Genomic DNA, 140,690 nt, shown 5'->3' on the forward strand with positions numbered 1-140,690 from the left:
CAAAAAAAAAAGTGGTCCTAACCATGCCCCCCACTTGTGTTGAGGTGTACCCAAGTCCCACACACCATGCTTCTTTGTCCCTGGACTTTTTTTCCTGTGCTGTTCTGTTTGCTCTACTTGGAATGGTTGCACCTCCTTCGTGGTCCTAACTCCTCCTCATCCTTTAAGTTTTGGTCTAGACACATGGCACTTGGCACTTTGCCAATGCTCTAAGTCTTAGTTCAGTGTCCCTCCTCTGTGCTCCCATAATTCCTTCCTGGATTAGCATATATTACATGGGATTTGTAATCACCTATTTCCTAGCCTTGGTCCTTCATTAGATTAAAAGCCTTCAGGTCAGTGACTGGGTCTCGTTCATGCCCATGCCCCTGTGCCTAACACATAGTGGTTGCTCACTAGATAGTTATGGGATGAATGTGTTAGGGACACTGCTTCTTCTATTTCCTCCTCAGTAGCTGACCTAGAGTTCAACCATCTGCTGAGTGAGACATAAGATTTACCTCTTGTAGAGAGAGGTATATTTTATAAAAGCCTTCAAGCCCAAAGAAATAATATCTGAAGATGAAAGCCAGCTGGGTACAGTAGCTCACACCTTATTTAATCAGACACGGTGTTGTGATTGTATGTATATATGTATGTATGTATGCATGTAAGTCTATCTGTGTTAACAGTGTGCTTGAGGCTGAGGACGGCATATAGGCAGTCTGGAGGTTGCACGTGTGTGTGTTTCACACCTACACGCACACTTGTGTCCCCTCACGTCTTCAGGTCTGTCATGGAAGTGAGGAGGGGAGAAAGGGAGAGAATAAACTCTTAACAGAGTACCTGTTCTAAATCAGACACTTGATGATTGTTAGCTTGTTTAATCTTCACAACAACCCTGTAATGTAATTTTGCCATCCCAGTTTTACAGATGAACAAACTGAGATTCCGGGATGTTATGTAATTTGCCAAAGGACATTGTGTTCACTTGTGGTCCTGACAGTAGTGTTTCATTTATGTCTGCTCTGTCATTTCCTGATTGACCCCTAACTCAATGCTGAGGGTTTGGCATCCAGGACAGGGCACAGAAGAAAATCACTGATTAAGCCCAGTTCAAAGAAATGGTTAAACATTCGGGCTCGGGTCAGACTGATCAAATCCTACTTCTGCCCCTTTGTCATGTGGCCTTGGCATTAGGAAGGTGCCCTTTGTGTGTCAGTGCCTTTAAAAAAAATACCACAAATTTACCTTCCAGTAAATTGTTAGGTCCAAACAACTTAATAAGTATTTATGTCCTAACAACTTGGCTATTTAAAAAGATAATGCACATAATTAGAAAAAAAAATTGTTTCTTGCTTAAATTACCAGTTACTTACTAATGGGATAGCTATGCCTATTGGGCACTGTACTACTTCCCCAGTTTTGGAATCAGATTGACCACTATCACACTGATACCCTATTCCATGCCGATTTTCAGGCTGAAAAATCCAGTTTGCAAAGATATTATGTCATTAGAAGGAATGTAGCGCCATCTACTGTAGAAATGGTGAACTACCATAAACTAGCACAATAGTTCCCTTGGTGCCCGGTCTCGGCTCACTGCAACCTCCGCCTCCCAGGTTCAAGCGATTCTCCTGCTTCACCTCCCGAGTAGCTGGGATTACAGTCACCCGCCACCATAGCTGGCTAATTTCTTTTCTGTATTTTTAGTAGAGACGGGGTTTCACCATGTTGGCCAGGCTGGTCTCGAACTCCTGACCTCAAGTGATCCACCCGCCTTGGCCTCCCAAAGTGCTAGGATTACAGGCGTGAGCCCCCACACCTGGACTTTCCCTGATATTTTTCAGATATCATGTGGAATCTCTGTGAATCCATTGTGGAGACTTGGAACGCCTTAGTGAACAGTTTGGGAATTGTGGTATTGGGGCTAAGGTCAGTTGGGCAATTTACCTATCCTATCAGCACGTGGCTGGTATACCTAGCTGATAGGATTTGCAAGGAGGTTTAAATGAGAAGGTTTTTATAAAGCCCCCACACATGGCACTTGGTGCTGTACATTAGAAACATCTGGAGGAGCTAATAAACCCACAGATATCTGGAACTCCACCCACGGATTCAATGTAATTAGTTGAGGAGGGGCCCAGATAGGAGAGTTAGTTAAGAACCCCAGGAGATTTTAGTGTGCATCAAGGTTGAGAATCACTGACCTACCACATAGTAAATAGGATATTGCGAAAATAAAAGTAATATTTTTATTATGGTTAGGCAGAAAGAATGCAAACCCCATATTCAAAGGCCTGGGTTCTAGAACTTCTTTCCCATTTACTGGCTGTGCACTCTTGGGCAAGCCACTTATTGTCTCTTAACCTTTATTCTTCCATGTACAAGGAGGATAATCATTTGTGTCTCGTCTTAAGTCACAGGATTATGATGACATGTGAAATTATTGTAAAACTGTTTCCCCACCCCCCGAGACGGATTCTTGCTCTGTCCACCCAGGCTGGAGTGCAGTGGCCCAATCTCAGCTCACTGCAACCTCCACCTCCCGAGTTCAAGCAATTCCTCTGCCTCAGCCTCCTGAGTAGCTGGGATTACAGACGCCCGCCACCAAGTCAGGTTAATTTTTATATTTTTAGTAGAAACGGGGTTTCACCATGTTAGCCAGGCTGGTCTCGAACTCCTGACCTCATGATCTGCCCGTTTTGACCTCCCAAAGTGCTGAGATTACAGGCGTGAGCCACCAAGCCCAGCTGAAACTGTTCTTTAAACTGGGTAGCACTATACCAATGTAAGGCAATGTTGAGGAGTAGATGCGGTCTCTTTCCTCAAACAGAGATCCAGAAAGGCTTCTGAAAACCCAAGACACTTGAAGACCATTGTCCTCTAGCAGTCTGAGCACCATGGAGAGTCCCATAGCCCTGAAGACAGAAAGGGGTGGCCCGGTTCTGCCAGTGCCCCATTCCAGTGAATGAAGGCAAAGAGCCTGCCTGAGCAAGGAGTCACTGCAGTACTGGAGAGTCGAGTCCCAGAAGGGGGCAGTCTTGTCTCAGCACCCCCGACATGGATTCAAGTGCAGCCATCCAAGCCAATTTGCTTTGAAAAAGTTTACGTGACCGTTTACAGATTTAACTTATTTTTATTAGCCACTATACCATGGTACACAAAGTAATTACAAACTTAAGACTAAAATTAGGGCCGTGTTGTAAAAACTAAAAAATTAAAGCTTTTTTTTTTTTTTTGAGATGGAGTCTTGCTCTGTCACCTAGGTTGGAGTGCAATGGCACGATCTCGGCACACTGCAACCTCCGCCTCCTGGGTTCAAGCGATTCTCCTGCCTCAGCCTCCTGAGTAGCTGGGATTACAGCCGCGCCTGTCACCACACCCGGCTAATGTTTTTTTGTTTTTGTTTTTGTTTTTGTTTTTAGAGGGAGTCTTGCTCTGTCGCCCAGGCTGGAGTGCAGTGGCGTGATCTCGGCTCACTGCAAGCTCCGCCTCCCGGGTTCACGCCATTCTCCTGCCTCAGCCTCCTGAGTAGCTGGGACTACAGGCACCCGCCACCATGCCCGGCTAATTGTATTTTTTAGTAGAGACAGGGTTTCTTTTTTTTTTTTTTTGAGGCGGAGTCTCGCTCTGTCGCCCAGGCTGGAGTGCAGTGGCCGGATCTCAGCTCACTGCAAGCTCCGCCTCCCGGGTTTACGCCATTCTCCTGTCTCAGCCTCCCGAGTAGCTGGGACTACAGGCGCCCGCCACCACGCCCGGCTAGTTTTTGTATTTTTAGTAGAGACGGGGTTTCACCGTGTTAGCCAGGATGGTCTCGATCTCCTGACCTCGTGATCTGCCCGTCTCGGCCTCCCAAAGTGCTGGGATTACAGGCTTGAGCCACCGCGCCCGGCCAAGACAGGGTTTCACCGTGTTAGCCAGGATGGTCTGGATCTCCTGACCTCGTGATCCGCCTGCCTCGGCCTCCCAAAGTGCTGGGATTACAGGCGTGAGCCACCGCGCCCAGCCTAATTTTTGTATTTTTTTTAGTAGAGTCAGGGTTTCATCATATTGGTCAGGCTGGTCTCGAACTCCTGACCTCAGTTGATCCACCCGCCTCGGCCTCCCAAAGTGCTGGGATTATAGGCGTGAGCCACTGCGCCTAGCCTAAAGCTAATTTTTAATTTGCTTAAGGTTCTTTGGTAAGAGAGTTTAGCAAAAAAATTTCTCTAGATTTCTTCTTTTTAATCACCATTTTGACTTTGATTATGACATCTGTATTCATACTAGGCTTATATTGCATCCATGCAAGTTAGGTGTGGACATGTAATGAAAACAATAACAATGAAATCGTTCCAATAGGAGATAAAACATTAGTTTTAATGAATTAACAATAATACTTCATCCTTTCACTCTGAACACAGCCCGAGGTCAAGTGAAAGCAAGTCGCAGGCTGCCAGAGCTCATCTTTGCAGAATGTGTATGAAAATGCTCCGGGTGGCTGTTTGGCTTCAACTATCATGGTAATAATAGCTTTATGAAGCAACTGCTATGTGCCAGGTGTTTACTTAATATTAATAAACTGCTGTTCCTCATAGCATGTTAACAGAAGTCACTATCATCCTCATTTTCCAGAGGAAGAAACAACCCAGAATGCCTGTCCATGGTCACATAGCTAATATGGAAGGAACTAAGGCTTTCAGCCAGGCTTCTGTCTGCCAAGCTCATGGACATTCACCACATCACTCAGCTAGTCCCAATGACTTTGGCCAAGGGACTCTCTGGGGTCTACTCCAAAGCCTCAGGCGGGGCTATGGAGGAATATCTTTTCCCACAGCTCCCTGCTCCATCCCACATGATCTGCCCTACAGCATGATGAACCTGAGGTCCGGGGGTACCTGCCACCTACTCCCAGAGGTGGAATTAGAGCATGGCTGGAATTAGAATATGAACCCAAGGAATGGAGTAAGGGGCATAAGAGTTGGATTTCCAGCCTGTTTGTTGCTGGACTTAATGGGAACTATGTTTATAAACCATGTGGGCTCTTCCTGAATCTAGAAGAAAGGACAGCTGATGGGCCTATGTAGTTGCTGGGCCTCTGCACTCAACCAAAGCTTTCTATGGCACCTGTGAAGAGGTTGTTGAAGATCCTGGATGGGATTTGTAATAATGCAACTCTTTATGGTCGGGCGCGGTGGCTCAGGCCTGTAATCCCAGCACTTTGGGAGGCTGAGGCGGGTGGATCACAAGGTCAGGAGTTCCAAGACTAGCATGGCCAATATGGTGAAACCACATCTCTACTAAAAAGACAAAAATTAGCTGGGCGTGGTGGCAGGTGCCTGTAGTCCCACCGACTTGGGAGGCTGAGGCAGAAGAATCACTTGAACCTGGGAGGCGGAGGTTGCAGTGAGCCGAGATCGTGTCACTGCACTCCAGCCTGGGTGACAGAGCAAGACTCTGTCTCAAAATAATAATAATAATAATAATAACAATGCAACCCTTGATAAGCACCCTTTTCAGTTAGTGTTGCCCTGCATCTTCTAAATCATCAACAGCAATTAGTAATACACATGGTACAAATTAAAGCTGTTCATCAAATTTTTCCTCCTCTCTGCCTTCTGGCCATTTGATAGGATTGTATTCCTTGGTCCATGTGATTGTATTCCCTGGTCACTTGTGATTGGGTGTGGCCATGGACTACAGTAGTTGTGGCCAATGGGATTAAGTGGAAGTGATGGTATTACTGCTGGCTGGGAGCATTTTATTGACTTTGTGAGACCTTCAGAGCTCTCTTCCCCTCTGCCACAGCTAATGGCACGGTTCCAGATAGTGATTGCTCCATCAGCCTGGGTTTTAGAGTAGCCCCATCTGACCCACAATGGACATGCAGAGTAAATGAGAAATAAATTTTTGTTATGTTATGCCAGTGAGAGTTAGGTTTTTGCTGTTCTTACTGCAACATAACCTAGGCTATCCAACTGGTAGAGTGGATTTACTAGCTACCCGGCACTGTGCTTTGAGTTAAGGTGGAGTAAATGAATCATTTAAGGAGCAGTGGGTGTAGTAGAAAGAGAATGGATTGGCCGGGCTCAGTGGCTCATGCCTGTAATCCCAGCACTTTGGGAGGCCAAGGCGGGTAGATCACCTGAGGTCAGGAGTTCCAGACCAGACTGGCCAACATGGTGAAACCCCATCTCTACTAAAAATACGAAAATTAGCTGGGTGTGGTGGTAGGTGCCTGTAATCCCAGCTACTCAGGAGGCTGAGGCAGGAGAATCACTTGAACCTGGGAGGCAGAGGTCACAGTGAGCCGAGATGGCGCCATCGCACTCCAGTCTAGGCAACAAGAGTGAAACTTCGTCTCAAAAAAAGAAAGAAAGAAAGAGAATGGAGTTTGGAGACAAGTAAATTAAAATTAAAAATTAAATAGCAGCTCTACCACTGGCTATATATGTATGATTTTAAGCGAATTTTATAACCACATATATCAGAATGGTGAAAAAACAAATAAAAAAAACAAAAAACAAAAAGACTGACCATATCAAATGCTGAGAAGGGCACAGAGAACTGGAACTGGGGATGCAAAATAGTATGGGTAATTTGCAAAAACAGTTTAGCACTTTCTTATGAAATTAAAGATACAACATAGCATATGCCCTATCAATCCTACTCTGATTTAACCAAGAGAAATGAAAACTTCATTGACATGAAAACCTGTATGTGAATGTCTATGGTGTTTTATTTATAATTGCCCAAAACTGAAAGCACCCCAAGTGTCCTTGAACTGGTGTGTGGATAAACAGCCTGTGGTATGTCCATGTAATGAACCACCACTCAGCAATCAAAAGGAAGGCACTGTGGATGGAGAAAACAGTATGGGTGAACTGCAAGTGCATTACGCTAAGTGAAAGCAGTCAGGCACAAAGAGCTCCATATTATATGATTCCATTTATAGGACAATCCGGAAAAGAACAAATTATAGGAGCTCAGGGGTTGCCAAGGATTAGGGGTACTGGGTTGGGGGAAGGATGGCGGAACAGTTGATGACAAAGGAGGAGTGTAAAGTAATGGGAACTGTTCCATGTCTTGCTTGTGTCGGTGGTTACACAACTTTATATCGTCAAAATTCAGAACCACCAAAAAGTGAATTTTACTGTTTGTAAATAAAAAATTTTAAGGGAATTAAAAGCCAAACATAAAAGGCCACATATTGTTGGCCTTTTCATTTATATGAAAAGTCCAGAATAGACAAATCCATAGAGACAGAAAGTAGATTACTGGTTGCCAGGGGATGGGGGAAGGGAAGTATAGGGAGTGACTGTTAATTAGGTATGGGGTTTCTTTTTTTGGTGATGAGAATGTTCTGGAATTAGTGGTGATAGTGAATAAACTAAAATCCACTGAATTGTACACTTTAAATGGTGAATTTTATGGCATGTGAATTATAGCTGTTTTTGTAAGTGTATTTTATTATTATTATTATTTTTGAGATGGAGCCTCCCCATGTTACCCAGGCTGGTCTTGACCTCCTGGGCTCAAGTGATCCTCCCACCTTCAGCCTCCCAAAGTGCTGGGATTATAGGGGTGAGCCACCACGCCCAGCTGTATGTGAATTTTTAAAAACCGGCTGGGCATAGTGGCTGTAATCTCAGCACTTTGGGAGGCCAAGGTAGGTGGATCATTTGAGGTTAGGAGTTTGAGACTGGCCTGGCCAACATGGCGAAACCCCATCTCTACTAAAAATACAAAAATTAGCTGGGCATGGTGGTGTGTACCTGTAGTCCTAGCTACTTGGGAGGCTGAGGCATGAGAATCACTTGAACCTGCGAGATGGAGGTTGCAATGAGCCGAGATCACACCACTCTACTCCAGCCTGGGTGACACAGAGAGACTTTTGTCTCAAACAAACAAAAAACAGACCAGGCACAGTGGCTTATGCCTGTAATCCTAGCATTTTGGGAGGCTGAGGCAGGTGGATCACTTGAGGTCAGGAGCTCAAGACCAGCCTGACCAACATGGGTGAAACTCCATCTCTACAAAAAATACAAAAAATTAGCCAGGCATGGTGGCGTACACCTGTAATCCCAGCTACTCGGGAGGCAAAGTCAGGAGAATCACTTGAACCTGGGAGGCAGAGGTTGCAGTGAGCTGGTATTATGCCGCTGTATTGCATATGCATATGCCACTGCATTATAGGGGTGAGCCACCACGCCCAGCTGTATGTGACACAGCCTGGGTGACAGAGCCAGACTCCATCTAAAAAAAAAAAAATTAAATAAATACAAAAATAAAAAATCTTTCTTGGCCAGTTTCCTCAGCTGTAAAATTAATATTCCTATTCCATAGGATCGTAGTTTGGGGTGGATGTAATGTGGTAAATTGTATACCACAGTGTTTATTGTGGATACATAGTGAATGGCTAGCTGTGTCCCAGGATTCCAGTGCTGGCTTAGTTGCTCTGTGTGGCCTTGGAAAACCACTTCACTTCACTGAGCCTCACGTTTCTGACTTGCAAAATGAAAGGGTTGGAATAGGTGAACTCTCACATCCCTCCCAATCTGGCAAGGACCTCTGTAGTACTCCTTGATGATGAAAACACTAAAAATTATGACTTGGCCGGTTGCAGTACCTGAAATCCCAGCACTTTGGGAGGCCGACGCAGGTGGATCATGAGGTCAGGAGTTCGAGACCAGCCTGGCCAACATGGTGAAATCCTGTCTCCCCTAAAAATACAAAAATTAGTTGGGCCTGGTGGTGGGCGCCTGTAATCCCAGCTACTCAGGAGGCTGAGGCAGGAGAATCGTATGAACCCGGGAGGCAGAGTTGCAGTGAGCCGAGATCGTGCCATTGCACTCCAGCCTGAGTGACAGAGCAAGACTCCATCTCAAAAAAAAAAAAAAAAAAAAAGAATGACTTGTGTTTGTGCAGTTGTTGGCATGTTTCAAAGCACTTTTAAGTAACTTACTTCACTGATTACCTTACCTAGCATTTAATATATTCTACTGCAATGACAATCTTCGGAAATAGAGGTGTAAATCACTAGGAAACTGAGGCCGAGATGTGACAGGGTCAGGGCCAGGGCAGGGGAAGCTGACACACTCGTGCAGAGGGGCCCTGCAGAGAGAGCTGCTGCAGAATCCTCCATCTGCTCATGAGGCCTCCTTCCTTCCACTCGCCAATGCCAGGATAGGTGCCAGGCCTGGCTCCCATGCCAGCGCTTAGGGACACAGTGGCATAGTAGCTATGTATGCAGTGGGCTTGTCACACATAGCCCACCCCAGACCCTCCCCTGCTGGCTCAGGATGCTAGGGGCCACACGCGCCTGCTCTGTTGCAGGTCAGTGGCGACAGAAGCTTTCTAAACCTCTTACTAAATCTGCTCTTAGTCTGAGGAGAATTCTTTTTGATATTGTTGGCTAGAAATTAAACAGAACAGTATCTCACAGCATGTTAAGACAACAGGCCAGGTGCAGTGGCTCATGCCTGTAATCCCAGCACTTTGGGAGGCCAAGGTAGGCAGATTGCTTGACTCCAGGAGTTCAAGACCAGCTTGGGCAACATAGTGAGACTGTGTCTCTACAAAAAAAAAAAAAAAGTTTTTTAAATTGCTGGGAATGGTGGTGTGTCCCTGTAGCCCCAGCTACTTGTGAGACTGAGGTAGGAGGATCACTTGAGCCCAGGAGGTTGAGGCTGCAGTGAGCTGTGTTCGTGCCATTGCATGCCAGCCTGGGCAATAGAGGGAGGTTCTGTCTCAAAACAAAACAAAAACAAAAGCAAAAAAGACTGTAGATATGAAGTCCTTTTCTCTTTTTTCAGTGTATGCAGGGAGAGGAAGCCCTAGGGCATCCATTCTCCCTCTCTGTCTGTCTCACCCACACACCCCACACCACACACACACACACACACACACACACACACACACTTTTAGCCCTGCTTGGAAGGTAGGGTAGGATTATGTCAAGGGTTCCACAGCCCTGATGTGGGATACAGTGAAAAACCACATGGGACTTGTAATGGAAGGGTGACAAGGAGCAGTGAAGAGTGCTTCTTGTGCTCCCGACGAGATCTCACATGGCCTGGGGTCATCAGGCCCACCTCTGTACCTTCAAGCGGGTAGAGGTGTTGCCTGCCCTCCCCGCTTCACAGGTGGCTCTGGGCTGAGCTGCAGAGGCACCTGAGTGGGGCGGGGGATGGGGGAAGGCAGTGCTGTGGATACAGCTCCTGGCTGCAGGTAATTAATTAGATAGGGCTGGAGGCCTAGGGCGGGAGGGCCTGGGGATCAGCCAAGAGACCCAGGTGTCCAGGCAGGAAGCCCTGGGCACCCACTCACACTCACAGCCACCCTGAGGACTGAGGGGTGGAAACAGGAGCACAGGGAATTCCTCTCCAGGCATCGGCTCCTGGGAGTGAGTAGGTCAGGCAGGAGGGAGATAGAACAGCTGTGGGAACCAATAAGGTCTCAAGGCCTGGAAGTAGGGTGGGGAGGTGTCACTTCCAGATGTGCCCTTGGACGGATCAGGCAAGTGGGAGGCTATTCCTGGGGATGGAGGGAGGCTTGGGGGAGCGAGGTAGGCCTGTGACTACCTGCCATGTGGCTGAGACCCTACCCTTCTCCTCCCTCCCTCCCACATTGAGAAGGAAGCCCCAGTCTACCTCCCTGCCCCCTGCCCTCTGTTCTAAAACACAGCAGCCTGCTTGCACCCTATGACCTGCCAAGAGGCAGGGACTTAGGCTACAGGGAGGGAGGGTGGGGCTCATTTTGAACTTGGGGCCCAATTGCCCTCCTGAACATGGACCAGAACAACTTCTGACCCATTTGTACCCTTCGGACTGAAAATCACCCACAGCAGCACCTCCAGGCCAGGCAATGCAAGGACCAGGATTGGGGCCTGCCCTGGTGCCACACATGAGCACCAGCACCCTGCATCCCTCTGCTTTCAAGCCCTGGGCTGGAGGCAGGAGTGGGTTGGGGTGAAGGCCAGGGTTTGTTGTGGTTCTGATAATGTCAGGGCTTTTGAGGCAAGAGAAATGTGCAGTCTGCACATTGCTTACATTTTTCTTATGAGGCCAGGCTAGGAAATGGTTGAAAATGAAAGCAAGGGAGGGTGAGCACACTATCCTTAAAGACACACTCTTGGTGCCCCCTGTTTCCCTGGGGGTGAGGGAAAGGGCGTCTTGGTGGGGATCTAGTGCATTCTTGGTGGGGACCCAGTGCAGTCTTGGTGGGGATCCAGTGCAGAAGCAGCTGTGGGCATGGGTGGGAGGAATTGCCATGGTCTCGGCCTAGATGTTTCCTGGACCAGACGCCTCCACCACTGCATCGGCTCTTTATGACCTCAACTTCATCCTCACTGGAGATTGAAAAGCATGCATAGCTGGATGAAACACAGCCAGGCTTTCGGATTACAGTGGTCCCCCTTATCCTCAGAGCATACATTGCAAGACCTCCAGTGGATGCCTGAAACCTCAGATAGTATTGAACCCTACATATACTGTGTTATTTCCATCTGATATCCGGGACAGCTTCTAAGTGACTAAAACAGATAGCAATAGCGTGGATACGCTGAGCAAAGGGATGATTACACCTCCCTGGCAGGTGCAGTGGGATGGCATGAGATTTCATCCCACTACTCAGAATGGCATACAATTTAATTTTTAAAAATTAAATTAAATGTTCTTTTTAGAGATAATGTCTCACTATGTTGCCCAGGCTGGTGTCGAACTCCTGGACTCGAGTGGTCCTCCTTCCTCAGCCTCCCAAAGTGCTGGGATTACCAGAGTGAACCACCATGCCCAGTAATGGCTTGCAACATAAAGCTTACGACTTTTCTTTTTTTTCTGAACTTTTCCATTTAATATTTTTTAATCTTAGTTGACCGTGGGTAACTGAACCTCAGAAAGTGAAACTGAGGATAAGTGGGAACTTCTGTATTTCAGCCCTAGAGGCAGGGGCTGCTGGGATGAGGAGGGGTGAGGGAGAAGAGTCATAGCACTGGTGCGTGGGTCCCTGTTTGCTCCCATGAACCCCCATCCCCTTGACATGGGTGGCTGGCAGGGCTGGGAAGACAGACCCAGGTTTGGGGCTCTGCCTCCTGCATGGCTCTTCCCAGCTGCACCTTCTCCACTGACTTCACCCAGCTCCTCAATGTCCGTCCGGCCAGGAGTCGGGGCAGCCCCTGGCAATCCACTTCTTTCTTTCCCCAAATCCCATCCTCTTCTGGCCTAAAACACCTCCAGTCACTTGTTTTTTTCTTCTGCCCTTCATTCTCTTTTCCACTCTTTTCTTTACCCCGGGGTCCGTAAGTGTTACCTTGGGGTCCCTAAATGTAGAATGGAGAGGAGGGACCCCTGGAAGTCAAAACAGACTCTCAGGAACTGAGGTTGTATAAGAGTTCCCTAGGGAACTTGACTGCTCCCTCCTTTTCAGATGTGCATGGACCTTTGCTCTTCTGTCTCCTCTGAATGTCTGAATGGGAAGTTCCCAGTTACCCCTTCACTCCACCCAGTGAGGTTTCTCCCCATTGCTCCTGCTCTGGCAGTGCTGAACACCCATCTGCTTCCTCTCCTCCTTCCCCCCACTCTCCCACGCTTGCTGGCGTCTCCATTCACAGTGACTGTGCCTCACCAGCCAGAAGCTGTTCTGTGGCTTCTGCACCAGCAGATTCTCTTCTTAACTGGTATTCTATACTGTGTCTGTGCTCTTCAGAACATGATTCCATTTTCTACCTGCTCTCTATTTTTTGCTTGAGTGAGTGTGTGTGTGTGTGTGTGTGTGTGTGTGTGCTGGAGTTTCTATAGGGTGTCCTTTCAAATAAACAGACACTGAGGTTCCAGAGTAGGACTGCTGGATTTGGGGTAGAAGAAAGCCTTTGTTTGGGCAATGCCCCTGAAGGTTTCATTTGGCTCCTGGTAGCTGGTATCAGCACAGGGTGGGCTCAAAGCTCGGGTGAAGTAGATTACAGTGGCGAAAGGTCTGGGCCTGGGCAACAGGTGGACTGGCCTCTAGCTCTAGCTCAGAGACAATCACAGGATCCTCTCTCAAGCTTTCTGTGACTTGGTTTCCTCATCTGTCATGTGGAGATAATGTCACCTGCTGACCCACCCCCTAGGCTGTGGAGTGGAGAGAATGCTCCATCCAGAACGGCCTGCTCACTGCTCCCAGAAACCTCCCAGCTCACTCCCCTCCAGCACGCTGCCCATATTCCCTCCTCGGACTGTTCTCTCTAGGCCCTCTCCCTTCCTAAATCCTAGCTCTTCTTCAAACACAGTCCAATCCTTTCTCCTCTATAAAACCTTCCCTGACTACTCCAGTTGATAGTGTTGGGTTTCTTCTTTCAACTTCTATAACACTCAGAGTTGGCACTACTCAATGAGCATGTAATTCTTATGTGAGGATTTCTCAACCTCAGCACTATTGGCATTTTGAGCTAGATCATTCTTTGTTGTAGGGTGTCACCCAGTGCATTGTAGGATGGTCAGCAGCACCATTAGATGCCAGTAGCACCCCTCCAGTTGTGACAACCAAAAATGTCTTCAGACACGGCCAAATAAATCCTGGGGTAAAAATGACCCCAGCTGAGAATCATTACTTTATATTGTTACTTAGCTATTTAGCTTTTTGTTTGTTTTTGAGATGGTGTCTCGCTCTGTCACCCAGGCTGGACTGCAATGGTGCAATCTTGGCTCACTGCAACCTCCACCTCCCGGGTTCAAGTGATTCTCCTGCCTCAGCCTCCTGAGTAGTGGGACTACAGGCGCCTGCCACAGTGCCCAGCTAATTTTTTTTTTTTTTTTTTAATTTATAGTAGAGGCAGGGTTTCACTATGTTGGCCAGGCTGGTCTCGAACTGCTAACCTCAAGTGATCTTCCCTCTTTGGCTTCCTAAAGTGTTGGAATTACAGGTGTGAGCCACCACACCCGGCCTGTTATTTAGCTTTTAATGTTTCATTTGCCTGGCCAGATTTCTTTGTATGCCCTCATGTGTCTAGCACACTATACATGTCATATGCCCCAAGATTATCTGTTAAACAAATCAGTATACTCTTTTCTTTTTTTTTTTTTTTTTCAAGTATACTCTTTTCAAGCATTAAAAGTGCAAGTAGAAAATTAGCTGGGCATGGTGGTGCATGCCTGTAGTCCTAGCAACTCAGGAGGCTGAGGCAGAGGCGACTGGCTGACCCCAGGAGTTTGAGGCTGCAGTGAGCTATGATCGTGCCTCTGAACTCCATCCAGCCTCAGTGACAGAGCGAGGTCATATCTGAAAAGAAAAAAAAAAAAAAGGCCAGGCATGGTGTCTCACACTTGTAATCCCAGCACTTTGGGAGGTCAAGCCAGGTGGATCACCTGAGGTAGGAAGTTTGAGACCAGCCTGACCAACATAGAGAAACCCTGTCTCTACTAAAAATAAAAAAGTAGCCAAGTGTGGTGGCATATGCCTGTAATCCCAGCTACTCAGGAGGCTGAAGCAGGAGAATCACTTGAACCCGGGAAGCGGAGGTTGCGGTAAGCCAAGATCGTGCCATTACACTCTAGCCTGGGCAACAAGAGCAAAACTCTATTTAAAAAAAAAAGCAAGTAGAAGTTATCACAGCTACCTTAGGCCTAAGTTACACTATATGAGATGGAGACATTCATGTTTGTTTCTAAAACATTAGTTCAGTGTCTTCCCACAATCAGATTGTGGGGAACAATTGTTAGCAAGGAATGTTGCTATGTCTACTGCAGAAATTCTGTTACAATAAGTGTAACATACAACAAAAACATTTCCAAGCTAAAACCCACTTATTTCAAGTGATATTTACTCAGATTGAACTCTGAATCACAAAATAATTAGAACTATCCTTGGAAGGCCACTGCAATGGGCTGTGATTTGTTTTAAATTCTCTGCTGATGTGTTAGGTTCAGTACACTGGAAGAGGAGAGTTAGTAAGAAGGTATTTAAAAGAGTGATTAGTGTGTCTACCTGCCCAGGAAATCTCTCTTGTGTTCTCTCTGGGTTGGGCTATCTCCCTCCTTTTGACCATAAGAGACCTTTGTGCCCTCTTTTGGCACTGCCTAGGCAGTAGAAGTTGTTAGAAAAGACTCAAGAGTTGGAGTAAACAGGCCGGGGGTCTTACCCGGCCTCCACCAATCATCGTTGTCTGACTGTGGAAAAGCTCCTTAAGCTTCCTGAGCTTCAGTTTCCTTGCCTGAGAAATAGACATAAATAATGAAATGCAGTGAGGATTAATGAGGAAAGTATGCCAAGTGCCTCTCCTCGTGTCTGGCACATACATACTCAATTGACATTGGTCTTCTTTCTACCATTAGTGTTGGTCTCATAGCTATCCTTGCTTTTTCCATCCCCCTCATTCTTTGCACTCCTCTAACACCTAGCACAGTGCCTTGCCCATAGTGGGAGCTCCATACAGGAGCATTTTTGATAAAAGGACTCAGCTCTTGACTCCAGGAAGTCTGGAAGGTGAGGGAATGTAGACAGACTAGCACTTGGACTGACCTGACGATCACCCTCTCAATCTTGTAGCCCATGTTAATTTTTTTTTTTTGACAGACAGGATCTCACTCTGTTGCCCAGGCTGGAGTGCAGTGGTGCAGTCTCAGCTCACTGCAGCCTCAACCTCCTGGGCTCAAGTGATCCTGCCGCCTCAGGCTCCTGAGTAGCTAGAACCACAGGGTGTGCCACCATGCCCAGCAAATTTTTGTATTTTTTTGTAGAGATGGGGTTTTGCTATGTTGCCCAGGCTGGTCTTGAACTCCTGAGCTCAAGTGATCCTCCCACCTTGGCCTCCCACAGTGCTGGGATTACAGGCTTGAGCCACCATGCCCGGCTAGGATTCTAATCCTATAAGTATATTTGACTCATATATTTTTTTTCCAGCTGGAAAGAACTTTCTACATTATTTAATCCAATAATCTCATTTCTCAGATTAGGAAACTGAGACCCAGTGAGGATACATAGCTCCTTCATGTACAAAAGATTAAAACAGTCTATTGTCCTCATGCCTTTAGAAGATTAAATAGTTTGCTTTAGTTCCAATTTTTTGTTATTGTTTTTGTTTTGTTTCAGAGTCTCGCTCTGTCACCCAGGCTGCAGTGCAGTGGTGCCATCTTGGCTCACTGCTGCCTCCGCTTCCCATGTTCAAGCAATCCTCCACCTTAGCCTCCTGAGTAGCTATGATTACAGGTGTGCGCCACCATGCCTGGCTAAGTTTTGTATTTTTAGTAGAGATGGGGTTTAACCATGTTGGCCAGGCTGGTTTCGAATTCCTGACCTCATGTGATTCGCTTGCCTTGGCCTCCCAAAGAACTGGGATTACAGGCGTGAGCCACTGCACTGGTCTAGTTCTAGTTTTGTCTAGTAGTTCCTCTAGACCAGAACCTCTCAGTCTCAGCACTATTGATGTTTGGGGTCAAATAATTATTTATTGTGAAGAGTCATTGTAGGATATTTAGCAGCATCCCTGGTCTCTACCCACTAGATGCCATGAATACACCCTTTCTCCCCTTAGTCATAACAATAAACAATGCCTGTAAACATTGCCAAATGTCCCACAGAGAACTACTGGCTTAGACATTACTGTAGGTAAAATCCCTTCATATGAAATGCTGAGGCCCTCAGGTTATTCCATCACAACATGATTGCTTTAATGAATAGTTTGCTAGCAAATCTCATTTGTAGCCAACGAGCTCTGGAGATAAGGCAGAGCTGTTCTGTATTGCATGCCGGGTCTCAGCTACTACTTGAGTACTCTCATTATGTATGTGTGTTCATTTATGTGTTATATTCTGCCTACCTCCAGGAGCTTTTAAAGTGGTCCCAAAGCATTTCTTTCTCAGAACGTCTGGCCCTGTCTGTGTGTTGCCTGGGTGTCTGGGCTGTATGGAGGGGTGTCCTTCGCTGCCAGAGCCCTTCCCACATTGTCTTCTAGTTGCCTACCTGTCTCCCAGCCCCCTGGACTTTAAGGCCCATGACAGTAAAAACAATGACCATCTTGCTCAGCATTATACTCCCAGCATCTAGATGGCACATGAGAGGTACCCAATAAACATTTGTTGAATGGCTATATAATAGAAATTATATATTGTATTTAGCCGGAGGTCAAAAGTATACAAGTTAGCTACAGCTTACTTAGTTTACAATAATCGTTGCTTGTGTTTATTAAGAGCCTACTATGTACCAAGAACTTTACATGTGTTATCTTGTTAATCACGAAACAACCTTATAGACAGTATTAGCCCCATTTGAAAGATGGGAAACTGTGGCTCAGAGAGAGTTTATGACTTGGGTAATTACATAGTAACCCAGATTTGGACCAAGGCCCACCTAACTGCAGAATCCAGCCCTAGTCTGCTTTGATATATGAGGGGTCTTCAAAAAGTTCATGGAAAATGCATATTATGAAAAAATCTATGCCTGGACTTCAATTTTTTTTGCACCAAAATACACTCATACTAACTTTTTATAATGTGTCTGAACAGGATCTAGTTTGAGGCACTAAAAAGGGTAAGACATCAGTTTGAAAAGCACTCCTATCAAAGCAAAGGAATTCTGCTAAAATTGAAGCAAGAACGAACAATAAATATATGATGAAGTTTAGGTGGAAGAATGATGAAATTACTGATGCTTTATACAAAGTTTATGGGGACAATGTCCCAGCGAAATCAGCAGTTTACAAATGGATAAATTGTTTTAAGAAGGGTTAAGATGTTGAAGATGAAACCCAAAGCAGCAGACCATCTACATCAATTTGCAAAGAAAAAATTAATCTTGTTTGTGCCACAACTGAAGAGGCTGATGATTAATAGCAAAAACAGTAGCCAACATCATAGACATCTCAATTGATTCAGTTTACACAATTCTGACTGAAAAAAAATTAAAATTGAGCAAACTTTCCACTCAATGGGTTCCAAAACTGTTCCCCAATGGCAGGTAAGGAATGTGGAAAATCTATTTTTCTCCCATCTAAGTTGAAGTCTATTGACTAGGCAAAGGGAGATGGATAGTATCTTCCACCTGTCTTGCCCTAGCTTGGGAGGTCTGTGCCCAAAGCAGTCACAGAGAAGAGCAGAGCTTTTAATGGAAATTTTAAAACTATGGGATCAAGATGCTGAAGTATTTCTTTGAAGACTTGTAACAACAGATGAAACATAGCTTTCCCATTACAATCCTGAAGACAAAGCACAATCACAGCAATGGCTACTAAGAGGTGGAAGTGGGTCCAGTCACAGCAAACGTGGACTGGTCAAGAGCAAAGGTCGTGGCAACAGTTAATTGAGATGCACAAGGCATTTTTCTTGCTGACTTTCTGAAGGGCCAAAGAATGATAACATCTGTTTATTGTGAGAGTGTTTTGAGAAAGTCAGCCAAACCTTTAGCAGAAAAATGCCTGGGAGAAAGCTTCAACAGAGAGGGCCCTTCTCCATCACAGTGCTCTTGCTCACTCCTCTCGTCAAATAAGGGAAATTTTTCGAGTGTTAATGGGAAATCATTAGGCATCCACCTTACAGTCCTAATTTGGCTCCTTCTGACTTGGTTTTGTTTCCTAATCTCAACAAAAATCTTGGCTGGGCGCAGTAGCTCACGCCTTTAATCCTAGCACTTTGGGAGGCTGAGGCGGGTGGATTGCCTGAGGTCAGGAGTTCTCGACTAGCCTGGCCAACATGGCAAAACCCTGTCTCTACTAAAAGTACAAAACTAGCTGGGCATTGTGGCCCACACCCGTAATTCCAGCTACTCGGAAGGCTGAGGCACGAAAATCTCTTGAACCCGGGAGGTGGGGGTTGCAGTGAGCCAAAATCACACCATTGCTCTCCAGCCTGCCTGGGTGACAAAGTGAGACTTTGTCTCAAAAAAAAAAAAAAAAAAAAGAAAAGAAAAGAAAAGAAAAGAAAAAACAATCTTTAAAGGGCTCCCATTTTTTTCAATTAATAATGTAAAAAAGACTGCACTGACATGCTTAAATTCCAAAGACTTTAAGTTCTTTAGAGGATGGACTAAATGGCTGGTATCATGGCTTACAAATGTGTCTTGAATTTGATGGAGCTTATGCTGAAAAATAGTTTATTTTTCCTTCTTATCTTTTAATTCCATTTTTCCATGAATTTTTGTTTGTTTGAGACAGTCTTGCTCTGTCGCCCTCTTTTTCAGTACATTGCCTTCGTGTGACAATTGTTCATTGTGTTATAATGCATTTAATTATGTTACAGTTATCGTTCATGTCATTCTTACCGTCCTGGTAACTTTATTTGGATTTGGGTTTTCTCCGCAGTTTAACATGTTTACCGACAATCCTTTAAAGTTTAGGCTATAGCTAGTTCTAAGTTTCATCTGTTGAGTAATTGATCGGTTTTGACTAGTTTCTCCTTCAGAGTCTTTTTAAACACATATGGCTACCTTATCTATGTATTTCCAAACAGAAACCTTTGACTTTATGGTAGTCTTTTTTAAATGGTGAGTCCAAAATCAATTTCTTGGGCCCTTCACCAAAAAAGGAGACAGAATACAAAGTACCAGAGGACACTGAATAGAATCAATTAATTAATTTTAGTTTTTTGGTGTTGTTGAGACAGTCTCACTCTGTCATCCAGGCTGGAGTGCAGTGACCCGATCTCACTTCACTGCAAACCTCGGCCTCCTGGGTTCAAGCTGTTCTCATGCCTCAGCCTCCTGAGTAGCTGGGACTACAGGCGTGCACCAACATGCTTGGCTTTTTTTTTTTTTTTTTTGAGACGGAGTCTCATTCTGTCACCAGGCTGGAGTGCAGTGTGCAATCTCGGCTCACTGCAACCTCCGCCTCCCGGGTTCAAGTGATTCTCCTGCCTCAGCCTCCCGAGTAGCTGGGACTACAGGCACGCACTACCACACCCAGCTAATTTTTGTGTTTTTAGTAGAAACAAGGTTTCACCATGTTAGCCAGGATGGTCTCTGTTAAGTGATGGTCAGGAGGTCTCTTGACCTCGTGATCCATCCACCTCAGCCTCCCAAAGTGCTGAGATTACAGGTCTGAGCCACCGCGCCCAGCCTAATTTTGTGTTTTTTAATAAAGATGGAGTTTCGCCATGTTGGCCAGGCTGATCTGGAACTCCTGACCTCAGGTGATCTGACCGCCTCAGCCTCCCAAAGTGTTGGGATTACAGGCGTGAGCCACTGCGCCCAACCTAAATTTTAAAAAACTATAAAAAAAAAAAAATCCTGATTCTGGGGAGTGGGTATGTGCATAGGAAGAGGCACGATGAAGGATAAAGTCCAAGATCTTACAGTTGCATAAATTCAGCTTCCTTTGTGAAATACTTGCTGAAAGTCTGACCCCAATACATCTTAGCACGCCTCAATCACGCAGTGTTTACCATTTGTTCCCTCAGACTTGTCAGACTTTTTTAAAAGTCCAGATGCTTCCCGACTTAAAGATGGGGCTGCTTCTGGATAAATCCATCTGTAATGTTGAAAAATCATAAGTCGACCATTGTAAGTCAAGGACCATCTGTATATGGCATGAGAATTATCAGCTGTATATTTTCATCTACTTTGTCTCCTGAAGTAAATTGCCTGAGGGCAAGGACTCTTACATTTCTTTGTCATTTTTGCTAGGTGCTCATCACTGTTCACAATGATAACAGTAGGAAAAAGTACGCCATCTAGTAAGTGGACAAACAAGTTTGAGTACACTGCTCTGCCCCACTCCCTTGTTATAGGGTAACATAACAAGGCAAAGTACCTCCACAACGAGGTAAGACTAGGTCCTGTTCCTGAAGGAGCCCGCAGCCTTGTCTGTTCTGTTCGTTCCCTGGCAGATTACAGGCTGCGGAAATCCCTCTCCCCGCTCTCTAATGTGGAGTCGGCTGAGCACGACTCTGTCGTCCCAGCGCGGGAGGCCTGCGGCCGGCGGGTAGGAGGCGCTCCAGGGGACCTGGCATCGTCAGTGTGCAGCAAAGGAGCGGACCTGCGACGCAAGGAGAAGCCCTGCCTCCAGAGCCCCGCTCCTTTCCTCTTCTGGTTTTCCTCGGAAAGGGCCAGGAGACACTGGAAGGTCCGGACAGCAGCGAGGGGACGGGGTCCTTTCCAGTCCTACCCATGTACGGACACCTCTCCCCCTCATCCCCCGATATACCCTCGCTGAATCCGGGATGGGAGAGAACAACCGAGTCTAGGCATCTGCGTAGCAGCGCTGTGGAGAGCCGGGAGCCCAGGGCGGAGCCCAGTTGACTCCCGGATTCCCCTGCCCCGCCCCCGGCACTAGGCCCCGCCCCGGCGGGCCCGCCCCTCCTCGCGACCGGACCGGGCTGCGCTCACTGCCCAGCCGGGGCCCCGGGAGCCTCCAGGCGGAGAGGCTCCCGCCCGCCCTGAGCTGCGGCCTCCGCATGGAGGGGCCACTCACTCCGCCACCGCTGCAGGGAGGCGGAGCCGCCGCTGTTCCGGAGCCCGGAGCCCGGCAACACCCGGGACACGAGACGGCGGCGCAGCGGTACAGCGCCCGACTGCTGCAGGCCGGCTACGAGCCTGAGAGGTGACGCCCAGGGCAGAGCGCACGGGGCGCATCCGGGGCGGGCGGCCGAGGAGGGCGCGGCGGCTCCGGGAATCCGGCGACGCTGCGGGGGAGGGGAGGGGCAAGCCCCACAAACCCTTCCCCTCTTACCGCCTCAGCCTCTAACTTCCCGAGACGCCACGCTCCCGGCTTTGGTTGGGGGATGCAGACGGGCACTGTGCGAAGGATTAGGTGCTTCGTTGCACAGGGGAGCAGAGGAGAGGGAACAGGTCGTAAAAACCTTCCCTAAAATCTTAGCCTTAGATTGGACCTCGCTACACACCCGACGACACCCCTTTCAGGTGGCTCCAACTCTTGGGGTTCAAACAGTGCTGGTTGGAGTCCTGTCCGACTTGGCTTACCCCTCCTTAGCTGTTTACTCCTAGAACTATCTTCAGTGGTCTTACTGGCAGGTGTTGGTGTCCAGATGGATCGCCTTCGCAGGGCTAGGTGAGGACACTCTCCCCTCCTCACCATACACTGAGATCTGATGAGGCTGCCAGTGCAGCTCACCTCAAGGTCTCTCCAAAGACTCAGGCCCCCATGCTGGGGTCTGTAGGGGAATGAGGGACACTGGAGGAAGAGTAGGGTAGTGAGCTGGGCCCCAGGGGGACTGGCTGAAAAGGAGACAGCAGCTAATCTCTGGATTGTATCGCAGCTTGAAATGCAATCCCACTGTCCTTCCGGTCCAGAGGATTTGGACTTCTTTCTCTGCCCATCTGCTGGTGTTCAGCAGCTTGGGGAGGTGACCTGGCAGCTGGGTTTGGGTGGGGGTGGTCTGGGGGAATTAGCCTGGCATCTCTGCCCAGGAGCTGGTCACTTATGTAAGAACTTTTAACGGCTTAAGGGGCTCCTGGGCAGTGGGGCTGCTGAGTTAGGCCCCTCCTGTGCCGGCAGACTGCCTCTCTAGAATTGACTCAGGCTTAGGCAACCCCCAGCCTTTCTCCTATCTTAGAAATCCAGCTCCTGGAGTTCAGGGCACAGGGGGATGGGGAGGGGCCACAGGGGCTGAAAGAACCAGTTGGGGCTTGACAGAGGCAGTGCTTGGTTAGAGCAGGGGTTGCAAACATATTGTTTCAGAGCTCAGGCTGGAGCCATGTGAGTGCATCCTTTCTCCAGATTGCACTTTTGCATCAAGGGGTCATCCCTACTCCCACCCCCAACCCGACCCGCACCCCGCACTTGGGCTCAGAGAGGCTGTGTAAACCTGAACCCCAGCCAGGTGGTGTAGTGAGATTCAAAACCTGCTGGCCAGACCTCCACCTGCCTTTGCCAACCTGGAGCTGTGGGAACAGGACAGGATTCCGTGAGCAGTCCTGGGTTTGAATCCAGTGTTATTGCTCTCTGGCTTGAACTTGGACAGGCTATGCCCCGGTCCCAGCTCAACAGTGCTAATGTTATTACCTTTTCTCCCCTTCCCCCACCTTCCCCTCAAGAGTATTTTGAAATCTTGTTCCTTCAAACAGCCCCAGGCCTGAGAGAGCCCTCGGGGCTCCCTGCCTGGACCTTACTACCCAGTTGGGCACTGTTGCCCTCTACCCTGAGGAAGGGACTCGGACCTGCCTTCCTATCCCCACAGCTGCTAGGTGGGGGTCTCAGGGGACAACAGCCCTTCCTCGGCTTTGGAGGCCCACTGGTTGCCTCGGTGTCTCCTCCCCATGGAGGAAGCAGCTGGGGAAGATCAGGAAGAGGGTGGAGGAGAGCGGGGGTTGAGGGTGGATTAGCGGAGTCTCTGGAAAAGCACAGCCTAACCCAGGGCTGAGCCCCAGCAGCTTAGAGTGATGAGGAGCCCAACACAGGTCAAAGCGGGAGGCGCGTAGGGGAGCAGGAGAGGGGAGTGGGGCCATGAAGTCTGTAATCACTGGGAAGGTGACCCTCCCCATGCCTCAGCCAGGCAGCCTCCTCCCTTGGGTCCCAGAGTTCTAAGAAGGCTGGGGCAGATGTCACAATCAGGTCACCTGAGATGGTCAAATCCAGCTGCCCTCCTGGGCCCCAGCTCTGGTTGAATCCTGAATAGTACTCTAGCCATTCCTGACTCGTACTGTAGGGGTCAGTGACCCAGAGCAGGTCCCTTAGTGACCCAGTGACCCAGAGAGACCACTGGGCCGGTCTCTGCTCTGTGCTGCAGTTGGCATGATAGCTCTGTTCTTCTATGGCCAGAAAGGTACCCCAGAGCAGCTCTGAATGGTCAGGCACTTTCTCTGGCTGTTCTCACTGCTCTCCTCAGGACTCTTCCCTGGTCCCCCATGTGGCCTGGTCTCCCCGCATGAGACTGTAAATGCTGAAGGTTCAGAGGTGCTTCCCAGGCATCGCTGGCAAGCTGGCCCCAGCCTCCGCTCTGCACACAGATGGAACAGTCTGTGTTTTCCTGGCAGGGTCCCGGGGGCATCAATGGGGGAGGTTGGGCATCCCAGGGAACCTTGTGGCTTGGAGGCCAAGCCTCCCCTGGGCTTAGTTTCCATCACACTGCTGAGAGGTAAACAAACCTAGCCTCCCAGGGCCACAGCCAGCCACCATGCCAGGGAGGGGATTGTGTCCCACGCCACCTTATTCTCTTCTCCCCAAGTGAGCTGTGGGAGCCACAGGAGGACACAGGGAGGAGGCTGTGGAGTGTGGGTGGAGGACCCACTCTTGGTCAGGGAAGAGCACTGGCAGTTCTGGTCCCATAAGAGGGAAGGATCTGCCTCCTGCCACCCCACCTTTCCCCATGTGAATCAATCTGCTACCCAGTCACTGCCCGCATGTAGAAATCTGGATCTTGCTGGGCACCCAGGGCCACCAACTTCTGCTTTGGGGATTTTTCAGAAGTTCCCTAGCCCCTGCCCTTATTTGTATGTGTAAGCCAGGCTTATGATCCTCCCCCATCTTCCCAACGCAGGACCCTCCCAAATAACAAACTGCTCTCTGAGGTTAAAAGCCCTGGTACCAACACCATTTTATCAGCTGGAGATAGGGCGATGAGCCGAAGCACTGGGTCATGAATCAGAAGCAGTACCTTTCCCTCCCTTTCCGAACTATAGATTTTGCCTCTGTCAAGGGAATGGGTGGGTACCCAATACTTGGCAATTAATAGATTGTGGAGTTAATGTGATCATTTATGAAAAATGCTTTGTAAACTGCAGAGGGCCCCAAGGCCACCCAAAGGTCAAGGAGTGTCATTGTGAAGAATGCCCGCTCCCTAGGAAGGATGTGGGGATGGGGGATAGCGGTCCAATCTCAGAGTCCTTAGTGCTGGGGAGCTGGGAGCCCAGACCAGTTTCTCAGGGCTCCGGGCCTTGATCAGGGTCCGGGGAAGAGTATGGGGGATTGGGGGACGGCAGAACCGAGTTAGAGGTACCCTGAGGAGAAGGGCAAGGTGGGTGGCCCAGGCTGGGGAAGCAATCAGGGGTGGAGGGGGGGGGCTCTGCTGGGGGTCCTGGGAGGATGGACGTGTAAAGGCAGAGGGGGCGTGTCCCAGCCTGACCTGGTCCTCTCCCCCGCGGGCCCCACACCTCCTCGCCGGTCCGGGCTGGCGGGGTCGTGGGGCCACTGCAGGCGGCTGGGGGCGTGCGCGCGGCGGCGGCGGGGCCCTTTGTGCGGCGCGGGCGGAGGCGGCGGTCTCCGCGGGAGGGGCGAGAAGGGCGGGAGGGGCGGGAGGAGAGGGCGGTGCCCTGGCCCGCCCCGGCGCTGCCGCAGCCCCCGCCCCCAGCCCGCCCGGCCCGCGGCAGCAGCGTGGCCGCGGTGCGGCGTCAGCAGTAGCAGCAGCAGCGGCGGCGGCGGCGGCAGCGGCGGGTGGCCGCGCGGGTGTTTATGTCGGGTCGCGGGGTCTCGCGGCAGCATGGCGGACTACCTGATCAGCGGCGGCACCGGCTACGTGCCCGAGGACGGGCTCACCGCGCAGCAGCTCTTCGCCAGCGCCGACGGCCTCACCTACAAGTAAGCGCGGGGACTCGTACCCCTAGGTGCGCGCACCTACGCGCCGCGACCCCCGGGCCGGCCCTGCACGTGCGCGGCTCCCCCGGCGGTCCCGGCCCGTTGCGAGTGCCTGTTGTGGGCGCTGGGGGCTGGGCACGGGAAGGAAGGAGGCCCGCGCCGGAGCAGACGGACGTGGCACGGCGACACCGCGGCCCTCAGAGCCCTGACCCGTTTCTGGCCAAATCCGGGCTCGACCTGCCCCCTTCCTCCTCTCAGGGGCATGGAGGGGCCGTGGGGCGTGTGGGAACTGGAGATGTGGGCGTTATGGGGAGACTTTTCCCAGCCGCTGGTCCAGGACTCCCCCTCCCAGCCTCACCACGAGGGCAGAGGGTCCCTGGAACCAAGCTTAAGCAGCTGCTTCCGCGTGGCCCCAGGAGAGGCACAGCCAGGTGATTGGGGTGGCTTATTTTCCAACTGTCCAGTCCAGCGCTTTTTCCAGTTGTGTCCCTTCCTTGCCACAGGTTGGTACTGCTGCCCCCCCAAGGTGCGAATTATTCTGTGACTGCCACCCCTAAGCCCACCCTACAGGGGGTTTTGGAGGAGGACACAGACCTACCCGTCTGCCTCTGGCTTCCTTTGCCTTTGCCGTGGGCCCTGGGCCAGTTGTCCTGCCTGCTGCAGGCCTGGCACTACCTCTGCCTCCTGGCTGCAGGACTGTGCCCCTGCCAGGAAGAGGCATCAGAAGGGGCAGAGTGGGGATGCTGGCCAGTCAAGAGCATCCCTGCCTTGTCTCCTGCCAGCCCTGCCCTGGCTTGTAAGCACTCCTGCTTGGCCAGCAGTTTCCCTAAACACCAGGATACCCAGGCACTCCTGAGGAGTGTCTCCTCCTGCCTGCCCATAGACGACGGGTGTATAGAATACCTAGAAAATACTACGAGGCCCAGACTCCAGCATTTCTTCTGTGGCCTCCTTGCTATACAGAAGAAGGGCTGCCAAAGTCTGGGAGCAGCCAAAATTCTTTGTTTCTTTGGTTGTCTTTGGTGATGAGATTGAGAGCCTACCTTTGATACAGTTGTCACTGAAGTCTTCTAGGAGAACTCCCTAGAGGAACGCCTAGGAGTTTCTCTAGGCCTTAGGGCAGATTAATGACCCACTCCCCCTCCACCCTGTGGCTTTTCCTTCCTGCCCTAGGGATGCCCGCTGCTTTGCTTAGCTCAGTTCAGAGTGTTCCTGAAGTGTGGGATATTTGCTTTTGGGCGTGTCTCTCAAGACCTGCTGTGATTTTAGCAGGTTGGGGCCCCTGAGCTGTGGCCCTGCATCTAGATATACCCATGCAGGCCTACACTCACCTTCTGGGGTTTGCTGTGACTGTGGCCCACCCTAGTGCCTTGCTTTGGATGGGGCCCCAGTGTTCTGGTCCCACCTCTAAGGCCTCTTTCCTCCCCTTTCCCATCCCAGCCATTTCTGTTCTGCTCTGTCAGAACATGCCCTGCACTCAGCCCCCTGGGGTCTCTCCATGCTGTTCCGAGCCCTGTGTGACTCAGCAGCCCAGGCACCGGGGCATGCAGCGTGTCCTGTGCTGGGTCATGTTCATGCTGTGTTGCACCACAAAATTGTTCTCAGGTTTGTTCCGTGTTTACTTATTTTCTCTCCCCATCAAGATTGAGAAGTTTTCAACGTCAGGCTCTGCTGTGTGTGGCGATATGGGAACTTCTGTGTTGCTTGACAAACTCTGAGACCTGAAGGCAATGGATATTTTGGGCCTATTGCCTTGATGGCATCCAGCAGACCTTCCACTATCTTTGGCTCTAGCTCTTGGGGCTGGAGTCTGCCAGACTCTAGTGGGGGGCATGAGGTGGGAACTGCCGTGATGGGGCAGTAGGATGAGGGGGCTCTAGCCTCTGCTCCCCTAGGCCTTTCTATACACCCCTGCTGCCTCCTCTGGCATGGCAGTCTCTGCCCCTTTGGGGCTGCCCTCCCCACTAGTAAATACTCACTTCTCTGTCTTCACAGCGACTTCCTGATTCTCCCAGGATTCATTGACTTCATAGCTGATGAGGTGGTGAGTACCTCTTCCTTTGACAAGGGGAGGGGGCCGTGTGTGTGGTGGAAGAGGCTGACTTCTTGTTCAGGAGCAGGGCATGGAGAGACTTTTCTTGGGAATAGGTAGATAGGATATAGCCCTCCCCCCCCCCTTTTTTTTTTGAGACAGAGTCTTGCTCTGTCACCCAAGCTGGAGTGCAGTGGTATGATCTCACCTCACTACAGCCTCCACCTCCCAGATTTAAGTGATTCTCCTGCCTCAGCCTCCTGAGTAGCTGGGATTACAGGCACGTGCCAAAACCCCCTGATAATTTTTGTATTTTTAGTGGAGATGGGGTTTTGCCATGTTGGCCAGGCTGGTCTCAAACTCCTGAGCTCAAGTGATCCGCCTGCCTTAGCTTCCCAAAATGCTGCGATTACAGGGGTGATTCCACCCAGCTGGAATGGGTGGATATAGCCTTTATCGTTGCCAGAGAAACTGGCAGAGATCAAAGCGTTATACCTGATGGGGCAGAGGCAGCTATGGGGACACAGGAGTGTCCTGAGTGAGGCCCGGCCCGGGGCTGGGTGGCTCTCTGTCAGTGACAGAGCCTATGGGGCAGGTTCAGAAGAGGCCTGGGAAGGGGCTGGCTTGGGAGCGGGAAGGGGTGGGTTTGGGAGTGGCTTCCTTATTTTAGAGACCATAAGGATTGGATTGTGTCTGGAACGCTGAACAAGGACATGATAGAAGCCAATAAAATTATACAGATTTGAAAACGATAGACAGACTTGTTCACTGATCCACAAAGTACAAGAACTGGCAAGAGGGTTTGAAAGAGTTGCATTTTGGATAAATACAAGGAAACACAGTGTCTTGCTTTCCCAGAGGGGCTCATCAATGAACAATTAACATATGATAAACTCAGAGAAGCCAAGGTGGGTAGTGATGATGGTGTAAGTCATTTCAAGAAAAAGTACCATGACTCTATGATGAATTCATATACATTAAAAAACCCATTTCTTTTCTGTTGCTCTTATTATTGCTATTTATTCTGGTCTGATTCTCATGAAAGGCCAGAGGGCCTGAGTGTGCCTAGATCAATTACATGTGAGGGAAGTTCATGTCCAGCCTGTGTGTAGCCAGAGCTGAACCAGACAGATCTTCAGGGGGAAATTCAAGTGATTCTGGTTGTTTCCCTTATGACAACAACCAGGAAGCCTTCTTGGTGCAGCTGTTCAGTTTAACAGAGTTTACTGAGCACTGTGGCTTTGTGTCAGACCCTGGGCTGGCTGCTAGGAAGAGAGGGCTTGAAAAGACCCCTACCAGCCGGGCATGGTGGCTCACACTTATAATCCCAGCACTTTGAGAGGCTGAGGCAGGAGGATCTCCTGAGATCAGGAGTTTGAGACCAGCCTGGCCAACATGGTGAAACCCCATCCCTACTAAAAATGCAAAAATTAGCTGGGCGTTGTGGCGGGCATCTGTAATCTCAGCTACTTGGGAGGCTGAGGCAGGAAAATCACTTGAACCTGGGAGGTGGAGGTTGCAGTGAGTCGAGATTGCACCATTGTACTCCAGCCTGGGTGACAGAGTGAGACTCCATCTCAGAAAATAAATAAATAAATAAAGGACACCTGTCTGGCTGGCAAGGGTCTCCCTGTCCTGTGGCTTCTGTCAGGAAGGCTGTGGCCCTTCTGTGGCATGATGAAAGAGGAGAAGATGGTGTTTTCTAGATTATGGGGCCAGAGGTCTCAACCAGGGTTACATAGTGGGGCCGGGCGCGGTGGCTGAAGCCTGTAATCCTAGCACTTTGGGAGGCCGAGACGGGCGGATCACGAGGTCAGGAGATCGCGACTATCCTGGCTAACACGGTGAAACCCCGTCTCTACTAAAAAATACAAAAAACAAAAACTAGCCAGACGAGGTGGCAGGCGCCTATAGTCCCAGCTACTCGGGAGGCTGAGGCAGGAGAATGGCGTAAACCTGGGAGACAGAGCTTGCAGTGAGCCGAGATCATGCCACTGCACTCCAGCCTGGGCGACAGAGCGAGACTCTGTCTCAAAAAAAAAAAAAAAAAAAATTACCTAGCAAAGTCTTCTCAAATGTCTTGGGGGCTGGGATCTACTACTGTTGGCCTGACCCTCAGAGGCGTATGTGCTCTGGCCTTTCCTCCATGGGCAGGTGGCTTTTAAATGGACATTTGCAATCCTGACTGCTCTCCTGAACTCTAGACTGTTAGTTGCTTGCTTTCCTGGATGCCTAAAAGACTCTTTTCCATGCCTCCCCTGACCTCAGCCCTTGTCACCCAGAATCCATTCTCCACCTCAGAGCCTGAGTGACCTTTTTGAAACATAAATTAGATCATTTCTCTGTCGAGACCAGGGGCTTCTGTCCGAATCGAATCTGAGCTTCTCTCCATGGTCTTCATGGCCATACATGCTGCCCCTGCCTTCTTCCCACCTCTCCCTTCCCTCCACTCCCCTGGCCTTCTTTTTCTTTCTTAAATGTGCCTCCAAAAGAATTGGACTCTGAGGTGGGTTTGCACCCAGCCCTCTTAGCCGAGTGACAGCCCTTCTGACTTCTACTTGATCGGCTCCCACCCGTCACTTCCCAGGAAAGAGGCTTTCCCCAGTCACCTTGTTGCCGGTGGTCGCTTGCCTTCTTGTTTTTCTCTACAGCCTTCATCGTGACGGAAGTCATCTTGAGCATGTGTCCTGTGTCTGTCATCTTTCTTTCCAAGTAGAACATAAGCTCTATTAGATGAGCAGGGAACTCATCTACCTTGTTCACTGCCATGTCCCCAGGGACTGTCCTGGTGCTGGTGCATGTAGGAGCTCAGTGAGTGTTTGTCCAGTGGGTGATAAACTTCACATGGGCTGTGCCTCCATCCTCAGGACCTGACCTCAGCCCTGACCCGGAAGATCACGCTGAAGACGCCGCTGATCTCCTCCCCCATGGACACTGTGACAGAAGCTGACATGGCCATTGCGATGGCTGTGAGTTACGCACCTGCATGGGGACTCCCGGGCACAGGAACTGAGCATGGTGGGCTGTGCTGAGGGGCAGGGCTGGGGAGGGATGGGCCCTCACTCTGACCACACTTCCCTTCCATGTCAGCTGATGGGAGGTATTGGTTTCATTCACCACAACTGCACCCCAGAGTTCCAGGCCAACGAGGTGCGGAAGGTCAAGGCAAGTACCAGGCCTGTCCCCAGCAAGATACCACCTGGCAGTCCCCACCTCAGAGGCCCTCCCAGCCTCCCCTGCCAGCCCTGTACTACTGCACTCCCTGGGCGTCCTTCCTCTCAGTGGAGCTGTGGGGCCGAGCCCTCATTTTCCCACTAGCTCCTCATCCCACTGAGGGTCCTGGCTTCTCTGCGGCACAGCCGCATCCTCTGTTCCCTGTGGCCAGCTTAGACATCATCCCTGGCTTTCTTCCAGCCTTTTCCTCCCCCTATCTCTGCCTGCAGAAGTTTGAACAGGGCTTCATCACGGACCCTGTGGTGCTGAGCCCCTCGCATACTGTGGGCGATGTGCTGGAGGCCAAGATGCGGCATGGCTTCTCTGGCATCCCCATCACTGAGACAGGCACCATGGGCAGCAAGCTGGTGGGCATCGTCACTTCCCGAGACATCGACTTCCTTGCTGAGAAGGACCACACCACCCTCCTCAGTGAGGTACCTGCAGGGCAGGGGAAGCAGGGCTGGGTGCAGAGAGGACCCTCACACTGGGGCCTCAGACTGGTGCCTGTGACCAGGGACCAGAGGGAGGCCTGGCTCCTTCTCTCTCACCTGCCAACCTGCAGGCAAATGTTCCTGGCCCCACAGGTGATGACGCCAAGGATTGAGCTGGTGGTGGCTCCAGCAGGTGTGACGTTGAAAGAGGCAAATGAGATCCTGCAGCGTAGCAAGAAAGGTACCAGGGAGCTAGTTGAAAATTCAACCCCCAGCCTGACTCCCTGTCCACAGTCCCATTATTCTTTCACAGTCTCGCAGGTTATCCCAGCAACGAGACTGGGCCCTGGGGAAGGTTTGAATAACCTCAGGCAGGCCAGAGCACAATTCCTGCCATCCTTCTCTTAGCTTAGGGAAGCTTGTCCCTAATGCAGCATCTTCACAGTATGTTTCCCAAAACTAGTCCTATGAGATGCTCATCCCAAGAAAAGCCTCTGTGGTCTTAAAAGCTTGAGCAATAACTCCTTTCTCTATCCCCTATCTTACGTAAAGAATTGTACATTCACTTATTAAAGGATCTCAGAAGTCCTGCAGTTAAATTTATTTGACACTGGAGCTGTTTCTATATTTGCTAGCTAGAAACAACTTTAGCTTTTTTTTTTTTTTTGAGACAGAGTCTCACTTTGTCACTCAGGCTGGAGTGCAGTGGCACAATCTCAGCTCATTGCAACCCTTGCCTCCTGGGTTCAAGCGATTCTCATGCCTCAGCCTTCTGAGTAGCTAGGATTACAGATGTGTGCTACTACACCAGCTTATTTGTTTATTTATTTGTTTGCTTGTATTTTTAGTAGAGATGGGGTTTCACCATGTTGGCCAGGCTGGTCTTGAACTCCTGGCCTCAAGCGATCTGCTCTCCTTGGCCTCCCAAAGTGCTGGGATTACAGGCGTGAGCCACTGTGCCTGGCTACAACTTTGGCTAGCTATTTATTTATTTATTTTTGAGATGGAGTCTTGCTCTCTCATCCAGGCTGGAGTGTGGTGGTGTGATCTCGGCTCAGTGTAATCTCCGCCTCCTGGGTTCAAGCCATTCTCCTGCCTCAGCCTCCTGAGTAGTTGGGACAACAGGCGCCCACCAACACACCCAGCTAATTTTTTTGTATTTTTAGTAGAAATGGAGTTTCACCATATTGGCCAGGCTGTTCTTGAACTCCTGGCCTCAAGTGATCTACCTACTTCAGCCTCCCAAAGTGAGGAAGCTGTGAGCCACCACGCCCGGCCAACCTTGGCTCCTTAGAAAAAAAAAAGGAAAAATTAAATATTCACCAGGTCCCTGTTGGCTATACTGGGAAATGCTTCCCTGGTCCATAGTGGAGGGTTCTTTGGTGTTTGTATTGGACAGGGCACATACTTCTCCCTGCAGGACAGCATCACTCCTGGCTAGGAGATTTCGGCCACTGTGACCCAGCAGGTGAAAGGCTGCCAGTGCTCAGGGGCTGCCCATCCCAGTCCATGGGGATGCCCATCCACAGACCGCAGGAACCAACCTCCTGGGCTGAGAGGTTTCTTTGCTCTCTGTTCCTTGGGAAGCGGTCTAGGTCCCTAGGAACACTTCCTGGGGGGTGCTGTCACCTAGTGGCTGGCTGGGGTACTTCAGTGGAATCTCTGGCGTTGCCCACTTTCATCTTCACCCTCCTGAACATCTCTCAAACTTCTCCCCACTAAGCCTGCTTCATTTCACCCCTGCATTCCTTGTCAGGGAAGCTGCCTATCGTCAATGATCGTGATGAGCTGGTGGCCATCATCGCCCGCACTGACCTGAAGAAGAACCGAGACTACCCTCTGGCCTCCAAGGATTCCCACAAGCAGCTGCTCTGCGGGGCAGCTGTGGGCACCCGTGAGGATGACAAATACCGCCTGGACCTGCTCACCCAGGCGGGCGTCGACGTCATAGTCTTGGTGAGGCCTCTGCCTAGGTTGTGGGGGAGGTGTTTGGGTGGTTCAGCAGAGTGGAGGTCTATGAGGACCCAGGTTCACCTCTGATTAAACCTGTGCCCCTCCCTTGCTACTCTTCCTCTCTGCTTCCGAGTGCTCCCTGGTGTCAGAATTAGGAGGGTGGCAGCAGGATCGCCTGAGCTCAGGGGTCCAAGGTCATAGTGTGCTAGGATCGTGCCACTGCACTCCAGCCCTGGGGACAGAACAAGACCCTATCTCAAAAAGCAAACAATGGTTTGTGTCATCTGAGATACAGAGAAAGAAAACAAACAAGTTAAAATTTTCCAATGGCACAGTCGTAAGAAAGAATGAAATCCTGTCATTTGCAGCAGCATGGACAGAGCTAGAAACCATTATCCTTAGTGAACTAACTCCAAAGCAGAAAACCAAATACTACCGGCCCTCACTTATAAGTAGGGACTAAACAGTGGGTACACGTGTTCATAAAGATGGAAATAATAGATGCTGGGGACTCTAACATGGGAGAGAGTGGGAGGGGAACAAAAAATTGCCTATCAGACACAGTTTTCGATATGTGGGTATTAGGTACACTTGAAACCCAATTCTCACCAGTATGCAGTATGCCCATTTAAGCAACAAACACATATACCCACTGAATCTTTAAAAAAAATAAAATAGACAAATTGCTGCAAGCAACAATTGCAAATCAAGACCCCCCCCACCCCCAATAAAGGGAGGTAGAATAAGGATAAAGGCTTATTGATTCCTTTTGAGTGATCTGGACCATACATCTAGATTTATCTGTATTCTGTGACTAGGAAGAAGAGAAATTAGGAGGGTCACTGGCACCCTCTCACAGCTCACAACAGACTGCAAACAAAGGCCCTCTGAGGGCCTTCTTGGCTGATAAGTTGACCCTAGTAATTTAGCTCATGTTCACTGAGAACTGCCTGTTTGCCAGCCACTGCGTCAAGACCTTTATGTATATCAGCCCCTTGAGGGACAACTGCCATTCCATTTTCAGATGAAGAAACAGGCTTAAGTAAGTTAAGTCATTTCATTTGGTTAGTGAGTTGGTGGGAACAGGATACAGCTCCAGGCAGTGTCTCCTTGCTTTAAGGATCAGTCTGTACAATGGATAGGAAAGGCCTTATCTACTCGAAGACTGCATTAGTGGTGGTTAACCTTTCAGGAAAGCAGTCCCCTTTGAGAATTGACTGAGAGTTGTCAAGTGAATTTCCAGAAAAAAACAAAAACAAAAAAACAGAAGGAAAGAGCATTCTCGTAACAGTTTTCACAGGATTTGAGGGGTTCATCCGCTCAGGCTCTCCCTCCTGCCTTGAGCGTCCTCAGCTGTCTAAGCACAAGCTCTTCCTTCCTTTCTCACAGGACTCGTCCCAAGGGAATTCGGTGTATCAGATCGCCATGGTGCATTACATCAAACAGAAGTACCCCCACCTCCAGGTGATTGGGGGGAACGGTGAGTGCGGGGTTGCCTCTCACCCCCCTGTTCCTGCCGCTCCACTGAGAAACCTTTTTCTGTCCTTCAGCATCCCTAGGTGATGGTATGGCTCCTGGCATGGGTGGCAGGAAGCATGATGGGCTTTGGTCACCATAGGGAGGTTGGGGGTGCTAGACTGGGGTCCCAAGAAGCCGTTGGGCAGGGAAGGGCATCCCATCCTCACATTGTTCCTCTGCCCCATCCCCACCCCCACCCCTAGTGGTGACAGCAGCCCAGGCCAAGAATCTGATTGATGCTGGTGTGGACGGGCTGCGCGTGGGCATGGGCTGCGGCTCCATCTGCATCACCCAGGAAGGTGGGTGTCAGGAGGTGAGCGAGTGCCCGCTGGCCCGGGGGCCTCGCCTTTGCTCCCCAGATGCATATCAAGTACTCTCTCTGCCCGGCCCCGTTCTGCCATGGTGGGCTCCGCGGTGACCCAGGCATGGGCCGCACCCCGTCGGGCCCACTGACTTAGGGGAAGGCAGATGTAAGCAGGACGCAAGAGCTCCAGCCTGCTTCTCAGAGTGCGGTCAAGGGGGCTCCGCCTGGGGCTTGGGGCCTGGGGCTGGTGTGACTGTCCAAAGGGCTTGTTGGAACCTCAGGGTTTGGATTTGATTTGTGACAAGGCAGATATTTAAGACACAGAGATGACGTGTCCTGAATATATAAGGATATATTATGCACCCACTTCACCATGTGGTTGGGGAGTGGGGAGTTCCACCCAATTACAAAGCCCTTCTGCAGGGTGGGTTTCTGAACATGAAGTGGGAAAGGGAGACCCTGACATGTGTCCCCCATGTGGTTATTGAGGAGGTATTCCCTGGAGGCTGGTCTGACTTGTGGGGTGGCTGCCTGGAAGACGGGGGTCCTAGCTTGGCCTGAGGAGATGTACCCAGCCCCTCCTGTGAGGGCCGTTTCTCCAAAACACGGAGTGATGCATTTGGCCTTTCCTGGCCCAAACAGCTCTCCCTTTTGGTCTTCAGAGCCTCTGCTATTTAGGTTTGTGCCCTTCGCCTTAGCTGGCTACCTTAGCTGGTGAAATGAGGGCCCTCTCTCACCCACTTAACAAATATTCATTAGGCACCTACTTGTCTCAGGTACTGTTCAAAGCCTTGAGGTAGAGTAGGGACGAAACAAATGAGAGGCGCCATCTCTGGTTTATCCAGCTTTGCATCTGTCCCGAGATAGGTGCTGGTCCTTACAGTCTCCATCTAAAACCTAACACTGAAGGACCTTGGACACTTAGACTTGAAGAAATGCAAACCAGGATCCCAAAGGGGACCGTAGTACCTAACCCTGGTAACAGTTTTTGCAAACGAAAGCCTTGAGGGGGAACTTGTGCCTTGAGAGCAGGTGAGGCTGTGGCCACCCGTCTGGGGGCATTGGGCTCTGAAGGCCACTTCTGATGCCCCATCGGAATCCCCTGTCATGCTCTTAGGGGTGGGATGGCCAAGATCCCTGGAGTGACACTCATCCTGGTGGTATTTGCCAGCACCTGTGTTATGCCTCAGAACCACCATCCAGCCGTGTCCCTTTTCCCGACTAGAGGTAGTGCACAGGAGGAAGAGCTGACCTGGCCCCGTGCCTGGCCCCAGAGTTGCTGTTGACTCTTCTCTGCCTTGTGCACCCCACCCTCCCCCAGTGATGGCCTGTGGTCGGCCCCAGGGCACTGCTGTGTACAAGGTGGCTGAGTATGCCCGGCGCTTTGGTGTGCCCATCATAGCCGATGGCGGCATCCAGACCGTGGGGCACGTGGTCAAGGCCCTGGCCCTTGGCGCCTCCACAGGTGAGGGGAAAATGTGTTGGGGATTGGGCAGGCGAGGGCTGAAAGCCAGGTGGGGCACTCGTGGGCTGGAGGCACTAATCCCTTGCCCACTGTAGTGATGATGGGCTCCCTGCTGGCTGCCACCACGGAGGCCCCTGGCGAATACTTCTTCTCAGACGGGGTGCGGCTCAAGAAGTACCGGGGCATGGGCTCACTGGATGCCATGGAGAAGAGCAGCAGCAGCCAGAAACGATACTTCAGGTTCCCTGACCCTGGGCCCCACCTGGGCAGATCAGCCCACAACCCTTCAGGGCCTGCTCATGCCACCGACTTCCCCAGATGGCAGCCAGTCCTCATACGGTGGTTCTGGAAACTGAGGCACAGGGCATCAGTAGCAGACATAGGATCTGTCCCTGGGCCACCTGACTCAGAGCCCAGCGAGGGGTGGCTTGGGGGACCTTCCTGGGCGGTATCCCCTTTGTGCCCTTAAGAGGTGGGGTGGGGTCCTTTGAGCTTCAAGCTGCTGGGCTCAGTCTTCCACCCTCCACACAGCGAGGGGGATAAGGTGAAGATCGCACAGGGTGTCTCGGGCTCCATCCAGGACAAAGGGTCCATTCAGAAATTCGTGCCCTACCTCATAGCGGGCATCCAACACGGCTGCCAGGATATCGGGGCCCGCAGCCTGTCTGTCCTTCGGTGAGTGCTGAGACTGGGGGTGGCTCCTGCTTCCTTTCTCTCGCTCTTCTCCACCCGTGGTGGCCCTGACCCGCTCCACCTACCTGCTTCCTAGGTCCATGATGTACTCAGGAGAGCTCAAGTTTGAGAAGCGGACCATGTCGGCGCAGATCGAGGGTGGCGTCCATGGCCTGCACTCGTAAGTGTGGTGGCCTCCTCATTAACACCTGCAGGCAGTGGGTTGGGCAGGTGGGACCAGGGTTCTGAGGCCAAGCTGAGGTCGAGGGACCCCATGGACCACCTGCAGCAGGGACAGATGCTGCTGCAGGATGGCCCCTCACCCTCTCCTCCAGGGCCCAGACACCCTGTTCCTCATCCTTTAGCTCCCATGCAAGCAGGCCCTCCCCTTCCCTCCGGCCTCTTCCGAGCAGGGCACAGGAGGTGTGGCCACTCAGTATACCTGGACTCCCAGCCCTTGCTTGCTCACGAAGCTTGGTGGCTGGTGGCAGGGGCTGGTGGTGGCACCAGGCAGCCAGGCAGAAGATGCGGGTGTGACCCCTCTGGCGGGGACAAGGGCAGAGAGACAGATGCCAGGGTCAGCGCTGGGGCAACTGTGGGCGGGGGCAGTGCTCGTTGGCAGCAGTTCCGTTGGCAGCAGTAGTTGCAGGCATGCGCCCCACCCTGGTCAGGAGCCCTGTCCCCAGGCATCAGCGGGCGTCTAACCTGTGTCTCTTTCCGCCCCACCCTTCCGTAGCTATACCTTTCTGCCGTGTAAGTAAACGCGCTGCCCGGGCCAAGCGTAGAGTAGAGCAGGGGCAGTCTGGGTGGGACCTGGGCTGGAGGTGGGGGTGGGTATTGGGTGGGGGTGGGAGGGTGCTGGGGTATAGCCATGAGATGTGGACCCTGGGTTTGGGCCCCCCGGCCCCCTAACTCCAACACCATCGTGGAGGAAACCAGCAATGTCCCCTCATCCAACTGAAACACAGATCCCTTTCTGGCTGCAGAGAGACGCCTGTGACCTCAGACCTAAGGCTGCCCCATCTTAGACTGGACCCAGTGACCACAAGCAGCCTAGGCCACTGTGCCTGCCGGGCTGGGGCTAGGTGTAGATACAGGTAGCAGAGGTTCGGCCCCAGGTTGAAGCTTGCTCCATGAGGATGGGCCGTGCCTGCCTGAGCTGTCCCTCCACCCTGGGCACTGAGGACAGTCCACTCAGATGTGGCGATGGCCCAAAGGAGCATGGCCATCTCTGGACCCAGCATGGTTCTTCAGGGAACGCTGGCCTGGGGGAGGACAGAGGCCCAAGGCCTGCTCCAGGCCCTCCTCCTGCCCGCTACAGCTGAGATCCCAGGGCTCCTCAGCTCTCTGCTCTCTCCCGCATCTGGGGGCCCTGGGGAAATGGTTTTGGGAGGGAGCAGGGTCCACACACCCACTCTTGTTCCCCCTCTTGCCTTGTCCCCACAGTTACGAGAAGCGGCTGTACTGAGGACAGCGGTGGAGGCCGAGGTGGTGGAGGGGGCGCACCCCAATGTCCACTTTCGGGCACAACCTCCCTCCATAACTGAGTGATCCACAGATTTGCACTACGGGTTCCCCAGCTCCTTTCCAGGGAGAGAGGAGGGGAGGTCCTGAGGGGGCTGCTGCCCCTCACTCGGCATCCCCTGCAGTCACGATTGCTCCCTGGGCCAGGCTGCCCTGGGAGCCCCCCTGAGCCCAGCCAGCCGGGCTCTCAGGCCCTGCGCCTGCCTCAGGTCTTTCTTGCTGCAGCCTGCTCCAGCCCGGCCCCCACCCCAGGGGCAGGTGGCGCCTCCTGGCCTCTCCTATAGGGCACCTCCCTGCCCCCAGCCCCCCGGAAATGGTGCTCTCCTGGCCCTGCCTCTGGCCCTTCCCGGGCTGCTGCCCCCTCAGCCATGTGGCACTTCTGAGCTCCTGACCTAGGCTAAGGGGAGGTCTCTGCCCCCTTCCCCGGGCCTGGGCTACCCTTGGGTCCTGCTCCTCAGGCCACTCCCCTGTCCCTGGCCCTGGGGAGGAGGCTGCCCTGGTCATGGCCGCCTGCCTGTCATTCCTGACTCACCACCGTCCCCAGGTGAACCATTCCTCCCCTCTCCTCAGCTGCAGTTGAAGGCTTTAACTTTGCACACTTTGGGATCACAGTTGCGTCATTGTGTGTTAAATACTCGGAATAAATCAAGCAGGTCTCAACGCCTCCACCATCTTGTCTGTATCCCCTGTCCGTTGGGTGACTGGAGCCCCATCAGAGTTGGGCTGGGGGGTGTGGCCCCAGGCCCTGCTTCCCCAGGAAGGTATGAGGGCGTTGTGGTACTGGGGGTGGGGTGGGGGTGTGTTGGTGCAGGTGGGCCCCATGTCAGGAGGTCTCCCAGGCTTGTGCCACACTGGCAGGTTTACCTGTTGCAAGCTGCTCAGCAACTCCTACAGCCAGGCAGCATTGTGGAGGGGTCATCATGGCTGTAGAATTCTAGCATCCGGGCCTCACACCTGGCTGCTGAAAAACGCCCACCGCAGCCTCATCATGCCACATGGTGCAGCCAGGGCACAGGTGGCAGTACAGCATGGCCAGGGCCTGTGGTCTCATCTGCCGAGACATACCTATAGGTACAAAGCAGAGTGGATTAGCTCCCACTGTTCATATGCGCCTCCGGACCTGCCTCCCAGCCTCACTTCCCAATGGTGCAGACAGTACTGTCACATGGGCTGCTGAATACCGCTAGAGTTGAGGGGTTTTGGAACATTCGTATTGCCTTCCTGTGCCTCTGTTTTTGGGCAGTAGGCACAAAGCTGTCTATCGAAGGTACAGACACCACTCCATACAGCCATCACTCAAGTGGGCAGAGGCAGGGAAGATGGCCAGGGGATCCTTGGGGGGCGGGAATGAGCAGACCAAGGAGAAGATCTGGATACATTCCTATGGCTAAGGGAGGGGCCCTTAGCTCCCTGCTGCCATGCTGTACCAATACCTGCCCTCTCCCAGACCCCTTCTGCCAGAGAACTATTTGCTTAGGGGCCAGCGTTTCACTGCATCATTTTTTAGCTTTGTGCTTCTAGGGACAAGAAAGAGCTAGACAGCAGGACTATCAGGTGGGCTCAGAGCTGGTTCAGCATCTGCTCTAGGAGTTCTTGCAAAGTGAATGGGTCATTGACAGTCCTGGGAGGCCTTGTGCCCTGGAGTCTGGCTTTGATGAGCACCTGAGTCAGAGGTGACCCAGCAGGGAGGGAGGACGATGCCCAGGTCCCAGGGGATGGTTGAAGATGAGAGGGGATGGACCAAAACAGGGCCAAGTTTCGTGGTTCATCTTGTGCATTGGTTTACAAAAATCATGCAGGAAGCAGCTTGACCAGCCATTGAGATCGGAAAGATCTAAGCGTTTTCAGATAAATGCCAAGTCACTCTGAATCAAGAGCGTGAGTGGTTCAAAGGGAGAGGTTCCATTTTGAACTAAACCTAGTTGGTTAATAGAGCTGACGAATAGGATGAATTACCTTGTAAGTCAGTGATCTCCGCCTTAAGGTATGGTAGCATTAGTATGGCCCTTCGAGAGGAGGTTTGAGCATGGTGGCCCTGGAAGTTTGGTGCATGTCAGAATCACCTGGAGAGCTAATAACAAACAAGTCCTAGGCTTGCCGTAGTAGGATGGGGACTGGGCCTCTGGGTTGCTACTCAGCCCCTCAATTCTGATACATTCTAAAGTTAGAGGATTACTGTTTTAGAGGAATTCCATGCATCTAGTTATATGGTCTGAGACTTGTTACAGCACGCGTCCTAAGAAAAGCAGATGACACAGCACCCACCCCCAGGCTTCATTGCAAGGATTATGTGAGAACAAATGAGGAAGGTTACAGGTGCTCAGTAAATGAGTCTTTTTTTTTTTTTTTTTTTTTGAGACAAAATCTCGCTCTGTCACCCAGGCTGGAGTGCAGTGGCATAATCTAGGTGCCCACCACCACGCCCAGCTAATTTTTGTATTTTTAGTGGAGATAGGGTTTCACCATGTTGGCCAGGCTGGTCTTGAACTCCTGATCTCAGGTGATCCGCCTGCCTCGGCTTCCCAAAGTGCTGGGATTACAGGCGTGAGTTAATGAGTCGTATTGTGTCCTATGGGCTCTCCCTTTGACTGGGTGATAAATGCATGTAAGTCTGGACCCAGGCAACACACTTACTCTGGGTTGCAAATTCAGCCACAGTGCAGAAGGCTCAAGTGGGACAAAGGGAGAGAGACTCCGGGTAGGAAGGCCACAGCAGGTGGATATTCAGAGGCAGCTCAGAGCCACATTTGGGAGAAATGCAGATCAGAGATGCCTTGGTCAGCAGTACTACCTGCCCCCCTGAAGTCCAACCAGGTCTGTGCAGCGCACGTGCCCCCTCATCCCTCCTTGACACACACCCAGCACCATGTGGTCCAGGCTACTCACCACCAGGTTGTCGAAGATGTGGCCCCACAGGCACTGAACCATGTTGCTGTGGTGCCCCAGGTCCCAGCTCATGGGCAGCGGCATCTGCGCAAAGGTGTACCCACCCAGGGAGAGGGTGCACTGCCAGCGTGCAGCCAGCCAGTGCCCCAGGATCCCTGCAGCAACATCAGCATTCAGGCAGCCCGCACCAGGCCACCGCAAAAGAAATGGCTCAGTGCATTCTCCCAGCCAGCGCGTCAAAGCTGCAGGCCAGGTGGAGCTGCATGGACTTAGCCTAGGCAGCCAGCCTCGCCCCTAGCCAGGGCAGGAACAAGAGCAACAGGTAGAGCCAGGGGACTGGGAGGCCCGGGCTTCAGTGCAGGTGTGTGGAGCAGGAGAGTCAAGTTACCCTCACGGGGTGGGGGTGGGGGTGGGGGTGGGGGAGGGGGCGGGTAGCAGTGGGGCCATCTCTGCTGTACCCTGGGGGACCAAGAGGAGGAGGAGTGGGTGGCCCTAGCCGTCTCCCAGGCTCCAAGGACTGAGAACAGGGCCCTCAGATGGCATGGCCCAATCATTCAAGGGGGACTGGACTAGCCCTCTGAGGCTCCTTTTCGCTTCTGTGGCTCCAGTGCCAGTCAGGAAGTGGGCAGTCAGCCAGAGGGGAACCACTCAGCTCTCCTCAGTCTTTCCCTCCACCCCTCTCCTCACATCCAGAGTCAGGGCTGGAGAGGAAGAGAGGACCCAACCATTGGGGCGTGGCGGGTTGGCGGAGGTAGCTCCTCCCTCTCCCCTTCATTAGAGCTTTTTATTCTTTCAGGATCCCTTCTGGCTTGTAAGGGTCAAATTCCACCCTCAGCCTCTCTGACCCCCCCCCACTATAGCCTGACACTCAGACTCAGCTAACCAGGAGGTTACAGGGCCAACCCTGCCCACCTCACCTTACCCCTGAAGCCTTCCTGCTTCCTGCTGAGGAGAGTTTGGAGGCAGGGAACCTGGGCAGAAGGCAGCGGCCAGGTGGCAGCCTCCAGCCACATGCAGCCTCTTCTAGGCCAGAGTACCCAGCCCCACCTCTCACACCTATTGTCCTCAGAGCAGGGCTTCTCACCTGCAGGGTTCAGGCATCACCATCGCCAGCCTCCTCCTTGCTTACCCTTCTGGCTTAGCTCAGGAGGGAAAACAGGTGGGATCAGGGACCCAGGAGACCTGGTCCCCAGCCTCCTGCTCCACCTGCTCTTAAGCCCATTGACAACATCAGCTTCTGGGCTGAGAGCCAGGGTGTCGGCTCCCAAGTCAACTTCGCCCCCCACCCCCACCCCAGCCCAGCTAGAGTTGGAGAGGGGACATCTGGATAGCAAGATGTGGTATTAGCCTGGAACAGGTAAAGAGCAGCCTTTCGCTCACCCTGTGCCTCAGTTTCTCTACTTGTGATCCTAAAAGGGAAAGAGGTACACCCCCACCCCTAGGCATCCCAACTTCAGATATTTCACTTCCCCCTTCACTTTTCAGGGCAGGCTGATCTCAGGGTGGCCAAGCCCAGGGGCTGCCTTGGGCGGGTATTGAACTCAGGAGTCCTGGTCTCATAGCAGGCACCTTTCTGCTTCTCCCTCTTCTGCCAGTGGGCAGGACGATGTGAGGCTCCAAGGGGTTCACCTGGCAACTGTCAGATGGGTAGGAAGGTTCTCCCAGAGAAGAAAAGGGGACTCGGGTCTAGGAGCAGTGGGAGCTGAGCGGTTCCCCAGGAGGGCATGTTGCACCAGGACCTTGCGGTGACCCACATGTCACTCTCCTACCTCAACTTTAACCTCTTCATTTCCATGGCTCCCTCCCTGTGGAAAGGCAGGTAGTGGGAAACAGTTTCCAAGAGGATTGCAAGCCTCAGGAAAGCAACTAGGGGAGAGACGTTCTTGGCCCTCAGGCTACCAGGAGTCCGGCTTCCCTGTCCTCTCTATGTGTAGAGAAGGACATCGCTCCCACACTCCACAGTGCTTCCAACTCCTTCCCATGCCTCTAATCTCTGGGAAAGTCTGGGGGCAAAAGGAGCAAAGAGCTTTTATGTGATGCTGTGGGGGAGAATGGGCAGGGGAAGAGGAGTGTTCCCTGTTTCAGGCTGTGGGACTCCGGGTCTGGGAGCTTCAGAAGCAGTGTGGCACTGTATCCGGCAGATGGCGCCGAGACCCATCGACCGGTGGGACCCCAGGGAACCCGGAGTGGGGCAGTTTCCTAGGCAACAAGCAGCCCTTCTTTTCAAAGCCCGGCCTTTGGCAACCATTCCCTGGTTACCTGCATCCGTAGTAAAATTTGGCTTCCGAAGGACAGGCAGGGTTTGGGGGTAAACTAATTTCATCTCCCAGAAAGGAAAGAGGCTGGCTAGATGGAGAGAGGAACCTAAAAGACCTGTTTTCTGCCGCCATTCATTACCATGCTGTAAAGGTGCATCTTATCCTCAGCAACCTGTTCCTAGCAGTAATGCCTGTTCCTTTATGATGGATGGGACGACGAGGCTAGAAGAGAGTGACTTGCCCAAGTTGCCAGCGGGTAGGGCCTGGGCCTGCCTGGATGTCCTTGGGTCCATTCCATTCTTTCTCCCAGCAGCTGTGAAGTGTCCAAGCCCTGTGAGGGCGCTGGTGGAGAGGCTTGCCAGGAAGCCAGGAGCTACAGGAGTGGCTGGAGAGAGGCAAGAATAAATTCCAGCACCTTCCAGCTGAGCTCTTTCCTTGCTTGACCTGGTGTGGGGAGACCCCACTGCTCAGGGTCTCCCCTGACCTCATGGTGGGGCCTTCTCCTGGCAAAGGACCACAGAGGGACAGGGAATAGCAGTTCAGACTGTGGAGGTCATATGGCCCCTCTGCTGTTTCAGGACAGGAGAGCTTGCCAAGGAGGACACAAAGCTGGAACCCAGGACTACCTGGAGAGAGGAGATGCAGGAAAAGATTCCATTCCAGGGACTGTTCAGAGGAGAAAACTGACTTCAAGTAGGTCAAGGGACGTATTTGGAGGATTCAAATCCAGTTCAATTACCTGCTCTCCACTCCCTCGAGCTCTCATCTCCCTGCCTACTCCACATCTCACACTGATCATAACCAGTGCTGAATTTCTGACTCCCTGTAGTAGTCTGGGTTCTCCAGAGAAACAGAACGAATCATACATATTTTTCTAAAAATAAAAATGTGTGTGTTTGTGGAGAGACAGAGAAAGAGAGACAGACTATTATAAAGAATTGGCTCACATCATTGTGGAGGCTGACAAGTCCCAAGACCTGCAGTTGCCAAGCTGGAGACCCAGGAGAGCCAATGGTGTAGTGCCAGTTCAAGTCCAAAGGCCTGAGAACCAGGAGAGCTGATGGTGTAAGTCCAGAGTCCAAAGGCAGGAGAAGACTGATGTCCCGGCTCGAAGACAGGCAGAGAGAGGAGATTTTCTCTTACTCAGCCTTTTTTGTTCTATTCAAGCCTTCAATGGATTGGATGAGGGCCACCCACATTGGGGAGGGCTGCCTGCTTCATTCAATCAGCTGATTCAAATGTAAATCTCATCCAGAAACACCCTCCCAGACACACTCAAAAATGTATTTAAACAAATACCTGCACACTCTGTGGTCCAGTCAAGTTGACACATATAATTAACATCACACTCCCTGCCACCCTCCCAGACCTGGTCCTCCTTACATTTACCCTATCTTAAAAACTAACAAATTCATTCCTCTGGTTGCTCAGATAAACAAAACAAAACAAAACAAAAACCCTTGGAGTCATTCTTGACTACACTTTCTCTCACTATTTATTTATTTATTTATTTATTTATTTATGAGACAGGGTCTTGCTCTGTCTCCCAGGCTGGAGGATAGTGGCACAATCATAGCTCACTGCAGCCTCGACCTCCTAGGATTAAGCAATCCTCCTACCTCCGCCTCCTGAGTAGCTGGGACTACAGACACGCACTGCCACTTCTAGCTAATTTTTTATTTTTTATTTTTGTAGAGACGGAATCTCACTTTGTTGCCCAGGCTAGTCTTGAACTCCTGACCTCAAGTTATCCTCCCACCTTGGCCTCCCAAAGTGCTGGGATTAACGGCATGAGCCATCATGCTTGACACACACTTCATATTTAATCCATTGGCAAATCCCATTAGCACTGCCTTCAGTTTAACCACTTCCTCCAGTCTCTTCTGCAACAATGCTGCTCAAACCATCACCATCTTCCATCTGGGTTACTGCAAAGGGCTCTAATTTTCCTAGCCCCCACTGTTGCCTCCTTCCAGAATTTTCTCAATACACAGCAGCCAAGGTGATTATTCTAAAATGTAAGTGAGAGCAGGTAGTTCCTCTGCTTAAAACACTCCACTGGTTTCCCTAGGGTCAAAGAGGAAGTCAGTCTTTGCTGGGGCCCACAGGTCCTTCATGATCAGGCTTCCACTGTCTCAGGCTTTCTCTTGCTTGTCCCCTACCCATACTGTCCTGGTCATGCTGGCCTCCTTGCTGTCTTCCAGTGCCAGTGCCCTCCTCTTCACCCCAGGCCCCGTGGCTCACTCCCTTACTTTCTTTGGGTCTGTGCTCAAGAGCATCGTGTTAGACCTTCCCTGAACCCCCTTGCCACCCCCAACACACTGTCACTCTCTGACCCCATCCCTGCCCATCCTGCTTCATTGTTCTCCATAACACATCACAAACATACTCTCTCTTTGTATGCATAGTGCCTGGGCTGTATGGTGTGTGGCTCCTGCCTGTAACCCCAGCAATTTAAGAAGCCAAAGCAGGAGGATGGCTTGAGCCCAGGAGTTCAAAACCAGCCTGGGCAACACAGTGAGACTCGGTCTCTACAAAAAATAAATTAAAAAAATAGGCAGATATGGTGATGCCAGCCACTCAGAAGGCTGAGGCAGGGGAATCCCTTGAGCTCAGGGGTTCAAGACTGCAGTGAGCTGTGATTATGCCTCTGCAGCCTGGGCAATAGAGCCAGACCCTGACTCTAAAACATAAATACATATATGCAGAGTGTTTGTTTTCCCTGATATGTTTTTATCCCCTAAAGCGCTGTCACCCATAAATACTTGTTAAATGTTGAATGAATGCATAAAACATATATTCATCATCCAGTCTGCATCAGGAAGTATACAGCAAGGTTGAGGATACAAAGATATTGAGAGGAAACGTGCTCCCTTGAGGAACCAGGCAGCTGGCAGGGGAGACCAACCTTCTTTTGTATTTGTGGGTAATACAGTGTATACAGGATAACACAAAGATGGCACTTGGAGGGATGACTATATGCTGGACACTGTGTTAACATGCGTGGTGCCATTTAATATAGCCCTGGAAAGTGGGGACTACAATCATCCTCGTTTCCAGGGGAGAAAACAGGCTCAGAGGGGCATAGTAATTTGCCTAAGGTCACTCAGCTTCTCAGCCACTGAGCTGAGGTTGTGACCCAGCCTCACTCTTTCTATTTCTATTTTTATTTTTTTGAGAGAGGGTCTCACTCTACCACCTGGGCTGGAGTGTGGTAGCATAATTACGGCTCACTGCAGCCTTGACCTCCCAGGCTCAAGCGATCCTCTCACCTCAGCCTCTTGATTAGCTGGGACTACAGGTGCATGCCAGTACATCTACTAATTTTTTCTTTGTATTTTGTGTAGAGATGAGGTTTCACCATGTTGCCCAGGCTGGTCTCGAACTCCTGGTCTCAATGATCTTCCTGCTCAGCCTTCCAAAATGCTGGGACTATAGGCATGAGCCACCGCCCAGCCCACAGCCTCAATCTCTAGCCCCAAAGTCCCTGCTCCTCCCACTCTCCCGGGGGAGGGCAGAATAGGCTGGGGATGGAGAAAGGAAAGAGAAGAGTGGGGTAGAGGTTCTTCCTATCAGTAGGAGAGAGGTAGAGAAGGACTGAGCTGGCAGGGGGCCCTGGGCGACAGGGCACTGTGCCAGCCCCACCAGCCTCCTCCCTTCCCTCATGTGTGCTCTGCAGCCCCGGGGCTGATTGGGCTCCCTCTCTGGCATCGAACTTCTTTGTCACACCCCCACCCTTGCCTCAGGACTGGCTACACAGGGATCCCTTTCTGGTCCAGTCAGGCATATAACCCCAGGCTGACAGGCATCCGGGTGCCAGGGCAGCTTCAGCTGGCCAAGGGTGAGGTCATAGGCTGAGCACTCAGGGCCTGGCCCCTCCTCCCTCTCATTGCAGGCTCAGCCATTGCCCTGCCCTTCTGTAAAATTCCCCTCTGACCTCCCTCCTGCCCCACAGCTTCCCCGCAGCAGGCTCTGGCTTCTACCTGGCAAGGCCTAGCGTATTAGTTTCCTTTGGCTGCTGTAACAAATCACTACACACTTAGCAGCTGAAAACAACAGAAATGTACAATCTTACGGTTTTGAAGGCCAGAAGTCTGCAGTGGGTCCTCAGGGCTGCGTTCCTCCTGGAGGCTCTAGGGGAGAACCCATTCCCTTGCTTTTGCTGACTTCTAGCGGCTGCCCCTTCCTCCATCTTCAGAATCAGCTATGTAATATCTTTAAATTTCCCTGTCTTTCTACCCTGCTTCCATTTTCACACCTGCGCTGACTCTGACACCCTTGTCTCCCTTATAAAGACCCTTGTGGTTATATTGGGCCCATCTGATAAACTCTGATAATCTCCTCATCTCAAAACTTTCCATTTAATCACATCTGCAGAGTTCCTTTTGGCATGTAAGGTAACACATTCACAGGTCCTGGATTATGGACATCTTTGTGGGGGGCCACACCTAGCTAGGATGGTGACCTCCTCCCTAACCAGAGGGAGTAGGTCTCAACATGTTACCAGGATCTCATGCTATCCTTGTGGGGCAGCGTGGATCCCCACAGTACAGATGGCAAGCCTAGCTGACTCCAAAGCCTGTGGCCTTGTTGCAATCTCAAGGTTGCCTCCAAGATTGGAAATAAACCCCTCCCTCCTGGAGCTCCCCCATGGCCCCTCTACTTTGGCTGGCGTCCCGTTGGGTTTGCATCTTGGTCTGGCCTACAAGCTCCCTGAGGCAGAGGGGCCCTGGCATGGGGAGTGGAGGAGGAGGCACTCAGACACCATCAGAGTGGAAGGAGAGAGGATTTTGCAGGCTGCGGGATGAGTGGGCTCTGGAGGATCTATTGTTCCCCTGCCATATTTGCAACATGGTGTGTCTGTCCATTTTTCTGGCAGAGGGAGCAGAACTTCCACCAGATTTTCAGTGGAAGCTCCACCTCCAAGGATCAAGAAACCCTGTTCTGGGCTGCCCCTGATCCCCCCTTTCCTGGGCTGCCTTCTCTGAGCCTGCCTGTCACCAGGGCTCACTCAGCACCAGGGGACGATGCTGGGGACAATGGAGAGGGAGTGGGATGAGAGACTGTTCCACGCTGCCCCTACTCCACACTTGCTGTGAATTCCAGAAGGACACTCAGACCTGTCTGGCCAGAAGGCAGGGGAGCTTTCTGGGTCACCATAAGCCAAGGCAGCCAATTGTGTGCAGGGACATGGATGGGGATGGCAGTGCAACCCTGCTGTCTCCTCTAGATTGCTCTAGATTGTCTGTGAGGCGGGTGGCCCCGTGCTGAAATGCAGATTTCAGGGGTAGGGGGCAAGAGTCTACTTTTCTTTCTTTCCTTTTCTTTTTTTGAGATGGAGTCTTGCTCTGTCACCCAGGCTGGAGTGCAGTGGCACGATCTCAGCTCACTGTAACTTCGCCTCCCAGATGCAAGTGATTCTCCTGCCTCGGCCTCTCAAGTAGCTGGAATACAAAAATTTCTACCAAAATTACAAAAAGTAGCGGGGCTAATTTTTGTATTTTTGGTAGAGATGGGGGTTTCACCATGTGGGCCAGGCTGGTCTTGAACTCTTGACCTCAAGTGATTCACCCACCGTGGCCTCCCATAATGCTGGGATTACAGGCGTGAGCCACCGCGCCTGGCCAAGAGTCTGTTTTTCTAACAAGCATCCGGTGCTGCTGGTCGATGGCCACACTTTGAATACCAAGACCCAGAGGACCTGGGCCTACTTCCGTCCCTTCCTCCTCTGCATTCGTTCAATGATTCGTATCTTTGGAGCTCCCACAATATGTTATTCTCCACCCTCCCCCACCAGCTTCACCCCCTGGCACTGACTGTGAGGGCCTGGTGGGGGGCAGGGGGAGCTGCTGCCCACTCTCCTTTCCCTGGCGGGGTCTGGTCCCTCGGGGGCCAGGCATGACCTTGCTCAGGGTGCCAGGATGAAGCAAGCACTCCTCCACTGGGCTTCCCCATCACCTCCCATGCTTCTGCCAGCCCTGCGTCTCTGTGATCTCCACCCTCCCAGCCTTTCCTGCTCTTGGCCCTCATAGACATGACTTCATTCTCCTATCAACCAGCAGTGACCCCGCCTGGAAGAAGGAGGGTGGAGCGGCCTTCGCAGCTTTGCCAAAGCAGAACTGGAACACAGCTCTCTCCATTCCTAGGGAAGGCTGATCCAGGCACTTTATTCGGATTTCAGAATTTGGGATGGAGTTCGATGAATGGCTTATTACACCTTGTAAAACAGGAAGTGCGTTTTGAGCAATCTGCTCCAATAGCCAGAGGCACTATTATTTCAGGTGTGTCCCCTTCACCCAAGCCCTCGTTCCTAGGCAGGTCTTACAAAGGGTTCCTCCAGCGCCCTCTACAGGCCACACAGTCAGGGCTCCGCTTGTGGTGGGGTGGGGAACGCAGAAACGTGCAGACCACAAGATGTTTGCACGCACAGCCTGCACTCCAGAGATCCAGCCGCCCACCCACTGCCCAGGAGAGGGCCAGGCGGCCAGGGGAGAGAGAAAAGGAATGGAGGACATCGGAAGGGCTCCTCTCTTCTCCCCCAGCAGCCCCAGACACAGAGCATGTCCCCACCAGCCCCCGCCCCCAGCCTCCCTGCCTAGACAGGCCCTCTCACAGATCAGGGAGAGAAGTGGCCCCAGCACCAACACTGCCATTTAGCAATACTGCCACTTACATCACGAAGACCTCAGATCTCAGAGGAGACAGGGAGGAGAGCTGAGGTGAGGAGCCAGAGACTGCCATGAGGTGCCTCTCCAACTCTTGGCTGCAGGGAGTGGAGAGGCCTGCAGAGGTGAGCTGGGGGCCTGCATTGGGGCTCCAGAGGGAGCATAAGGTGTCTTCCTTCATGCATGAAAACCCTGACTAGGCCTCATGTGGGTGCTGACCTGGTGGCTTTGTTGTGGTCCTCCCCCTGCCACAGGCCCCTCAGCTGCTCTTCTATTCTCTGAGGACCTGAGGGATCATGACCTGGGAGGGGAGGGGGTTACAGGCAGGAGGTCTCCACTCCCCTGATGCAAGAAACAGCTGAGTTCGCCTGGCACCTGTGGAAAGCCTTCAGGTTGTCAAAAACCAAAGCCTCACTGAGGTTTGTTCCTACTTTGGTGTTGGTGCAGGAGAAGGGGCTTGGATCTGAGCCCCCAGTGCTGACATCGACCTACCACCCCATCCCCCTTTACCCTGTGCCTGGGTGGTCCAGGGGTCTTTGGCAGGGTGGGAGGGGCAGGAGTGGGGGACTCTGCTCTAAGTGGGCAAGTTGTGTGCCTTTTCACAGTGACAGGAGAACCAGGACAGTCTGCCTCGGGGCCTACTTTGCCCTACAAAACAGATCAGTCCTGCAGATGGTGCATAGCTCCTCCCAGCTCCAGCCTCCTCACCTCTTTACCTGCTAGTGAGAGTCCACCTGCACCTGTGGTCCAGCCCCTGGCAAGACTCCTCTTCTGGCTGCTTGCATCTCTTCCTTGCCCCCCGGCCCTGTCCTGGTGTCCTCCACTACCAATCTCTCCTGTTCACTGACCCAGACTTCTCCACCTCCTCCACTGCACCCAGCGGCTTCATCTTTCACTCCTTGGAACCCTAGTGCTGTAGTAAGAATAGTAGCAAATACTCACAAAGTATATCTATGTGCCGGTCCCTGTTTAAAGCCCTCTGCATATACTGACTTATTTAATGGTGGCAGTAACTCTAGGACGGAGAGAGAATTATTATCCCAGTTTTGCAAATGAGAAATCTGTTATGTTGGGAAACAGTAAGATTGAGTTAAGCCTAAGGGCTGAAGAAAGAAGGAGACAGAGAGCAGCAAAGCAGGCCTTTGGGAGCAGTCATCCTTGTCCAAAGATGAAAAGACTTGTTTTTTGTAATTACAAAGTAATGTGTGCAGCAGACTTCCCTGGCCCTTGCCCTGCCTACTACTGATCCCCAAGAGCTAAAGGTACAAAGGGATGAAAAACAGGCACCCAGGGCTGGGCACAGTGGCTCACGCCTATAATCCCAGCACTTGGGGAGGCTGAGGCAGGCCGATCACTTGAGGTCAGGAGTTCAAGACCAGCCTGGCCAACGTGGTGAAACCCTGTCTCTACTAAAAACACAAAAGTCATCTGGGCCTGGTGGCATGTGCCTGTTGTCCCAGCTACTCGCAAGGCTGAGGCACGAGAACAGTTTGAACTCGGGAGGCAGAGGTTGCAGTAATCAGAGATCCTATCACTGCACTCTAGCCTGGGCGACAGAGGGAGACCCTGTCTCAAAAAAAAAAAAAAAAGAAAAAAGAAAAAAAAGAAAAAAATCAGGCACCCACTGGAGGGCCCTTCTGCTGGTCTGTTCCTACTCTCTAGTCCTAGGATCCAGGGCACGAGGGGAGAAGGCCAGGGACCAGAGCCAGGAGGGCTCCTGGGTTCCAGGCTCTATTCCTCAAGCCGCCCCCCTCACCACTCTGCTTCTTGTTCACCTCCAGTTTTCTTCATTTCTCTTGGGAGAGAGCTGGGCCTGGCCCTGTGGGTGCTGGGAAAGGTGTTCTGGCCTGCCTGGGAGGGGACAGCCCCTCAGAGTTGGGCTGAGGTGCCCTCATTACAGACCTGTCGTGCCCTCATTCCAGGCCTGTCTTTTCTTGACATCCCTCTCATGGTCCTTCCCCTCTGCCTTCTCTTTGCTCTGACTCCCAGACCCAAAACAAACTCTACTTTCAGGTGCTTGGTGCCTCAGTACTATGCTGTTCCTGGTCCACTGTCCTCTCCCAGAAGGGATTCAGCCCTAGGAGTATCCCTAGAATGTGGCCTCACTGTCTGCCCCTAGAGAAGGACAGAAAACCTCAGAGTGTGGTTGAAAGAGGGAGAGAGAGCAAATGGCTGAGCTCAGAGAGGCCAGATGAGAAAGTGGCTGTTGGAAAGACGTTAGCCATGGCCACTGGGAGGGGGTGAGGGAGACCAGAGTCTGGGACCCAGAAAGATGACAGGGCCCTTAGATGACAGAGGCATTCCGGGTGTTGAGATATACACCTGGGTGATTTGTATTGATTCTAAATATCACTCTTTAAATTGTGATTGCAATATAATCTATGGGCCAGATACAGTGGCTCATGCCTGTAATCCCAGTACTTTGGGAGACCAAGGTGGGAGGATTGCTTGAGGCCAGTTTAAAACCAGCCTGGGTAACATAGGGCTAACTTTAAAAAAAAGTAGCCAGGCGTGGTGGCACACACTTGTAGTTATAGCTACTCATGAGGCTGAGGCAGGAGAATCCCTTGAGCCCAGGAGTTCCAGGTTACAGTGAGCTATGATCATGCAACTATACTCCAGCCTGGGCAATTGAGTGAGACCCTGTCTCTTAAAAAAAAATAAAAAATAAAAAAAAAATTTAAAAAGTGGTCTATGACTAGGAGAAAATATTTGCAAAGGATATAGCTGATAAAAGACTGTATTGAAAATATTTTTTCTTTCTTTCCTTCCTTATCTTCTCTTCTCTTCTTTCTTTCTTTTTTTTTTTTTGAGACAGAGTCTCGTTTTGTTGCCCAGGCTAGAGTGCAGCGGTGCGACTTGGGCTCACTGCAACCTCTGCCGCCCAGGTTCAAGCGATTTTTCTGCCTCACCCTCCTGAGTAGCTGGGATTACAGGCACCTGTGACCATGCCCGGCTAATGTTTGCATTTTTAGTAGAGATGGGATTTCACCATGTTGGCCATGCTGGTCTCAAACTCCTGACCTCAAGTGATCTGCCCGCCTTGGCCTCCCAAAGTGCTGGGATTACAGGCATGAGCCACTGTGCCTGGCCGAGAACCCTTAACACTCAATAATAAGAAAAAGAACAATATGATTTAAACATGGGCAAAAGAGCTGGAAGGATAGCCCAGCAAAGAAGATATACAGACAGAAAATAAGCATATGAAAGATTCTAAACATCATATGTTGTTAGGAAATAGCAAATTAAAACAACAGTGAGAAACTACTACATACTCATTGGAATGGCAAAAAGCGAAAATAGCAAATGCTGGCAAGGATGTAGAGCAACAGGAACGCTTATTCATTGCTGGTGGGAATGCAACATGGTACAGCCACTTTGGAAGAGAGTTTGGCAGCTCCTTATAAAACTAAATATACTGTTGCCACATGATACAGCAATTGTGTTCCTCGGCATACCCCAATGAATTGAAAACTGTCCACAGAAAAACTTGCACAAGGATGTTTATAGCAGCTGTGTCCATAATTGAAAACTTGGGAAGTAACCAAGATGTCCTTCAATAGGTGAACAGATAAATAAACTGTGGTACATCCATGCAATGGAATATTATTCAGTGCTAAAAAGAGGTAGAGTGGGCATGGTGGTGCATGCCTGTAATCCTACCCCTTTGGGAGGCTGAGGCAAGCAGATTACTTGAGCTCAGAAGTTTAAGACCAGCTTGGGCAACACGGTGAAACCTTGTCTCTACAAAAAGAAATACAAAAATTAGCCAGCATGGTAGCATGCACTGGTAGTCCCAGCTACTCAGAGGCTGAGGTGGGAGGATCACTGGATCACTTGAGCCTGAGAGGCAGAGGTTGCAGTGAGCCAATATCACACCAATGCACTCCAGCTTCGGCCTGCGTGACAGAGTAAGACCCTGTCTCCAAAAAAAAAAAAAAAAAAAGAGGAGCTATCAAGCCATGAAAATACATCATGGAGGAAACGTAAATGAATATGACTAAGCCAATCTGAAAACATGCTATGTGATTCCAACTATATGACATTCTGGAAAGGGCAAACTATGGAGACAGTAAAAGGATCATTGGTTGCCAAGGGTTAGAGGGGAGGAAGGAATGAGTCGGTGGAATATGGAGAATATTTGGGGCAGTGAAACTGTGCTGGATGGTATTATAATGGTGGAAACGTGTCATTATACGTTCATCCAGACCCACAGACTGTACAGTCCTGGAGACATCCCTTATATAAACTGTGGATTTTGGGTGATAACAATGTGTCAATGTAGTTCACTTATTGTAACAAATGTACCATTCTGGTGAGGGATGTTGATAATGGGGGAAGCTGTGCTGTGTGGGCAGAGAGCTTATGGGAAATGTCTGTACTTTCCACTCAATTTTGTTGTGAACCTAAAACTGCTGTAAAAAAGTAAAGTCTATTAAAAAAATATTTTTTGAGATGGAGTCTTGCTCTGTTGCCCAGGCTGGAGTGCAGTGGCGCAATCTTGACTCACTGCAACCTCCGTCCCCTGGATTCAAGCGATTCTCCTACCTCAGCCTCCTGAGTAGCTGGGATTATAGGTGCCCGCCACCACTCCTGGCCAATTTTTGTATTTTTAGTAGAGGTGGGGTTTCACCATGTTGGCCAGGCCGGTCTCAAACTCTTGACCTCAGGTGATCCACCCGCCTCTGCCTCCCAAAGTGCTGGGCTTACAGGTGAGAGCCACTGCACCCTGCCTATTAATAATTTTTTAAAGTATTGAGTAAAAAAGGAAACAGAATGAGGTCAATTACCCAATGCCATTCGTGTAAATTAAAAGCATAAATACAAATAAAATAGTATTCCATGTCAAAAAAAAATCTATGTTCAGGCCAGACAATTAGGAATACACAGAAAAATAAATGTAATAATTGTGATGCTATTGTATATATGCTTTTATGTCCTGCTTTTTTTCTTTTTTGCAGGCTTAGTATTTCAGTTTCACCTGGGTTGAAAAACTAATGTATATATAACATTATAACATAATTATTTTTCATTTTATTACAATCTTTAACACTTTATTTATTATTATTATTATTATGTTTGAGACAGAGTCTTGCTCTGTCGACCAGGCTGGAGTGCAGCGGCGCAATCTCGGCTCACTGCAACCTCCGCCTCCCAGATTCACGCCATTTCCCTGGCTCAGCCTCCCGAGTAGCTGAGACTACAGGTGCCTGCCACCATGCCTGGCTAATTTTTGTTGTATTTTTTAGTAGAAACGGGGTTTCACTGTGTTAGCCAGGATGGTCTTGATCTCTTGACCTCGTGATCTGCCTGCCTTGGCCTCCCAAAGAGCTGGGATTACAGGCGTGAGTCACTGTGCCTGGCCTAACATTTTATTTTTAACAGTTGCATACTGTTGCTTCATAATTTATTTAGCCATTTCCCTATTTTTTTATTTTTTTAATTGAGATGGAGTCTGGCTCTGTCGCCCAGGCTGGAGTGCAATGACGTGATCTTGGCTCACTGCAACTTCTGCCTCCTGGGTTCAAGTGATTCTCCTGCCTCAGTCTCCTGAGTAGCTGGGACTACAGGTGTGCACCACCATGCCTAGCTAATTGTTTTGTATTTTTAGTATACACGGGGTTTTGCCATGTTGGCCAGGCTGGTCTTGAACTCCTGACCTCAGGTGATCCACCCACCTCCGCCTCCGAAAGTGCTGGGATTACAGGCGTGAGCCACCGCACCTGGCTGCTATTTCCCTATTGTTAGACCGTGTGGTAGTATCCAGTGTTTTGTTGTTATAAATAATGCTGTCGAGAATATCCTTAAGCTTTTGTTGTTGTTGTTTGTTTGTTTGTTGTTTGAGACAGGATCTGGTTCTGTCTCCAGGCTGAAGTGCAGTGGTGCGATCATGGCTCACTGCAGCCTTGACTTCTTGGCCTCAAGCAGTCCTCCTGCCTCGGCCTCCTGAGTAGCTGGGACCACAGACATGTGCCACCACGCCCAGCTAATTTTTGTATTTTTTGTAGAGATGGAGTTTCACCATGTTGGCCAGGCTAGTCTCAAACTCCTGGGCTCAAGCAATCCACCTACCTCAGCCTCCCAAAGTGCTGGGATTACAGGCTGAAAGGAAAATGTCTTTTGGTAGAGAGCTTGACTATTGTTGTTGTTTTTGGTTAGAAATGGTTGACAAAAAATAGTTCTATTTTGAACATGACAAGTTTGAAGTATCTCTTAGATAGCCAAGCAGAGATGTCAGGTAGGTGGTTAGGTAAGATTCGTCTGCAGGTTAGAGGTCAGTGGCATTTCCTAGATAGATGGGATTACCTACGAAAAACTGTAGATGGAGGAGGCAGAGCAGCAGAGGAGGAGAGCCAAGAAAATACAGTGTCTCTGAAGGCAAGAGAGTGAGTCCTCAAGAAGAAAGAGTAAATGATTGTGACCGTTAATTTTAAGTATCAACTTGACTGGGCTCAAGGGTGCCCAGATAGCTGGTAAAATATTATTTCTGTGTGTGTCTGTGAGGGTATTTGAGGAAGAGATTAGCAGTGGAATCAGAAGACTGAGTAGAGTTTACCCCCACCAATGAGAATAGCCATCATCCAATTGTTTGAGAGGTTGAAGAGAACAAAAAGTCAGAGGAAAGATGAATTTTCTGTCTGCTTGAGCTGGGCATCCATCTCCTCATGCCCTTGGACATTGGTGCTCCTGTTTCTCCAGGCTTGAACCGGGACTTACACCATTGGTTCCTCCAGTTCTCAGCCTTCAGGTTTGGACTAGAACTATACCACCAGCTTTCCTGGGCCTTCAGCCTACAGACAGCAGATTGTGGGACTTCTCAGCTTCCCTAATTGCATAAGCCAATCTGTCATAATAAATCTCTTCCTACATACCTACATATATCCTTTTGGTTCTGTTTCTCTGGAGAACCTTGACAAATGCAGTGATCAGTGAGATCTACTGTTTCAACAAGGTCAAGGAAGAAGACCCAGCTCCACTGGACATAGCGAGCTAAAAGTCAGAATGACTTGGCAAGAGCCATTCGGTAAAGTAGTAAGATGGATGCCAGACTGGAGTATGGGGTGAGAATGTGGAGATAATACATGCAGACAACTGTGCTGGGAAGAGCAGGGAAATGGGGTGGGAACCTGATTAGTGCTGCTTCCCATTTCTTTGAACTTCCTGGTGATTCTTACGCCAGCATCACAGTTTTTGTTTGTTTGTTTGTTCATTTATCACAGAATCATTGTAGCTTTGTAAGTATAGTTTAACATGTATGTAAATGAATAAATACAAACCATCCAAAGGAGCAAGTTTCTGCCATGCATTGCACTTGCTACTCTTCTTTTTCAAAAGGGTTTATTTTCCCCCATTATTCTCACCAATGAGCTTTAAAGTAATTATTTCAAACTTTAAAAATATATTGATAATTTATTTTATCTTATTTTATTTTATTTTATTTTATTTTATTTGAGAAGGAGTCTCACTCTGTCACCCAGGCTGGAGTGCAGAGTGCAGTGGCATGATCTTGGCTCACTACAACCTCTGCCCCCCAGGTTCAAGTGATTCTCCTGCCTCAGCCTCCCAAGTAGCTGGGATTATAAAGATTACAGGCCACAATGTCTGGCTAAATTTTGTGTTTTTAGTGGAGACAGGGTTTCACCATGTTGGCCAAGCTGGTCTTGAACTTCTGACCTCAAGTGATCCGCCTGCCTCGGCCTCCCAAAGTGTTGGGATTACAGGTGTGAGCCACCGTGCCTGGCATACATTGATATTTTAATCGAAATAGTACTAAAAATAGAAATCAAGTTGGAGAGAATAACCTTATAAAATGTCGAGGGGCTCTCTCCATAAAAGAGTTGTTTCTCCATTTATCAAAGCCTCTTCTATCTCTCTCAATAAAGTTGTATGGTTTTCTTCACAAAAGTTCATTTTTTGATAAACATAAACTTATTTCTGTCTTTAATGCACTTTGTTTATATGGAATGGGATATTTAGCTTTAATCTAATCACAGTTTCCTCTAATAGTTTTCTAACTGTTTCACAAAATACTTTTTTTTTTTTTTTTTTTTGAGACAGTCTCGTTCTGTTGCCCAGGCTGTAGTGTAGTGTTTCGATCTCGGTTTACTGCAACCTCTACCCACAAGGCTGAAGTGATCCTCCTGCCTCAGTCTATCCGGTAGCTAGGACTACAGGCACGCCCAGCTTATTTATTTATTTATTTATTTATTTATTTATTTATTTTTGAGAGGGAGTCTCACCTCCTGGGTAGCTGGGATTAGACACGAGCCACACACCTGGCTAATTTTTGTATTTTCAATAGTGAAGGGATTTCACCATATTGGCCAGACTGGTCTCAAACTCCTGACCTCAGGTAATCCGCCTGCCTCGGCCCCCAAAGTACTAGAATTATAGGCGTGAGTCACCTCACCTGCCCAATGCCCCACTAATTTTTATATTTTTTGTAGAAACATGGTTTTGCCAGGTATGGTGGCGTGTGCCTGTAGTCCCAGCTACTTATGAGGCTTGTTTAGCCAATAATAATATTTTAACTTTTCCTTTGTTCTTTTCCAATATTTGTTCTCCTCCTCCTTCTTTTTCTCCTCCTTAATCTTCTCCCCTCCTCTTTCTGTTCTCTTTATCCTCCTGCTTGTTCGTCTGGTCTTATTGCATTGGCTACAAATTGTAAAACAAAGTTAAATGTCAATATTGACAGCAGAATCTCCATTTCTTTCTCTCTCTCTCTTTTTTTTTTTTTTTTTTGAGGCGGAGTCTCGCTCTGTCGCCCGGATCTCAGTGGCCGGATCTCAGCTCACTGCAAGCTCCGCCTCCCGGGTTTACGCCATTTTCCTGCCTCAGCCTCCCGAGTAGCTGGGACTACAGGCGCCCGCCACCTCGCCCGGCTAGTTTTTGTATTTTTAGTAGAGAGGGGGTTTCACGGTGTTAGCCAGGATGGTCTCGATCTCCTGACCTCGTGATCCACCCATCTCGGCCTCCCAAAGTGCTGGGATTACAGGCTTGAGCCACCGCGCCGGGCTTTTTTTTTTTTTTTTTTTTTTTTAAAGACAGAGTCTTGCTTTGTCACCCAGGCTGGAGTACAGTAGCACAATCTCAGCTCACTGCAACCTCTGCCTCTCGAGTTCAAGTGATTCTTCTGCCTCAGCCTCCCGAGTAGCTGGGACTACAGGCACACGTCACCACGCCTGGCTAACTTTTGTACTTTTAGTAGAGAAAGGGTTTTGCCCTGTTGGCCAGGCTGGTCTTGAACTCCTGACCTCAAGTGATCCGCCCACCTTGGCCTCCCAAAGCTGTGATGACAGGCCTGAGCTGCTGTGCCTGGCCCTTTTTAGTTATTTTAAAATGTACAATAACTTATTGCTGACTGTAGTCACCCTGTTGTGTTATCAATACCAGATCTTATTCATTCTATCTAATTATATTTTTGTACCCTTAACCATCCCCACTTCTTCCCACCGCCACTACCATTTCCAGCCTCTGGTATCCTTCTACTCTGTATTCCCATGACTTCAATTATTTTCATTTTTAGCTCCCACAAGTAAGTAAGACCATGGGAAGTTTGTCTTTCTATGCCTTGCTTATTTCACTCAACATAATGACCTCCAGTTCCATCTCTGTTGCTGTAAATGGCAGGATCTTATTCTTTCATGTGGCTGAATAGTACTCCATTGTGTATATGTACCACAGTTTCTTTTCTTTTTAAATTTTTCCTTAAAGTTTTTAAAATCAACTTTTAAGTTCTGGAGTATATGTGCAGAATGTGCAGGTTTGTTACATAGGTAAATGTGTGCCATGGTGGTTTGCTGCAAATCAACCCATCACCCAGGTATTAAGCCCAGCACCCATTGGCTGTTCCACCTGGTGCTCTCCCTCCCCTCACTTCCCTGACAGGCCTCACAGTTTCTTTATCCATTCATCTGTTGATGGACACTTAGGCTGCTTCCTAATGTTCTCTGTTGTGAATAGTGGCACAATAAACTTGGGAGTGCAGATATCTCTTTGATATACTGATTAGTCTTCTTCTTTTTTTTTTTTTTTCTGAGACAGAGTCTCACTCTATCGCCCAGGTTGGAGTACAGTGGCTTGATCTTGGCTCACTGCAACCTCCGCCTCCCGGATTTCAGCGATTCTCCTACCTCAGCCTCCTGAGTAGCTGGGATTACAGGCCTGCACCACCATGCCCAGGTAATTTTTGTATTTTTAGTAGAGACAGGGTTTCACCATGTTGGTCAGGCTGGTCTTGAACTCCTAACCTCAAGTGATCTGCCCACCTCAGCCTCCCAAAGAGCTAGGATTACAGGCGTGAGCCACTGTGCCTGGCCTCTGCTCTGATTTGTATTATTATTTTTGTTCTACCAAGTTTGGGACTGTCGCCTTGGCTTGAAAAAAAAATAAGAAAAAAATGAAATAACAAAAAAAGTTTCAGTTTGGTTTGCTCTGGCTGTCCTAGTTCTTTAAGATGCATTATTAGGTTGTTTATTTGAGGTTTTACTACTTTTTTGATGTAGGTGCTTATAGCTGTAAACTCTCCTCTTAGTACTGCTTTTACTATATCCCATAGGTTTGAGTGTGCTGTGTTTCCAATATCATTTGTTTCAAAATCTTTCAATTTCCTTCTTGATTCCTTGCTTGACCCACTGGTTATTCAGGAACATTTGGTTTAATTTCCATGTGTTTGTATAGTTTCTAAAGTACCTCTTATTGATTTCTAGTTTTATTCCATTGTGGTCAGAGAAGGTACTTGATATATATATATATATTTTTTTTAATTTTAAAGTCTTGTTTTGTGGACCAACATACAGTCTGTGCTATATGTTATGATCCATGTGCTAAGAGGAATGTGTTTTCTGCAGCCATTGGATGAAATGTTCTATAAATATCTATTAGGTCCATTTGGTCTGTAGTACAGAATAAGTCTGCTGTTTCTTTGTTGATTTTCTGTGTAGATGATCTGTCCAATGCTGAAACTGAGGTGTTGAAGTCTCTAGCTATTATTGTATTGGGGTCTATTTGTCTCTTTAGCTCTAATGATATTTGCTTTATATATCTGGGTGTCATAGGTATGCTTAAAAAAAAAATAAGAAAATGGGCTGGACTAGGTAGCTCATGACTAATTCCAGAACTTTGCAAGGCTGAGGTGGGAGGGTCAGGCTGAGCCCAGGAGGTTGGTGCTTCAGTGAGCTGTGATTGCGCCACTGCATTCCAGCGTAGGTGACAGAGCAAGACTCTGTCTCAATAAGAGAAAGAAAGAGAGGAAGGAAGGAAGAGAGAAGGGAAAAGAAGAAAGAGAGAAAGAGGGAAGGAAGGAAGGAAGGAAGGAAGGAAGGAAGGAAGGAAGGAAGGAAGGAAAATGAATATCCATGTATCTGTCTCATAGATTAAGAAATAAAACATCACTGGTATCTTAGAAGCCCCTTGGGTTTCCCTCCTGAGTCATAACCACTCCCTCCTTGTCTTCCTTACCCCAGGGAATGACTCTCTTGACTTTTAGGTTAATCCTTCCCTTGCTTTTGTCTATGGTCTTTACCATATATGTGTATATTCCTAAACAATATTGGGAAGCAAGCATAATCCTAATACGAAAGGAAAGGACAATTTTTTACTAGATGAAGACTCCCAGGATTATTTTAATCTACAGTCCTGGGAAGCACAGGACTCCCTGCAATGAGGGCATGTGGCCGGGCTGTAGCATCAGCCAGACCTTGGACATCTGGATGGAATATGGTCAGGGGCAGCTGGCTGCTCTGTGCTTTCTGCCTGGGAGCTCACTTCTATCTCCTTCTTTCATGGGCAGGTCAAGTGCAAACTTCCTGATCAGGCAGCAGGATGTGGCAAGGAGAACATGAGCTCTACAGCACTTGGTCAAGATAAGGCTAGTACAATTCGGTATCAGGGCCAGGCTCACCAGACATTCTGATCTGAGTCAGGTTCTGAAAATGGTACACTGACAGCAGGGGTCTTGGTGGTGATAGCTACCAGTGTGTCTGTCTCCTGAGTTAGTCACACTGCTCCAATCTGAACTGGCATCCCTTTGCATGTGGTACACAGTTGCTATCTTGGGATCCCCCTTCACCGTCTTCCCAGGGCCTCCCTTTGCTTCTACCCTGTGGTAGATCTCTATTTCTGGCAGCCTGTGCCTTCTACTTTCCTGGTTGACTCTCTCGTTTTGGTGGAGCACTTTCTCCAGTAGCGTTTTCAGATATTGTGCATGCGAGGCAAACCTTTTGAAATCTCATACGTCTGAGGATGTAAATACCTGTATTCTAACTCCTTACTTGATTAATAGTTTGAATGGGTATAAATTCTCGGTTGAAAGCAATTTTCTTCAAAATTTTGAAGGTATTGCTTTTCACTTCCAGTGTTGCTGTTGAGAAATTCAAAACATTTATGATAATTGAGTCTTTGTGTGTTTTTTTTCTTTCTATCTGGAAATTTCTAGACTCTTCTCTTTAATTTATCTTGGTGTGGGTTTATTTTAATCTACAGTGTTGGGGACTTGGTGGACCATTTTATGATCTGGCAATTCGTGTCCTTCTAGAAAATTTCTTCATATTCGATCATTGATTATTTTCTCTCTTCCATTTTCCTCTGGTTCTTTTTAAAATTTTGTTTTCTTTCATTATTTTTCATTTTTTTGATAGCCCTGGGAGGAAGCTAGAGCCACAAATGCATTTGAAGTGCTAATGATCAACTTGATGCAGGATCCTTCCCTTCCTTCCTTCCTTCCTTCTTTTTTCTGGCAGGGTCTCGCTTTGTCATCTAGGCTGGAGTGGAGTGGTGTGATCATGGGTCACAGCAACCGTCACCTCCCGGGCTCAATTAATCCTCACCTCAGTCTTCCAAATAGCTGGGATTACAGGCATGTGCCACTATGCCCAGCAAATTTTAAAATTTTTCTTATAGAGACCAGGTCTCACTCTGTTGCCCAGGCTGGTTTCAAACTCCCAGGCTCAAGTGATTCTCCCGCCTTGGGTCTCCCAAATTTCTGGGATTACAGATGTGAGCCACTGCACCCAGCCCTTTTTTTTCTTTTTAGAACATTTATGTTGATGCTGAATTCCTGGAATTATCTTCTAATGCTCTTATCTTTTCTCTCCTATATTTTCTATCTTTTAGTATGTTTGCTTTACTTCCTAGTGAGATTTAATCAGTGTTATCTTCTAATCTTTCTATTGAGGGTTTTTATTTCTGCTGTCGTGATCTTTTTCTTTTTTCTTTTTCTTTCTTTTTTTTTTTTTTTGAGAGGTGATCTTGCTATGTTGTCCAGGCTGGTCTTGAACTCCTGGGCTCAAGACATCCTGCTGTCTCAGCCTTCTGAGTAGCTGGGATTACAGGCATGGGGCTACTGTGCCTGGCTTATGTTGTCATTATTTTATTTTCCAAGGCGTTATTGTTACTGTTACTGTTCTCTGAATGTTCCTTTCTATAGCATCTTATTCTTGTTTCATGGATACAGTACCTTCTCACATCTCTGAGGATATTAACAATGATCTTTTTGGCGCCCTGTTCTTTTTGTGTAACTTGTTTCTCTAAGTTACTTTTTCTGATTGTTTTGTCTCTCACTTCTGTGTTAGAAAATGTCCTACGTGTCTGGTAATCTTTGGTCATGATTAAGGTTGAGGGTTGGGGGTAGGAGGTTGGTGGGAAACTCCAAGCTCACAGGTTGGGTTTGCTACAGTAGGGCGATCTAACCAGGTTGTTTTTGGAGACCCCCCTATGTCAGAATGTTTAGATGGGTAGGCTGGTAACATGCCCCAGTATAGAATCTTCTAGTCTCCAGCCTGGAAGCAAAGGTCCTGCTCCTAGCACTTTGGGAACCAGTTCTGGGAGAAGACTCAGGGTTTCTATGTTTAACATTCAATATGACTTGGTCACTTCATCCCCTCATTTTCAGCATTTTCAGTCTGGCATATCTGTTCACAACTCTGCCGGAAGTTTTCCCAGTCCAGATACCTTCTATCTTACCTTCTTCAGAGGAAAATCCTCCAGACTCTTGCGATATGAGAAAGACTTGCCCAGTGGTTTGGAGTTAGGGAAGAGGTCTAGGGACCTAACTGTGTTTCAGCTCAGTCCCTACTTTAGCAACCTTTCCCGCAGGTCTAGAGATATCTTGGAATGCCATTTTCTGTGCCTTCTGAGAGCCTTGCAATGTAAATCGAGTTGGCTCTCGGTTTTCCCCACTGCCAGTTTGGGGTGTCTTTTTCCTTGGGGCTGGTAAGTCAGTAACTGCATGACTGCCTACCATCCTGTCTCAAAAATACTATTGCTATTGTCTCCTTTCCTGGTCTTTGCATCCTTGTAGGTTTCTCTCTTGATTTGAAAATGTCTTTACTGAAATTTTAGTGGGGTTTTGGGAGGGAGTGAAATTAGATATATGCATTCAATTACCATCTTAACGCAGAACCCTTACTTCCTTTTCCAATATATTTTAAAAATTATTCCTGGGAATAACCCCACTGGGTCATGGAGGATTGCTATCTTAATGTACTGGGATATGTTTATTTCTGTCTTTCCACGTAGAAATCTTTAAGTGAACATGATTAGCAGGAAATGGGCTTTTCTATGAGGAGGATTCAAAGAAAATGTCTCCAGTAGGATAACTTTTATTTTTTATTTTATTTTATTTTATTTTTGAGACGGAGTCTTGCTCTGTCGCCCAGGCTGGAGTGCAGTGGCCGGATCTCAGCTCACTGCAAGCTCCACCTCCCGGGTTTACGCCATTCTCCTGCCTCAGCCTCCGGAGTAGCTGGGACTACAGGCGCCCGCCACCTCGCCCGGCTAGTTTTTTGTATTTTTAGTAGAGACGAGGTTTCACCGTGTTAGCCAGGATGGTCTCAATCTCCTGACCTCGTGATCCACCCATCTCGGAGGATAACTTTTATTAAGCATATGAGAGAAAATTAGAGGCTGAATCCCAGTTTGCAGCCTCCGGGCAACTCCTAATGGACTTTGGGGTGGGGGCAGGGTATGATAACCCCTGGGGTTGCAACTGGAGATGTCCTTTACAATGCTTTGTTAAGGGACCTGGAATAAATCTCAGACTTTATCATTGATGACTCTGAGAGTAGCTCAGTTGGTGGCCTGATTTGATTTTACATCAATTGGCAGGGCTCTGTGATAAGCAAGATGCCTTTCTGAAATGCAACCCATTGCCCACATGGACCCTAGAACCATTCATCATTATTCACTTATCAAATAGCCATGGATCATGTCCACAAAGTGCTAAGCTAGCTCTCAATTACTGAGACAGAATCTGCCCTAAGTAACTCTTTAAGCAACACCAGCGCCCGCTACCACCTACCATCCCCCACCCTGCAATTCCCACAACCTTCCAGAGAAGAAGAGAGGGGATATAGATGGAAAGGAAATTCAGGGTCATATACAAGGCTATAACATGGTGACAATAATTTTTCTGTCTCTGTGGCTTGTGATGATGAATAAGTAAGGAGACTCTTATAAAGCATCCACCATCATTCCTGGCACACAGTTGGAGGTTTAGATTTTGAGGGAAAGTTTTAAATGGTGCAGGGAGCCAGAAGTGTTTCATGTTCTGATACTTTTAAATTACTAGCATTGTTAGAAGAAAACACGAAGGGATTTAGAAACTCAGAACCACATAAATGAGTCAGTACTACTTAAATTAGTCACTACTACAGCTTAACGGGGTCCATGAAGTATACATAGTGACTGCTCAGTTTTCTTGGTCATCTTCAACATGTGTCAGCTTTTGCCTGAGCTCTCCTACTTTCTGTGAAGGGGCAAGTTCTTTTCTCTTTGTTTTTCATTTTGAGACAGGGTCTTGCTCTGTTGCCCAGGCTGGAGTGTAGTGGTATGATCACAGCTCACGGCAAACTCCACCTCCCAGGCTCAAGCAATCCTCCAGTCTCAGCCTCCCAAATAGCTGGGACTACAGGTGCCTGCCACCACACCCCATCACGCCCACCTAATTTTCCTTCCTTCCTTCCTTCCTTCCTTCCTTCCTTCCTTCCTTCCTTCCTTCCTTCTTTCTTTCTTCTTTCTTCTTTCTTTCTTTCTTTTCTTTCTTTCTTTCTTTCTTTCTTTCTTCTTTCTTTCTTTCTTTCCTCTTGCTTGCCTGCTGTTTGTTTTTGTTTTATCTTTTGCTATGTTGCCCAGGCTATTCTTGAATCCCAGGACTCAAGCGATCATCCTGCCTCAGTCTCCCAAAGTGCTGGAATTACAGGCGTGAACTACTGAGCCCAGGCTTTGATTGTACTGTTCTCTCCACATCTTTTACTAGAAACCAGTTGTAATCCACTTCTCACAAGCAGCTTAGCTCATCATTCTTTCTGGCAACCATTTCTGAAACAGTATTTTTGAGAGATCCGTTTTAGCAAAAAGACACGTCGCACAGGGAATGGCGTTTGACAGTTCACCTGTGAAGTGTTGGAGGCACTGCTGTGTAGCAGTCCAACTGTTGAAAACCACCTGGTGGTGGAGAGGGCCGGCAGGGAGACGATTCCAGTTTCTACCAAGGTGTGCAATCTTGGGCAAATGCGGTAATTTTCTGTGTCTTCATTTAACTGTCTGCAAAGTGCGGACATGCACAGGGTTGCCGTGAGGACTCATGAGATAAAGGAAGTAGAAGTGCCCATTGTACTTCTACTTAGCAAACGGTGGGGCTCTTATTGCCCAGGGTGCCATCCTGGGCAGGCTGCCATGTGTGCGTGTGTGTGCGCTCACCCTCCGACCTGCGAGTGTGTTTCCTGGCCAAGGCGCGCGTGTGGATGTGTGTGCTGGGCCGCCCTGCGAATGTGTGATTGCCCTCGCTAGGCTCACAGAGAGGAGCCCGCCGTGGTTGATTGACAGCACTGGGTGAATGAGCGCGCGTGGAGGCGCCCGAAACCGAGGTGGCCGCGGCTCCGCGCTGCTGTGCGCGCCTGCCTGTCCGTCAGGGTGTGGGGGGACCGCGGGCGGAGGGTTGGGTGGGAGGAGGAGGAAGAGGAGGAGGAGGAGGAGGAGGGAGGGCGCGGGAGCAAGGGCGGGCAGGAGGGAGGGCCGTCAGAGCCGGCCGCCGCGGAGCCCCGGCGCTGGCGGCTTCGCCGGGGAGCGAGGCTTGGAGCCAGGAGGCGGCGCCGCGGGGAGGGAGCGCGGAGTGTGGAGCGCGGGGCCGGGCCGCCCGCCTGGTGAGAGCGCTGCGGGCCGCGGACCGGGCCAGGGGCGGATCAGGGGCAGCAGGGCGGAGAGGCTGCGGTCTCTGGACTAGGCGAGGGGGCGCCGGGAGCTGGGGGTCCGTATCTTCAGTCGGAGCGCTGGGCACAGCAGAGAGAAGCGGTGAGACACCACGGAGCGTTGCCCAGCTGGGCGCCAGGGCCACCATGACCACCCCTTTTCCGGGACTCGGCGAAGAGACCTGCCTGCGGGAGGGACCCCGGGGAGCAGGGCGGCCGGTTCAGGTTGGGGGTGTGTGTGCGTGTGCGCGCGCGTGTGTGCATGTGTGCCTGCGAGGGGTGGTGGGCGTGTACGAGTGTGGGGGTATGGCGGTGTGTGGCATGTGTCTGTGTGTGTGAATGTGTGTAGGGGGTGTGCATCTCTCTGTACAGTACATGCCGTGTGTGTGTGTGTGTGTGTGTGTGTGTGTGTGACAGGGGAGGCCGGGAGGTCACAGAGCTTGGGTCTGAACCCATGCAGGAAGGAGAGGGGCTCGGCAGGACGGAGTGTGTGTGTGTGTGTGTGTGTGTGCAGGGGCAGGGGTGTGTGAAGGGTGAGTGTGTCACGGGCGCTAGGTGTGGCTATGTGTGTGATGTAAGAGTGCCGGGTGCACGTGTGTCCCTGGCTCACCCTCCCTTCCCCCACCAGATGTGTGCGCATGGAGGAGAGAGTTCTGGGGAGGGGGTAGGAGTCCGCCGCAGCTGCCTGCCATTCGCCCAGCTTGCCTGCCTGGCGTTCTCCTCCAGGAAGCCAGAGATCGCCAAGCTGCCCCTACCCCGAATACTTCTAGGGTCCTGGGGAAGGGAACAGGCCCAGACCCAGGAAAGGGGAGGGGCTGGAGGGAAGGTGCTTCTGCCAGATTGGGAACCTTGCTTCTCTGGTCAGAGGCTGGGCAGCCTTCTGACTGGGCCAGCTCACTCAGCGCTGGCTTCACCCCTCCCGAGGCCCTGTGCCCCCTGGGGTCTGAGAGTGAGAGTGCCAGCACTTCTGGCTGGGGCGGGAGGTGGGGCTTGGAATAGGTCAAGACATCGGAAGGGCTTGCTTGTTCACAGTTACATGCCCAGAAGGGTGCTTGGCACATGGTAGGCCTCCGTAAATACTTGAGGCTCAGCAGAGGGAAGGAAGGGAGGAATCCACATCTGGAAGCCCAAGTCCATCCCTTTTGCTACTAGTTAGGGATGAGGGTCCCTGGTTGCAGTCAGACCCCAGTTTCTGCATGAGCAGATGGGGAAGGAGGAACCCCCAGGCAGGGATTTGTGCTGGGGCCTGAAGGTACAGGAAGGGCCCAGCAAGAAGAGCCAGAGCCATGGGCAGGACACTTTGCCTCCTACCTGCACTACCTGCTTCTCTGAGATCAGAAGCCTGTCTCTGGGGAATCCCATCCTGGGAAAGGGAAGAGGGTGGCCACAGCCAGGGCTCACAGGGCCTCTCCTCTCTCCAGGACCTTCATGCTCAAAAGGTGCTGAAGAACTGAGTCCCTGCCCACCAAGGCCACCCAAAGCCAGGTGGGGCCATGGCCAGGCATGGCTGTCTAGAGCTGGGACTGTTCTGCTGCGTCCTGTTTGCTGCTACTGTGGGCCCCCAGCCCACCTCCTCCGTCCCAGGTGCCCCTGTCACCACTTTGACCCCCCCACCTCAAAGTGAGGCCTCTATGCTGTCTCTCAACCTGGGACTTAACTTCAAATTCCATCTTCGGGGACCTGCTGCTGTCTGGGGAAGCCCTGTCACAGAGACCCAGCCACTCTCTCTTGGGCCAGGCCAGGAGCCAGGGGAAGAGGTGGCCAGTGGGCTGAGGACTGACCCCCTTTGGGAACTGCTGGTGGGCTCCCCGGGGAACTCTCTCACTGAGTGGGGCTCCGCTGAAGGCGGTTCAAAGCTCCGGGCCTCCTCCCTGCTCCCGGAGTCCACATCCCAGCGCTCTGGGCCCAGCGACTGGCCCACTGACCCCTATCAGACCAGGAGGAGCACGGTGACCTGGGACACAGCACTTCCATCCAGTGTTCCCAAGCCCCACCAGAGCGAGCTGGAGCTGAAGTTTGACATGGCACTGAGAGCAGGTGCAGCCCCCACACTTGGGCATCGAACACTGCCCCTGTTGCCCAGCCTGCGGGCCAGCCTGGCAGAGATTGCTGGGCGCCTGGGACCCTTTGGTGAGTAACCACCCCATCCCAAGGAAAGCCTCTGCTGGGCACCCCTGGCAGGTAGGAGGCAGCTTCAGCCTGGGCTTCTTTTGCAGGATTCTTTGGTACTACTCTGTCCCCACTCCGGAACTTCTCTGGCCTGAGCCCCCCAGGTGAAACTACATCCACAAGCTCTGCCTCTGGAGTTTCAGGTTCTCCGGGTGAGTTTATTCATTGCAGTAAACAATCGTGGAACACCTCTACGCTCCAAGCACTGCGCTAGGGGCCTAACAAATAACCTTTCTTTTTTTACTTTCTTGTATTGCTTCTTCCAGGCCCTAGGATATGGGCTACTACTTCCCCAGAAGGAGTATTCTCTTTGCCATGCTGAATCTGGTTTGCTCTTTGTAGCTTAGCTCATGGTGTGCATGAGCTTAGCATGTGGCTACAATTCCTGGGACAGTGACTTCCTTAGGACAAACTCTGGGAAAGGACATAATTTTCTCCAAACTCCCAGAGGCAAGGCTGGTTGGTGGGGTGGCACTCAAGCCCCATGTGCTCCCTTTGCAGGGTTCCTTGGCACCACTCTGTCCCCACCCCCATACTCCCTGGAGAGGAAGCTCTCCAGCCCAAGTCCTCTGGACCCAGCTGCTTCCCTAAGTTTTGCCTTGATTGCAACAACTTCATTAGGTAAGTAACCAATTCATTTGAAATTGACAATTATTTATTGAGCACTTACTACATGCTAGTCACTCATCAGTTTTCTGGAACCCTTTTATTTCATTGCCATCATAATAATAATCACCATTCTTTTCATCATCACCATGGAGATATATATGAATGGTCTGAGAGCAAGTATTGCTGGAGAAAGTCCCACACAGAGTTAAGTAATGGTCCCCTGACAGTTTTGCAATGAGAGGCACAGCAGGATGTAGACAGATGTATCAGGTACAGACACAGGAACTTCTTCATGATTTCCACAGCCCTGGCACTAACCCCACCCTCCACTCCAATCTGCCTGAACTGACTCCCCATCAACCTTCGGGCTCTTTCCTTTGCTGTCTGATGTGACATGATATGCTGTCAGATATGGGCAGAGCTGGGTCACTCACTGGGAAGACACTGAGGAGAAGATCTTGAGCAGGCAGATGCCACCTTCGTTCAAGGGAGCCTTTCAGAACATGCACATAGACAATCTGGTGGTACAGAGGAAAGACCACAGGCTCGGGAATCTTGAGACCTGGCTTCCCAATTTATTTATGTATTTATTTATTTATTTACTTACTTACTTATTTACTTACTAGCTAGTGACTTTGGGCACATTATTTAACCTCTCTGAACCTAAATTTTCTTATAGACCCAGGGTTTAATAATAGTACTTGCTAGTTATTGCAAAGCTCTTAGCATGATGCTGAGAGGCTCATTAAATAGTAGCTATTAACCTTGCTTCTCCCCCCAACTGTATCCCAAATCCACTTCCAGACCCTACCTCTCAGAAACCTCAGCCTTGGCCCCAGGCAGTGGTGGGACAACACAGCCCACACAGCAGAGCGCACAGGTGCCGGAGGAGAGGTTCTGGTGGATGAGGCAGGGAGTCATGCAGAGGGACTGAGGGGCTTTCAGGCCCAGCTTTGCTCTGCAAAAGGTTTACTGCGGCTGTGAAACTTCTCAGTCACCCCACACTAGGCTCAGCAGTGGAAACCACTGGTCTCCCCAGCTTCTTCCAGCTCCAGACTTAACCCGTGACCTGGTTCTCTGGCTTACTCCAGCCACAGTCACTGCACTCCTTTGGATGGTGGGTGAGGGGCGTGCTATGCCCCTGTTCAGCCCAGCGTGCAGCAGGGGCAGGATGTGATTGGGGGTGGGGGGCAGGTTCTGTGCCTCAGGGGAAGGATGCTGGCTGGCAGTCTGTCGGCCTTGGTGACAGCGCTGGCCAAGCAGGTTTAATGAGTCTGGACAGTATCAGAAGCAGTGCAGCCGGGCAGGCTGGCGGCCCCACCTTATTCTCCCTCCTCCCTGGTAGCTGCAGGAACCCAGCCTCTGATACTGCACCTCTGAGTAAACCCAGGAGAGCTACAGGCCTCCTGGAGAGAACGCCAATGGGCCTTGCTCTGACCAACAGAGTGTGTGTGTGTGTGTGTGTGTGTGTGTGTGTAGTTGTATCAAGCAGTTACCATACAAAGGGAGTCTCTCTGTGTTGCCTCTAGAATCTTTCTAACCTAGGTGCAACTAACCTTTGACTCCTAGGCCCTCCTTGCATTAGGTCCCCTTCACCTTGGACAGAGCCTGTATTCAGCCCATACATACCAGAACAGTTATCCAGTTAATCAGTGTGCGACTTTCATACTGGTTAATCAGTGCCCACCTCCCTTAGTCCACAGAGGGTTCCCCTCCACTCCCTGACCACTCTGGCTGGTGTCAGTTCTGACTGGCTGGCACCCGTGCCAACTCAGTTGCTAAATATTTTGAGTGTCATCCCTACAAAGTGTAACTACTCTCCATGATCCTGGAGGTGGGGGTCAGGAGAGGGATGGGGCCAGACCACTAAATGGCCTGTAGCTTCCAGCATCCAGAGTGGAGACCTGATTCCCCGCCCTTTGATCTGGGCAGCTGGTGCATAATCAGGCCTGACTTTTCCATGAATTAAACTGTTCCCTCTCACAATCCCTCCCCAGCCAGCTCCTGCCTCACCAGTTATTCATACTGATATCTCCTCGCCTCCCTCATCACTGAGGTCCAGAGGGCCCACAGGGCCAGAATGGGACCTCCCAGTAGAGGAGGCTTGCTCAGGAGAGGGATCCTGGGAAGGGAAGACCAGAGATGACTATCTTCTGGACTCTTTTGGGGAAAACTGAAGGCTGTTTCTGGAGAAGCCTCCAATGGGGAGATGAGAGATGAGGTCAAGTGGACCCTACAAAGGCAGAAGCCAGGTTTTTTTTCCACCTGTTTCCATTCACACCTGGACCAGTGTGGGGCAGGCAGAGCATGCTCTGACCCCTGGGATCAGTGTTCCTAATTCAGAACTCCTTTTATGACCCTTGAGCCATCCCTGTACTTTGCCTATTGTCTGGTTTTTATTCCTTTTCTGGATTTATTTTATTTTATTTTTATTTTTTATTTATTTATTTATTTTTTGAGATGGAGTCTTGCTCTGTCGCCCAGGCTGGAGTGCAGTGGTGTGATCTCGGCTCACTGCAACCTCCGGGTTCAAGTGATTCTCCTGCCTCAGCCTCCTGAGTATCTGGGATTACAGGCGCGCACCACCATGCCCAGCTAATTTTTGTATTTTTGGTAGACACGGGGTTTCACCATGTTGGCCAGGCTGATCTCGAACTCCTGACCTTGTGATCTGCCCGCCTCGACCTCCCAAAGTGCTAGGATTACAGGCGTGAGCCACCATGCCCAGCCTGGATTCTTATGAATGTTGAAATTTGCCGTAGTTGCCATAGAGCTTAGGTATAGAGATGAGAGATAAGGTTTCCTGTGGCCCATGGGTGAGAAGTAAAGATGGAAGAGGGTGAATTGGAGCCAACTTCTGACAGCTGCACTTATCTGTACAGTGAACAAAGAGGGTGTGGTGAGGGGGTGACAGGCTGGAGCAGACTGTGGGCTCCCAGGTCATGTCTTCCTGCCCCTCTGCAGAGCCCACAGAGGCCAAAGAGAGATGGAGCAAACCTAATCACTTTGCAGAGGAAGTGGGTTGGGCAAGAGCATCTGAAGGGACCAAAGAATGAGGGGTGAGGTGGTGTGTGCATTTGATCCTGCCATTGCCAGACCTATGCCACCTGATCAGCAAGCTCTCCATTCCCAGCTAAGTAGTTTCTCATTTAATTGATGACTGGTGTCTTTATTAGTGTTAAGGGGTGAGTAGGCCATCAGAAAGGTATTATTTGGCTGGGCATGGTGGCTCATGCCTGTAATCCCAGCACTTTGGGAGGCCAAGGCAGGTGGATCACAAGGTCAGGAGTTCGAGACCAGCCTGGCCAATATGGTGAAACTCCGTCTCTACTAAAAATACAAAAATTAGCTAGGCATGGTGGCACGTACCTGTGATCCCAGCTACTTGGGAGGCTGAGACAGGAGAATCGCTTGAACCCGGGAGGTGGAGGTTGCAGTGAGCCGAGATCATGCCACTGCACTCCAGCTTGGGTGATGAAGCAAGACTCTTTCTCAAAAACAAACAAACAAACAAACAAACAAAACAAAGGTATTATTTAAAAATAGTTCATAAAGTGAGACAATGTGTTGATGATCACTATTTGACTAATTGTTGTCTTTCTAAGCAAGTTTAGGACTTTGAAAGGCTTTGAAAACAGACTGCAGCCATTAGTTAGTTGAATCAAGAACTTGTTTGAGACCAGAGATAGTCACACTGACATACACACAAACAGATGATGGATCAGTGATGAACATTAGTTGATGATCATGATAACGACACAATCTTGATTGAGGGATCATGATGCGCCAGGTTCTCCGAGAGTTTTACACACATTGTCTCATTTTTCTCACAACAGTCCTATGCAGTAGGTACTCTTATTCATTTCAGATTTGAGGACATGATGGAATGGGAACCAGGGTGCATGCTGCCACTTGCGGTTGGCAGTGAGCTGTGTATACTTAATGTTTTGGCTGCTTCCTTTCTGCCCTCCCCAGTTGTCCAATTGCATCATCCCTTTCCTTCTCTCAGAGCTACCTCTCAGCTCTCTCACTCCTCCCTTTTCCTTGTTCTCAGAACTCTTGTGTTTTTTGTTTATCTTTTATATATTTATTATTTTTAAGAACTGGTGTGTGTGTGTGTGTGTGTGTGTGTGTGTGTTGTTTTTGGTTTTGGTTTTTTGGGTTTCTTTTTTTTTTGAGCCAGAGTCTCGCTCTGTCACCTAGGATGGAGTGAGAGGCACGATCTCCACTCACTGCAACCTCCGCCTCCCCGGTTCAAGCGATTCTCCTGCCTCAGCCTCCAGAGTAGCTGGGATTACAGGCGCATGCCACCACGCCTGGCTAATTTTTGTATTTTTAGTAAAGACGGGGTTTTGCCCTGTTGACCAGGCTGGTCTCAAACTCCTCACCTCAGGTGATCTGCCCACCATGGTCTCCCAAAATGCTGGGATTACAGGCATGAGCCACCGCGCCTGGCCTAGAACTGTTATGTTTTGAGCGTCCCCTGCATGAGCTGGCTCTGCCTATGGCTGGGGGTGCTCCTGGGGTCTTCCTGTGTTGTCCAGCTGGGCCATGGCCAAGGCAGGGCCAGGCAGTTGGGTGATTGTCAGACACCCTGCCCTCACATTCTACATCTGTCTTTTGTCCACCTACCCATCCCTGCCAGGCTGTCCACATCCTTCACCACCACCCTTTCTTCTTCCACCCTTGCCTGTGGCTGCGCTCCTGCTGAATCTGTAGGTGAGGGCAGGTAGAGGTTCAGCTTCCAGCATCTTCCCTTGCTGCCTGGCCCTGGGGAGAATCCTTGAGTCTAACTCTACCCAACTCCTCTCTTGCTCCAGAAGAGTAGAATTAAGGATCTTACTCCTTACCCTCTCTTAGTTGACTTCCCTTTTTCCAAGGGATATGGGAAGGCGTTGGAGCACAGGATGGGGCTAGGGACCCAAGATAGGAAACCCCAGAGCAACTGAGGGGCTCACTTACTCAGATGGCATTTTATCCCACTGTGATGTCCCCAAGAGTTCCTCCCTGGGAGTTCCTAAGGGCACCTTTTGAGACCTGGGGGAGTCCATCTCAATGTCACCTTCTGTACAGTGTGGGGAGAAGCATGGAGGCATCTATCTATATTAAGAAACTTAGACCAATGGCTCTGTGGATGAGGCAGGATAGGGGTCACAGCCATAGATAGGCTAAGGCTTGGGGTGTAGCAGGCAGGAAGGCCAATGAATAAGGAGAAATGATGTTTTCCTCAGAGTGCTGAGACAGCAGTATCTTACCTCTCCCCTGCTGAATGTGTGTGTGTGCGTGCATGTGTGTGTGTGTGTGCACACATGTGGGCTTTTCCTTGAGATGGAGACAAGGTGGGTGAGTAGCTGAAAAAGGGCAGGGGAAGCTCCTCCTAGCACTAAGTTGGGGGTTGGGAGTCAGGGGTGCAGAACAAGAGATAAGCACACTAATGTTAGAAAGAGGCTTTGGAATCACAGAAAGGGGCTCAGACTGATGTTCAGACCTGGGTTCTAGGTGCAACTCTGCCCATTTGTGACCTTGGGCAGATCACTTTGCCTCTCAGAAGAGCTTCAGTATCTTCATCCGGCAAGTACAGGGATTCATTTAGTCAATGAATATCTGCTAAATTCCAACTGTGTGACAGAAACTAATTTAAGTATGGAGATTCAGATGTGAGCAAAGAAACAAAATTCCCTGTTCTCATGAAACTTCCTTTCTGGTGGAGGGATTGAACTGGAGAGGGTGTCTAAGGTTCCTTGCAGTTGTAAAGTTCTGTGACTTCAAAGAAAAACTCTTTAGCAGAATCACAAACGAGTCAAGCAGGGAGCTGGGGGGTCGAGGCAGAGTGGGAGAAGCAGGAGGAGGAAGAGGGGAAGGATGACAGCTGAAACTCCAGCGAAGACACTGAATAGGGGAGCGGGGGAGGGAAAGGTGAGAGGCCAAGAGGTGGGGTGAGTCTCATATGTAAGACAGGTGTGTCCTGAATATGTTAGGGGACTCTGACTGGCATTCAGGCTACTGTCTGTGGGGTGGGCAGGGGCAGGGCTGCATGATTGCCTCAGTCAAACCTTCTTTGCCCACAGACCCCACAGTCCCCACCTCTGGCCCAGATGACCTCTCTTCTCCTGCCAGCCTCGGGAACCCTTCGGGGCAGCCAGAGTGTGGGCCAGGACCCTGCAGCGTGGGAGAATTGCCTGAACGCGAGGGGCAGCCTCCCGAGGTCCCGAGGCCCCTCTTTTTCCTGACCCTGGATGCCGACTGGGCAGAGGCCAGGGCTCGCTGGGGGCTGGCCTGGGACGCCCACGTGTATGGGGTAGGCGCGCTCTTCGGCCTGGTTGCCCTGCTGGCGCTGCTGGCTCTGGCCCTCTTGCCCTGGCGCTGCCCGCCCGGCGCCCCCTGCCTGGCGCTGCTGGACCTGCTGCTGCTGTCCGCCGGGACTACGCGGGCCTTCCCGCTCTTCTACGACGCCTATGGGCACAGGGATCGACTGCCCGCGCTCGCCTGGCTGCTGCTGCAGGACCTTCCGCTGCCCTGCCTGGCTGCCGGCCTGGGGCTGGCCTGCCTGCTGCTGTCCCGGCCGCGCCCGCCACGGTGCCCCGCCGGCCTGACTGCACTGCTGCTCTTGGGGCTGGGGCTGGCGGCCGCCGCCGCCCTCGGGAGCGCCGCGCATCGCCCGCTGCGGCCCCTGCGGCTCGCCTCGCGCGGGCTGCACGCCTTCCTCGCCGCCTTCCTTTCGGGGCTGCTGCTGGCGCTGTCCTGCTGGGGCGGGCGGCGGCGGAGGGCCGGGGCTCCCCTAGCAGGGTCGGGCTTCAAGGGCGCCACGCCCCTGCCGCAGGCGCGCAGCCCCTTCGGCCCGCGGGAGTCCTGGCGGCGCGCGGCGCGCACTGCCCCAGTGGCAGGCACCTTCGGGCTGCTGAGCGGAGCCCTGCAGGGCTATGAGGTGCTGCACGCCCTGGGCTACGGCGGCCAACCAGGCCTGGAAGGGCCCTGGCCCTGGTGGGCCTTCCAGCTAGGCCTGCGCCTGGGCGAGGTGGGCGTCGCGCTCCCGTTGGCGCTGCTGGGCCTCTACCCGGCGCTTTGCAGTCCCCGCGTGCCGGCGCGCTGCTGGGCCAAGCTCTTTCGCTTGTCCCCGGGCCACGCGGCCCCGCTGCTGCCGGGAGGCTGGGTCACTGGGCCCCCGGACAAGGAGCCCCTGGGGAGCGCCATCGCGCGCGGCGACGCGGAGCTGCTGCAGCTGTGCGCGCTGGCAGAGCCAGGCCCCGACCTCCTACTCCAGGGCGGAGGTTGCCGGGGCTTCGAAGGCGCGGCAGCCAACCCGGCCCCGTCCCCGGCCTCCTCTCCCTGCAGCGATTACACCGTGGACTTCCGCCCGCCCTCCCCAATCAACCTGCGGCGCAGCATCGAAGAGGCCCTCTGCAGCGAGGCCCTGCTCGCGCCTGGCCTCTTCCAGGGCCCTGCCTTCGAGGACGCCCTGCCTGGGCTCGGCCTCTACCGCACCGCCTCGCTGGGGACGAAGACCGGGGGCGGGCCCAGTGAGAGATCAGGGGAGGCCCCTGGCTCCCCTGCGCCGACGGAGCTCCCCTCCCCCGGGGCTTGGCCCGCAGGCAGCAGCGCCTCATCTGGCTCGTTGTGTGGACTCTCGCGGGACAGCTCGTCCATGCTGCTGTGTTCCAGCCCCGACCGGCCCCCGCGCTGCCCTCTGGTCTGCGTCCTCAGTCCCCCGCGGCCCTCAGGAAGCAGCCCCAGCCTCCCGGCCTCAGGATCCTACCAGGCCCTGTCCCCACCCTCTCGCGACTCCCTAGAGCCTGCTTCTGAGCTGCAGGCCGAGGAGGCCTTGCTGCAGGAGCAGTTCCTGGACGCCTGCCGACAGATTGATGAGCTGAGCGTGGGCAGCGACACCATAGACCTGTGAAGAGGTGGCCACCTTGCTACCCTGCGACACACCCCTTTCTGAAGACTGCCCTGCCCGAGACCTGCACACTGTAACCCTTCCCCAGTCCTGCCTGGCTAAGATACCTCTCCAGATTCCTTCCCCATCCAGGGGTCCCTGGGTGGGTGGGTCAGCAGCCAGGCTCTATTGATTGGGAATCTCTGGAGCCCTGGGTGCTGATGCCCTCAGCTGCAATTCTAGGCTGACAGGGGTCCCATTTTCCTTGGCATTCACCAGCAATAAAGCTCCAAGGTGCTCCACTCCTGACCACCACTCCCCACTCTGGTGCTGAGTGAGAGGGGCTGTCCTCAGAGGACCCTGGGACCTGCCTCAGGCCCCCTATCCACCTCTGCCATGCCTAGGAATCCTACCCCTGTGTGAGTGGGACTCCCTGTCCTCCATGTGACACCCACAGGGGCCCATGACCCATCTAGGAGACTTTACAGCAGTTGGGTGGGAGGGCAATGCTCTTAAAGTTAATTTATCAATAAAATATTTTCAGAAGAGCAAGGTCTGACTTTCTTGGGAAAGCTCGATTGAACAACAGCACCAGTGATTCCATCACAAGTGGAAGAGAAGCAGCTCTCGGGTGGGGTGGGTCAATTCCAGACCCCAGGGACCTTCATACGAGACCAACGAGTCTTGTCCTGTTTCTGGGATGAGTGAGGTTTCTGGGAGCAGCCCCTCGAAGACTCTTCTGAATCGTTGGGAAGTGGCTTTTCACAGAGATGGGACATGGTCCTGGGAGGTGAGGCAGAAACTCTACCGTCATTGGTGGAAATGCCTGCATTCCTAGGAGTCTGGTCCTGGTAGACTATTGACTGGGGACTAGTTAGGAGTCAAGTCTTTCATGGAAATATTGAGACGCATGTAAAAGGTCCTGGTCACCTTGAGCTGGGATCCCCAGCAACCTTCCTGCCATATTCCCACAGTTTGGAATCCACAAAGAGGAACTACCTTTCTACCTTTTTAACCCACCAACAGGGGCTCTTCAAGCCCCTCCTCCTTCTCCTGAAGAGCTCTCATCTCTAATAGGTGCAGATCCTCCCTGTCCAGCCCAGCCAGCTCCTGTAGCAAAAATTCACAGTGCAGAGACCCACAAACACATCTGACCACCAGGCACTCTGTAATCCCTCCCTTGCCTGGAGCGTTTGGCTCTGCGCTCTGTGGTTTGTGTTTGTCACTTGGCTAAAATGCAGTGGTTCCGAGTAGCACAAAAACAGGGTTGTGGATTAGGTTTGAAAACAAAAATCTGACAGTGTTTTGGCAGCTGTCCTGCATATCACAGGGAGACCTGCAGGAGCATACACACTAGGCTTAAAGTGGAAACACAGGAACCTTGTGATTTTTCTTCCAACTTTGCCCATCAGCTCCTGGGGACTGGAGAAGGGAGGCTTGGGAGCCAAGAGGGAAGCAGGCAGGGAAGCCAGGAGAGGGTAGAGCCCTCGGCCAGACCGGGTCCAATGCAGGAGTGGAAGAATTCAAGCACTACTCTCCTTGTAGATGAACATCTGTCTTGGCTGAAAGGAGCATCCAGGACCTGGGACCTCAGATGGAGGAGGAGAATCAATTGTTTGGAGGAGAGGGAGAATCATAGTGGGGAAGAGAAATGGGAGGGAGGTGGTGCCAGTGCGGTGGAGGGATGGGACTAGAATGGTTTTGATTGCGTCTCCTCCATCACCTGGCTCAGCTTGGCTCAGAAATTCTTGCTACATCCTCACTCTGGGCTGAGGCCCAGAGAACTGCCAACCTCCTAATTACAGGCATTTCTCACTGGTGTCATAGTGGCTGCAGTGGGCCCAGTTTCCGAGTTGCTTTGTGTCATGTAAGGAGTGTTGCTGCTCTAAGAAACTGCTCCCTTTCTTTCAAACTCACACTTCCATCTGCCACTCATCTGCCTCTGCTCACACTCAGCTCCTCAATGCCATCTCTTCGTCACACTTGTCCTTGCCAGCTCCTCTCTCTCTTGCTCACTTTCCCCATCAAGGGTCCTTGGGTTCATGCACACATTTCCCAAAAGAGCAGTCCAAATCCTAAATACCCCAGCCAGTCTCTCTATTGGCTTGTCTATTGGTCTCTCTCTCTCTCTTCACACACACACACACACACACACACACACTCGTGCACATATGGTCCTTTCCTGTGTGGCAGCTCTAAATGGAGTTGGGGGGAGGCAGGAGGGAGTTTAGGGAATATAGCTCGGTGTTCACCAGCTCCAACACTTCTTTGATTTTCCTCAGCAAAGATAACCTCAGCCCTTTTACTTCATAAAGAGGCCAAGACTTCGTTTAGAGGATGCTTTCCTTTTGTCTCATGCCTCATCTCTTACCCAGAGTGGGTTTCCCAGGAGGAATCCAGGTAGAACCTAATGGCTACACCCTTCAGTTCTAAGTCTTGGTATTGTGGGAACTGAAAGGCAAACTCACCTTCATTCATTTATTCATTCATTCAATCTCTTAAAGAACATTTACTGAATGCCTACGATGTACTAGGTTCTGGCAATAGAGAGGTGAACGAGGTAGACACCAGCCATGAATTTATGAAATTGAAAGCCTTTTGGGGGAAGGCAGATGTTAAACAACTAATGACATAAATAATCACAATAGCACAAGTAATTAATTATAGTTACGACAAGTGCTAAGGCCAAGAACTCTTTTGTATTATAAGGTTTGGCTTGCCAGGCGGAGTGGAGCTAGAGGGATGGGATATGGAAGAGAACAGCCCAACCCTCTCTTACTACCTTTCCCGGCTCCTGCACAGTGATGGATGAGGAGGAGGCCAGCAGTTTATTTCCCCTGGAAGCCACATTTCTGGTGTGATGCAGGGTACCACAGCTCCTGCTATTTCATAAAGAATGCTGCTTGTGTCTTGGGTAGATGGATGAGCAAATATTCCTGAGGAAAGAACCATTGCCTGCCCTGATAGAAATGGATTGGAGGGGACGGGGCTGAGAGACAGATCGGGGAATCAGGTCTGAACCATGGGGAGGGTAGAAAGGGTCAACTGCACTGTTGTCCTCCCAGAAGAGCACAGAATCCTGCACTGTGGGTGGCTGCTGCCCCCTGATGGGCATAGAGACGCAGTTTGGTTTGTCCTAAATTAAGGAAGAGTTGGATCAGAACTATTTAAAACTTAGCATTTGTGGAGAGTCTCACAAAGGAATATTGCAACAATCTTCTCAGGATTGTTTTCCTTGTGCAGACTGCAGCCAGGACAGGGAAGGCTTCCCCCTAGCTAGGGTTCTAAAGCTCACAATTTAATCTTTGGGGGTAGAATTTTAATTCCTAAGCTGATAGGAGTGGGCAGGAGGGAAGGAGAAGGAAGAGGGAGGATGTGGAGTTCCAAACCAACTTTGTTAGATGACCCATCCCCTTGCCTTTGTCTATTTGTTTCTCTTTATCCTGGATAGGATTAACACAGCAGCCTTAAAAATCTGGTTTGTATTTCAAAGCTTCCTTTCCTGCACAATTTTTTAAAATTTATTTTTAAACTTTTATTGTTGTTTTGAGATGGGGTCTCACTCTGTCATCCAGGCTGCAGTGCAGTGGCGCGATAGCTCATTGCAACCTCCGCCTCCCCAGGGTCAAGCGATCCTCCCACCTCAGCCTCAGAGTAGCTGGGACCACAGGTGCATGCCACCACACCCAGCTAATGTTTTGTATTTTTGGTAGAGACAGAGTTTCATCATGTTTCCCAGGCTGATCTCGAACTCCTGACCTCAGGTGATCTGCCTGCCTTGGTCTCCCAAAGTGTTGGGTTACAGGCATGAGCCATCACACTGGACCTACAAGGCATTTTTTTTTTTTTTCTGACTTTCTGGAGGGCCAAGGAATGATAACATCTGCTTATTGTGAGAGTGTTCTGAGAAAGCCAAACCTTTAGCAGAAAAATGCCTGGGGGAAAGCTTCAACAGACGGGGCGCTTCTCCATCGCAGTGCTCTTGCTCACTCCTCTCATCAAACAAGGGCAATTTTTCAAGAGTGTTAATGGGAAACCACTAGGCATCCACCTTAAGGTCCTATTTTGGCTCCTTCTGGCTTGGTTTTGTTTCCTAATCTTAAAAAATTCTTTAAAGGGCTCACATTTTTCTTCAATTACTAATATATATATGTATGTGTGTGTGTATATATGTATATATGTGTGTGTATATATATGTGTGTATGTGTGTGTGTATATATATACATTTTTTTTTTTTTTTTCCGAGATGGAGTCTTCTTCTGTTACCCAGGCTGGAGTGCAGTGGCGTGATCTCAGCTCACTGAAACCTCTGCCTCCCAGGTTCAAGCAATTCTCCTGCCTCAGCCTCCTGAGTAGCTGGGATTACAGGCATGTGCCACCACACTTGGCTAATTTTTGTAGTTTTAGTAGAGACAGAGTTTCACCGTGTTGGTCAGACTGGTCTCAAACCCTTGATCTGGTGATCCACCCACCTTGGCCTCCCCAAGTGCTGGGATTACAGGCGTGAGCCACTGCACCTGACCGTGAGTTGTTTTTAAAAAAATAACTGTGAAGTTTTATTTTAAGCATAGATTACTTACTTTGAACTAGAGCTTCATAAATCTGATGTTTAGTGTCCCCCAATCTCCACTCCCATCACTATCAACCACTCCCATCACTATCAACCAGTCATCTAGCCATCCAAAATGTAATGAAAATGAATGGGGGTTGAGGAGATCATGAAACTTAATTTTCACTATAGTGCCTTATAAAACGTACTAAACCTATAAAGTTTTTGAGTTTTCTATCTGCCATGTTACTACCATTTCAAAGTAATGATTTGGCTGGGCTCAGTGGCTCACTCCTATAATCCCAACACTTTGGGAGGCCGCGGTGGGAGGATTGGTTGATAGCAGGAGTTCAGGACTAGCCTGGGCAACATGGAAGAACTGTCTGTACAAAAAAATAAATAAATTAGCCAGGCATGGTGGTGCACACTTGTGGTCCTAGCTTCTCAGGAGGCTGAGGTGGCAGTATTGCTTGAGCCCAGGAGATCAAGGCTGCAGTGAGCCGTGATGGCACCACTGCACTCCAAGCTGGGTGACAGCGCAAGAGTCTGCTTAAAAAAAAAAAAAATTTTAAAAATGGCCTTGGGTACTTTTTTTTGAGCTAGTTGTTCTGCAAGGTATAGCTCTCTTGTACCTATTCAGGTCCGAGTCCAGTGGCATGGCAAATGTTCTCTGTATTCCAGAACCAGGAGCACCCAGATCTCCTGGCCAATTAAGATCTCTCAGGCTTGGGTCTGTCTGATGAGCTGACTTGAGGCAAAGATCTTCTGTTTCTAGGGGGAACTGGGTTCCAGGTCTCTGTGTTTAAGTTGGATGTTATGTTTGCTTTGAGTGTGTTCGATGTGGTCCTGCAGTGTGTGCGCTGTGAGGTATTTGTAAGAATTTTTTGACTAATAGTCTTCCCAGCCAGGTGTGGTGGTTCATGCCTATAATCCCAGCACTTTAGGAGGCTAAGGGGGGCGGGTTACTTGAGCTCAGGAGTTTGAGACCAGCCTACGCAACATAGTGAAACCCTGTCTCTACAAAAAATACAAAAATTAGCTGGGTGTGGTGGTGCACCTGTAGTTCCAGCTACTCAGGAGGCTGAGGCAGGAGGACTGTTTGAAGCTGGGAGATCGAGGCTGCAGTAAGCCGAGATCGTGCCAGTGCGCTCCACCCTGGTTGACAAAGTGAGGCCCTGCAAAAAAAAAAAAAAAAAAAAAAATCTGTTTCCCCCACTAGACTGAAGTCTCTATGAGGGCAGGGACTCTGTCTTTTCTTTGCTCACCAATTTTATCCCTAATGCTTGGCTCATGGTTGGAGCTCAGTATATATTTATTGAAAGAATAATTGTGTAGGATCTGTGTCTATGTGTATTTTAGTAGCTACAATTTGTTTGTTTGAGGCTGAGGTGACAAACAACTGATGTTCTCCGAAAATGAGAATCGTCCGAATGATGTATATGATATATCTATGTCTACGTCTTTGTGTTCCGGTTGTGTTTTACGCATGTAATCTGGGAGTTTGTGGAGGCACTTCAGAACATATTAAACACTCACTATATATCAGATCCTGAGTTAGGCCCGGGGCAAAAATGACTTCTCCTGCCTGTCCTGCTAACTTTGGGGAGGATCTGGAGGTGGGATTTTTAAACAGGGTAGAAATTGTATATTTTTATTTTTTATATTAAGAAAAAAATTACCTTTTGGAGGCTTTCTGGCAAAAACCAGAAAGCCTGCTAAGCAAATTCTAAAAAAGCTGTAACACTAGGGTAGAAATTATTGATGCCAAGTTTACATAAAGGTGGCGAGGGCGAGGCTAGGGCAGGGGGCGGAGCCCCGCTCATTCCGGAACCTTTTATCACCTTCCCGACCACGTTTTCCTCCGATCTCTTTTGAGCAACGAGCACTTCCGGAATCTCTCAGCGCGTGAGCTTGGTTGTCCTACCAAAGGCAGGCTCTCGGCTCGCGCGCGCCGGCCTAGTTTGCTCGCGTCCTCACGCGCTTTGGGTTTCCCGGTCTCATGGCCGGCCTGACCTTATTTGTGGGTCGCCTCCCGCCTTCGGCCCGCAGTGAGCAGCTGGAGGAACTGTTCAGTCAGGTGGGGCCGGTGAAGCAGTGCTTCGTGGTGACTGAAAAAGGTAGGGGGCGGGGCGGTCCAGAATAAGGCTGGGGTTTCCCGCGAGCGAGGGCACCTTCCCCAATTTCAGGGAGCCGTATCATCCTTTACCCGCCCCGAAGAGAAGGGACTGGGAACTGAGTTTCTTTTCCAAACTGATTCTGCCTTAGATGCGTTCATAGGGGTCGATTTATGAAGGGCAAATCATTCCCGTACGTTTCTATAGCGCTTTCTGTTGATAATGCGCGCTAAGAATGAAAATAGTTAACTAGAGCATCAGTAAGGCTTATTGAGAGTCACCTGATTGGCAAGTACAGTGATCAGTTTGATACAGGTTATCTCATTTAATTTTCTCAGCAATCTTACCGGATGGAGAGTCTTAATCTCATTTTACAGACAGGAATTTGGGATTTAGGGGAATTTAGTAACTTTAAGTTTGTACAGCTATTAAGTAGTGGACCCCCAATTTGATCCTTAGACCTGGACATCTTAGCCAGGATGCTATCCACTCGTTCATTCATTTATTCAGCATATACTTAATACCCACTGTGTGCCAGGAAGTGTTGTAGGTCCTGGGGACGCAGCAGTGCACAACACCAAACAAAAAAAATCTTTGATCTTATGTCTTCAAGGTGGGGAAGACAGCCAATAAACAAATAAGCCAACTGTGTAGTGAAAATGATGTCAAATGCTAAGGAGAAAAGCCAGGGAAAAGGGTTAGGAAGTCTATGTGCATGTGTGTAGTGGGGAGAAGGGGTGAAGAGTGGCCGTATAGATAGGGTGGCCAGAGAAGGACGGACTGAGGTGAGAGAGTGAACACATGCCTCTCTGGAGGAAGAGCAATTCAGGAAGAGAAAACAGCAAGCTCAAAGGTACTGAAGCAGAGGTGTGCCTGGTATATTGGAGGAGTAGTTAGGAGGACAGGGTGACTGGAGTGAAATGAGTGAAGGGAAGAGAATTAGGAGACGAGATCTAGAGTAGCAGATAATGTAATTTTTGTTTTTGTTTTTGTTTTGAGACAAACTCTCGCTCTGTTGCCCTTTGCCCAGGCTGATCACTGCAAGCTCCGCCTCCCAGGTTCACGCCATTCTCCTGCCTCAGCCTCCCTAGTAGCTAGGACTACAGGCACCCGCCACCTCACCCAGCTCGTTTTTTGTATTTTTTAGTAGAGACGGGGTTTCACCGTGTTAGCCAGGATGGTCTCGATCTCCTGACCTCATGATCCGCCCCTCTCGGCCTCCCAAAGTGCTAGGATTACAGGCTTGAGCCACCGCGCCCGGCCCGTTTGAAGTTCTTTTGTCAGGGCCTCAGGCATTTATTACTGATCTATTTTGAGGAGTGACTACATTATTGTGCTCCAATTTTTGAAGCTACCATACTGTCTTAATCCATTTTCTGTTGCTTATAAGAGAATACCTGAAACTGGGTACTTTGTAAATAAAAATTTATTTCTTAAGTTCTGGAGGCTGAGAAGTCCAAAGTCTAGTGGCTGTATCTGGTGAGAGCCTTCTTGTTGGTGGGGACTCTGCAAAATCCCCAGACAGTGCAGGGTGTCATGCGAGGGGGCTGAGCATGCTAATGCGCTTGCTCAGGTCTCTCTTCCTCTTCTTATAAAGCCCCCAGCTCCACTCTCATGATAGCCCATTAATCCATTAACCCATTAATCCATAAATTGATAATCCATTCCTGAAGACCGAGCCCTCTGATCAGTCACCTCTTAAAGACTCCACCTTTCAATACTGGTACATTGGGGATTCAGTTTCCAACACATGAAATTTGGGGGACACATTCAAGCCATAGCATATACTTAACTTTCCTGCCTTCTTTGGTGATGTTTTGTTCTTTATGATGTTGAGTTCTTTGAGGGCCTAATATGTCATGGATTCTCTGTGTTCTTGGGATTATCAAGAGAGGGGGAAGAAGAGGAGCTAACAGCAAAGACACCAAAGTAAAAGAGGAGGAAGGCTAACAGTTTCTAAGCAAAATGGGGAGTTTATACCCACTGATACCACCCTTGTTTCTCTCCCTCCTGAGACTTTTGGCAAACTGATAGCCAGATGGGTTGGCAGTATATCCTCTAGCTTAGGCTTTGAGGATTTACTCATTTAGTGGTCTTGGCTTATGATTCTGTCCTTTTCACACTGCCCCTCCCCTCGCTACCCGCTCCATTATTCCAGGGAGTAAGGCATGTCGAGGCTTTGGCTATGTCACTTTTTCTATGCTGGAAGATGTTCAGAGGGCCCTCAAGGAGATTACCACCTTTGAAGGTTGCAAGATCAACGTGACTGTTGCTAAGAAAAAACTGAGGAACAAGACAAAGGAAAAGGGGAAAAATGGTGAGTTTCTAGTAATCCAAGGAAGTTTTTCTCCCAGGGTGAGGAGGAGCACTATGAAAATGAAAGAGGGAGGCATGGAGGTAGCTTCTAGAACTTAAAGCTTTTTGCATTTCTTTTTGATCTCCAAAATCATCCAGTGTATTATGATACTCATTTTAGTTCTTTTGTTGCATCTCAATCTGAAAAATCTGGTATTCCTTGGTATTGCCACACTTAACCCTGTGGTAAATGCCATCTGTCACCAGTAGCTTTTTTTCTGTGATATTCTGGTGTAGAAGTGGGTGATTTTCGAGCCTTTATTCCATTACCTCTTATTTTTTAGAAAACTCAGAGTGCCCAAAGAAGGAGCCGAAGGCTAAAAAAGCCAAAGTGGCAGATAAGAAAGCCAGATTAATTATTCGGAACCTGAGCTTTAAGGTAAGTGAGAGAGAAAATGAACATTGCATGTTTTGAAGGCTTTTAGAACCAAGATGTGATCATTAGTAGAACTCCTCGCCAAGATGGTATAATTGGGCTTAATTCCTTCTGGGAATGAACCTTACACCTGTTGAATTCAGAAAGTGGGCCTATGTAATAAGGGCACTAAGTGTGAAGCTGCTTTCCTTTTTGGGGAAACTACTACTGAAAAAGAAAAGGTAGAAAAAGCTCTCAGACATCTGTCTTTTTCCCTCTTAGATACAAAGTAAAATGTCTTCTATTTAGAAACATTTGATGTCCTGGTCTCAAAAGTAAAAAAAGAAGTAAACATATTTGTGTTTTTCATAATTAATGAATTTAGTAGTTGATGTTTTATGTTAATTGCTGAGATTGTATTTCTCTTTTTCTTTCTTCACTTTTGGCTTCAGTGTTCGGAAGATGATTTGAAGACAGTATTTGCTCAATTTGGAGCTGTCCTAGAAGTAAATATCCCTAGGAAACCAGGTACTAATGAACCTTCACTTGGTGTGGATTATATTAGTTAACATATTACCCTTGAACAAATATGTATGATATATATGAAATATCTGGCACAGTGCTTGACAACTAATGAAAACCCAAATAATGCTTTTATTCCCGATGATATTTTCCATTGGATCACAATTAGTTTTTTTTTTTTTTTTTTGAGATGGAGTCTCGCTCTGTAGCCCAGGCTGGAGTGCAGTGGTGCGATCTCGGCTCACTGCAAGCTCCGCCTCTCGGGTTCTCGCCATTCTCCTGCCTCAGCCTCCCGAGTAGCTGGGACTACAGGCGCCCGCCATCTCGCCCGGCTAGTTTTTTGTATTTTTTAGTAGAGACGGGGTTTCACCGTGTAGACCAGGATGGTCTCGATCTCCTGACCTTGTGATCCACCCGTCTCGGCCTCCCAAAGTGCTGGGATTACAGGCTTGAGCCACCGCGCCCGGCCCACAGTTAGTTTTAGAAGGCGAGTTAGTTCGAGAAAGTGCATTGCTCTCCCCAAGTCCAAGTCAGAGTATACTCAGGAAGAAGATGTAAGCAATTGCTTTGGGGAAGGGGCTGGCCTGCTGGCAAGATTTGGACCGTCTTTTGGGCCTGAATTGCAGTAAATTTCCTTCTTAGTATTCTGGCTACCTCCTGCCGCCTCTCACTTCTTTGTACATTTGCACACAGATGGGAAGATGCGTGGTTTTGCTTTTGTTCAGTTCAAAAACCTACTAGAAGCAGGTAAAGCTCTCAGAGGCATGAACATGAAAGAGATAAAAGGTAAGCTTTCTATACCCATATCATTGACCCAGATATTTCTAGTGTTTTGGTGAATTAGTATAGTAACCCATTTTCTGCACTTTCAGAAGATGTTTGCATTATTGAGAGTCTCATTGCTAATATGGTAGCTGTTTAGGTGAAATATTCCTAGAACTTGATCTTAGGGTTAAACTTGAAAGAACCCTTACCAGTGTTCTTTCTTTTATTTGGTGAGAGTGTCCTGGCATTTAAAAATCCCTAGTGAAAAATGTCCCTGAGATAATTGCTGATAGATGCAGGTTGGTATCTAAGTTCCTCCTTGGTTATGATCACTGTTCAGCATCTGTGGGCTATTTATTAAACTGACTGTGACTTATATATTGACTTATAAAGTACTGTGCCTAAAGAAGTTATTGCCAACCAGGCGCGGTGGCTCACACCTGTAATCGCAGCACTTTGAGAGGCCATAGCATGTGGATCACCTGAGGTCAGGAGGTCAAGACCAGCCTGGCCAACATGGCGAAACCCTGTCTCTACTGAAAATACAAAAATTAGCCAGGTGTGGTAGTGCACGCTTGTAATCCCAGCTACTCGAGAGGCTGAGGCGGGAGAATCACTTGAACCTGGAGGTAGAGGTTGCAGTGAGCCAGGATGGCACCACTGCATTCCAGCCTGGGCGACAGAGCAAGACTCTGTCTCAAAAAAAAAAGAGAAGAAGTTATTGCCTTAGAGATGTCCTAGTTTCCAAGTAGGGTGCAGATTATTCCAGAATGCCTATTTTGATTCCTGATAGTCTAAGTGGGAACATAGTTCTAATTCTTTATTTTTTAACTCTATCTTATCCCAGGTGTGGTGGCTATGTAGAAAGGCAAAATTTCTGTTCATTGATTGAAAGGTTAAGGGTTAAAAGGAGTAGGCAGCGACTAGGAGCTTTATTTAAAGACCAGCATTCCCTGCATTGGCAGTTTCTTTGTCGCCACTGGTTCCATTATTGTCTGTGATGACTAGGGGTCATTTACAAAGTTAGGGATGTTAAAAGGACAGCCTTTCTGATGCCACTTTTCTGTTTGACAGGGCGGACGGTGGCTGTGGATTGGGCTGTAGCAAAGGATAAATATAAAGATACACAGTCTGTTTCTGCTCTAGGTAAGATGTGGTAGTGTCGGGTGAGTAGGGGTGTTGTATAACCTGGGCGAGAGTATTGAAACAACTCCTGTGTTTGTGATAAAAGTGTAAGAAAAAGGTCGGGTGCAGTGACTCATGCCTGTAATTCCAGCACTTTGGGTGGATCACTGGTGGTCAGGAGTTCGAGACCAGCCTGGCCAACATGGCAAAACCCCATGTCTACCAAAAATACAAAAATTAGCTGGGCATGCTGGTGGGCACCTGTCATCCCAGCTACTTGGGAGGCTGAGGCAGGAGAATCACTTGAACCTGGGAGGTGGAAGTTGCAGTGAGCTGAGATCACCCTACTGCACTTCAGCCTGGGCGACAAAGCGAGACTCCATCTCAAAAAAAAAAAAAAATGTCGGAATGCTGAGGCAGGAGAATTGCTTGAACCTGGGAGGCAGAGGTTGCAGTGAGCTGAGATCACACGATTGCACTCCAACCTGGGCAACAAGAGTGAAACTCTTTTTCAAAAAAAAAAAACAAAAAACAAATGTAAGAGAACCTGCTTGTCAGAGACCAAAGGAATGAGACAGGGCTTTCAGGGAAAACTCTGAATTCCTGCTGGTTCAGAAGTGAGTCCAGGTCTGTTTGTCAATTCATATTGTACCGTTTGGTCCTCTGGTCCCAAAACCTAGGCTCTTTTGAGTCTAAGCCCCTTCCTGGGAGTGGCTGTGAGTGAGCCTGAGTTCATTGTCCCCTTTACTTGCTGTTCTTTCCAGGCTGTGCATAATAGGAGTGATGGAACTGTGAAGAATAGAGAAACTTAAAACTTGAGGTTTATTTAGAAAACCTCAAGGGTCTCAAAGAATAGAATGCACTGAGATTAAAGTTCATGGCTTGGCTTTGCCCCCTAGTGAACATTTTGCTGACTGTGATGTACAAATGGTAGACTGTTTGGAGAGACTCAGTTGCCGCTTCTTTCAGTCTGGGCCAGATGAATCTTCAGGCTGATGAATGGGACAAACTCTAAAGGAACCTGGGTGATGACAGTTTTGTTTATTTCTGTTTTTGCTTTTTCTTTTATTTATAGTTTCTCCTGTTATATACAGTAAAAAAACATACGAAGTTCTGTAAAACAGATGAAACCAGGAACTTGGAATATTGGTTACTTTGGTTAAAATAACATCGTTTTGGATATTAAATGAATTCCTACTTTTTTTACCTCCTTGCATAGGTGAGGAAAAGAGCCATGAATCTAAACATCAGGAATCAGTTAAAAAGAAGGGCAGGGAGGAAGAGGATGTGGAAGAGGAAGAAGATGATGATGATGATGATGATGATGATGAAGAAGAAGATGAGGTTGATGATGATGAAGATGAAGAGGAGGAGAATATAGAATCAAAGATGACCAAGCCTGTGCAGATTCAGAAGAGGTAAGCAGCTCAGCCTGTTCTGAGACGGCAGAGGAAGATTCAAGATTGTCTCCGAGAGGAAAAATTCTCCTATTTTTTCTGCCTGCATCATTGCAGAATTGACATGTGTAATGAAATTGAATAGGCCCTCTGTCAGCCCACATCCTTAGTTCTGATCTGTGCCATTGCAGAGCATTCAAGAGAGCAGCCCCTGCAAAAAGCAGTGAAGATCATTCTGAGGAGGACGGTGACCTGGAGGAAAGCGATAGTATTGGTGATGGAGAGGAACTGGCTCAGAGTGATACTAGCACTGAGGAGCAAGAGGATAAAGGTTTGTTTGGATTTTCATAAATCTCTGTAGACTTTACAAAAAGTTACTGAAGTTACAGAAATGAGCATCAGTTCTGCTTAGACCTCTTTTTAAATAGGACTCTAAGGTGTTCTAGCAAATTTATGTTAAAATGCTGAAAAGGAAACCTTTATACTCCTTTCTCGCAAAGGTTTTTTTGTTGTTTCATTTTTGTTTTGTTTTTTAAGTGAGTTTTGGAGTGGTGTTTGAGGGTTAAGATTCTTAGGGAATTGAAAACCTAGCTTGATGCTGAGATTCTGCCTCTCTCTCTGGATCATGTAACTTGATTGAATAACCAGATAAACAGCATCTTATACAGATAATATAGATGAAATAGATGATATAACCATCTCAACACCAAGGTAGATTTTAAACAACTCCTTTGAGTTGAGATGGGGATAAAGAACTGTTTCGTCAATTCATACTGCCATAACAAAATACCATAGACTAGGTGGCTTAAACAGCAGAAACTTGTCTTCTCACAGCTCTGGAGACTAGAAGTTCCAGGTGCCAGCTGGTTCCATTTTGGGTGAAGCTCTCTTCCTAGCTTGCAGACTGCTGCCTTCTTGCTATGTCCTTGCATCATGGCCTTTTCTTTTTATGCTTGATGAGGGGAGAGAGAGAACAAGAAACAGTGAACTCTCGTCTTTCTTTTCTTAATAAGCACAGCAATCCTATCAGATTAGGGCCTAACCTTAAGACCTCTTTTAGCTAGCCTCAGTTACTTCCCTAAAGTCTCTGTCTCCAAATATAATTACATTTGGGGTTAGGGCTTCAGTGTATAAATTTTGGTGGAACACAGTGCATTCCATAACAAGGACCTCTTTGAACATGTTGTAAAACTTCTGCCAATCCTTATTGCTACCTTTATTGAGAATAAATTCAACTTGTTTATTGAGGAAGGCAGGTCATTACAGAATGAGAAATGGCTAATAACTGGTTCTTTGATTTGTCTGGGTGGAGATTTTTATTTCAGCTGTTTTTATTCTGATTCCATTTCAATAAGTCTGGCATGTTGTTTTGACCACATAAGAAATCTAAGGAAATAAACTTTTTCTGTGAGGAGAGAATGGTATACACCTTAGAATCAAAGAAGCTTTTATGCTGAAGGGACTCTGAGATCCTGTATTCTACAACCCACAGTTAGCTGTCTCATGCTGTTCTTTCACCTGAAAAACGTATAGGACAGATAAATGATAATGATAAAAAAGTTAATAAAAAACACAATACAGAAGAGTGTAATACATAAAGTAAAAGTTCCTCACCAATACCCAGAATTCCCCAAAGTAATCACTGTTGTTTCTTGTGTATTCTTCCAGATATTTTCTTTGTATATATAAGCATATATGTCTGCTCTTGAAAACAAACAGTGCGTCTCCCTTATACGCAGATCCTGAGCTTCTTAGGGAGCTTCCCCAGAGACAACCAAGGTTATTTGTTTCTTGTGTATCTAGAGATATTTTAATACATTTATAAGCAAAATGCACACATATACACACACATATACATTCAAAATATAGTGTATTTTATAATTTGTGTGTGACTGTATGTGTATGTTTTTTCCTCAAAGTTTCCCATGTCCTATACAGTATTTCCAGAAAGTTTACACTGTCATAGTAGTATATGGGAATGTCTTTTTCCCATACCCTTACCACATTGGATTCCATTGGTCTTGATTTTGCAATCTGTTGGTGAAACATAGTATCTCATTTCTTGTGCTATGTTTTCTTTAATTAAGAGTGAGTTTGAACATCTTTTCATGTACTTAACATGTCCTTTGTCTATTTTTATTTTTATTTATTTTTTTTGAGACTGAGTTTTGCTCTTGTCACCGTGGCTGGAGTGCAATGGCTCAATCTCAGCCCACTGCAACCTCCACCTCCCATGTTTAAGGGATTCTCCTGCCTCAGCCTCCTGAGTAGCTGGGATTATAGGCGCCTGCCACCATGCCTGGCTAATTTTTGTATTTTTAGTAGAGACGGGGTTTTGTCATGTTGGCCAGGCTGGTCTCGAACTTCTGACCTCAGGTGATCAGCCCGCCTAGGCCTTTCAAAGTGCTGGGATTACAGGCATGAGCCACTGCACCAGGCCGATCTTTATAACTTAAGAAGTTAGCTCTTTGTCATGTGGCTTACACTAATCTCTTTCAGTTTATTGTTTTTCTTCTTACCTTAGCTGTGCAAGTCTCAAACAAAAAGAAGAGGAAATTACCCTCTGATGTGAATGAAGGGAAAACTGTTTTTATCAGGTATGTCTTTCTGTCTCCAGAATTGCTTTTGCATGGTCTTCATAGATCTCTCCTTCTTCTCCTTTTCCTTCTCTTCTTGGCACTAGTTCTGTTACCTAGCCCAGAAAATTAGATCAAGCACATCTGGTCCCAGGAACATACCAAACAATGAGAAATGTAGGACAATCCGAACTATAACACAGAAGACAGATAGCATGGGTCCTGACATCATGTCTTCATTGAGATTTCATGCTTTGTAATTGGGTTGACATCATTTGGAAGAAATCAGTTCAACTGTTAGAAACATCTTGCTTCCAGCCTTTGTTTTAGGGGAGTGCTGGGGAGGAGTGACACTGCTTGTCTCGAATGATTTCTCTCTTTATGCCTAAATTATCTTCTGATGCAGTGTCCAGAATCAAGTAAGGCATCTCATCTGTTTCCAGGAAAACTGGGTGGGAGTGGGGGTGGAGATAGGCTTTATTTCATGTTGCTGTTGCTGTTTAGCTCTACTGACTGCAATAGATTGCTGCTTTATGAGGTCAGGATGTCTTCAGTATACCTCAGGCATGCCTTCTAGTCCTTCTTAAGTATCAGTGTACTAGGGTCATTTGCATCTGATTTTAGAGGTATATATTTTATCTTCTTGTACAATCTTTTAAAATTATTTTCTTGGGTGTGGTGGCTCAGGCCTGTAATCTCAGCACCTTGGGAGGCTGAGGCAGATGGATCACTCGGGGGCAAATCGAGACCAGCCTGGCCAACATGGTGAAACCCCGTTTCTACTAAAAATACAAAAATTTGCCGTGCATGGTGGCATGCACCTGTAATCCCAGCTACTCGGGAGGCCTGAGGAACGAGAATCGCTTAAAACCTAGAGGTGGAGGCTGCAGTGAGCTGGGGTTATGCCTCGGCACTCCAGCCTGGGTGACAGAGCAAGACTCTGTCTAAAAAAAAAAATGTTTTCTTATACAATTTATGTTCATTCTAGGAAATTGATGAAATACATGAGCAAAAAGTCAAAAAAATTAAACTTAATTGCTACTCAGAGAACACCTATACTACATGCCCACATCATAAAGATTCACAGAGGTGAATTTATACATGCTATACTGAAGCCCATTTTCTCACCTAACTGCATGTCTTTCCATGTATTTTAAAATTTGTATTATTTGGAACTGCCATATAAATAATTTTGTATTTGTGGAAGATCTGTCTAACGGGAAGGAAGAAATGTCACAGTGAAGAAGAAGCCTGTGACCTCAGTACTAAGGATACCATTCCTTATACACCTTTTAATTAATAAAGAACTTAGGGAAATAAAGGGGTGGAAGAGAGAAAACCATGTCTATCATGAGGCAGATTAAAAGAAATAATGTAGCTAGGATATGTCTTATTGCAGAAAACCTTTTTTATCTGGGTTATCCATGAAATAGAATCATTCATGGGGCTGTTCAGTGCATTTAAGAGAAGTAAAATTACAGATACTTATTAGGGACTGTTTTTCTTACCCCTGGAAGGATTTACATAGTTGGGGAAATGAGGAATCTTTATACTGTGTTGAAATTTTAGGACAACAAAATTTCCTTCCAACATTTTTTTTAATCCCATCGAGAGAAGTAAGTAGTTTTCTCTTTTTGGACTTCATAAATTTTATTGTATTTGCTTTTGTGTTACTGTTTTGAAGGATTTTTCCGACTTTAGTAAGATTTTAACTGAAGCCTGGATTTAATAGCAACACAGAGGGAAAAATGGCTAATTGAGAGACAGAATTTTACTTTTCTTACTAGTCTGCTGTGAGTCTTCTAGTTTATAGTAACAGAAATGAATTTTGGTCAATTTAAGTGAAAGAAGAGGGTTTCAGAATCAAAATTGTCAAAGAGCAAGCCTCAGGAAGAGGCTGAAAATCTGGGCAGTTCTGGGGCCCTGGGTGATAGAGGCTGTGAGTCTTTTCTCTGGCGACACCCCTGTTTTTTTTTTTTTTTTTAAAGGTATAGCATATATTCTGTAAAGTACATTAAGCATATAGCTCAGTTATAATTTTATGTGTATACATCCATGTGGCCACCACCCAGATCAAGAGGTAGAAATTTCCAGTACCTCAGAAGTTTCCCTGGCAGGGGCCACTGCTGTTTTGAAATGAATCTTTACCTGCAGTTTCTGGTCTTTGTATGTGTCTGTTTATGTTTTCAAATTCCTGAGAAAGAACCTCATTGACAAAGGAAAGTCAGTTGGGGCCAAGGGTCACTGGGGGCCATCCCTGTGTATTAGTGCTATTTCTGAACAAGGGAGAGTTGATATCTAACTCACTTACATTGTCCTGGAACATAGGATCTCACTTATGTAATTGACCTTTCTTGTGATCATCTGGTTATCTTCCATAGAAATCTGTCCTTTGACTCAGAAGAAGAAGAACTTGGGGAGCTTCTCCAACAGTTTGGAGAACTCAAATATGTCCGCATTGTCTTGCATCCAGACACAGAGCATTCTAAAGGTATGTGTTGTCAGCTGGTGAGGCCCTAAAAGGGTTGAGACCACTGCGGTGGGCACTGACTAGGTTACGAGAGCATAATGTATGCCATTTCGAAGGTTTCACAGTCCATCCAGCCCAGGTTTCAGGGTTCTATAAAAGTACCAGGGATGCCAGGCACAGTGGCTCACGCCTGTAATCCCAGCACTTTGGGAGGCTGAGGCAGGCGGATTGCCTGAGCTCAGGAGTTCAAGACCAGCCTGGGCAACACGGTGAAACCCCATCTCTACTAAAATACAAAAAATTAGCTGGGCGTGGCAGCGTGCACCTGTAGTCCCAGCTACTCAGGAGGCTGAGACAGGAGGATTGCTTGAACCCGGGAGGCAGAGGTTGCAGTGAGTCAAGATTACGCCACTGCACTCCAGTCTGGGCCACAGAGCAAGACTCTGTTTAAAAAAAAAAAAAAATGTACCAGGGACATCCTGAGGTTGTCTTTAATGGTGTCAAACTCAGCCTCTTTAATGATGCTACTAGCCATAATTTCATCTAAGCTTTTTAAGCCCTTGCTTATTTACTTTAGCGTAATGAATTCCATTTTTGCTCTTTGCATTTCAAATGTGATAGTATCTCATGGGTACTAATCACTCCACATTGCTTGAAATTACCAGGATCTTTTTTTTTCCTATTGCTTTTGTTAGAGGTAGAAGCTGATAGAGCAACTCTGTTGCAGTGGCAGTGGTTACAAGGAAAACTGTGTTGCAGGAGTGCTGCCTTAGGTTTTTTTTTTCCTGAAAGCTATTTCTTTCGAGTTTTAAGGGTTGACCATTCTTCATTCTAGTATACTGTTGTTAGGTAAGCATCTTTCCAAGCCATTCATAATCTTTGATTTCACCTATTGCAGTCATTCTCCTAAAGCACTAAGTTCTTTTTTTTTTTTTTGAGACGGAGTCTTGCTCGCTCTGTCGCCTAGGCTGGAGTGCAGTGGCGCCATCTTGGCTCACTGCAAGCTCTGCCTCCCGGGTTCATGCCATTCTTCTGTCTCAGCCTCCTGAGTAGCTGGGACTACCGGCACCCGCCACTGTGCCCAGCTGATTTTATTTTTGTATTTTTAGTAGAGATGGGTTTTCACCATGTTAGCCAGGATGATCTCGATCTTCTGACCTTATGATCCGCCCGCCTCAGCCTCCCAAAGTGCTAGGATTACAGGTGTGAGCCACTGTGCCTGGCCTAAGTTCTTAATTTATTGTGAGTCATAATTCCTTTGAGATCTAGCAAAAGCTGTGAATCCTCTCCTTAGAAAAATGCTGCTTCAGAGGGCGTGTGGGCTCTGTTGAGCCTATCCACAGCTTAAGAACCTCCATTCTAAACCATTTTATTTTTCACATTGACAGGACCTAATCACTTTTGATTTTTACTCAGCTAAAAAAAAGTAAGACCTAGCCAGGCGCGGTGGCTCACGCCTGTAATCCCAGTACTTTGGGAGGCTGAGGCAGGTGGATCACCTGAGGTCAGGAGTTCAACACCAGCCTGACCAACATGGAGAAACCCTGTCTCTACTAAAAATACAAAATTAGTCGGGCATGGTGGCACATGCCTGTAATCCCAGCTACTCAGGGTGCTGAGGCAGAAGAATCGCTTGAACCTGGGAGGTGGAGGTTGTGGTGAGCTGAGATCGTGCACTGCACTCCAGTTTGGGCAACAAGAGCAAGACTCCGTCTCAAAAAGAAAAAGAAAAAAAAGGAAGACTTGGTGTGGGCCAGGCGCAGTGGCTCAAGCCTGTAATCTCAGCACTTTGGGAGGCCGAGACGGGCGGATCACGAGGTCAGGAGATCGAGACCGTCCTGGCTAACACGGTGAAACCCTGTCTCTACTAAAAAATACAAAAAAACTAGCCGGGCGAGGTGGCGGGCGCCTGTAGTCCCAGCTATTCCGGAGGCTGAGGCAGGAGAATAGCGTGAACCCGGGAGCCGGAGCTTGCAGTGAGCCGAGATCCGGCCACTGCACTCCAGCCTGGGCGACAGAGCAAGACTCCGTCTCAAAAAAAAAAGACTTGGTGTGTACCTGAAATGTCAGCTACTTAGGAGGCTGTGGGGAGCCCAGGAGTTTGAGGCTTCAGTGAGCTGTGATTGCCACTGCACTCGAGACTGTGAGAAAAAGACCTCCTCCATCTCTTAAAAAAAGAAAACAAAAAAGATGTGAATAAGGCAGCACTGTGGAACAGAGTTAGGGATCTAATCCCAGCTATGCTACAGATCAACTGGGTGATTTTTGGCAAATCATTTAACTACTGTTACCTTCAGGTTTTCATCTATAAAATGAATGGGTTCGAGTAATCACTTAAGGTACCTGCAGCTCTCATGTTTAGTTATACTACTTGGATCTTTTCCATTTCTAAAATGCTTTTAGACAATTTGAATTGCATAGAATGTGCCAAGTTAGTGGTATGATACTGCTTTACTTTGACGGTAGTGTCTTTTGTCTCTTTTTTAGTGCAGTAGTATATTGGGTTAATAGTTTTAGAATTAAGCCTACAATTGACTGACTAGATATCCCTTGTGGTCTATTAATGTTAACAGAGTTCATGACCTTAATAAACTTAGTTTTAATCATTTTCTTAAAAAATATATTGTCCTTCCCTAGCTCATTAAATTTTTCTGATACCTTTTCTGCCTACTCATGCAGCTTCGTGCTGCTCCTATAATTTATCCCTCTCAGTATGCCATTTCACTACCTGGAAGAGCTCAGTATTAACTGCAGTCTTTTAGGGAAATGTTAAGACTGAACCCAGCACTGACTCTGGAAACTCCAGTAATAAAATTCTTACCCTTTCAGAGAGAAGCACCCATTTTCTTCATATTCAATCTAATTAGATTCATTTGAATCTGCCTGTTAGGAACATTTTCCCCATATTTCCTTATTTGTTTCTTTCTATTGAGTATCTATTAATGCTGTACACTATGGTAGGTGCTAGGGATATAGAAACAGACAAGAATCGTGGTCATTTTTCCTGTGGTATTCATTCTGTTTGGGAAGATGTCACCTGACTAGTGCTATAGTAAAGATGTGAGTGGAGGATAGGAGGCAGGAGGGGACACAGAAGCTCCTAGATGGTGACCTTTGTGTTGGCCTGGCGCATGTGTCCTTTCAGTTAGTCTGTGCCATTCATTTTTATAGGAGGCAGAAGATCAATGCCCCAGTAGCTCTAGGAAATATGGCACTTTCTGAGAGAATATTTAAAATTTAAAGGAATACTAAACAAAATTATGAAACTTGTATTTCTTTTTTGGAATCTACTGAAAGGTAAACTTACTTTCTTTGCTTTTTTTTTTTGACTGGGTGCAGTGGCTCACACCTGTAATCCCAGCACTTTGGGAGGCCAAGACGGGCAGATCACCTGAGGTTGGGAGTTCGAGACCAGCCTGACCAACATGGAGAAACCCCATCTCTATTAAAAATACAAAATTAGGTGGGCATGGTAGCACATGCCTCTAGGCTACTCGGGAGGCTGAGGCAGGAGAGTCCCTTGAACCCAGGAGGCAGAGGTTGCAGCGAGCCAAGATTATGCCATTAGGCTCCAGCCTGGGCAACAAGAGCGAAACTCCGTCTCAAAAAAAAAAATTGTTTTTTGTCAATAGCAGAAATAAGAGATGGGTTAATTGATCTGGCATCTAATTAAGGAAAGGCATACCTTATGGAGATTCTAGAGCATGAGCCAAGAATTGAACTCCTGGCTTTCTGGTTCCCTGCTATATTCGTATAGTAGAGGACAGAGACTTTTACTCTGAGAGGCAGATCTGCCCATATCTGATGCCTCCCAAGTGACTATGAAACCTATGAGACAGTGAGATCTGTAATTAAGTTCAGGGTTAAGTGGTTCCTGCTTTGCTTTTTAGTCCTCTAATAGGTACTTCATAAGTGATGCCGAATTAAGTGTTAGGCTGGAATTTCTCTACCATTTCAGGTGGATATTTCTTTTCTTTCTTTTTTTGTTTTTTTTTGAGACAGAGTCTTGCTCTGTCACCCAGGCTGAAGTGCAGTGGTGTGATCTCAGCTTACTGCAAGTTCCACCTCCCGGGTTCACACCATTCTCCTGCCTCAGCCTCCCAAGTAGCTGGGACTACAGGCGTCTGCCACCACACCCGGCTGATTTTTTATATTTTTAGTAGGGACGGGGTTTCACTGTGTTAGCCGGGATGGTCTCAATCTCCTGACCTTGTGATCTGCCGGCCTCGGCCTCCCAAAGTACTGGGATTACAGACATGAGCCACCGTGCCTGGCCTTTTTTTTTTTTTTTTTGAGACAAGGTCTTGCTCTATCACCCAGGCTGGAGTGCAGTGATCATGACTTACTACAGCCTTGACCTCCCAGGGTCAGGTCACCCTCCCACTTCAGCTTTCTGAGTAGCTGGGACTATAGGCATGCACCACCACACCCAGCCATTTTTTTTTTTTTTTTTTCTTTCATAGAGACAGTTGTGTTGCTCAGGCTGGTCTTTAACTCTTGGGCTTAAGTGATCTTCCTGCCTTGGTCTCCCAAAGAGCTGGGATTACAGGTGTGAGCCACCACACCCAGCATTCATATGGATATTTCTTATTAAGAGAGATCATGAGACTAAAGTTCTAAGAAGAATTAGAACAGATGAAGGAAGTAATAATAAAATTTCATTAAGAGCAGTGGTATCTTCGTCTTGATTATTTGGTACCTAACATAGTGCCTGTCTCAGAGTGCAGTGTGCGTCACTTACTGATGGAGATAAATTCTGCAAAGTTCATTATTTGGTGATTTTGTCATTGTGTGAATGTCATAGTGTACTTACACAAACCTAGATGGTATGGCCTACTACACACACAGGTCATATGGTAGAGCCTGTCGCTCCCAGGCTACAAACCTGCACAGCACAGCATGTTCTTATACTGAATGTTGTAGGCAGTTGTAACATAATGGTAAGTATTTGTGTATCTAAATGTTTCTAAACGTAGAAAAGGTATAGTAAAATGCAGTATAAAAGATAAAAAATGGTACAGGGCATTTTTGGTACAGTGTACCAAATGTACCTGTACCAAATGGTACAGGGATCTGCCCTGTATAGGGCAGATTCATTATAATCTTCTGGGACCACTGTTGTATGTGCAGTCTGTCACTGACCAAAACATCCTTATGCAAGTACATGGCTGTACTTAATAAATGGATGCCACCTGCCCCTTCCACTCTGTGTCAGGCTGCTGCCATTTGTAGTGTTGTCTTTGGTTTATCTGTGGGGGTTTGGGATCTCACTGAATTGTGTCTCCTTGTGCAGGTTGTGCATTTGCCCAGTTCATGACTCAAGAAGCAGCTCAGAAATGCCTTCTAGCTGCTTCTCCAGAGAATGAGGTAAGGAAGATATTTCCTTTACCTTATAACACAGGAGGCAGTTTGGCTTTTAGGGGCAACATCTGATATTTACACAAAGCTTTATTATTATTCTTGTCAGTAATAATGAAACTAACACTTATTTAGCACTTTGTTGTGTTAGGCACTGAACTTTACTTGCATTATCTTATTTAATCATTACATCAGCCCTTTGAGGTAGGCAGAATTATGATCTCTACTTCATAGGTGAGGAAATGGGGATAATAACGTATCTGATATTTGTTGCTTGCTGTCTGTGTCAGCCTCTATCCTAGACTGATAACATGAAAGACTAGGATAAGAAGGTATTAAGGTCATCTGTGAAGTAGAGTAGATGTTTGAGAGAGAATGTGTGTGGGTGATGGAGAATTACTCCATTTGTTCTACAATCGAGTATAATGTTATTTAATATTGCTGTTATTTCTTACGTCCTCTAGAGTAAGTATTCTATTTCATTAACTTTCTTTATAATACTAGACATTTGCCTGTTTACAGATAATTTTCCTCAATTTGGGTCTACTTTGGGACTAATCAACTCCCAGAAAATAATTTATTTACTGCTGACTGCCTGAAATACACATGTGGCCTTTTGCACAGCTATACTAAATATTGTGAGGCCCAGTGATCCATTTGTAGCTAGCTGAGCTGAAACGTCATAGGGCTTGGCTTCCATAGCATAATTGATGCTTGCCGTATCCCTTTCTGTGGTGTTCTTGTCAGGTGCTTAGTTTCTAGTTTCTACTCATTATGTGTTGTTTTTGTTTTTTTGAAACGGAGTCTCGCTCTGTCGCCCACACTGGAGTGTAGTGGCGTGATCTCCACTCACTGCAACTCTACCTCCCGGGTTCATGCCATTCTCCTGCCTCAGCCTCCCAAGTAGCTGGGATTACAGGCACACACCACCATGCCCGGCTAATTTTTGTATTTTCAGTAGAGACGAGGTTTCACCATGTTGGCCAGGCTGGCCTTGAACTCCTGACCTCAGGTGATCCACCCACCTCAGCCTCCCAAAGTGTTAGGGTTCCAGGCGTGAGCCACCGTGCTCGGCCATTATGTGTTTTAAGAAGGGGTTGTGATCTGTTACAGACTGGTGGGCTTAAACTGGATGGCCGGCAGCTCAAGGTTGACTTGGCGGTGACCCGTGATGAGGCTGCAAAGCTTCAGACAAAGAAGGTGAAGAAGCCGACTGGCACCCGGAATCTCTATCTGGCCCGAGAAGGCTGTGAGTAGGGAGATGTAACCCAGGCTTCCAAGTAGCTGGCCCTGTGCCATATCATTGATCCAGCAATAGTATGTTTGGGAGCATGTTTCAAATTAAAAACCCAAATGTTCTTTTTAACAATTTTATATGATCATTCCACTTTAATAAATGTGGCTTTCTGTTAGTAAACCTCCACTCATTTTTGTGGATTAACCGTCCCATTATCTTTTATGCCTGGTTGCCTTTTGTCTTTTTCAATAGAGGATTGGCAAGGCAAAGAGGGAGAAAGAACTCAAAATACCTTTGCTTCTTGTCATCATTTCTAATAAGAGGTTTTCATTATGACTAAAATTACTCTTTTGGATTATTCATGGATTTAAAATGTGCACTCAGTACTTTCCTTTCGTGTAAGAAAGACGATCAGAAATTAGCTTTAAATTAAAAAAAAATTAGCTTTAAATTTAAAAAAAAATTCTTTCTTCTAGGTCACACAGTATTTATCAGCTCACCTCCTCCATAGCTTCACAGCCTGTGCTAGTAATGTCCATTAGCCTTTGACACCAGCCCTCTATGGCAACATAACTGTTTTTGACTGGCTTATCTCACTGGTTAGTAATGGACCTCAAGTACATAAGGGACAGCAAAGTTAAGTTCCAAGGGCAGATTATAGATGGAACATTGTGCATTCTAAATGCCCAAAATGTATTTATGTTCCATACTTCTTCCAGGCCTTTCTTTCTGACTTTGGGCATGTACGTGAAGATTCTTTGAGGGGAGAGAAGGAGAAGAGGAATAAAATCACAAAATGTTCAGAGTTTTAGTCCTTGAGAGCAGCTCTGAGCCCAGAACTTAGCCCTGTATCCTATTTCTGGACCTAACCAAATGCCATCGTGTCCTGGCCAACATAGTCCTCTGGGCCCTGTACAAAGAGTTTGCATCATTCAAATCACATTCCTCTTGTTGCTCAGTGAAAATTCCCTTGTTGATATCTTGGCCTTTTTCCCTCTTTCTGCAGTGATTCGTGCTGGGACGAAGGCTGCGGAGGGTGTGAGTGCTGCTGATATGGCCAAAAGAGAACGGGTGAGTAGATTAGGCATTGACCTTCAGGTTCTGCGTGGCCTATAAATCAATCAAAAATAGTTATCGAATGCTCGATGTGCTCATAAAAGAACCAAGTATGGTCACAGACCATACTTACTGCCCTGTTAGAGAGAAAAGCACATAGGTGAGACAGCAAGTAACCCAACATTATACATAGTATTCTATCTGCTTTCTATGCCAGTATAAAAGAACTGTGTCTTATTCTTTGTTTCCCTAGTGCTTGGCAGTAAATGTTTGCGAACACATGCTGCTAGATCGTGCAGTAGACAGTCAGAGGCTAGGGCTATGTGTAATTAGGTGTCAGTATAAACACAGAATAATGTAGAAGGGCAAGATCAGAATGGTCTGGAGTTGTTAGGGAAGGAAGAAGATATGGCTTTTGAAAGGGGTAGCTGTCAGTTTGGAGGAGTTGGTGTCTCCAGATTCTAAAATCATTTTAGAAAAACTCCCGTCTTGGCCGGGCGCGGTGGCTCAAGCCTGTAATCCCAGTACTTTGGGAGGCCGAGGCGGGCGGATCACGAGGTCAAGAGATCGAGACCATCCTGGCTAACACGGTGAAACCCCGTCTCTACTAAAAAAATACAAAAAGCTAGCCGGGCGAGGTGGCGGGCGCCTGTAGTCCCAGCTACTCCGGAGGCTGAGGCAGGAGAATGGCGTGAACCCGGGAGGCGGAGCTTGCAGTGAGCTGAGATCCGGCCACTGCACTCCAGCCCGGGCGACAGAGCGAGACTCCGTCTCAAAAAAAAAAAAAAAAAAAAAAAAAAAGAAAAACTCCCGTCTTATGGGCATTTCCGATGTTAACCAATACCGTTATATTCCTGGCTGCTTGGTAACGTTCCCAGTCGTTTTTGCTTTTTCCCATATAACTTGCTTTCAAAAAGCCAAGCCAGCCTGGAATGGTAAAGATGCATAATCATGAACAGAATTAGTTATGGAACCTTAACATGCAGATGAGGAACAGGGGTGAGAGTGTAATGACAGCAGGAGGCAGTGTATCTTTTTTTCAGTGTGCACAGGTTCTGCGCTAGTGTTTTCAACTTTAGTAGTGAACATCTGGAAATCATAGGCTCTGGAGACCCATCCCTAACTGGAGAAATTACATAAAATTTTAAAGCCTCAAGTTTATAAGGGCATTATATACCTGTGTCTGACCACAATGCAATAATGACATGTGTAGTTTAAAACTAATTTTGTTAGCAAAAAGCTCATTCAGTGATAGGTATGCATTATACATTCACAGCAGGCACAGCTTTTCCTGACAGAAAAATAGTCTGTTGAACTTAAACATGATAGCCTTTTCAGATGTTCCTTTAATAGTCATTTTCCAGGGGATTTGTTTATTTTGTGATTTGTTGGTACTTTTACCAAACAAGAAACAGCAGGACTGAGAAGGCTTGACAAAAGAAAAACTTTTAATTGAAAACTTTTTTCTACCAACTGGTTTTGAAAAAACTAATTGGAAGAATAATGTCATCTTTCATTTCATTTTAGACACAGATCATGCAGGTACTGGGGTTTTGTGGCAGCATAGTTGAGGGTATTGCTCTAAGAGCAAAGTATGTTTCTGTGGTCGTGGATATTCCTTTGCCTCAGGGTGGCAGAGTTGAGACAAGACAGCATTCTGTCAAGTATTCTTTGAATAAGTTCCATTTCCTTTTGGAAGGATTAGATAATCAGTTGAGTTGGTGGATAGATGAGGACTGGGCATAGATGTTAACCACAGTATTATCTGTTGTTTGCTCTGGGCTACATGTTGAGCTAGGGATTTTTTTCTTTTTTTTTTTTGAGATGGAGTTTCACTCTTGTTGCCCAGGCTGGAGTGCAATAGCGTGATCTTGGCTTACCACAACCTCCTCCTCCCAGGTTCAAGCGATTCTCCTGCCTCAGCATCCCGAGTAGCTGGGATTACAGGCATGCACTACTATGCCTGACTAATTGTTGTATTTTTAGTAGAGACAGGGCGTCACCATTTTGGCCAGGCTGATCTTGAACTCCTGACCTCAGGTGATCTGCCTGCCTTGGCTTCCCAAAGTGCTCAGATTACAGGCATGAGCCACCCTGCCCAGCCTTATGTTATCTTATTTTGGCCTCACATCAGTGCTCAGAGACTGTGTTCTACTGTTCCATTTTATAGATGAAAAATTGAGGCTTTAAAATTTTATGTAATTTCTCCAGTTAGGGATGGGTCTCCAGAGCCTATGATTTTACTGTTACCCACCCACCATCTTATCCCTTTGAACTTTTCTTTCCTTATACTGGGCATTGTAAAGCTGCAGTGTGGGCAGTTTCCATCTATTTTTTATATGTATGGTTATGGGATGGAGATCATAATCTTTCCTTTTGGAGAATTTTGAGCCTTGTCTTAAAAAGAGTGAGTTGTACTGTTAACCATTGGTTGTTCTTTCAGTTTGAGCTGCTGAAGCATCAGAAACTCAAGGACCAGAATATCTTTGTCTCCCAAACCAGGCTCTGCCTGCACAATCTCCCAAAGGCTGTAGATGACAAACAGCTCAGAAAGCTGCTGCTGAGTGCTACTAGTGGAGAGAAAGGGGTGCGCATCAAGGAGGTGAGGCGTGTCCCTGTCCATCTGGAACTTTCATTCTGATCTGGGGTCATATCAAGCATTTCCCTCAGGCTGCGGTGCCAAATTTTGTTTGTTTGTTTGTTTTGAGACGAAGTCTCACTCTGTCGCCCAGGCTGGAGTACAGTGGTGCAGTCTTGACTCACTGCAGCCTCCTCTGCCTGGGCTCAAGCAGTTCTCCTGCCTCAGCCCCCTGAGTAGCTGGGACTATAGGTGTGCGCCACCACGCCTGGCTAATTTTTGTATTTTTAGTAGAGAAGGGATTTCACCATGTTGGCCAGACTGGTCTGGAACTCCTGACCTCAAGTTATCTGCTCACCTCAGCCTCCCAAAGTGCTGGGATTACAGGCGTGAGCCACCGTGCTAGGCCATCAACAGACTTTCTTCTGGACACGTTGTCAGCATGCATGGCTGAGTTTAGCAGTTTCTTGGTTTTGTTCTTTTTCTTCTAAAAATTGTCTTTTACGTCTGAATTACAGCAGAATGCAAGGAAGTCTCTGTCTGCATGAATTAATTTAGCAAGCATTTATTAAATGCCTTTTGTGTGCTTAGCATTATACTTTGTGCTATCATGTGAATTTTCTTGCAGAGAAAATAATCTGCTTTGCTTTTTGGAGAGTATTTTACTCCTAGTTAGATTCTTACCCTATAGTCAGAGTCACCTATGCCTGTCGTCAACACAGGAAGCCATGTAGATGTTCAGCAGTTGAATTAGAAAAACACTGGGTTCATACCAACTTGGTTAGGCTCTGTGAGTACAGAACTTCTCTGCCTCCACACTCCCCTTTGCATATTTCTCTTTTCTTTTTTTTTTTTTTTTTTTTAAGATGTGGTCTTTCTCTGTCACAGGCTGGAGGGAGTGCAGTGGCGACATCTCAGCTCACTGCAGCCTCCCCCTCCCAAGCTCAAGCAATCCCCCCACCTCAGCCTCCCAAGTAGTTGGGACTATAGTTACACACCACCATGCCTGGCTAATTTCTTTTTTCTTATTTTTATTTTTCATTTTTGAGATGGAGCTCACTCTGTCGTTAAGCTGGAGTACAGTCACACGATCTCAGCTCACTGCAACCTCCGCCTCCCCAGATCAAGCGATTCTCCTGCCTCAGCCTCTGAGTAGCTGAGACTACAGGCACACACCACCACGCGCAGCTAATTTTTGTATTTTTAGTAGAGACAGGGTTTCACCATGTTTGTTAAGATGGTCTCGATCTCTTGACCTCAAGTGATCCACCCGCCTCGGCCTCCCAAAGTGCTAGGATTACAGGCATGAGCCACTGCGCCTGGCCCATGCCTGACTGTTTCTTATGTTTTTGGTAGAGACAGGGTTTTGCCATGTTGCCCAGGCTGGTCTCAAATTCCTGAGCTCAGATGATCCCCCTGCTTCGGCCTCCCACAGTGCTGGGATTATAAGTGTGAACCACTGGGCCTGGCCTTGCATATCTGTGTCATACTGCTTACTATTGCCCTGGCCTCAAACCCTCAGTCAGTCACTTCTCCCCACTAGACTGAGTTTTTGAGGCAAGCGTTATCTCATTATCCCCAATCCTTGGTGTAGTACCTGCTACATAGTCATCTCTTGGTCAATACTTATTTTTAAAGTACCATTGCCAATATTTTGGGTCTGCTTTACTCTGTTTCACCACTATAAACTGTTTTCCTAATCCCTGAAAACCTCTTCAAAATGTATGGATTGGTATTTGGGACATTACATGAGAGAATGTGAATATATCAGCACATATCTGACACCACTCTTAGTAAAACTGCTCAGTGTTACTGGTTATAGGGGAGGGACAGTTGTGTAATTTCTCATATCATCTGAATACTTAGTGTCTGCACATTTAACACCTGTCATAATTTAGAGAAATTTATGTTTATTCTAAAATATTTGTATTATGTTGAATTTTCCTCCTAATTCCTTCTTATGTGTACGTATAGTGTCTCAGTAAGATGGTAAGTATCTTGAGAACAGGATCTTCATTATATGCTTCTCTTGATTCCCTTACAGTATATGACAGTTCTAGACACAGAGTGGACACTGGACGTAAACTAAATGTGGCATCCATGTGTCCCCAATACTTAGCCGTCTCCATTACATGAGAACGACAGTTTCGGTAGTAATGGCATGTAAATGATCAATTTTCTCAAAACATCCTACTGTACTTTGGTGCCCCAGATGTTTGCTACATCTGGCTTAAGGATTTAAGGGAAAACCACACTAGAGAGGATCTGAGCTGCAGGCAAAGAGAGCTGAAACTTCTGCCTGTATTTCTGAGCCTGTATGTTGGAGAGACTTTTTCCTATGCTTGAAATGTCTTTCTTATCTAAAGCCATCAGTCCTTCCTCCTTCCCTTCTTTAATAATTTCCTTCCTGAGGGCTTTTTTCAGTGGTAAGATCTATGGACAGTATTCCATCCTCAGCAATAACTTGTTACACTCTGAAAATACCATGTACCTCTCAATTTGTATGTATCATGAACAGTTGTGTTTGTATTGTGTTTGTTTTCTAACATCCAAACCTCTTTATAAATTTTCTTTAGGAAGTTTTGTTTATGTGCTTATTTTAGGTCTCTGTTGATGTCTATAAACTAGTAGAAAGCAAGAAAATATTATTTTAATCTGTTTTATGGTGTTAGGAGGTGAATTCTAATAAGATGGACACACATAAGTGTTATTCCAGTGTGATTTTTGTGATGGTGGTATAAATGAAGATTATGTTTCAATAACCTGATTTTTTTTTTTTTTTTTTTGAGACAGAGTCTCACTCTGTTGCCCAGGCTGGAGTGTAGTGGTTTCATCATGGCTCACTGCAACTTCAACCTCCCCAGGCTCAGGTGATCCTCCTGCCTCAGCCTCTTGAGTAGCTGAGGTGCCACCACACCAGCTAATTTTTTGTATTTTTTGCAGAGACAAGGTTTTGCCATGTTGCCCAGGCTGGTCTCAAACTCCTGGCCTCAAGCAGTCCTCCTGTCTCAGCCTCCCAAAGTGCTAGGATTACAGGCATGAGCCACCATGCTCACCCAATAACCTTATTTTTTTATTGACTCTATTAAAGCAGTTCATGTCAGGCAAGGCTTCTCATTCTGTAATTACTGATTTTTTTTCTTGCTCTACTCATAGTGTAGAGTGATGCGAGACCTCAAAGGAGTTCATGGGAACATGAAGGGTCAGTCCCTGGGCTACGCCTTTGCAGAGTTCCAAGAGCACGAGCATGCCTTGAAAGCCCTCCGCCTGATCAACAACAATCCAGAAATCTTTGGGCCTCTGAAGGTAAGCCTGGTCCTCTGGGGAGACTTGTTTCCCTTAGGACCACTTGCAGGAAACCAGTCTTCTCCTTTATGCCTAGTGTCCTCTGACATTTGAGGGGTGGGAAAGAGTGGCAAGTGGACAAAAAAAAAAGGTGGTTTGGGGGAAGATGTGTGAAGGGGAAAAACTCAACTCATTGCATGCACAGATTTAGAAGTCTAATGAATGACATTCTATCTCCTTCTGACAGAGACCAATAGTGGAGTTCTCTTTAGAAGATCGAAGAAAACTTAAAATGAAGGAATTAAGGATCCAGCGCAGCTTGGTACAGAAATTAAATGGTCCATATTTTTAAGGACATAATTAAACTCTTCTGTTTTGTTCAGTTTGTGCTTCTGCTCTCTTAGAGTAGTTCTCCCCTCAATTAGGTTTTTTTTGCTCCCAGTTCCCTTTAGTCCCTGTTCCCTAAGCCTCTCCAGGCCATCTTCTTATCTGCTGGCCCATGTCTGATAGCTCTACAGCAGAAGGGAAAGGAAGGAGAGAGGAAGCAGACCAATGTTATTTCCAGTCAGCCGTTCTTTACAATGTTTGGTGATAGTACGTGCCAAAATTAATGGTTGAGGTTAAGGTTTCCCGTTACTTGTAGATTTCAGTTATCTCTTCCATATTTTCTTTTATTAGTTGGCTCCAGAAGTGTTAAGCCTGATAGTTTTATACAGTTTTTAATCTGGTGTGCTATAGAGGGTGGAGCAGGGACTTCAGGAATAGGTGTACTCATGCTCATACTCTGGCTCTGCCCTTTTTGCTGCATGTTCCTTGGCAGTTATTACCGCTCTGAACTTCAGTTTGTAAAATGGGTGGACAACATCTGCCTTACATGATTGCTGAGGACTAAATGAGATAATACATGTCCATCATCTAGCATACTGCATGGTCAACACACAGTTAGTACTCATTCTCTTACCCATCTTCCCCCAGGACATGCAGGGCCAGATTATTCTTGACTCTTATTCTTAGAGCTCTCATTGATATTGCACAGCAAAATTCACTTGCGTATACAGCAAACATTTGTAGTCTTTGTGGTGTATACTAAGAGCATTACCAACAGATGAGCCATTCTGGTGGTTAATGCAATGGCCCTCAGTTGGAAAATCTGGGATCTGGTTATTGTTCAAGGCAACTTTGTTACCCTAGATAATAGAATTGCTTATTACTGTTGGCCATTGTTTCAGAGGTGATTCTGAAGCTACCAGTTTTGTTTGTTTGTCTGTTTGAGATGGAGTCTTGCTGTGTTGCTCAGGTTGGAGTGTGGTGGTGCAATCTCAGTTTGCTTAACCGCCACCTTCTGGATTCAAGTGATTCTCCTCCCTCAGCCTCCCGAGTAGCTGGGACTACAGGTGCACCCCACCATGCCTGGCTAATTTTTGTATTTGTTTGGAAGAGACAGGGTTTCACCCTGTTGGCCAGGCTGGTCTCGAACTCCTGACTTCAAGTGATCCACCTGCCTCAGCCTCCCAAAGCCCTGGGATTACAGGTGTGAGTCACTGAGCCCAGCCTTGTTTGTTTTTTAACATCCAAATTACTTTATTTGTTGCCTGGATTTATATTCATACTGTTCTTTTGTGTAAAAATGCCTCTACTCACTTTGCATATGCAGATCAAATGATCCCTTTCAAGTAGCATTCCTCCACCTCTCTCAAAAGATAAAGGCCGTCTTTACTTGATTTTCATGAACTTCCTTAAGCTGTGTAGTTTTTTTTATTTTGGTTTATTTGTGTATGCATCTCTTGTCTCCACCTGGCTGTGAGTCCTGAAGGGTAGACACTTTTTTTTTTGTATCCTAGAAACAGACTGGCATACAATAGGCATATAATAAATGTTCATTGTATCTGGATTTCTAAGGTGAAAGGGAAGAACAACACACACTTATCATTGCATTAATTTCACTTGAATCTTCTGTTTCTTCCACTTCAGTGCAAATACTTCTGTAACATCCTTGATGCCTTCCTTTCCACAGTGTCTTTTCCTTGTCGTCTTCGCTTCATTTATTCCATTCCTAATGTTCTTCCTTTCTTGAAAACGATCCGAGTTTCTGACCTATGTCATTTTTCTTCTCTCTGAAGAGATTTATTTGGTATTTCTTGCAGACAGGGTTACTGGCAACAAATTCCCTCCATTTTCTTTTGTCTGAGTAGGTCTTGTCCTTAACTTTTGAAGGATAAGTTTATCAGATACAGTATTGCAGGTTGGTGATTTTTTTTCTTTTAAAACTTTAAATATTAAATATCTCACTTCACTCCCTTCTTGCTTACATGATTTCTGAAGAGAAGTCTTGGAAATCTCTCTGAACTTACTCTGGTTTGGGAGGGTGCCTATTAAAAACAAAAGAGAGAGAAATTTGATATAATCTCATCCTTGTTCCTCTGTAGGTAAAATTTTTCCTGTGTCTGGCTTCTTTCAAGATTTTATCTTTGATTTTCTGCAGTTTGTCTATGATATGACTAGTTGTACATTGTTTAGTATTTATCTTATTTGGTCTTAGAGCTCTGAGTTCCTTGATCTGTGGTTTAGTGACTGTCATTAGTTTTGAAAAATTCTCAGCGCTTATTACTTCATTATCTTTTCTGTTGCTTGCTTTCTTCTTGTATTCTCTTTCTACATAGGTTACACCTTTGATAATTGTCCCACCTACTGGCTTTTGAATCTTGGGCATGCACTCTCCCTTGTTTCTGTGTTATGGGAAGGGGAATGGTTATTTTGTGCCCCCCACCCAGTAACCATCTGTTACTGTGGCAGGGCTTGTGAACTACATGTATTCACTTTCCTCTAGTCTCCAACTGCGTGGGGGAAGAATTCCTCTTCTTTCATCTAGCTCACATAAAGCTCATCTTCTGTTGAGTATTTGCAGCAAACAAAGCTCATCCAGAAACCAGATGGCATTTTCTTGTTTTATGCAGCAAAAAGTGAGATCCAAGCCTGCAACTGGTGAGCCTCAGAAGGGGAAACCAGAGCCTGCAAAAGACCAGCAACAGAAGGCAGCTCAACACCACACAGAGGAACAAAGCAAGGCGCCCCCAGAGCAGAAGGGGAAGGCGGCCTCTACCTTATGGACCGGATTCCAGACCAAGGCTGAAGTGGAGCAGGTGGAGCTGCCTGATGGAAAGAAGAGAAGAAAGGTCCTGGCACTCCCCTCACACCGAGGCCCCAAAATCAGGTGAGATGCAGGAAAGCAACAGCATAGAACAGTGGGTGGGTTCTAAGCGGGTTTGTTTTTGCTGAGTTCTTTTCTCTTTGTGGCATTTGTTTGGTTGAAAAGGATGCTTGGTGCTATGTATTCCCACACACGGGGTTAACACGTGAGTCTTCAACACCGTCAGAGATGTCACTCTTAGATCAGTGGCAGAGAGACCTCCTAGGGCAGGCTTTTGTGCCCCTTTTCTCCTCTTTTAAAGAGCTTCCTGTTGTCCAGATGGCCATCTCTGCCAGCTGAGGCCACATACTTGAGGTTCAGTGGTAGTTTCTGTTTGGGGCAGCAGATTAGTGCTCTACAAAAATAAATCTTTATAAAATATTTGTTAAATAAACGAAGGTTTTTGAGATATCCATGGGATTTTATATATTTATTTATTTTATTTTATTTTTAGAGACAGTGTATTATTCATTTCTTCCACTGCTATAAAGAAGTACCTGAGACTGGGTAATTTATAAGGAAAAGAGACTTAATTGGCTCATGGTTCCACAGGCTGTATAGGAAGCATGACAGCAGCTGCTTATCTTCTAGGGAGGCCTCAGGAGACTTAACCATAGTGGAAGGTGAAGTGGGAGCCTGCACTTCACATGGCCAGGAGCAGGGGGAAGGCACATTTTAAACAACCAGATCTTGCGGTAACTCGTTCACCGTCATGAGAACAGCACTGAGGGGATGGTGCTAAACCATTCATGAAGGAGTCATCCCTATGATCCAGTCACCTCCCACCAGGCCCAGCCTCCAACATTGGGGATTACAATTCAACATGAGATTTGGGCAAGGACACAGATCCAAACCATGTCACAGGGTCTTACTCTGTTGCCCAGGCTAGAGTGCAATGGCATGATCATAGCGCACTGTAACCTCGAACTCCTGGACTCAATCCACCTGCCTCAGCCTTCTGAGTAGCTGGGACTTTTTAATTTTATTTTAGTAGAGACAGGGGGTTGTTATGTTGCCTAGGCTGGTCTCAAGCTCCTGACATCAAGCAGTTCTAAGTATACGAATACTGAGCTTTCAGAGGGGCTGTTGCAGTATCCCTTTTTAGAATGACTTAACATATCATGGGCTTGGGAAGGACCAGTGTACAAAGAGGAATTTTATCCCTTGAGCTAAGAGAACCTAGGAGTGTCAAATTAGAAGAAGGACTCAAGATGACACTCAGCCATTTTATTTCAGGTTGCGGGACAAAGGCAAAGTGAAGCCCATCCATCCCAAAAAGCCAAAGCCCCAGATAAGCCAGTGGAAGCAGGAGAAACAGCAATTATCTTCTGAGCAGGTGAGTTCTGCAGGACATTCAGCTTTGGTATGGCATGGTTCTGCCAGATTGTAGCCATGTTTGTACCTTGATTAGCTGCCCCAAAAAGAAAGACTTCTGTGTAGGACAGTAGCTTTTTAGAGAATGTTGAGGTATATAATATAAAAGTGGAGAGAAAAAAGTAAAATGAACCTCCATGTATCTGTTCCTCTGTTTCAGCAGTCTCCTTGTTTTACGTATTCCCCATAACATGCTTTCCCCACTAGAGTATGTTAAAGCAAAGCCCATTTCACATGTAAATATGTCTCATATGAAAATGAAACATTGCTCAGAAAAACCTCAGATTGCATCTCTGATGAGGCCTTAAACACACACACCTTATGCCATTATAATATCTAATGAAACTAATAAGCCCTTTATCATCTACTACACAAATGATATATTAAAGCCATATTAAAATTTCCCCAATTGCCTGAAAAATATGTTTTTGTACTTGGTTAGTATGAGTCAGGATCCGAAGTCCACACATTATACTTGGGTTTTTAATTTCTTAAATCATTTTTTTCTTCTCTAATATCCATTTTCCCTTACCACCCTTTTTTCCATGCTATTCATTTATTGGAGAAACCAGGTCATTTGTGTTACATTTTTAGCCATTTGCTTCCTTGTGGTGTCATTTAACTTGTCTCTGTGACACCCCATCTTGCCTGTCACCTGGTAGTTAGTTCGGTCTGGTAGCTTGATCAAATTTAGTTTTCTTTTTTTTTATTTTTTTTGATATGGAGTTTTGCTCTTATTGCCTAGGCTGGAGTGCAATGGCACAATCTCGGCTCGCTGCAACTTCCGCCTCCCGGAGTAGCCTCCCAAGTAGCTGAGATTACAGGCACGCACCACCATGCCCAGCTAATTTTGTATTTTTAGTAGAGACGGGGTTTCACCATGTTGACCAGGCTGGCCTCCAACTCTTGACCTCAGGTGATTCGCCTGCCTTGGCCTCCCAAAGTGCCGGGATTACAGATGTGAGCCACCGTGCCTAGCCTCAAGTTCAGTTTTCTTGACTAGAGTATTTCATGGGTGGTGTGTGTGTTTCTTTACATCACCTGAGACACATACTACCTGGTTGCTCATTTTTAGTGATTCTGAGATTGATCAGTAGATTTGAGGATTGTCTGCCTTGTCCCTCCATTGATGAAATCCCCAGTTAGCCTTTCATGTAATGGCCTTAGCAATTATTGATGAGTGTTACCAGATCCATTATTTCATTATGGGTTACAGAATGCCGATTATTTAAACTTCTATCCTTTTGCATTTTTAAATAGAACTCTTGAAAGAAAAATCTTCCTTTGTCAATTATTTGGTTACCACAAAATATCATTTGTATAGGAAAGACAGGATAAATGCTTGATTTTTTTTTCTCTCTCTCTCTCTGTATTAGTTTTCAGAGTAATGAGCTGTTGCCATACCGGCTCATTTTTTAGTATTATGAAATCCTGACTTTTCATATACTTGATGTGTTTCAAATACTGTCATTATTCTTACTCTGTCTAAGGCTGGCAGAAGCCCCTGCAGATTGGCTTCTGAGTCTTTCTAATGTGGCCTGTTTGTCTGGTAATATCCTTGCTTTCTAGTGCAGGATGTCCAGGCTGAGCTCAGGTACCTCTTTCCCAGTCCTGACATTAGCCATTTTTCCCAAGGAGCCCTAGTTCCTTTTAGTAGTAAACGGTGGTCCTACATTCTTGAATACTTGAAGTCAAGCTTTCTTCTCCCCTTTCCTAGTCTCTTTCATTTAAGGGTAGAAGCAGCATTAGCTTCCCATCCTACTCAAGAAATCTGCGTCTGGGAAGTTTCTGACCTATACCATACTATATTATAGATCTCTGAAATCCTGTGAGCAGTGTTCTTGGGGAGGGAATGGGCAAGCAAGAATGGCCAGATTCTGTGCTGGCTTATCTGCTTTGAGGCTAAAGTGAGGCTTTGGGAGCTAGAGTGAGAGAGGCCCTTGAGCCCCCAACACAGTGTGTTAGACAGGGGAGTTAGTCAGGCCCTGCTTCCTGTGCACTGTTGGTCTAATTTCTTACCAGTAGATGATTCTGTTTGAGCCTTTCTCTCCAAGGGTCTCTCTCTAGAAACCTACCCCTTTCTGGTAGACATGATCTCTGTACACACTTTCTCTCTTGGGTGGCCTGAGGGTAGGGTGATATATAGTCTTCGAAATCAATTTTATTATGTTTCTAATCCTTTCACTTGTAGGTATCTAGGAAAAAAGCGAAGGGAAATAAGACGGAAACCCGCTTCAACCAACTGGTCGAACAATATAAGCAGAAATTATTGGGACCTTCTAAAGGAGCACCTCTTGCAAAGAGGAGCAAATGGTTTGATAATTGATGATGCCAGCGGGCTGGGTAAGAAGCTGGGTTGTGTACTTTCTAGTGACACTCCTGGGCTCCTCCCCATCCCCCATGTCTCTCACTGAGGGAAAGAAAATCCCTGAGGGCACTGCCACTGTGCTGGGAGGCACCCTGGACTGTGTACATCTGAACTTTGGTCCATCCTTTGATGAGTGGTTCGTTAGCCACAAAGAAATATCTGAAAGACATCATGATGCTTCTTGCATATTATCCAGATTATTGTATGAAGTTGTGTCTATAATTATTACCAATTTTTGTTCTTTATTTCTCAAATGGAAACAATTGAAAAAGCATTCTGGAGTGCTGAATTTTTAAGATGTATATTTTGTTAAGCGTATTCTCTAAATGAGATACTGTGTGGCTTTTTAGTAACAATGTCATTTCTAATATGTGTGACTCCTTTATTATGTATGAACATCCTTTGACAGTCCTAATTCAGCTCTATAGTCTTACACACTGCAGGAACTAAGTGACAGTAGAGAAAAATGCTTTCTAACCTAATCACTGCAGGCAGAGACACTTGGAAAAGAATGGGGGGAGGTGGGGCCTGGCAGAGAGCAGCACTTACGTGTTTGTCAAATGAGGGGATTTCCAGTTGAATTGGTCTGCAGTGGCCTAAAGACACTAGCCTGGTTAGTGATGACCTGCATTTCTCTCATAGAGCACCTCCTTTTTCATCGTACCCACTAGCTCTCTAAGGCCTCCTTAGTGAGGACACCTGATCCTCATTAAGTCTGCCCCTTAAGATGGCTTCACACCTACTAAAAAACTCCAAGGATTTGACATCTCACTTTGAAATCTTGTCTTCCTATAACATTTGATTCCCTGGGCTCTCCAGCCCTATCACCTCTGCTTGTCTTTATCCACTCTCTTCTTCATTCACTTTTGGCTACACAGGCCTTCCTTCCATCTCTTGACTCTTGACCACCTCAGAGCCTTTGTATCTGTTCCCTTTGCCTGGAGAGTTTTTCCTTTGCATCTTTTACTTGTGACTCAGATCTTCACTAGTTGTCGCCTCCTCCTGGAGCTCTTCCCAGACTATCTAAAGTGGGGCTTTTCTTCCCCTCCCCTCTATCTTGCCCCCTTACTGAATTCTGCTTCCCTGTTTCTTCTTCTTTTTTTTTGAGTCAGTCTTGCTCTGTCACCCAGGCTGGAATGCAGTGGCACTGTCTCAGCTCATTGCAACCTCCACCTCCCGGGTTCAAGCGATTCTCCCGCCTCACCCTCCCAAGTAGCTGGGACTATAGGCGCACGCCACCATTCTTGGCTAAATTTTCTATTTTTAGTAGAGATGGGGTTTCATCTTGTTGACTAGGCTGGTCTTGAACTCCTGACCTCAGGCGATCTGCCCTCCTTGGCCTCCCAAAGTCTTGGTATTACAGGCGTGAGCCATCACATGTGGTGGCCTGCTTCCCTGTTTCTTTCTAGCACTAATCTCTATCTGAAATCATTTGTTTCTTTCTAGCACTAATCTCTATCTGAAATCATTTGTCTCTCCAGTTAGAATGTATGCTTTGTGAGAGGGACTTTATCCCTCTTGTTCACTCCTATAGACACAGTGCCTAGTACTGACCCAGGCACATAGTAAATATTGAATAAATATTTGTTGAATGAAAAAAATAAGGTAGGAAAGGAAGAAACAGTACTCGGTAGGCAAGAGAAAAAGTTGGGAGTGTAACCCAAAATTCTTGATTCCTTAGTCTAGTTGAGTGTTACAAATAATGCTTTGACAGAACCACTGCTGAGCTAGAAACATGGTTATTTCTTTCTTTCTTTTTCTTTTTTTTTTTGAGACAGAGTGTCCCTCTGTTGCCCAGGCTAGAGTGCAATGGCGTGATCTTGGCTCACTGTGACCTCTGCCTCCTGGGTTCAAGCGATTCTCCTGCCTCAGCCTCCCAAGTAGCTGGGATTACAGGTGGTGCCACGACGTCCAGCTAATTTTTGTATTTTTAGTAGAGATGGAGTTTCACCATGTTGGCCAGGCTGGTCTCAAACTCCTAACCTTGTGATCTGCCCACCTCGGCCTCCCAAAGTGCTGGGATTATAGGCGTGAGCCACCGCACCTGGTAGAGACATGGTTATTTCATTGCAATATCTTGGGGAACCCATGAATGCTCTGAAATGCCTTTGATTGGTGTAGAAATGGATGAAGGAGAGGCCATGGAAATATTTAAACCTTTTGGAGAGATCGAAAGGACAGGTGATTTATCTCCAAGTTCACCTCAAGACATGACTTAGGCTGTCAAACATTCTTTTTTTTTTTTTTTTTGAGACGGAGTCTGGCTCTGTCGCTCGGGCTGGAGTGCAGTGGCCGCATCTCAGCTCACTGCAAGCTCCGCCTCCCGGGTTCACGCCATTCTCCTGCCTCAGCCTCCGGAGTAGCTGGGACTACAGGCGCCCGCCACCTCACCCGGCTAGATTTTTGTATTTTTTAGTAGAGACGAGGTTTCACCATGTTCGCCAGGATGATCTCGATCTCCTGACCTCGTGATCCGCCTGTCTCGGCCTCCCAAAGTGCTGGGATTACAGGCTTGAGCCACCGCGCCCGGCCTCAAACATTCTTACAATAGCCTGGCAACATGTCTTTCCCAGCCTGGTCTGTACAGCACGGAGGAAGTAAGGGACTTTATTAAGGGTGTCAGAATAGTTATAACCTGCCAGTCAGTTGATCCGTTTTTCCTTGGCCAGCTCTCCATCTGCTCACCACCCTTTTTTTCCTAGTACAGAAATATCTTTAACATTCAAAAATATATCTTAACTCTTAGGATAGATCAAAATTGATGTTCATTCAGATAACATTGCCAGATTCTCTTAGATCCAAATATTTCTTATAACAACTTGAGTAACTCAGTATGTTAAAACTTCATTCACTTGCTTGGAGAGCTGTTGCACAGTTCTTTAAAGAGTTCTTTATATGAGTTCTTTATATATCTTCCCTTTCTTAATAGTCAAATTCCATATATGGTGTCTTCCTTTAGAACACCTTACCATGGGTTATTTGGTCAGCTCCATTGACCCCTTGCCTTTGGAATTTTAGTGCAGTGAGAGTGGTACTCACTTCTCCTTCACTTCAGGGCCTGATGTGTCAGGAAATGGAGTTTTTTGAATTAACACAAAAGCTGAGTTACAGGCTGCTTGGTTAAAAAACAACAGGTGGACACAGTCTCACACTTGTGGTTGCAGTACTTTGGGAGGTAGGAGGATTGCTTGAGGTCAGGAGTCCGAGACCCACCTGGTCAACACAGTGAGACCCCCATCTCTATTATTTTGAAAAACAACAGCAAATTTTTTGTTAATATCCAAGACAAGGCCACCAGTCAAAACTATCAAGTTTTAGTAGTACTTTCCTGCTTGATTACATAATAGCCTGGCTTAGAGATACAACCTTTAAATAAGGAATCTTAAGATAATGTACAGCTGTTCTTTGCCTCATTTGTTTGTTGGTTGGTTTGTAGTTTCTAAGAATCTGCTCTGTTCAGCTGTATAATTCCTTCTTCTGGAGTTAACCTGTGGCAAGGATTATGTTTCACCTGTCACAAAAATGAGATCTGTGCCTTCCTCTGTTATAAAGTTAGGGCATGTGATTCATTCTTCGAAATACTTTGAAATGTACTTTGGCATGTTTTTGTCTTGAAAAGAAGTTTTCCAACTAGAAATTCGGAGCCCAGAAGGTCAAAGCTCTAGAGATCCCCTTCTCATCATCCTTCAGTTGTCTGAGGAGACAGAGGATCACATGTGTCACAGTGAGTGCTGATTCCCCAGAATCTGCAATCTTAAGCCCTCCGGCTGACCCACACAGCCAGTTCTCTGCTTCATATTTGTGTGACCCACTGTGAAGTGACAGGCAGCTACCAATTCTGTCATATAAGAAGCAGCTCTGCCCGTGCAGCTTTGAAAGTTCCTGCACTTCTCCATAGACTGCTCCTTCATGGAAATAACCACATCATCACACTGTGGGTGCCAAAGCTAAGTTTGTTTGCAGTTTGTCTCTGGTGATGCCCAACTCCTTTTCAACTCAGCCTTAATTGGCACTTTAAGGGCTAGGATGAGGTTTCTCTCAGGTCAAGTCGAGATTTCCAGATTTCCTTTTGTCCAAGGCTGACCAGTTTAGAAGTTATTTACTTCCTTGTGTTGGTTCTTTCGTTCTTGTCCTGGTACCTCTTCCTTTCCAGAATTATTTGCAGAGTCTGTGATGTCTTACTCAGTGACCAGATGTGGGGTGAGCTACTGGTATAGTCTGATTACTTTGGCATCTGATTCTGGACTGGTCATTGGCTGTACATGAGTTTTTGTGCTGATAAAGGAATATACTGGGAAGATTGGAAGGCACAGACTGGGAACCACTTCTGAGAAGAGGACTGCTGAGTCACTGAAAGACCTTTTGGACCACCCCCAAATGGAGCATCTTGATAGATGGCAAATCCAGTATTTCTTAAACTTGTCCACGCTGCCCAGAGCCCACTGCCTTTTATCAGATGTGAGACTTCACTGCCACAGTGTCATCTCACAGTCTCCTTCCCTGGACATTTGCTAAAGGGAAAATCGTTTCTTGTCCTTGAAGGCAGGGACTGTTTTTTTTTCACCTTTCCACATACCCCACAACACCCAACATTGATTTACTCATAGTAGGAGTTTCATACTGCTGAACTCGCTGAAGGCCATTTGTTCCAGGGCCTAGCTGGGCTTGTGAAGGACAACAGAGTCATTTCCTAAGGACCCCAGAAGACAGGATGAAGGAAAAAATAATAATAAACTGCTGTTCACAGTGCCTTGAGTATACCATCTATGTACTTTCTGCTATGCCTTGTCCATTCCAATCTGGACAGTCTCTCTGCCCCTCCTTTCCACTCAAGTGCCATCCAGCACTCAAGTTCTGGCTCAAGGCCCGACATCTCCCTGGGTACGTCAGCCATCCCAGGGCTTGTGACCCCTTCCTCTAAGTCCCTGGCACACTTACTGATTGGTGTCCTCTCGTTCGACAAAGCATATGCCATTGTGGCTTACTTGTCATTTCTTTAGGTCTTGCCTTCCCAGGTAGATCATCAGCCTCTTATAAGAACTAGCTCCCATAGTCCCAGTCCCCAGGCCTGGTACATGGCTGTGCTTAGTGATTGGTGATTGAGGATAATGGTGGTAAAGGAAGTACCAGACAGTCATCTCCTGAAGAGATGCTGAACAACCTGTCCTTGTTTTATGTATTTTCTCTTTCTTGCCCAGTTTTATTCCTCATAGTAACTGCTCAAAAAATGTCAGTTCCTGTCACTCTTCTACCCCTTTTCTCCCTCTCCCCTGCACTGTGGTCTGGGCCTTGGTCCACTAGCAAGTCCCCTCAGATGTTGCTTAATCTGCCCCATGGCCAAAGCCAATCCCATTCCTGTTCTCCTGATACCCAAAGGACTCCCAGTCTGTATGCACAGGAAGGGATCATGAAGTCTGGATGTGCAAGAAACCCAGCTGTGAGAAACAGGTTCCCTGGACTTGGCATGGTGGCTCATGCCTATAATCCCAGCACTTTGAGAGGTCAAAGTGGGAGAATCACTTGAGCCCAGGAGTTCAGGACTAGCCTGGGCAACATAGCAAGATCCCATCTCTACCAAAAAAAAAAGAAAAAATTCAGATTCTCAAATGTCCCTTCATCTCCTTACTCTTGACCTATCTCCCCAGTTCTCCTCCGCCTTTACCTCTCCCCTGGATCTGACACTCAATTGTCTGCACGCACTTTTCAACTGAAAGAGACTCCAATGCCATCCTTCTGATGAAGTTTTTGCTTTGGATACTACTGCAGAAAAAATGCTATCTTGTATTCTGGTCCATGGTGGGGAAGACCCTGTCATAGAACCTGGCACCTCAAATGGTGGGAGGGGCCAGAACATTGTTCTTAGGCTATTTACAGTGAGACGACAGGATTGATGCACAACTTTCTGTCTGTCTGTTTTTTTGAGACAGAGTTTCATTCTGTTTCCCAGGGCTGGAGTACAGTGGCACCATCTCAGCTCACTGCAACCTCTACCCGGTAGGTTCAAGCGATTCTCCTTCATCAGCCTCCGGAGTAGCTGGGATTACAGGCATGCGCCACCACGCCCAGCTAATTTTTGTATTTTTAGTAGAGATGGGATTTCAACAGTGTTGGCCAGGCTGGTCTCGAACGCCCGACCTCAGGTGATCCACCCGCCCCGGCCTCCCAAAGTGCTGGGATTACAGGTGTGAGCCCCCGCACCCGGCCATGATGCACAACTTTCTAATAACATACTTTTGAAAGTGCCCTGACATACATCCCTCCTCCAGTACTACAGTGGCCATCAGTTGCCAGAGAACATGAAGTTGTCCAGCCCTCAGCTCTGTAGCAGGATTCTGTGGAGCAAAGCAGGCCTGCTCTACTTCAGAAAGGTAATGCCACAAAGTGAAGAACACCTCTCAGGGGCAGAGCCCCTCAGCCCCATCCAGGCCAGCAGTGTCCACTTGAAATCTGAAAGTAGCCTCCCTCACCAAACCATAGAGAACCTCCTCAGCTTGGCAAGTGGCCCTGGGAAGCACATACCCCACAACCGTCAGGATAGCAGTGGAGAGGTATCGTGTTAGTGCCGGCTCCACCCACCCAGATGGTACTCAAGACTCCAAGCCTGTCAATGGGATGGAAACTTTCTGGCATTTTCTGTCAGAAGGGTGAGTTAGCACTGAACCATCTCATGTGTCTTTCCACTGACTAACAGCCCATATCCATTCCATGAAATGAGTGACTGCTTTGCTGAATCATATAGTAACAAATATTTATTTGTAGTCTGATTGTGTCATATCATGGTTGAATTGCAAACAGGTTGGATACAAAAGTCAGCAAAAATCAACAAAAACATTCTGTGAAAAGCTTTTCTAGAATTACAATAAATGGCATTGTATATTTTATTATTTATAAATTATGTGCTGTGCATCCTTTTTATCAATGAAATTTATAATAAATTTCTGTACATATGTACATTTTTGTCCCAGAGAGCCAGTTGTTAAGCATTTACCAGCCATAAATGCTTTTTGTTTCCTGCTCATACAGGTTCTGGGAGTGGCCAGCCCACTCTTTGGGATGTCCCCACTTCCTTTTTCAGTTGTCCAAGTAGTGTTCTGCCCAGCCTTCCAGGCTCTCTTACCCTTCCCTCGAAACTATTCTGTTCCTTATGCTTAAATACTTTCCAGTCATGAGAGCTTTGCTGTAGGCCCTTGGCCTTTCATGGGTAGCTTCTGATGTGTGCATGGGTGTTAATAGAGGAAGTTGACCCTGCCTGGTAAAAATTATGACCTATGGAGACCTGGCACTTTCTCTTATGGCTTCTCAAAGTGACAGCTGTTATGGGAAGTTCAGGCATCTTGACGTGGAAAATACATTGTTTATTTTCTTTTAATTTTTTTTCCCCTAACCACTATACCAACAGGGATGGAAAGATACTTTTAGTTGGAAGGAATTTTGAGCCCTCAAACCACACCTGGAGCAGCTGCCTGTGGGTGGGGCTTTGCACAATCTTATCCTGGCAAGAGAGGACCAGCCAAGGACCAGTTTTGCAGAATTGTCATCACGAGGCCCTGGTTGTGTGCTGGGCTGGGGCATTGCCCCTTTCCATGAGGCGAGGCCAAGGAGGACTGCCTGGCTTAGGCTTTTGCATCTTCAGCACCCTTTCACGTCTCTTAGATGACCTTCCCAGCAAGCCTGGTGAAGGTCATTGAGAAGCAGGTGTCACCACCTAGTCTTAGAGCTGATGAAAGCAGGATGTGGGGAAGTCCAGACCCTCTCCTGAAATCCCTTGGCCACCTGAGCTAGTACCAGAGCAAGGTCCCACTTGGCCCTGAATGCTGTCTCTAGGGCCTATTTCAGGAACTGTCTCATGTATAAGAACAGAACACTTTTTGCCAGCTATACCAAATGTTTTTGGGATTAAAAAAATAGTTTCTCTTTTCCAAATTAGGTGGTAAGAAAAGGAAGGGCATTTTTATTCTCATATTCTTTGAATGTTGAAATGTTTTTAAAACTTCCAGCTGGGCTTGATGGCTCATACCTGTAACCCCAACACTATGGGAGGCTGAGATGGGAGGATCCCTTGAGGCCAGGAGCTCAGGACCAGCCTGGGCAACATAGTGAAACTGCCAAAAATTTAAAAATTAGCCTTGTATGGTGGTGTACACTGTAGTCCTAGCTGCTGGGGAGGCTGGGGCAGGAGGATTGCTTGAGCCCACGAGTTTGAGGCTGCAGTGAGCTATGGTTATACCACTGCACTCCAACTTGGGCAACAGAGTGATACCCTGTCTAAAATAATAATATAATAATAATAATAATAATAATAATAAAATTAAACCCTTTACTTGATCAGCTTCTTTCCCCACTACCCTAGGACAAATTAAACTAATCATTACATATTTTTGTAGTTGTTTTTTCTCTCTCCTGATCTACCACAAGCCAAATGTAGTTATATACATACTAATAGGTGAAAAGAGAGTTTGAGGAGTGAATACATTTATTTTGTGATTTCCTAGGCAGTAGCTAGGACTCCCTTAGAAGTTCCTAATAGGGAAAGGGTGGGCTGGCTCTATTCAGTTTTATAACTGCTTTTCCCCGAATTCTGAAGACATCCTCATTCCCCTGGAGGTCAGATAATGGCTATTTATTTTCCATAGCCATGAAAATCTCTGGGGAGAGCCATGGCAATTTGACGAGAGCTATTAAAGGGACATTAGGATTGAAGTGGCTGCTCAGGCAGTCACATACCCTCGATCCTCATCTGCAGGGACAGCTGCCAGCACGAATGAGGCCAGCTCTCCTGCCCGCAGCCAGCCGCCTGTGGGTGCAACTGGCGACCAGCCACTGGAGTGCGTCCCAGGGAAGGGGACAGGTTCTTAGAATCACCATTTGTCTCTGCTCTCTCCCTCTCTGCAATAGGATGGGCACTCTAAACTCACGTAATGGTTCATAACAACAGCTAACAATGACCAAGCACCTACTATGTGTCAGGCATGTGCTGAGGATGATCTTATCAGGTAAAATGCCTGTCTCAGGCCCAGAGGCCCAGAAGAAGAGACAGAAGGGAAATCTGTGGGAGGCAAGCAGTCCCTCACCCTCTGCTTGCAGACCTTCAGTGACAGCACACTCACTACTTGCCCCAAACCTCTTGTATTTTCAGAGCTTGGGACACAGATTCAGGGACTTCCACTTCAATAGAGTACCGAGGACCCCTCTCAGGACCCCTCATCAGAGCCATGGAAAGTCTGTTTCTGGGCCCATCCTCCCTGTGGGGGTGTCTTTCCTTTTCTTGGCCACCCCCAAGGAATCCCTAGTAGCGAGCAGGCACTTAATAGCCAGTGCAGTGAAAGTAGTCTGTGATGTGTGGGCCAGGGCAAGGCCTGCCAAGTGGGCTCCCAGGTACCTGCCACAGAACCTCTGGGTTTTGAGGCCCTCAGTGACCCTTAGGCAATAGCTGGGTCTTAATGAGGGATCATGTCCTTTCCTGGGTAGTCTAGGGTAGAGGAGTGTGAACTGATCTGAGCTACTCTAGGAAGGTGAGGGACAAAAGCAGGAACCGAGAGAAAGACTGAGTCTCCTCCCAAGAGACTGCAAGTCCTGAGGGCAAGAAGCAGAGAGCCTTGTGTCAGGCCAGGTGCTGCCCCTGTCAGTGCTGACGGACAGGCAAGAGAGGCTGCTGATGCTGCAGCCCCGTGAAGCTGAAACTCACCCTTTGCCCACTTTCACAGCCATCTCCCCAGAGGCTGCAGTGACACAGAGGATGACCCTGGACAAATCACTCAGAACCTCCAGTCCTCTTTGCTCATTTATAAAATAGAGACAAAAAGGCCCCTAGTACTAAATGAAATAGCCATTGTAAAAGAGCACGGGAGATAGGGTCTGTGATGCCTTTTGTCCCCAGTGTCCTGAGTGAATTCACAGGAAAGGGGAGAAAGACTGGTTGCCCACTTCCAGGGTGATTGACTAATTTCCACATCTCTCCTGCTAGGGGTGGGAACACACACCAGAATCCTGGGAAGGCTGCATGTCCTCAGGTGGCACTGGCCCCACCTCCAGCCTCTGCAGGGATACCAGGATATGAGCCAGGCTCTGCTCCTGGGGTGACCCACCCTCCTTGGTGCCCCTTCTTCCCTCACAACTGCAGGCAGAAAGAGAATGTGTCTTGCCTCTCTTGAGGAGCTGGCTGTGTCATTTAAGCAGGCCCTAGGGGTGGAGCGCTGTGAGGAGATGGCACCCGGGCCTCTGTTCCTCCTTTTCCAGAGCAAACACTGCTAAGGGATCATGACAGCCCCTGCATCTGGCCCACTGGGCCTCGGGAGGCTTTTGACATCAATCCATGCAACCGCACCCAACAATTGGAGTCAGCGTGGGAGGTGAGACCCACTTGCCAATTTTGTTCTAAGGGAACAGCCTTCTTTACTAAAGCATGGTGCGGTATTGATAGCAGTTGCTTCCAGGCATCATAAAAAGCGTTTAGTGGGCATTAATATCTTCGATCCTCACCACAAGGTCAGAGGTTGAATGATGTTAGCATGCTCATTGAAGGATCAGAAAAGCCAGGCTCAAGATAGGTTGCCCTTCATTCAGCCAACTGGTATTAACCGAGTATTAACTGTGCACTCCTCTGTGCCAGTGCTCCCCCAGGAGCTGCAGAGGGTCCTGAGCAGAGTGAGCTTCTGCCACTTGGGAGCTCACATTCCAGCTATCAGTGCTGACTTGTCTCAAATATTTGATCCATGCTGGGTTCTAAACCTCCCCTGCTCAGAGCCCTCAGAGTCCAGGCCAGGTAGAACCCAGAACAGAGCCTCTGGCAGGAAGGAGCTTGCATGGTCCTCAGGCTTCATGTCCAGAGATCATTCCTCCACTTTGAGCTTCTTTGTGAAAACCAATCACAGAGAGTGGGGGTGAAATGTGCCGAAGCCTCTGCCAGGGTTGTAGCAAGGAAACCTGGGCTTCTAGGGCAAGTCGAGAAAGGGCCTATATTAGTCAGCTAGCGCTACTGTAAGTACCACAGGCTGGGTGGCTTAAACAACAGAAATGTATCCCCTTACGGTTCTGGAGGCTAGAAGTCCAAAATCAAAGTGTTGGCAAGGTTGGTTCCTTCTGAGGAAATTCTTGGTGTTGCCTGGCATATAGATGCATCACTCCAGTCTCTGCCTCATTGTCACATGGCCATCTTCTCCCTGTGTCTATAGGTCTATGTCCAAATTTCCCTCTTCTTATAAATACACCAGTCATATTGGTTTAGGCCCAGCCCCATGACTTCATCTTAATTTGATTACATCTCTGCTATGGTTTGAATGTGTCCCTTCCAAAATTCAAGTTATTGCCAATGTGATAGTATTGAGATGGGGGCCTTAAAGAAGTGATTAGGCCATGAGGATGCCTCCCTCTGAAGGGAGCCTCATTAGATTTTATCAGTGTACCATAATTTACGTAACCAGTTCTTTATGTGATGGAAATCCCATTCAAAGGTTTCTAACCTTTGCTATTACAAACTGCTGTGAAGAGAAACATATGTCATTATACTAATCAGGTGCTGTTGTTGTTTTTATGATGCATTATCCTGGAGAGACTGCCCCTCCCAGGGCTAGCTACTTTGGGGAGATAGTAAACAACTTGACTGAGTGTGTCTTTCATATGTAAACTAGTCAATCCAGAGCCCATACCCCCAATCACCTCCTTTATCAAACTCTGACACACCAAGCCAGTATTCCCCTTGCCCTAAATCACTCCAGGGCCAGGCATGGGACAACTAGGGACCATCCCTATAGCCAGGGCCTGCCAAAGTTATATAGACTAGCCAATGCTAAGCCTGCTTCCCTGCCTTGCCTTGCCTTTCTGCTGGAAAGTACATTAAAGGCGCTGGGCCATGCTTTTCCCTCACCCCCTCTGCTTCCTGGCTGACCCGAGTTCTCCTGTGTGGCCCTGCAAGGCATGACATACCCCTCCTCCTGGGAACCGTGTAACAAACTCTTCTTGCAAAGAGAGTTTTCTCTGTGTCTGTCATCTTACCATACCTGATGAAAACAAATCTGGGTAAATTTTTTTTTTTGAGAGAGGGTCTCACTCTGTCTCCCAAGCTGGAGTGCAGTGGTGTGATCACAGCTCACTGCAGCCTCGACTTCCTGGGCTCTGGTGATCCTCCCACGTCAGCCTTCGAAATAGCTGAGACTACAGGCACACACCACCATGCCCAGCTAATTTTTGGTGTATTTGTTATAGAGACAGAGTTTCGCTGTGTTGCCCAGGCTGGTCTCGAACTCCTGAGCTCAAGTGACTCACCCACCTTGGCCTCCCAAAGTGCTGGGATTACAAGTGTGAGCCACAGTGCCCAGCCATGGGTTCATTTTAAAGCAGGCATTTTGTTCATGCTCAGCCCTTGCTCTCAGTTAAGGGGAAAATGAGGGATCCTTTGCTTGGCTCTGAAGGAGCTGTGCTTTATATGTGAAGAATATATTCTGTATTTTTAAAGAAAAGCAATAGGAGGCATTTGAAAATAAATATGTTCATTTTTTTTTCTGATTATAAAAACAATACGTGCTCAGTAAAGAGAATCTGAAAAACACAGAAGTATTGGGGGAACCTGCCCCCAACATTTCAACATAGATTCTATTTTTCGTAAGTGTTGGCCAGCTGAGAAATAAAGAGAAAGAGTACAAAAAGAGGAATTTTACAACTGGGCAGCTGAGGATGACATCACATATCAGTAGGACCATGATGCCCACCTGAGGCTCAAACCAGCAAGTTTTTTATTAAGGGTTTCAAAAGGGGAGAGGGTGTAAAACAGGGAGTAGGTACAAAGATCACATGCTTCAAAGGGCAAAAAGCAGAACAAAGATCACATGCTTCTGAGGGAACAGGACAAAAGGCAAAACAGAACTTCTGATAAGGGTCTATGTTCAGCTGTGCATGTACTGTCTTGATAAACATCTTAAACAACAGAAAACAGGGTTCCAGAGCAGAGAACCAGTCTGACCACAGATTTACCAGGGCAGAGTGTTTCCCCCACCCTAATAAGCCTGAGGGTATACTGCAGGAGACCAGGGTGTATCTCAGTCCTTATCTCAACTGCATAAGACAGGCACTCCCGGAGTGGCCGTTTATAGCCCTCCCCCCAATAATCCATTCCTTTCCTGGGGTATTAATATTAATATTCCTTGCTAGGAAGAGAATTTAGTGATATCTCTCCTACTTGCACATCCACTTATAGGCTCTCTGCAAGAAGAAAAATATGACTCTTTTTGCCCGACCCCGCAGACAGTCATACCTTATGGTTGTCTTCTCTTGTTCCCTAAAAATTGCTGTTATTCTGTTCTGTTTCAAGGTGCACTGATTTCATATTGTTCAAACACATGTTTTACAATCAATTTGTACAGAAAACACAATTATCACAGTGGTCCTGAGGTGATGTACATTCTCAGCTTATGAAGATAACAGGATTAAGAGATTAAAGTAAAGACAGGCATAAGAAATTATAGAAGTATTATTTGGGAACTGATAAATGTCCATGAAATTTTCACAATTCATGTTCCTCTGCCATGGCTCCAGCTGGGTCCCTCCATTTGGGGTCCCTGACTTCCCGCAACACGGAAGAAAATTTTGAAAACTTAAAACCAACTATTCCTCAAAAAATTAAAAATAGAAATATCATATGATCCAGGAATTTCACTCTTCTAAGTATATACCCAAAAGAACTGGAAGCAGGGATGTGAACATAAACTTGTACATTACTGTTCCTGGCATTATTCACAGTAGTTAAAAAGTGGGAACAGCCCAAATGTCCATCAACAGATGAATGGATGAACAAAATGGGGTATTTAAGTTATGTACAATGGAACATTATTCAGCCATAGAAAGGAATGAAATTCTGATACATGCTGCAACATGGATGAACCTTAAAAACACTGTGCTAAGTGAAATAACCCAGACAAAGGTAAAATATAATATGATTCCACTTGTATGAAATACCTACACTAGGCTGATTTGTGAGAGACAGAAAGTACCATAGAGGTTACCAGAGGCTGAGGGTAAAGGGCAATGGGGAGGGAGGTATTGTTTAATGGGTACAGAGTTTCAGTGTGGGAAGATGAAAAAGTCCTGGAAGATGAAAGAAAAAATTCTGGAAAATTATAGTAGTGATGGGTTACCTAATATTGTGAATGTACTTAATGTCACTGAATTATATATTAAAAAATGGTTAAAGTGGAAAATTTTGTTATATATATTTTACTGGAATGAAAACAAAACCATCTATAAATCATGGTATCCAGAGGAAACAATAAGTATTTTGGCTGATTTTAACACTTTTTTTCCCCCTGTAGATATGTGTTTTATAAAATTTGGTTAATAATACTATGCATATAATACTGAGCTCTTTAATTTTACATTTTAATTGTATTTTCCATGTCATTAAATACAATGAAATCACCACCTTTAATGGTTGCATAATTTAACATTACATCGATGTTCCATGTAATATTAAATATGTGTAATGTTCCATGTCATTTAATTGTATTTTCCGTGTCATTAAATACAATGAAATCACCACCTTTAATGGTTGCATAATTTAACATCACATGGATGTGCCATGATTCCCTTTAGACATTGAGGCAGTTTCTAATTTTTCATTACTATAAATAATGAAGGGATGAACATCTTTTTGTTGTTGTTTTTTGAGATAGAGTCTTGCTCTGTCACCCAGGCTGGAGTGCAGTCATGCAATCATAGTTCATTGCCAGCCTCAAACTCCAGGGCTCAAGCGATTCTCCCACCTCAGCCTCTTGAGAAGCTAGGACCACAAGTGTGTGCTACCACGCCTAGCTAATTTTTTCATTTTTTGTAGAGATAGGGGTCTCCCTTTGTTGTCCAGGCTGGACTCAAACTCCTGGGCTCAAGTGATCCTCCTGCCTTAGCCTCCCACATTGCTGGGATTACAGGCATGAGTCACTGTCCAGCGATGAATATCTTTGTAGATAAACATTGGCCTAACTTTCTAATTAATTCCTTAAGATAGATTTTTAGAAGGAGAATTACTGAGTCAAAGGGTATGAATTTTAAAAAGCCTCTTTATACATAGCACCAGATTATATTCTAAATATTGTAGAAATTTATACCATGTACGGTATCATGGAGGTGGATACAAGGATACAAGTTTTACTGTACCCTATCATGATTAAGTTAATTTGAAAGGCAAAAAATTATTTATATGGATTTGATTACTAGCAAGGTTGGATCTTTTTTATGTTTATAGTCATGTATATTCTGTGTGAATTGTCTATTTTCTTCACCCAATTTTCTTTCTTTTGTTTTTTTGAGACAGAATTTTGTTCCTGTTGTCCAGGCTGGAGTGCAATGGCATGATTTCGGCTCACTGCGACCTCTGCCTCCTAGGTCCAAGCAATTCTCCTGCTTCAGCCTCCTGAGTACCTGTAATAGGCATGTGCCACCACGCCCAGCTAATTTTGTATTTTTAGTAGAGACAGGGTTTCTCCATGTTGGTCAGGCTGGTCTCAAATTCCTGACCTCGGGTGATCCGCCCACCTCGGACTCCCAGAGTGCTGGGATTACAGGCATGAGCCACCTTGCCTAGTCTTCTTCACCCAATTTTCTAGTGGGGTTTTAAGGTTCTCCTTACTCATTAAGAATAGTGGCCATGTTGTCGGGGCCAGGTGCGGTGGCTCACGCCTGTAATCCCAGCACTTTGGGAGGCCGAGGCAGGTGGATCATGAGGTCAGGAGATCGAGACCATCCTGGCTAACATGGTGAAACCCCGTCTCTACTAAAAATACAAAAAATTAGCCAGGCATGGTGGCGGGTGCCTGTAGTCGCAGCTACTCGGGAGGCTGAGGCAGGAGAATGGTGTGAACCCAGAAGGTGGAGCTTGCAGTGAGCCGAGATCACACCACTGCACTCCAGCCTGGGGGACAGAGCAAGACTCCATCTCAAAGAAAAAAAAAAAAAAAAAGAATAGTGGCAATGTTGTCATTTTCCAAGTTTGCTGTTTACCTTTTAGTTTTGGTAAACCTATTTTTCATATAAAGCTTGATTTTCCTTTTGGATTTTTTCCATTGCTTTTATGCTTATAAAGTTCTTACTGCTTTTAAAAAATGTTTTATTGGCCGGGCGCGGTGGCTCAAGCCTGTAATCCCAGCACTTTGGGAGGCCGAGACGGGCGGATCACGAGGTCAGGAGATCGAGACCATCCTGGCTAATACGGTGAAACCCTGTCTCTACTAAAAATACAAAAAAACTAGCCGGGCGAGGTGGCGGGCGCCTGTAGTCCCAGCTACTTGGGAGGCTGAGGCAGGAGAATGGCGGAAACCCAGGAGGCGGAGCTTGCAGTGAGCTGAGATCTGGCCACTGCACTCCAGTCCGGGTGACAGAGCGAGACTCCGCCTCAAAAAAAAACAAACAAACAAAAAAAAAATGTTTTATTTTTTAAATTTTGTAGACTCCTCTTGCTATCATTCCCAAAGTTTCTTACTGCTTTTGCAAGTACAGTATATACTTTTTTTTTTTTACCTATATTTCCTCTGAATTTTTAACATGGTTCTATAATTAGACATTTGTATTAGTGTCCTAGGGCTGCTGTAGCAAAGTGCCACCAATTGGGTGGCTTAGAACAACAGAAATGTTGGTCTCACAGCTCCGGAGGCTGGAAGTCTGAGATCAAGGGTCAGCAGGGCCTCCGCCTCTGAAACTCATAAAGGAAAGATCCCTCCTTGCCACTTCCAGCTTCTGGTAGCCCCAGACTTCCTTGGCTGGTAGCAGATTGGAGCTCCAGTCTCTGCCTCTGTCTCCACATGCCATCTTCTTATAAGCATGTAAGTCATATTGGATTGGGGCCCACCCTACTCTCCTATGACCGCAACTTAGCATAATTAATTGCATCTGGAATGAAACTATTTCCAAATAAGGTCACATTCTGAGGTGCTGGGGGTTAGGACTTCAACATATCTTTTTTTTATGGACACAGTTCAACCCATAACAGCATTTAACTCTTTCATCCACGTGGAATGTACTTATTTGAATGTGAGATGTGAGAGTATTTCCCCCCAAATCGTTAACCAATTTTCTCTGTACCACTTACCAAATAATGCCACCTCGCCTCAGAGCAGCGTGATTCCATCTTCATTAGACACTAGCCTCTTGTACACGAACTCCTGCTTGTAGATATGACCTCACTGATGTGTCTGCTAATTCTTGCATCACGGCTACACTATTTTCATTATTTTAGCTTTATTGTATATTTAATATCTGATAAGGCAAAATTCCTCCTCATTCATCTTCACATTTTTTTTTTCAGCTATTCTTGCCTATGTATTTCTTCTGAGTAAACTTTAGAATAACTGTGGCATGCTTAACAACAACAAAGCAGCAAATCTCCTTGGACTTTTAATTGGATTATGTTCAACCTGCAGGTCATCTCTAGAGAACATGCAGCCTTTCCTTTGGGAACATGGCATAATTTCCCATCTAATTAATTGTTTCATGGGTTTTCAAAAAGTCTACAAAGTTATAAGAGATAGTTTCCATTTCTAACACTGGTGCAGTGGATCTGAGGTGTTTTTGTTATTGTTGTTGCTATCTCTGCTCCCCCGTCCACCCACCGCCATTATATCTTCTAATTGGTTATTGCTAGTTGATGAGGAAGCTATTGAATTTTGCATCCAGCCACTTTATTAAATTTGCCTGTTAGTTCTAATAGCTTTTCAGTTTATTCTTGTGGGCTCTCTGGAGCTTTTTGCACAAACCAATTCAAATGAATAATTAACTCTCCAGCTGAATCAGTGACCTTCCCTAAATCAGGCCTCTTGTGAATTTAGGGAATTTGACTGCAGGAGAATGCTGTGTAAATGTGGTGTGCAAAGGGGCCTTGGAAAATCCTGGTAGCCTCAAGAATGCTCATATTCTTTAATTCATCATTTCACTCAAGCGATGAATCATTTCACTCAAAATATTTCACTAAAAAAAGGAATCAGAGTCAGGTGCAGTGGTGCACACCTGTAATTCCAGCTACTCAGGAGGCTGAGGCAGGAGGATTGCTTGAGTCTAGGAGCTCAAAACCAGCCTAGCAAGACCTAGTGAGACCTTGTCTCTAAAAATATGAGGGAAAAAAAGTGATCAGAGCTGTGAATGAAAGAATTTAGGTATCAGGCCATGTATTATATTTATAATAATGAAAATTGGAAACAACTGGATAATTAACATTAGCGGATTTCGGTTGGGCGCATGGCTCACACCTGTATTCCCAGCACTTTGGGAGGCCGAAGTGGGAGGATCACTTGAGGTCAGGAGTTTAAGACCAGCCTGGCCAACATGGTGAAACCCCATCTCTACTAAAAATACAAAAATTAGCTGGGTGTGGTGGCAGGCACCTGTAACCCCAGCTACTCAGGAGGCTGAGGCAGGAGAATCGCTTGAACCCAGGTGGCTGAGGTTGCAGTGAGCTGAGATCATGCCATTGCACTCCAGCCTGGGCAATAAAGTGAGGCTGTGTCTCAAAAAACAAACACACAAAAAAACAAACAAAAACATTAGCAGATTGTTTGAGTAAATGTTCACATGGTTTTCACCTCAGCCTCCCGATCCCCTTACTCTACTGACTCCATCACAGGCCCAGATGTCTCCCTCAGACTCCAGCCTCCAGCCTCCCAAACCCTGCCCACTGCAGAGGCTCTGCCTATTCCAGAAGCTGTCCAACCACTACACACCCAGTCAGAGCTCAGCCCCTTGGTGGAGGTCAGGTTCCTTAGCCTTGGGTAGGTTCTTGGCAAATGCTGGGAGGTGCATTTAAGTGCAGGAGATGACTGGGGAGGACTCGGGAGCAGCATCTGAAGGGAGTGAGGAAAGCAGACCAGGCAGAGGGAGAAATTGAACTTTGACACACGGAGCCATCAGCCGGTCCCACAGCCCTAGAGCTGAGATGATCCTTCAGAATGGTCCCAAAGAGACTCTGGGAGCTGGGCTCTGGTACACCCGCACCCACCAGTCACTGGATGGTGGCTCTCCTTGGAGAGGGGGTGTGACTTTAGGGGAGGACAGTTCCTGGAGAGGGACCCAGGTAACAGCAGCCAATACGCCCTCAGGGAACCAAATGCCTCCATTCTGAAGGGGCACCTAGGTGGCGCCTCACAGTGTTCACAGCACCCACTGTGGTGGGTTAAAATGACCACATGTTCTTTACTACTCCTTCCACTCAGAGATGGAGGCTGTTTCTCCTTTTCTTAAATATGGGCTGGATGACTTCTTGTACCCAATAGAATGTGGCAGAGTCACTTTGTGTCATTTCTGAGATTAGGACTTGGAAGATATAGAGCATCTGCTTTTGACTCTTAGAATACACCCTCTGGGAGGCCACCCCATTGAAGAAGTTCAGCTATCCTAAGACCACCATGCTGTGAGGAAGCCCAAGCTAGCCACTTGGAGAGACAGGGGCCATGTGGAGGAGCACCAAGGTGCTGGGCATGTGAGGGACACATGGACCTTCCAGCCCAGCCATCAGCTGGGCACAGCCAAGTGAATGGCCCCAGGTAAAGTTGTGTGGAGCAAAACTGCCCCGCTGAGCCCTGCCCATTTCTTGGCCCACACAATCATGAGAAATAATAAACTGTTATTTAAGGCCACATTTTAGGGAGGTTTTTAATGCAGGAATACAGGGAAATGAAACACTTTCCAGCTCACTGGAGTTTTTTCCTACATCATCTGTTCCAGTTTGTGGCACCACGATCCACAGTCATCCACAGTAGACGCTTCAGGTTGTTGAAGACTTCTCCACTCTCACCTCTATGCCATGTCACTGGCCAAGCTCTGCCGATTCTTGGGGAGGGTATAAAATGTTACTCCTAAATAATTCCTGAGACCGCCCCACCTCGACCTGCCTGTTGCCAGCGCATTTGTCCAGATTCTCAATCTCCTTGCCCTGGACAGGTGCCCTGGTTTCCACATCAGCCATCTCAAACTCCAGCCTTGGCCAGGGTCACCTCCCTAACAGGCATGTCGCCCTCTCCCTGACCTAAAGCCTCACGGTGGCTGGCCATCAACTGCGAAACAAAGGCTCAACTTTAGCCTGATGCACTAAGAGCTCTGCCCATTGGGTCCATGCTTGCTTGACCAAATTTCCCTGTTCTTCTAACTTAAAACTTCAGGCTCCAGCAACATAGAACTCTGCTAGGTTTTGCCACTCATATGCGATTTCTCCTTTCTGTGCTTCTCTCCAGAATGCCACCTTTTCTCTCCTCCTTCCAGCTGATTCTCAGCTCAGCAATCACTCTTTCTGGAAACCTTTCTCCTTTCCTCCCCCAGCATCTACCACTCTTGCTGGACTGGGGGGCCCTTTCTGGGAGTTCATTGCCATCACATTTGTGTGTCAAAGAAACAGCCACATTGGAAAGCAGTTTTACACCCCTTCCCAAGCTAGACTGGGGCAGGGACTGGGGCAGGGACTGTGAGACGACTGCCAGGCCCAGACAAAGGCTCTCACGCAGTGGAGGCTCTAGGAAGGAGAGAGAGGCTTCTGACCTTGCATGGAATTGAATTGAATTCATCGTACATTTCTCCTTTCCTTCTCCCTCCAGCCCCAACTGACTGCAGGGCCAACAGGTGAATTCAGGGACCAAAGCTGTTATTTATTTATTTATTTATTGAGATGGAGTCTGGCTCTGTCACCCAGGCTGGAGTGCAGTGGTGTGTTCTCAGCTCATGGCAACCTCCATCTCCCGGGTTCAAGTGATTCTCTTGCCTCAGCCTCCCAAGTAGCTGGGATTACAGGCATGCACCACCACGCTGGGCTAATTTTTGTATTTTTAGTAGAGACAGGGTTTTACCATGTTGGCCAAACTGGTCTCAAACTCCCGACCTCACGTGATCCGCCTTCCTAGGCCTCCCAGGCTCCTTTACAGGCATGAGCCACCACATCCAACCAAGGCTGTTACTCTTTTAACAAAGTTACTCATTTTCCTTCAGCCCAGTGTACTGGAGTCATAACAATTAGTATTTTATGTCTGAGATGTACGTTCAGTTGCTACAGTATTCGTGGATGTAGAATTAAGTGACTGTAGTATTTAGGACAGGTAGTATTTCATGTCTGTAGTATTTAGTTATTCTAGTATTTAGTTTCAGGTATCAGCACCATAGGACTCAGTGGCTATCATATTTGGAATTGATCATATTTTGTGGTCGTGTTATTTAGTGGTTGTAGAATTCAGTGGCCTCCTGAAATCCAGTGACTAAGAGTGTGCTCGAGTTTCCTTTGCTGCTGCTGAACAAACTGTCATCCCAGCAGTTCTGCCCTGTCAGTTCAGCAGCTCCCTGAGCCAGTGTCCTCTGCTCATAAGCAATTTTTCAGTCCCTTGGCATGGCTTCATTTAAAACTGCACTTCTCCGCCAGCACCTGAGAGATTTTTCTTCTGGTTTTCAAAGTTCAGCTGTTTCTGAATCATTTTCTATACTTCTCTCCTCCCTCCACCCCTCCCTTTGCTGCAAAATGAAGTTCTTTTCAAAGTGGAATTTGTGGGTTTTTCCACGCCCTGCCTCTACCTACAGGACAAAAGAGTGATTTGGCTTTGTGACCAGAGGGGCAGGTGTTTGTCCAAAGGGATTGGTGGGCACCAGCTCCAAGCAGATGAGAAAAGGGCGACTGCTGTGACTATAGTCCATCATTTGTGGCCGGCAAAGGTGGGTGGTGGGCCCAGGCTCTCAGGATAGAAAGAAGGTTGGTGGCTCAGGCCCACCCTGGCCAGTGGTGTCACCCTGCAGCCTCTCTGTCCTGAAGGTGCTGATTTACATACGACATGGTAATAACCTCCTCTCTGAGTGCTGTGTGAGGCTGAAGCAAGTCAGCTACTTGGAACGTGCTCAGCACGGTGCCCAGCACTCAGAGCTGTTGCAGTAGTTGAGTGAGGGCTACATGTGTGGCCAGCTACACTTGCTGCACAGCAGGGTCAGGGGTCATTTAAGAAGCAAAGGAAGGCTCTTCCCACCTATTCTCCATGAAGATAATAGAATGCTATCCACTGGGCCAGGTGCGGTGGCTCACACCTGTAATCCCGGTACTTTGGGAGGCCAAAGCAGGGGGATCACTTGAGCCAGGAGTTTGAGACCACCCTGGGCAACATAGTAAGACGCCATCTCTACAAAAAATAATTAAAAATTAGCCAGTGTGGTGGCGCACGTCTGTAGACCCAGCTACTCAGGAGGCTGAGGTGGGAGGCTTGTGTGAGCCTGGGAGGTGGAGGCTGCAGTGAGCTGTGATCATGATTGCTCAAAAGTCATGGCTCTCTGTCTCAACCCCCACCCCTTAAACAAAAAACAAAACAAAACAAAACAAACAAAAAGAAGAAGAAGAAAACCATCAACTGAGAGCTGGGGGTCCTCTATTAGAGAGTTAACTGTACTGGTACCTTCTTCCTTCTCCATTTTAAGTTTTTTTTTTTCTTTTAAGTTTTTTTTCTATGACACAGCCCCAGGAGATCCTGAGAACATATGCCCCTTCAATTTAAAATCTGTCTGGAAGGGGAACATATCAGGTCCCCAACTGATAGGTTGAAACACACACACACTCTCTCTATTTCTTTAAAATCAATTTTGCTTAATTATACAAATATTCATTGAGGACCTGCTCTATACGAGACACTGGGCTGGGTATAGCAAATCCACATTTGAGTAAGGAAAACATGATTTCTGCAACTTGAAAGAACCTTCATCATTCTTGCACTCTCTGAGCCGACTGAGAGAATTTCTTGGGTCCCCATTTGGGTCCTTGGAGGGATCAGACTTTTTTAGTTGAGATCTGGTCCCACCCCCTGCCTTCTGGTCGACAACCCCTTTCCTCTGAAGCCTCCTCTCTCAGATTAGCCCTGTGAGCAGCCACTCAGGCCAGGAGCTGTGTGCGGCTGCCAGCTGGGTTGGGCCCTGTGAACTGTCCCAGCCACTCTTCATTTTCTTGGGTGCCCTTTGTCCTGTGATCTGGGACACCTCTGAAGAGTCTGATCATTTCAGACTCTTATGATAATTTAAGAATTGCAAATGGAGACATTTAGCCTGATCCCTGGGGTGGTTGAGATTCTCAATCAAGTTCTTTAGCCTTATTGATTAAAATAGAGATGTTTAGTATCACTAAATGATGCCCCCAAACAGCCTCAAGCCTTGACACATCCCATCCAGCTCCTGACCACTCATCTCCTTCATTCCCCATTTTTTTTTTTTTTTTTTTTTGAGACGGAGTCTCGCTCTGTCACCCAGGCTGGAGTGCAGTGGCCAGATCTCAGCTCACTGCAAGCTCCGCCTCCCGGGTTCACGCCATTCTCCTGCCTCAGCCTCCCAAGTGGCTGGGATTACAGGCGCCCGCCACCTCGCCTGGCTAGTTTTTTTGTATTTTTTAGTAGAGACGGGGTTTCGCCGTGTTAGTCAGGATGGTCTCGATCTCCTGACCTCGTGATCCACCCGTCTTGGCCTCCCAAAGTGCTGGGATTACAGGCTTGAGCCACCGCGCCAGGCCATCTCCTTCATTCCTTATCCTCAGGGCCCTCTCCTCCTTCTGCCTCAGCCCATACCAGTGGCGACCATGCTGTGCACCTGGAGGGGCCACCTGCCTGCCAGGAAACAACACATTCAGCCGTGCACCTGACTGCAGCCTCCACTCTAGCAGATCAGCTCTATTACCTGTGACACACTGTTCCTCTGGCTCTTTGGGACTTTCAGCCCCTGGACACCTCCATGCTGTCCCCATCCCTCAATCCCTGTTTCTTCATATCTCTCCCTTTCCATCTCAAATCCATGCTCCAGTGCCAAGCACTAACTCTTTCCATTCCAAACTCCCTCTCCCCATTGTTCTTCCCTTACAGGCACCTGGCAAAACTCCAGTCCTCAACAAATGCAGCCAATGGC

General features: G+C 47.8%; 4 protein-coding genes, 1 long non-coding RNA gene and 1 other non-coding gene across 21 annotated transcripts; 4 read left to right on the forward strand and 2 right to left on the reverse strand.

Moving 5' to 3' along the window:
* The first annotated feature begins 20,553 nt into the window (after positions 1-20,553).
* Positions 20,554-21,110, forward strand: LOC117072381. Its single transcript, XM_033192484.1, has 2 exons — positions 20,554-20,597; positions 20,751-21,110. Exons 1-2 carry the CDS (start codon positions 20,567-20,569, stop codon positions 21,074-21,076), a joined length of 357 nt encoding a protein of 118 aa, XP_033048375.1. The 5' UTR covers positions 20,554-20,566; the 3' UTR covers positions 21,077-21,110.
* A 119-nt stretch (positions 21,111-21,229) lies between these two features.
* On the forward strand, positions 21,230-39,177 carry IMPDH1 (inosine monophosphate dehydrogenase 1). 15 transcript variants are annotated; one of them, XM_033192467.1, is made up of 18 exons: positions 21,239-21,463; positions 21,740-21,931; positions 25,298-25,396; positions 26,834-26,998; positions 27,389-27,437; positions 30,293-30,394; positions 30,516-30,590; positions 30,869-31,075; positions 31,226-31,313; positions 32,829-33,028; positions 34,415-34,505; positions 34,747-34,842; positions 36,169-36,312; positions 36,408-36,552; positions 36,844-36,987; positions 37,082-37,165; positions 37,721-37,737; positions 38,431-39,177. In XM_033192467.1, exons 1-18 carry the CDS (start codon positions 21,318-21,320, stop codon positions 38,529-38,531), a joined length of 2,145 nt encoding a protein of 714 aa, XP_033048358.1. In that variant the 5' UTR covers positions 21,239-21,317; the 3' UTR covers positions 38,532-39,177. The 15 variants fall into 15 exon arrangements, with proteins under 15 accessions (XP_033048367.1, XP_033048370.1, XP_033048366.1 ...); XM_033192470.1 differs by having other exon boundaries at positions 21,286-21,463; positions 21,854-21,931; XM_033192475.1 differs by lacking the exon at positions 26,834-26,998 and having other exon boundaries at positions 21,234-21,463; positions 21,854-21,931.
* On the reverse strand, positions 39,108-44,725 carry LOC117072382. The gene is made up of 2 exons (XR_004432773.1): positions 44,600-44,725; positions 39,108-39,573 (listed from the first exon to the last, which is right to left on the reverse strand). It is a non-coding gene; the product is annotated as an uncharacterized LOC117072382 (long non-coding RNA).
* Positions 44,726-68,611: 23,886 nt separating this feature from the next.
* PRRT4 (proline rich transmembrane protein 4) lies at positions 68,612-78,706 on the forward strand. Its single transcript, XM_033193604.1, has 4 exons — positions 68,612-69,633; positions 69,720-69,824; positions 70,174-70,293; positions 76,350-78,706. Exons 1-4 carry the CDS (start codon positions 68,997-68,999, stop codon positions 78,176-78,178), a joined length of 2,691 nt encoding a protein of 896 aa, XP_033049495.1. The 5' UTR covers positions 68,612-68,996; the 3' UTR covers positions 78,179-78,706.
* A 5,681-nt stretch (positions 78,707-84,387) lies between these two features.
* Positions 84,388-84,449, reverse strand: LOC117073842. Its single transcript, XR_004433399.1, has one exon. It is a non-coding gene; the product is annotated as a U7 small nuclear RNA (small nuclear RNA).
* A 136-nt stretch (positions 84,450-84,585) lies between these two features.
* On the forward strand, positions 84,586-117,210 carry RBM28 (RNA binding motif protein 28). Of its 2 annotated transcripts, none has more exons than XR_004432713.1 (19): positions 84,586-84,820; positions 86,976-87,134; positions 87,457-87,551; positions 87,980-88,055; positions 88,743-88,835; positions 89,889-89,960; positions 91,159-91,357; positions 91,528-91,667; positions 93,861-93,933; positions 96,294-96,403; positions 101,676-101,749; positions 102,854-102,989; positions 103,984-104,048; positions 106,477-106,635; positions 109,768-109,917; positions 110,144-110,234; positions 112,851-113,107; positions 114,320-114,419; positions 116,649-117,210. XR_004432713.1 is itself a non-coding variant. In XM_033192044.1 (19 exons), the coding sequence occupies exons 1-19, from the start codon at positions 84,703-84,705 to the stop codon at positions 116,781-116,783; spliced, it is 2,286 nt and encodes a 761-aa protein (XP_033047935.1). In that variant the 5' UTR covers positions 84,586-84,702; the 3' UTR covers positions 116,784-117,210. The 2 variants fall into 2 exon arrangements, 1 of the variants encoding a protein (XP_033047935.1); XM_033192044.1 differs by having other exon boundaries at positions 110,144-110,218.
* Positions 117,211-140,690: the final 23,480 nt, after the last annotated feature.

Source organism: Trachypithecus francoisi, unplaced genomic scaffold (assembly GCF_009764315.1).
Source record: "Trachypithecus francoisi isolate TF-2019V2 unplaced genomic scaffold, Tfra_2.0 Lachesis_group4, whole genome shotgun sequence".
Taxonomy (NCBI): Eukaryota; Metazoa; Chordata; class Mammalia; order Primates; family Cercopithecidae; genus Trachypithecus; species Trachypithecus francoisi.

What these genes read in the sequence shown, in the direction of transcription:
- RBM28 (XM_033192044.1), top strand. Translation starts at nt 84,703, where the DNA reads ATGGCCGGCCTGACCTTATTTGTGGGTCGCCTCCCGCCTTCGGCCCGC. An exon ending in ACAGTCTGTTTCTGCTCTAG is followed by an intron (nt 89,961 to 91,158) that starts GTAAGATGTGGT and finishes CTCCTTGCATAG; the next exon opens with GTGAGGAAAAGAGCCATGAA. An exon ending in CCTGTGCAGATTCAGAAGAG is followed by an intron (nt 91,358 to 91,527) that starts GTAAGCAGCTCA and finishes GTGCCATTGCAG; the next exon opens with AGCATTCAAGAGAGCAGCCC.
- IMPDH1 (XM_033192467.1), top strand. Translation starts at nt 21,318, where the DNA reads ATGGAGGGGCCACTCACTCCGCCACCGCTGCAGGGAGGCGGAGCCGCC. An exon ending in GCCGGCTACGAGCCTGAGAG is followed by an intron (nt 21,464 to 21,739) that starts GTGACGCCCAGG and finishes CTAAAATCTTAG; the next exon opens with CCTTAGATTGGACCTCGCTA. An exon ending in GGCCCTTGGCGCCTCCACAG is followed by an intron (nt 36,313 to 36,407) that starts GTGAGGGGAAAA and finishes TGCCCACTGTAG; the next exon opens with TGATGATGGGCTCCCTGCTG.
- LOC117072381 (XM_033192484.1), top strand. Translation starts at nt 20,567, where the DNA reads ATGATAACAGTAGGAAAAAGTACGCCATCTA. An exon ending in AGGAAAAAGTACGCCATCTA is followed by an intron (nt 20,598 to 20,750) that starts GTAAGTGGACAA and finishes GTTCCCTGGCAG; the next exon opens with ATTACAGGCTGCGGAAATCC.
- PRRT4 (XM_033193604.1), top strand. Translation starts at nt 68,997, where the DNA reads ATGGCCAGGCATGGCTGTCTAGAGCTGGGACTGTTCTGCTGCGTCCTG. An exon ending in TGGGCGCCTGGGACCCTTTG is followed by an intron (nt 69,634 to 69,719) that starts GTGAGTAACCAC and finishes CTTCTTTTGCAG; the next exon opens with GATTCTTTGGTACTACTCTG. An exon ending in TGGAGTTTCAGGTTCTCCGG is followed by an intron (nt 69,825 to 70,173) that starts GTGAGTTTATTC and finishes CTCCCTTTGCAG; the next exon opens with GGTTCCTTGGCACCACTCTG.